Source organism: Mus caroli, unplaced genomic scaffold, assembly GCF_978045245.1.
Source record: "Mus caroli unplaced genomic scaffold, Mus_caroli_1 scaffold_14, whole genome shotgun sequence".
Classification (NCBI taxonomy): Eukaryota; Metazoa; Chordata; class Mammalia; order Rodentia; family Muridae; genus Mus; species Mus caroli.
In genome coordinates, this window is record NW_028227269.1 from 26,824,270 (window position 1) to 26,968,448 (window position 144,179).

General features: G+C 43.8%; 1 long non-coding RNA gene across 1 annotated transcript; it reads left to right on the forward strand.

The window, feature by feature from the left end:
* Positions 1–1,701: 1,701 nt before the first annotated feature.
* LOC110306404 (uncharacterized) lies at positions 1,702–106,572 on the forward strand. Its single transcript, XR_002379259.3, has 4 exons — positions 1,702–1,858; positions 104,560–104,658; positions 106,026–106,149; positions 106,524–106,572. It is a non-coding gene; the product is annotated as an uncharacterized LOC110306404 (long non-coding RNA).
* Positions 106,573–144,179: the final 37,607 nt, after the last annotated feature.

Below are 144,179 nucleotides of genomic sequence, written 5' to 3' on the forward strand. Positions count from 1 at the left end.
CATGTATGTAAGTGGGGGCATACTGGTCTTAGACAAACTCCACATAATTTCTCTCCCTGGAGCTTCTGGAAGTAGGCTCTGAAGAACAGAATACAAATATGGCCTCAGGCTGTGGCAGGTATGTGTAGCAGAGAGGTGACGAAGGGCCCGGGGCTTTGGAGGGCAGGCAGAGCTACAGTGTTGCCCAGGTCTACAGTGTCTTATAGCCCACAGGCTGAAGCAGGGGTGCTGGGAGAAAGAGTTTCCCAGTTGTCTCTCTCATGGCAATAGCACCCACATTATGACAACCTCCCATGTCTTCTGTTTTGGCTTCCCCAGAGATACTCTTGGGGGCTCTGGGAGAGCTAGTAAGGCCTGCCCTAGGTCTGTCTTTGAGTTTTGATGACCTCAGCTCCAGGCAGGGTTTTTTTTTTTTTTTTTTTTTTGAGTGGGGGTTTCAATTTTTTATTAGATATTTTCTTCATTTACATTTCAAATGCTATCCCCAAAGTCCCCTATACCCTCCCCCCTCCCCAGCCCTGCTCCCCTACCCACCCACTCCCACTTCTTGGCCCTGGCGTTCTCCTGTACTGGGGCATATAAAATTTGCAAGATCAAGGGGCCTCTCTTCCCAATGATGGCCGACTAGGCCATCTTCTGCTACATATGCAGCTGGAGACATGAGCTCTGGGGGTACTGGTTAGTTCATATTGTTGTTCCACCCATAGGGTTGCAGACCCCTTCAGCTTCTTGGATACTTTCTCTAGCTCCTCCATTAGGGGCCCTGTGTTCCATCCAATAGATGACTGTGAGCATCCACTTCTGTATTTGCCAGGCACTGGGATAGCCTCACATGAGACAGCTAAATCAGGGTCCTTTCAGCAAAATCTTGCTGGCATGTGCAATAGTGTCTGTGTTTGGTGGCTAATTATGGGATGGATCTGTCCTTCCTTGGAGGCTGAGAACTGCAAACCTTGGAGGTGCATGGTGGCTCTGTCCCTGCATGGCACTGAGAACTGCCCAGCAGGCCTGGCTCTGAGCTGCACCTGGGTATCTCCATTGTGGGTGCTGCTCCATGCCACTAGCCTTTCAACTCTACAGGGCATCTCTTCTCTGGTTCTGCCTGTGGCTGTTCAGCAAGGAGGACATTCAGGGACAGTGTAACATCTGGCAGCCCATACAGTCTCTGTGGATGAGAGGCGAGCAGATGGTTTAGACTTTCCGAGCAGCACGTAGTACCACTCCTTGGAACCAGTACTCTTCCTCCTGGGAGAGATGCCTGTCCGGTAGATGCCAACAGATAGGAAGCTCATTCTGTAGGGAGGGCCGTCGCCTTCCAGAAGTAAAGTGACCACAGTTCAGAAGAAACATGGGCTCTAAAGAGAATGCCTAGAGAAGATGGGGTACAGAGTGTACACATTCCGTGCTATGCACATGTCTGTGTGAATGTGCTCACACGTGTATGGGATAGCAGTAATGGACACAGTGGCAGCTGTCAGCCCCAAAGCATCGTTTTGACTAGCTGGCACTTCAGCATCTGTCACAGAGATGGACAAAGATCAGCAGTGGCTGGCACACTTCTTTGTGAAGCTGTTTCCCCTCCCTGTAAGTGTCCCTGACTATGACAGAGCTGCTGTGTCTGAGGATGGCTTTATGACCCAGCAGCCCTCGGCTCCATCCTGGGAGGAAGCCCAGTGCACTTTGTTCAGGATGTTGGGGTAGTTTGGTAAGCTGGCCCCTGCCTGTGGAGGCCACGTCTGTTAGCCATCTGGAATGGTGGCACAAGCGTGACACTCTGCAGCAGCCTCAGGGCCACACTGAGCTACGACTGCAGCTTCTGGCACTGTTTCTGTCATAAAGGAGGAGACAACCGCTTCTGGTAAATCCTGGCCACAGACAGCAGTGCAAGGTGGTGCTTGGGGCTCTGCTGATCTGTCTTGTGAGCTGCCTGGTGTGTGTGTGTGGGGGGGGGGGGTAGGGGTCAGTGGAGTTCTCTAGAAAAACAGTTCTTCCTTCAGCCTCTTCAGGTCTCTTCTTCATCAGGTCCACTTTCCCATAATCCAATGAGGAGGCCAGGCCGTACTATGCAGTTTACAGAATGGTTAACTTGTAGATTTGAATAGCAAAGGGACAGAGATGGGAGCAGGCTGTCTTTCCACAGGGGCCTCGAGGTGGTCACCCTGTTTCCTGTGCTACCTGCTCTGGTGGGGTTGCTTTCAACTCAGCTCAACAGAGCGTCAGATTTCCGGAAGCATCCTTCACTTTCTTTCTCTTTCTTTCTTCCTTCCTTCCTTTCTTCCTTCCTTCCTTCCTTCCTTCCTTCCTTCCTTCCTTCCTTCCTTCCTTCCTTTCTTTCTTTTTTTTTGAGACAGGATTTCTCTTTATAGCCCTGGCTGTCCTGGAACTCACTCTGTAGACCAGGCTGGCCTCGAACTCAGAAATCTGCCTGCCTCTGTCTCCCGAGTTCTGGGATTAAAGGCATGTACCACCACGCTCGGCATCCTTCACTTTGTGAAGAACATCCCAAGCCATCCACCATGTCTGCCCTGACAGTCAGAGCCCTGGTCTACATACAATCAGCAACTTTCCTCTCCAGCTGGCACCACCTCCTGTGTGAGAAGAGGCAGAGGGGGCTGAGCAGGTAGTCACAGCCACATTTTATGCAAGGAAATCAGAAAAGATAAACGATGCGAGCTTGTCGGGATCCACTGATAAGTAGAGAGTGGAAGAGTCGAGAAGAGCTTGGGTCCTCTGCTCTCAAGCTGTTCCCGCCATTAGGGCACATTGCCCTTTCTTCTCTGGTTCCCCATGTGCCATTAAGAACACCTCTTCACCCATGAGGATGGTGCCTGGCACAATGAAACACAGGACCCCCATGTTTTATGTTCAGTGTGTGGCATGGAGTCCCACAACTCTGCTGACTCATTTCCATGCTCTGAATTACCGATACCATAACAGACATCAATAGAGCCCTTAAGAACCCAGGAGCCCATTGAATGGTGGAGATGTCTAGCAAGTCCAAAGGGCTAGTCAGGGCATGTGTGGTCAGTAGTCACCTTCATGGGTGACTGGAGGTCACCCAAGGTGCATGGCCCTTTCTGCTAGGACCCTAGGTTCTGGCTGGCTCTGTAGATGCAAATTACTGAGCCTAGACACTGTGATACAGTCCCTGAAGCAAGTTGTCAGCTGAGGAGATTTCCTGTCCTTTTCTGTGCAACGAGGACAAGGGCATTGTTTCTTTTCCCGGGGACTACTTGATGGGTACCACTGGGTGTCGGGGAAACTACTACATGGGGTGTACAGCAGTGTCAGAGCTGCAGGTAGCTCAGTGTGCAGAAGGCACCAGAATCCTGCTCTTCCTACTCCTTTGTTTTACTGATAGATAGACATTGTGACAGCGGCTGTGGCAAGCCATCTCCACTCGTCTTCGAGTCCTTGCCAAGGGCACACTCTGCCTCTGTGGTGCTAGCTGCGTAATGCAGCCCGCATGGCACTCTTAGATTGTCTGGGGCTCTACTTGACTCGAGGGTCAGTGTCTCCCTGGGATAAATCATGGCGCACTAGATCAATTGTCAAGGCTTGGCCGACCCATTTGAGAGGCTGGATTCATGTTGTGCCGTTCCTTCTTCCCGTTGCAATTTTTTTTCTAAGGGACGTGGTGTCAGAGTTTTAGTGCCTCATATTTCCTGCAAATGATAGCAGTAAGCTAGCGGTACAGTGGGGGCAGGGCTTCCCGTGGTGCCGCTGTGCTGTTTGATTTGATCCCATTGCAGCTGTCTTTGAAGCTGTGGCACACACAGAGGCAAGTGGAGTGGCGTTCCCAGTTCACCAGTACCTGTGTGCATCTCCTGCCCCCTCTCCCCCCTGGCCACTCTTCTTGCAGAGAACATACGGTCAGTCATGGAAGCAAGCAGATGCTGTTCTGTAGAAATGGTATATTTTTAATACCAAAAAAAAAAAAAAAAAGACATTTCTCTAATGGTGTGTCAGTTTGCTTGGCTTTTCTGTAGGTTCCTGTAAGACAAAACCCAGAGAATGCAGGTAACCCTAATCTCATGCTAGAAGTTCCTTTTGTCTTTAACCTGCCTATTTTATCTTTTAGATAGGTGCTTTCCCCTCTATCCCCTATCAGGTTCAACATAATTATGGGGCCTCGGGGGTATCTCAGTTGGTGAAGTGATTACTGTGTAAGTGTGAGGGAGTTCCGCCTCTGGAACCCCTGTGAAAATCTGTGTTGTCAGACTCGTATCATGTCCGTACTGGAGAGGTGGAGACATGTGGACCCCCGGGGCTTGTTGGCCAGTCAGCCTAACTTAATTGGCAAATAAACAAAGTGGATAGAGCCTGGGGAAACACATATGAGGTTGGCCTCTGGCCTCTCTGTGCATGTCTATGTTTCAGCTGCACACATGTACATTGGGATGAACTCTCTCTCTCTCTCTCTCTCTCTCTCTCTCTCTCTCTCTCTCTCTCTCTCTCTCTCACACACACACACACACACACACTTACTTGAGCACTTGAGTGCCAGGAGCAGGGCTCTCTCATTGTCTTTCTGAAGTCTCTGCTTTAAGGAGTGCTGATGCTTCCTAGAAAGATGGCTCAGTGGTTAGGGGCACTTAATGCTTTTGCAGACGACTTGGGTGCAACAACATGCACTCAGGCGTACACATGATCACATAGAGTGTAAAAATAAGAAATTAAAAAGTGCTGATTCTCCCAATTTTCCAGCATTTCATACTTGATATTGCTTCATCTCCTTTCTGTTGCATTAAAACACACACCATTCACCTAGGACTATGCCTCCCTATCCTCTCTGACCATTACTTAGAAGTTATGTTTTGTGATAGCCCTTTGAAGTCCTTCATCCCATCAGTGGGTGTGTGGCCAAGCACACACAGCTTGTTAGATGTCCTCCCAATTAATTAAAATTTTAAATGAAATGTAATGTACCTGTTTTAGCTAATTGACTAATTTTTTATTAGATCTTTTCTTTATTTACATTTCAAATGTTATCTCCTTCCATGGTTTCCCCTCCAAAACCCCCCTCCCTCCCCACCAGCTCACCAACCCACCCAATTCCAATTCCTGGTCCTGGCATTCCCCTATACTGGGGCATCGAGCCCTCACAGGACCAAGGGCCTCTCCTCCTATTGATGACCAAAAAGGTCATCCTCTGTTACATATTCAACTGGAGTTATGGGTCCTTCCATGTGTGCTTCTTGGTTGGTGGTTTAGTCCCTGGGAGTTCTGAAGGTCTGGTTGGTTGATATTGTTGTTCTCCTTTGGGGCTGCAAACCCCTTCAGCTCCTTCAGTTCTTTCTCTAACTCCTCTATTGGGTACCCCGTGCTCAGTCCAATGGCTGGCTGAGAGCATCCACCTCTGTGTTTGTCAGGCTCTGGCAGAGCCTCTCAGGAGACAGTTATATCAGGCTCCTGTCAGCAAGCACTTGTTGGCATCCACAATAGTGTCTGGGTTTGGTGACTGTATATGGGATGGATCCCCGGATAGAGCAGGCTCTGGATGGCCTTTCCTTAAGTCTCTGCTCACACTTTGTCTCTGTATCTCCTGCCCTGGGTATTTTGTTCCCCCTTCTAAGAACGACTGAAGTATCCACACTTTGATTTTCCTTCTTCTGTGGTCTGTGAATTGTATCTTAGGTATTCCGAGCTTCTGGGCTAATATCCACTTATCAGTGAGTGCATACCATGTGTGTTCTTTTGTGATTGGGTTACTTCACCTAGTTGATTAATTTTGAGACAGGCTATCACTCTGTAGTCAAGGCTGGCCTGGAACTTCCAGCTATCCTCCTAATTCCTTAGCTTCCTAAGGGCTGGGATTATATGTATGAGCCATAATACCCACATGCATCTGTTTTATTTAATGTCCTCTACAGGCTAGTCTGTGTCCAGGCCTATTAAAAGGGCCTTACATGTAGCGCCCATTTATCCTTCTTATATCCCTGTATGACATAGTTTATTTCCATTTTTCTCTACTGGCCAAGCAAGAGATGACAAGAAGCCAGCAGGCCATCACACAGACACTGTGGGGTAAGAACCATGGGCACTGTGGGTACCTTCTCAGATCAAGTGCCACAGCTTGCCTTGTGCCCATGGCTCCTAGACCTCCAGCTACATCCAGGGCTCTATCCTGACCTAGAATTGTGCTGTGTGTTTTTCCTGGTTATCTTCCCCTACTTTCCAAGTAGCAGCTTTATTTCAGCAGGAAGCATGTCACATGCTTCTGTTCTTTCTAAATTCCCTTGTCTGTGCTCTTTGTTCTTTGAGATGGCCTTTGTGGTCAATTTCACTTAAAAAAATTATATTAAAGCATTGCCTGTGTTGTTTCGAATTCATAAATTAGTTTGGCAGGAGCACACATCTCCTTTACAGTGATCTGTTGGTGTGGACACTGTGGTCCCCCTTTGCTGAGTTCTCTTGTTGCAAGTCCTGTGAGGACCTGGTTCTTAGAACCAGAGCCTGACAGTGTCTTCTAAGGTCAACCTCCACAGACAGTATGACTGATCCGAACAGTCTCTCTTTCACTGCTGACTGTTAAGGTTGGCTCCCAGGGGGAGTGTGCCTTTTCAAATTTATATTAGTGGATTTTAAAAGTAAGTGTTTTCTATATGCACGTAATAACAATTAATGAAACAGAAGGCCATGGACTTCAGAGAAAGTAAGGAGCAGTGCATGGGAAGGTTTTGGAGGGAGGAGTGGGGAAGAAGGGTAATTATATAATTATAACCTCAAAAGATAAAGGGAATAAGGAAAACCTTTTAAAGATGTATTTTAAGATTGTTTTTCTCTTCCAAGTAGGTAATATTTTATGTTTGAGAAATGTCAATTTCCCCTCTTTCCCAATAATTACATATACAGTTATGTAGCTATATGGATCTACAAATGCATCAATCCATTTGTTCATCCATCCCCGTCTTTTTACCTCAATGAGCTCAAAGGATGCTGGCTAAACACAATGCTTCCTGCTCCCCTAAGATTTCCAGTGACAATGACATTGGATTTACCACCAGGCAGTTGTGTTTAAACCTTGGCTGCTGGCTTGGTGGTTTAAGTATGTACTTCACCATGCTGAGAAGTGCCTCTTTATGGGCAAGTGTCTATCAATGCCTTCCCAGCACATGAGACGATTTTGCCTTCTCATCCCCAAAGCATTCTATTCCTTCTGGGGTTGGGTTTGCCTTGTTCCAGTGTGCGTATTTTCCTTGAGATGGCTAAGCACAGAATTCCATGTGTGTTATAATTCCATATGCAGTGTCAGCATCTATAGCCATCAAACTTGGCTCATATATCTTTTCATCCATCCTTACCCAGGTCTCTAGGTTATCGCAGCTTGGGGAATACAGGATCCAGGAGCTGTCCTTCTTCATGCATTCTTTGGAAATGCAGCACAGACATTACTTGTTCCGTGACAGTTTGAAAACCAGCCCCCAAATGCTGGGAACTTGAGAGCATTAATTCTTGAATGCCATTCCCAATTCCATACATGGCTTTTTGTTTATTGCTTATTGATTCAATTATGGTGACTCATTTTCCTAGAGAAGAGAAAGCATACATTGTCTGGATGCCTGCATCAAGAATGAAACATATGTATTGATTTTTTTCTATCTAAATTGAGGAAATTGGTACATTTATTTTCTTTCACCTTTTCCTTTGGCTCTACCATTTCCACATCATATTGTCATGAAGGCTTCTACTTCTTCATGGGAAGTGTGTCATCGTGTTATCATCCAAGATTCCACGTCCAAACTATCTAATTGATGAGTACTTAGGTTTGTTTGATCAAGTGGTTTTAATACCGCTTTTTCTCTTTAAGGGTTTTCATTCATGTTGAAGACAGAGATGAGATTGCCAATTCTGAAATCTCAGCCAGGTATAGAGCTTTTGAGGCTGTCCACATACTTCTTGCTTTTAGGTGTAGCCCAGGCTGGCCATCAACTGGCAACTATCTTCCTGCCTCAAATCTCCTGAGTGTTGGGATTATAGGTGAGAGCCATACCCACACAAAACTTCTTTTCTTTTTAAAAAGACTTTTTATTGGTTCTTTGTGAATTTTATATCATGTACCACAATTCCACTCATCTCCCCTCCCCACCCTTCACCTTTGCGACATCCCCGAAAACAAAACAAAACAAAACAAAACAAATCTCACCTTGGAAGCTGAGGTGTGTCATAGTATGCCACACAGAATACCCTTTTGCCCAAACAACTTTACTTGCAGAGTCATTGGCCAGGGTCGAAGCCTCTGGCTCCTGCTATACCATCAATACTGGATCCTCACCAGACTCCTCTCACCTTTTAGCTCTGATACTTTCTCCTTGTTTTCAGGTCTTTGAAGTAGTAGAAGGGAAACTGAGGCCAGACTGATAATTATTTGTCAAATGGAAGTGTTGTTTCCCTGGTTGGGCTTTTTTTTAAGTGCTGTTTTTTTGTTTGTTTGTCTGCTTGCTTGTTTTTTGCATCTCTTACAACTGACTTTATAATGACTATTTTATACACACATATAATGTATGCATGATACATTTTGATTATATGCAACCCATCACTACCTCTTGTCCTGCCGTTGGTCCCCTCTTTGTTCCCAAGCCTCCCTTTTACTTTGTGTGTGATCCAATGAATATAGTTGATGCTGCTTCTAGGGGCATGAGTGAGTGCTTACTCATAGGAGCACTGGCCACCTTACCACTGGCCACACCACTGAACAAATTGTCTCCCTCCCTCTCTCCTGGCAACCATGAACTGCATGTAAATTCTCAGGTTGTGGGGGTCTCACAAGATCTGTCCCCTCTGTGACAGAACACGAGCAACCCCAGATTTACACAAGTCTTTTGCCAGTAATCACAGCTGCTGTTGAGTTTTAAGAGTGCAGTGCCATGCCATACCCAGAAGACCACAGTCTTCAATACTCCAACCCTTCCTCTGGCTCTCCATCCTTTCCACAACCTCTGTGATGATCCATGAGCCTTAGAGCGGGTGGTGTAGACGACCCACTTAGGGATAAGTATTCAGCACTGACTGGAGTTTTGAAAGAAGCATAAGCTCAGAGTTAAGTCTCACCAATGTTCTATTTAGATGTTTGAATCTTGTTACCAATCTTTACTGTTGTGGTAGGGGTCCATTACATTTTGTAATTTATGTTTTTTTTTTTAATTTGTTTTGTCTTTTAAGGGAGGAACTCTTCCAGTCTGTCTTCTAGTGTGATAGCAGCACCTCTTTTCTGTTGACCTTGGCATCTTCGTGTGTGACTTTGTGTAGTTGTCATCTTCTGTCCAGCACTAAGGCTATCTGTTCTCTCTTGTCTTGTGGTCTGGCTTCCCATCTTCCCTTCATTATAAATTTTCAGGTTTTCCTGCTGTGTTATTAGCATCTCCTGATATCTCCAAAGATGCCGCTAACCCTAAGAGGTGTCAGTGGTCTCTTAGGTTACTTCTGAGTGAAGCCTCATCCAGTTTTCTATCAATTTAATACCTTAAAGATGTACTGTTTTAATTTTCAGGTATATGAGTGTTTGCCTACATGTATGTCTATGTACCATGTGTAGGAAGTGCCCACAGAGGCTAGAGAGGGCATTGGATTCCTAGAAACTAGAGTTAGAAATAGTTGTGAACCACTCTGTGTGTGGCGAGAACTGAGCCACCTCCTCTGAAAAACAAGTGCTCTTATCTGCTGAACTATCTCTCTATCTCTTTAATTTGATATCTCATTAATTGACACTTCAATTGTTTAGAATGCACACACACTCTCTTTTACCTAAGCAACAACTTTCTTTGTTCTCTTTTTTTTTTTTTCCCCTTGAGATAAGATTTTATGTAGCCTAGGATGGCCATGAACTTGCTGTGTAGCTGAGGCTGGTCTTAAACTCCTGACCCTCTTGTCTCCACCTCCTGGGTGCTGGAGCTATAAGCATGAGTTGTGGTGCGTGATTTTAAGAAACAGCTTTATTGAGATTAAAGTTATATGCTATATAATTTACTCTGTAAAGGATGTGTGTGCATGTGTGTGTGTGTGTGTGTGTATGTGTGTGTGTGCATATGTGTGTGTGTGTATGTGTGTGTGTATGTGTGTGTGTGCATATGTGTGTGTGTGTATGTGTGTGTGTGCATATGTGTGTGTGTGTGTGTGTGTATGTGTGTGTGCATATGTGTGTGTGTGTGTGTGTGTGTGTATTCAGGGCTGCACAGCCATCACCAAGGATTTTTGAATATACTTTTTTTTTTGTGAATTTCAGAAAGGACACAGGACTTCTTACTGCCTTCTTCTCCCACCTACTGTTAGTGACCAGTCTACATTCTTTTCCCATGGTTTTAACTATTCTGGGCATTCCATATAAATGGAATAATCAATAAACGACCCTTTGCAGCTGCTTTTTTAGAGTTTGCAGTGTTTTAAGCTTCATCCATGTTGTAGTTTTTATCAATACTTCATTTCCTTAGACATATTTTTATTCTTTGGGAACTTTGTCAATGTATTTTACTTTGACCATGTTTAACCTCCACTCCTTCCCCTCCCCCGCCCAGTTTTCAGCTGTGACCCCTTTGGAGGGTTGAATGACCCTTTTCCAGAGATTGCCTAAAGACAAATAAGAAAAACATATTTGACATTATGACTTGTAAGAGTAGCAAAATTACAGTTATAAGGTAGCAACAAAAATCATTTTATGGTTAGGCATCACTGCAACATGAGGAACTGTGCTCTTAGGAAAGTTGAGAACCTCTGCTCTAATGCCTTTTAGAGCATCCCTAACTCCCTGGCCCTCCAACTTCATGCCCTTTTTTGTTCTTCATCCCTTTTCATTGCCAAATAATATTCCATTGTATGGACATACAATATTTATCCATTTACCAATTGGAGGACATGCTTATGTTTTAAATTTTCTATGGATATTTGTATATATTATATAAGCTGTATTTTTAGTTATTAGTGTCATACTGATGAAAATTAACTTCATTAGTATACAAATTTTTTTGTTGCTACATAATATTCAAATTCCCTTCTTCTGTGCTGTTATTTTGTAAGTTAAATATTTAAAAACTTTCTATTTCTCATGTTCTCTCTCTTCTGTGTGTGTGTATTGTTTTATGTGTGTATATGTGTTTATGGTTGTGTGTGTATAGGCTTATGTATGTATGTGTGTGTGTGTTTGTGGATACATATCAGTACAGGCATCTGTGTGCCATGTGTGCACCAGGAGGTCAGAAGACAACATCAGCTTGCTCTTCCTTCTTCTCTTCTCTTCTCTTCTCTTCTCTTCTCTTCTCTTCTCTTCTCTTCTCTTCTCTTCTCTTCTCTTCTCTTCTCTTCTCTTCTCTTCTCTTCTCTTTTCCTTTCTTTCTTTCTTTCTTTCTTTCTTTCTTTCTTTCTTTCTTTCTTTCTCTTCTTTCTTTGCTTTATATCCCAATCATAGCCCCCCTCTCCTCCCAGTCTCACCCTCATATCATGCCTTCCCCCATCCCCCCTTCTTCCCCTCTGAGAAGGGAATCCCCCTGCCACGGGTACCACCCCACCCTGGCACATCAAGTCACAGCTGGACTAGGTGCATCCTCTCCCACTGAGGTCAGACAAAGCAGCCCAGCTAGGGGTAAGGGGTCCACAGGCAGGCAACAGAGTCAGAGTTGACCCCTGCTCCAGTTATTAGGGGGACCCATATGAAAACCAAGGTGCACATCTGCTACATATGTGTAGGGGGCCTAGGTCCTGCCCATGCATACTTTTTGGTTGGTGGTTCAGTGTCTGTGAGTTCCTATGGGCCCAGATTAGTTGACTCTGTAGGTCTTCTTGATGTGTCCTTGACCTCTCAGTCTTCATCAATCCTTTCTCTCACTCTTCCACAAGACTTCCCGAGCTCCACCTAAGGTTTGGCTGTGGGTGTCTGAATTTGTTTCAGCCAGCTGCTGGATGAAGCCTCTCACAGGACAGTTATGCTAGGCTACTGTCTGCAAACATAGCAGAGTATCATTAGCAGTGTCAGGGGTTGGCTCTCTGCCATGGGATGGGTCTGAAGGGGATTGTGTCCCCTCGATCTCTGCTTCATCTTTATCTCTGTACATCTTGTAGGCAGGACAAATTTTGGGTGGAAGGTCTTGTAGATAACCCCAGGTCTTCACTTTCCACCTTCTTTGAGACATGGCTTTTGTTGCTTGTTGTTGAGTATGCCAGGCTGTTTGGCTTGAGATCTTCTGTGGATTCTACTGTGCCCACCTCCCGTCTCTCCATAAGAGCACTGGGATTAGAGGTTGTACCTCTGCAACCAGCCTCAGATGGCTCTGGGAATCTGACTCAGGTCCTCACCCTTCGACGACCAGTGCTTTATCTACTCTTCAGCCATCTCTGCAGCCCTCTGTAAATCATATCCTTAGTATGAAAGCCTGTTGGTGCAGTTTCACAGTACTTATTTATTCGGTCCTTGATTTCAAATTAGAGAAGAGCTAAGAACAGACTATACACACTCTGCGTCTGTTTTTATCATCGTGGTTACTTTTGCTGTCATTTCTTATTTCTTCATTTGGATTCCAATTTCTATCCAGTGTCCTTTCAGGTGGGTCTTGAGGACCTCAATGTGGTGTGTACACTATATATGTGTGTATATGTGGTATGTGGTGTGTGCATGCATGCATGTACATCTAGTGACAATGGATTCTCCATTATTGTCTGTCAAGGGATGTCTCTATTCTTTCATTTTTCCACATTAAAATGCTTCCTTTAGCATACACCTTATTTTTTGATTTTTTTAAACACATTCAATGTATTTTATGACTTCCTGCAGAAAAGCTATTCATATTTTCTTAAATTTTGATGAGCCTGGAATGGAGGCTTCCTGATGTTCACTTGTGCCTAGTGTGGGTGTAGCTTAGCACCCACAGGACTCTGGCCTCACCCCCTACATTGTAATTAATACCCACTGATTTCCAGTCCTCTCAGTGAAAACCCTACCCTAACTCCCTAGCAATACACTTACACCCACCCCAAGCAATGCACCCCCACCCCCAGCAACCAGGCTTGTTTCTGTGACAGTGCCACTTCCTGGTCCTGTGCTTCACCCTAATCCTGTTCCTCCTCTCTGTCTCGCTGCAGCCACTGTCGCTGCAGATGGTGGTATGTCCCAGCATGAGGTGACAGTGGCCCTGAACAGAGCACTCAGGTAAGCTCCTGAGCCAAAAGGAAAATGGATTTTGTTGCTGCAACAATTGTTATTTAATGTAATTTTGAAATGGATGACTTTCGGATAGTTAATATTTTAAGAATAAGTGATGGATGAAATGTCTCTTTCATCCTGTCCTGCTTCAGCTCGCACCTCAGAGTCTGAGGGCTTGCTTCCCCATGCATCCTCCCAGAAGGCTTTTCTGCATCTCTCAGCCAACGTGCCACACTCATTCTCACTGTTTCATAACTGACACCCTGTACCCTGAGTGCTGCCCATGGCTTCCTAATATACGATGCAGATCTTTCTGTATTAATATTTTATGCATGTTTGCAGCGACCCAGCATTCCAGTGATGGCTGGATCATTATTATCCCTGAAACAGTGACATTTCACCATAGAGTATGTTAAGTATGAGACGACTTCTTATACCTTCAGGGGTTTTGTGTGCTTAGTCTAATGTTTTGTGCTTTTCTCTAAAACATTTCATCAGCTCACTTCTTTGTTCTTGGTGTGGCTCACTGCGGAATGTTCTGGGTAGCCCTCGGTATCCCGGGTCTTCCTTCACACCTCTCTGATGTTTCTCTGTCATGCTTTCAGGAAAATTAATTCAGTCTTCACGTTTGCAACAGGGATATGAATTTCCAGTTTCTCTGGAGTTCACAGTTAGGTCTGTTGCTCCTTTTCCTCAGATCCCCCATCTTGTTAGATGGTTTTGCTGCCATAGGACATCCTCTCTCCTTGGAAGGAAACTTCTGGGGAGGCCATTGTCTGGCTGCCAAATCCATTTCTCTCTCAAAAGATTCACTTACTTAGACTGTTCATGATCTTCAAACATCTTGCTGTGTGTGGAGGTGAAAGCATAGATTGACCAATGTAGGTATTCTTCATTGGCTTCAGGTCTCCTTTCTTCTCCTCCTTCCCTCCCTCCTTCCTTCCCTCCCTCCCTCCCTCCCTTTCTCTCTTTCTCCTTCTGTTTCTTTTTCTCTTCTACACTTTGGTTCTCTACCAGACCTTTCCTTCAGTGTGGTTTTGGCCTCAGCTCCACAGAGAGGTGGGTACACTGACTGATGCAGCGGGCTTTCTGCACACAGTGTGACATCCTGCTGTGCTCAAAATGTGTGGCATCGTGCCCTGCTTAAGAAGTCCTTGCACAGAACTGTTACCTCCTTACTCACCTCCTATGCACCTGCTGAGGAAGTCTGGATCCAGTTCCGTCTCTGCCCTGGTTCCTGGGCACTGAGATCCTGGAGGAGACCCCAGCTTCCCCAGCTTTGGCTAGGCCCTTAGCTCTTGCCTCATCAGCTCCAGCACATCTAGTCTATGAGTGGGATGCTCCCTCTCTTTCATGGAGCTACTCAGGCTCAGGTTTGCTCCTGGCTCTGGTCTCCATTCTCAGCTCCAGCCTGGATTGATGAGTTCTGATTTCTGGTCTCTTGTGTCTGAGGGGAACAAGGAAGCTGCACAGGTCATGCCACGATTGGGAAAGATTAGTCCTGGGAGCCATGGAGGGAGACACCAGTGTCACCATTAGACAGGATGCTCCACTGAAGTAGGAAATATGTGCCTTGGAAGGAAACGCCGGCATTCTGAGAGTGAGGGGCAAACAGGTGTCAGAAGGACTAAGGAGAGCAGCCAGCCATTAAGCTTTGGTTTTTTAAAACTACTGAGTGGTCATTTAATAGGCTAAGCCTTTCTGTTAGACAGTGGAGGTGAGGAGAGTCATACACAGACTTTGTACCATTTGAATCAGAGCTACCTCTCATGGGTCCCATGATTGCTTGCTTTTTTAACATTCCTGTTCAACTCTATGAATATTTTCACCTCAATCAAGATCAGCTTAACTTGTAAAGCACACAATTGGATGCACACAAATATGGGTCCTCACGTCTTCCTCTGAAAATAAGGGTGATAAATTGGTTAATTATTATTTTGGAACCAATGTACTATTCAGGCTTCTGATTTATAGCTTGTGTTGCGGTAGGTAACTTCCCTTTTTTACTGGATCTGTTTGGAGCAACTTACTGTTCCCTCTCAGTATTAGCCAAAGGAGGTTTGAAAAGTAAGTTGAAGAGTTTAGAAGCTTTGTAACAATAGCATAAAATGTGGAATAATGAACTGTAAATGTGTCTAATTACATAAATAATGCATTTGTGTAATTGTCAAGTAAGGGCGTGTGCTAATGAACCAATTATTTTTAATTGTAGGATGCTTGATTGTTTCAGAAATATAATTGATTGTAATCAAGAATCAATTAAATGTTGATAGTAATTATGTTTATCAAGCTTAAATACATGACATCATTACGCCATAACTACTTCAGGAAGAAGATAGTAGAATGAGGTTATTATAAGTGAGGGGGAAATAGCTCATGCTTATGCTGACAGCCCACTGATGGTGGGCCTGTGCAGTGATCCAGGAAGACAGAAACACCCTTCAAGGTCCACAGACTAAGTAGAGGAAGCCAGGCTTCTCTAGCACTGAATTCTCTTTGCCCTTTAAGAAGCACTGTTGGGAAATCAGGTGTGGGATGGCCAGGCCCTCGGCAAAGGTCATGTTGTGGAACTGTGCAGCAGGGATCCTGCCTTTGGGGCTTTGTTTGAAGACCATATCCCTATGGAGTACACTCTAACCAAGGTAATATGAGGCTCCCAGCTCCGAGTGGAGAAATGAGTGGAGGGGCTCCAAGGAAAAGTAGTAGTGAGTGGGGCCATTGATCTAGGATGCTTCCTAGGTGCCTTGCTCACAGACAAAAGCAGCATCTTTGTGTTCCGCCCAGCTGGCCTCTATGAGGGGCTGGGCTATGGTGTCTGTATGGAGGTGTGAAGGAACTATGTCCTGGTTGTGTGTAGCTACTTCTCGGTGTTCTCTAGCAACTATCTAGACAGCAGATAGCAGCTCAGCCCAGCTGGCAGGGAAAACATTCAGCTCCCTTCAGAGTATTCAGTGCTGTGTCCTGGGTCACAACACATGAAAAGCAGGGTTTGGAGCCTTGGCACACTGTCCACTTGGTCTAGCTTTGCATCCTGGGGTTCACTTCTCTGTCTTCCAACCAATGTCCTCCAGAGGGTCCCTATCTTTTTTCTTTTTGTAGCATAGGCTGGCTCCTGCTGGCTTGGCTTTTCCCCAGCTATGCAGCCTTGAGCCCCTCTGCCTCCTCTTTCTATCCTATCCAGGTTCACATGTAGCTGCTTCTCATGTTTGTCAATCCTACACCTCTGTTGTTGCAGATGCTGGCCTAAAGTTCAGCCATGAGAGCTGCTAGCTGTTTTAAAATTCTGTGCAAATAGAAATGGTAGCTGTGGAGATAGTGCCACGAGCAAGAGCTGCCTGTAGGAGCTCTGTGCAGTCCCGGCATCTCTTTCCAAAACCTGCACATGGTACATTTTATCCTTGTGTTATGTATGGGAGAGTATGCTGATACCCAGAAAGGGTAGCCAGCAGTCTGCCGGGCAGTGACAGGGCTGAGTAGGGCTATGGTTCTGTTCCAGTGCCTGAGCAGTGACTTCTCAGCAGGCAGCATGCTAGGACACCTGGGTCCGTGGAAATGCTGGGAGTCCAGTTTTGCTTCCATAGGAACCTTTCAGGGATTGTGATATTTGCATTTACTTTCTGTAGAGCCAACAGGCTTTGTTTGTTCATGAGCTGTCTAAACTCCCAGGCCCCAGCTTTCCTCTTGATGCTTTCAGGCCCAGCAGGGATTTCTTCAGTTTCTTGCTGGGAAAATGGATTTCACCAGACAAAGCTTCCTAGCTCCTCCTCTGCTGTTCTGGTTTGTCCTCCTTACCCTTTGTGCTGGGAGCACTCCCTTCTGCCTTGAGTCAGATTCCATAGCTCCAGCTCCACAGGGCAAACTGTGGGTTTCTCCTGTTTAGAAACTTAATTCTTTATATATAGACACACCTAGACTGGGGGTCATTTTACATTTGGGATTTATCATTTATTTACATTTATTTGTGTCTATATCTATGTGTATGTGCATTCCACAGCCTGCAATGTGGAGGCCAGAGGACAACTTGTAGAAGTTAGTTCTCTCTTTCCACCATGCAGGTCCTAGGGATAGAATTTAGCTCATTAGGGTTGGCAGCAAGAACCTTTATCTTCTGAGCCATCTTGCTGCACTTCCATTTGGAACTTTGAAACTTGCTTCATTATTTTCCAGTTTTTAGTGTTACTTTTAAGACTTCTATCCTCCAATTGAAGAAGTTCTCACTTCCCTTCTTGGTGTACATGCACACAAACTCAAACATACACACGTTATACTACACACATATAATACATGTACACACATATATACACATGCACACATATATGTACACATACGTACACACATTATACTACACACATCATATATAATATACACACGCATATACATACATACATACATACATATATACACACATATACACACACACAGGACATGGAATGCAGTCACAAGTAAGAAACACAATGAACCAATTCTGTGAGGACAAAACAATTACGTATAAATAATAAGACATCAGTTCTAAATCCATGACCATGAATGTCAATGCCAGGAAAGTGTAGAACCCAATACAGTTTAGTCCAATCCATGTGAGGTGTGTGTGACTCAAGGATGGATACTGAGACCTGTGGTGGTAGGTAGGTAGTTTGTTGGGCATGATGGGGAACTTGGAAGGCAGAGTTGAGGACAAGAGGGATGACATCATGTTTTTGATCCTATGAGATTCTTGTTGTTAGACCCAAGTCTAGCTGTTTGCTTCTCAACAAATTAAACTGAAGGACAAAGTTTAGCAGCAAGGAAGGTGACTTTAAAAAGTCAGTGTAATGAGAAGATGGAAGACTTTTGTTCAAAGGCCATTTTTTCTGGGAAGATAAATTAAACAATCAATAAAGATAGTCAATGGTATTTCCAGAGTGGTGAGCATCTTCTCACAATGGTGATGGGTAACCCACTCAATTGGGTGCCTATCATACTATGGATGAGCAATAGCCATCTATTAGGTATCTGCTCACAATGGTGATAGTGTGACTGGTAACTGCACACTGGAGGCCATCTCTCAGTATGATGATAGGTGACTGTGCAGTGTTGGACATCTCCCCACTGTGGTGATTGGCGACTGTACATGGGCATCTCCTCATTGTGGTGGTCAGTGACTCACACTGGGGGACATCCTCACTGTGATGAGAGACTGCACACTAGAGGATATTCTCATTGTGATGGACAACTGCACAGTGGTGGGCATCTACTCACTGTGATGATGAATGACTGGACAATGGAAGACATATTCTTACAGATGACAGCTTGCCCTGGTCACCTAGTCATGAGATGCTTTTGAATAATGCAACTTTCAAGAGAGACATCACCATTTCCTCGGCTATATTCAACACTAATTAATTTACCCATGTCTAGTTCCTGACATATTACACAGGCTTAGGGGCTTCTTGATGACTGCTAATGCACACCAATGAGAAAAACACATTTTACCTGATTATTGTACGAGTCAGGGCAGACAAGATTGAACAGGGATAGTTTGACTGGGTTCTTTCCGATTTATATCCATTTTATTTCATTGCTCAGTCTGTTTAAGCACTTTGCTGAGTAGGAACCAGGAGAGTGGACTCCTTCTTCCTGTTCCAGATTTTGGGAGAGGTTGTTTTTGTTTTTTCCCTTATAATGGTAGCTGTAACTTCTTGCATACAGAATTTATTGTGTTGAAGTGTGTCCATTCTACAAATTTCTTCAAGGGTTTTTTTATCTTGAAGGAATGTTGAAATTTGTCAAGATCTTTTCTGTATCTACTGATATAATCATGTGATTTCTGTCTTTGAGTCTACTTATGTGCTAAATTGCATTGATTGTCTTGTGTATGTTGAACTATCTTTATATCCCTAGTATTAAACTACTTTGGTCATTTGTATGATCTTTTTAATGTGTTATTGAATTAGTTTGCAAGTATTTTATTAATATTTTTGGTATCCATATTCATCAGGGAACCTGATCTATAACTTACTCTTTTATTATATTCTTGTTTTATTATATTCATGTTTGGTGTTAGGGAAATGTTGAATTAATAAAATGACCTTGGTACTGTTCTTCTTAAAATATTATGGAATAATTCAAGGAGGAGTTATTTTTTAGAATATTGGGTATAATGGGCAACTAATTCAATGTTGGTCTTTTTAAGTTGGAAGGTTTTTTTTATTATGGTTTCAATCCCATTGCTTATTGTAAATCTGTATACATTATTTATAGCCCTTTTACTTAATTTTGGTAGTTCATAAGTGCCTAGGAATTACCCATTTATTCCAATATATTGCCATATAGTTTTTCAAAGCATGCTCAAATAATCTGTTGGATTTCATTGATACCTGTTGCAATACACCCCATTTCATCTCCAGATTTTATTAACTTGCATCCCCACTCTGTATATTTTAGTTAGCTTGGTGTTTCTTACTCTAGTTGGCAGTGTGAACATGGGAGAGCGGGGCCTAAAACTAAGGAGGAGGTCTAAAGACTCATGCAATAGTCAACTTTATTCAGGTAATCAGGCAATTTATATTCTGTTTCTCTCACAAGCATTCAGGATTCTCACATAACTCCAGTCTTGAACTGTGTTCTGCTATCCCCCTCTCATTTTTACTTTTTAATAGCAGGATATTCAGAGTGTTTTTTATTTGAGATGTTGTCAATAAATCTAATTGTCATTTGATGCATGAAGTAAGCAAATTATAAACATAATGAATAACCTTAAAACAGTGAAAACATTGTGTGTAATACTCTGCCACCAAGAACAGGATCCAAACTATGTCTAGTATTATTGGTAGAGTGTAACCCTATATTTGCCTTTAATGGGAATACAAATGTTTTGATGTCCTGTGTAAATAGAAAGTGATTTAAATCCCAAGGAAAAATTAAAGACAGTCCCTTCTTCAGATGAATTAATGAGTCTATTATGGTTCCAAGGTCCAGTAATTAACAGAGAGTCATTAGTAAAGTAGCTACTCCCTTGGTGCATAGGCCCTTAACTTGGCCGCAGGTGGGTGGGCCCCAGGTGGGTGGACCATCTCCGTTTGCCCATTAGCTGGAAGTTAGCTCTCTTTCTGGTGACTTCCACTGTCTCCTCACACTCTAGCCGTGTCCTTGATGGCCCAGGGCTAGAGGAGCTGAGAGGAACCCACCTTTCAGTGGCTCCATCTGCAATTATAGATGCACACCTCTTCCCAATTTTCTTCTTGGAGAAGTAAAAATAGGGCAAGTTAATGCCTCAGCTTGATTGTTTCCTTCTACAGTGAAATCAGGGAGGTTCGAGTGTGCCTGAGGGTGAGCAATAAACAAGGGGCATGTGTGGGCTTTTCACCAGTCGTTCTCGTTACTGCTGTAATGTGGGTATAATAAGATGTGAAGACAAAATTAGTTTCTATTGCTGGAAATAATCCTCCAACAGAAACAGAATCTGAAACAATATTTAAGCGTTTATGAATTAACTGTAGCAGATGAGTCAAAGTAGCCAGTTCTACCTGTTGGGTTGAGGAAAAACGTACCAATAGATTGATAGATGTCTGGTCCATGAATCCCCAAATGTCATTAGATAAGTCATCAATACAATAAGTATCTGCCTGTGGAATGTGAGAAGATTGGACTTTTTTTTTTTTTTTTTGTAATCGCAAATTCAGCTTATATGAGGGAATCCCATAGCTTACCAGCTGGATAATTGTTTCCTATCCTTCCATAGTAATCTACAAATGATGTTAGAAAATACAGAGTTCTATAATGCTCTTAAAATCTGATTGCTAGTTAAAGGTAATATAATACAGCAAAGATCAGATCTATATAATTGTTAACATCCAGCCCTCCTCTGATTTACTAATTGAGCAAGAAGAGTAAACAGTTAGTATTTTATTGTCCTTATGCTATAAATAAATCCCCCTGCCCAAAGGCTTATTATTCTCTTGTGCTGTAATACCTGTAGGAGACAATTCAGTGGGGGAAAACAAGTAAATTTAAAGGCAGTAAGGGATCCACAAATGCTTCTTTTAGTCTGGATTCAAACAGCTGTAGTTTGTTTCTTGCCTCTTGAGACAATATGGGAGGACTGACCAGTGCTGTTGTCTCCCCTTCTAGAGTTGTAAATAGATTCATTAGTGCATTGGAACTATCAAGCCAGCTCATGTGACTGAGAAGTAGCTGGGAAATGAGTTCCTTCTCCCTTCCATACGTGCTTGCTTAGGTTGTAAAGTTAGCATTTTCATAGGCTCTCTGAAATCCTCATCAGGAAATGAAGGCAACGTGAGATGAGATTATCAGATTCCTTACCCAATGCTTTGGGACCATTTTCAGGCAGTGGAGGATGTGTATCTAAAGGGGGGCTCCAGTAAGGGAGCTGAGGGAGTCGTCAGCATCACCAACATAGTTGTAGATGGTGCTGTCTCTACTTTTGATTTTGCCTGAATGGAGAAAAATCTCATCTTTTGCCTCTTTTACAAATTTTAAGGTTTGTTCACCCAGTTTCTATTCATTCAAGGAATTTGCCCTCTCTTCTTCATGATTAATTTCCTTCTTACCTTCCTTAAATATTTTAAGGGATTGAATTAATGCCCAAGTGGCCCAAAATGGAATGAGAATCCTTCCCCCTAGACTATATGCCTTTTCAACAGTCTTTCAAACTCTGCCCCATACTTCTTCATCTAAAATTCCTTTTGTCTGGAAGCCAGAAATTATAATCATAATCAACTTGCAAGCAGTCTAATATTTGTGATTTTTAATACTTGTGTTTTCCCCTTCTTAAAAAAAACAATAAAAAACAAAACTGAAAACAAATGATGCATAAGCTTGACATAGCAAAGCCTTCCCTGGTTTCTGCCCCACTCTGCTCACTGACCTCCTTCTGTAGTGGTCTCCACTCCCTTATCTCACAGCCAACTTCAGGTCCCTGTCTGGGTGCCATTTGTTCACCACTCTAGTTGGTGGCATGAACCTGGGAAAGAGGAAGCCTAAAACTGAGGCAGTCTAAAGTCTCATGCAGTAGCCAACTTTATTCAGAGAATCAGGCAATTTATACGCTGACGGTTGAGAAGACTCACATGAGCAAGTGTACAATCACAAGGACAAGCCACATGTGACAAAACCATATTTTTCTCTAAAGGCATATAAATAACAACCACTGAAGTAAACTCATTCCTATATTATATACCCAGGGGGAGCATGAAAACACAATCCAAGAACATTTCTGTGTTTTGAAGAAATGGATGTCCCAAGACTCTTGTCTTGTTTTCTTGGAGTCTTTTCACAAGCACTTAGAATTCTTATATAGCTCTCTTCTTGAACTGTGTTTCAACATATCCCCTTTTGATTTTTTAAAATAGCAGGACATACAGAGTGGCTCGGGTCAGGGTTGGTCAATTTTTTATATCTTTTCAAAGAACTCACCTTGTTGCATTGATTCTTTATATTATTCTTTTTTGTTTCATGTAGTTAACTTCTCCTTTGATCATTTTTCTTTCTGTCTACCAATTTTGTGTTTTCTTGTCCATATTTTTCTAAGAATTTAAGATAAGAGCTTGATATTGAGATGCATCATTAGGTTATTAATTTTAGAGTTCTCTTTTTAAAATGTGGCCATTTACAGATATAAAATTCCTTCTATAACTGCCTTCATTGTATACCATAGATTCTACTATCCTGTGATTTCAGTTCTTGATTCGAGTTATTTAAAAACTCTGCCAGATTTCTTCAATGACCCACTGATTATTAAATGGTATATTTTTCATTCCCCATAAGTATTTCCTGGAGTTTCTCTCACTGCTGACTTCTAGTTTTAATCTATTGTGGTCACATACAATATAGGGAGGTATTTAAATTCTCATGTAGTTATTAATACTTTCTTTGGGTCCTAAAATATGACCTGTTTTGGAGAAAGTTCCTTGTGCTGCCAAGGAGAGTGTTCTGTGGCTGTTGAGTGGAATGTTTTATAAATGTCTGCTAAGTCCAAACTGCTAAGTCATTAAACTCTGATTTTTTTTTAAATTGCTCTTTTTGGCTAGATGATCCATATCTTGGTGGGGTACTTAAGACATCAACTGTCATTGTGTTGAGGTCATTCTCTGTCTTTATATTCAGTGGTGTTTATGGAATTGGGTGTGCTGATGTCTGTGTGTTTTGTTTAGAATGTTTTCTTGATAGAGCAGATCCTCTGTCAGTATGTACCTCTGTATTTTCTAATGCTGATTTGAAGCCTCCTTCACAAGATGGTAGGGTATCTACTCCACTACCTTCTGAATGCATTTTTTAAAATATCTTTTTATATCATTTTCATCTAAGGCTTTGCTTGTTTGCCAATGAAGAGCATTTCATGCAGGCAACAATAGTTGGGTCCTATTTAAAAATCTAGTCTACTGGTTTGTGCATTATGGTTAGAGAACTGGGATCATTAGCATTTAGAGTTATTAATTGCATGGTACATTATTCCCTTGAATTTTGTTGTTTTAAAATACTGTTCTTCAGTTGCTTGTCTATAATTCTGGTATCCTTATGAATATTTTCACTTTCTCTTGGTGTGTTGGAGTATTTAAGCAAATATCTTTTACAGTGCTGGCTTAGGGAGCCCCCAAATTTTTAACTTTGTGTTTATTGCAGAAGACTTTTATTTCTCCTTCAGTTATGAAGGGTGCCTTTGCTGGATGCAGCTCTCCAGCTTGACAGTTACCTTCGTCGGGGGGTTGAAGCATATGGTTTTATGACCTGGATTATAGGGTTTTGTTGAGAAATCTGTTATTCAAACACATTTATCTTTTTAAAATCAGCTTTTATATGCAACTTGGTACAGAAGTCTTGCAGCTTTCCATGTTCCTCTGTGTATTTAGTGTTTTACTGTAATATGTTTTGGGAAACTCTTTCTGTTTGTCTGCCTGACGCTTTAAATGCTTCACCTGGATAATCATGTCTTTTGTAAGCCTGGAAATTTTGAGCTATGATTTTATTGAAAGTGTTCTCTGTGCATTTACCTTATCCTTCCTCCCACTCTCCCCACTGAGAACCAGAAAGTTTAGGTGCACACCAGAGATCTTGCATGTTCTATCTGTTTTTTCTTATATATGTTTTTCCTTTTTGTTGTCTGAATGATCTAATTTAGTTCTCTTGTCTTCAGGTTATGTTGTTCTGTCTTTCACTTTCTTGATCTATTCTCTGTGACAAGTTTTTCCATCACCAGAATTTCAATTTGATTTTTCTATATTTCTCTTTTTTTTTAATTTGTCATTTATTTTTCTGTGTTGTTTTCCTTATTTAATTCATCTCTTTACTTTTATTCTTTTTTTTTTTTTGATTCGCTTAAGAGTTTGTGTGCCTTTTGATTTTTGAACATTCTTTTAATCATTCATTTGAACTCACTGTCTGTGGTTTAATGTATAGTCCACTCCTTGGAATCATTACTGTGCAGCTGTTGACTTCTGATCTCTAAAGCTCTTATGTTTCTGCACTGGACACTGCACATCTTGGTTGTATTCATTGGCTGGCTCTCTAATGTCCTGTTTGTTTTGTTTCCATTTGAAACATTTGCAGTGTTCAGGTAGGACTAGGTTGTGATTGAGTTGATGGCAGCCTCTCCCCTTCTGGGCTCAGTACCAAACACTCAACAATATGCTCAGGGGCCTGAGGCCTGAACTCCAAATAAGCCTTAGGACCAAAGACTAGAAAGCAGTCATAAGGGACAGATAAACTCACCCTGAAAGTATAGTAACTACCAATTAAAAACAATCACCCTCTCAGCTCCAATGTAGTTAGAACCATAAAGGTACAAGGGTACAAAGGTGCAATATCCTATGTACCTAGAAGAGATTAGATCCTCATGGAAGGGGCATAAGGGGAGTAAGGCTAGTGGACAATGTCAGAGCGAGACAGAAGTAAATGGCAAGTGTGCAAGGAAGAAACGAGGCAGGTGTATTCAGCTAAGGACAAAAGAAAGAATAATGGAGGGAAGCCAAGGCAGTGAGAATAGAAAGTGGGAGAAAAGCATGACAAATGGTGTGGGAGAGAGTGGAAGAGCAAGTGAGTGAGAGGGTGTGATGGAGAGAATGAAAGTGTGTGAGAGAATGAGTGTGAGAGAGAAAGCAAGAGAGAGAACGAGAGAATGAAAGAGTGTGAGTGAACAAGATAGAGAGAGAGAGTTTTGTTTAAAGCTAAAAAGGAGTTAGAAACATTGCATGGGAAGAAGAGAGAAGACAGCAAGAATGGAATTTTAAATATTTAATCTAGTGTGGTAGTTCATGTCCATAATCCCAATACTTGGGACACTGAGGAAGGGAGATGACCAGACTGTGGGCACTCTGTTGCCTGTAGTGAGTTCCTATCAAAATAAAAAATAAAATTACAGGGAAGGACAACACCATTCCACAAAATTAGGCATTACAATAAAAGAGAACAGAAATTTAAAAAATATACAATAAAATTTATGTTATCACCTGAAGTGTAGCTCAAACAGTTTATTTAAACAGCATACTGTCAGAGAGAAAAGAGGGAAAGGAAGAGAAAGAGAGAGAACATACATGCAGAGAAAGGGAGACAGGTCAAAGAAGAAGGAGGTATCTATCTATCTATCTATCTATCTATCTATCTATCTATCTATCTATCATCTAGCTATCTATCATCTAGCTATCTATCATCTAGCTATCATCTATTTCATGGGTATTGTATGTGTGCCTGAGTGTATATGTGTGTATTACATGCATGCTGGAGCCCAAGGAAGTAAAAGAGATATCATATCCCTGTAATTGGACCTCCAGGTGATTGTGAGCCACCACGTGGATGCTGGGAACGCTACCACTGAGGGCGCCATCTCCCTGGCCCCATTGCTTGTTTTTATGTGGCCTTAGTTTTCCGGAACACGTATAAGGAAAACATCAGAGTAGGTTTTTATGGCTTTAGACTTTCCTAAAGTGTGAGAAGGATGTCATATTGTTTTCTGGGTTACCAGCCTCCACCTCCTCAACTTAGGTAGAACTAAATTTCCAGGTCAGCTAAGTCAGCTTTTTCCAGCATTTTCTTCCCCATGTTACTCTTTCTAGGGGTAGCCCATGCTGATCTTTGCATGGAATATGGTAAGTATGTATCTCTGAAGGTTAGTGCAAGGGGTATCAGATGGTGACCACTCACCTGCTGTCCCTAGATTTCTCTCCAGACCCTTCTTGGTCATTTGGATCAATGTGGTACAATGCCTGTCTAATTTTATCTGCTGCTTGTTAGTCTGCCAATGGTTCCCCTCTCCCCTCTGCTTTTTATTGCATAAGCCCTGGGATGGTAAAGGGCTGTTATTAGTGCCTTGTTTTTCTGTGTTTGTAAAAACTACATTCTGCCCTTAGTAAAGTATTTTCATACCCTAATTCCAGAACTTCTGAGTGTGATCTAACTAGCCACATGAAGCTTTTGAACATGTTACTAGGATGAGGGTCTAAAGTTGAGACAATTCAGAACTTAGAACAAGTCCAGTGACTATCAGGGATAGGAAGGGGGCTGTCATAGTTAAGTTTCCATTGCTGTGAAGAGACACCGTGACCAAGGCAACTTTTATAAAGGCAAACTTTTTTTTTTGCCTTTTAAAAAATTAGATATTTTCTTTATTTACATTTCAAATGCCATCCCAAAAGTTCCCTATACCCTCCCTCCACCCTGCTCCGCTACCCACCTACTCCCATTTCTTGGCCCTGGCATTTTCCTGTACTGGGGCATATAAAGTTTGCAAGACCAAGGGGCCTTTCTTCCCAATGATGGCCGACTAGACCATCTTCTGCTACATATGCAGCTAGAGACATGAGCTCTGGGGTTACTGGTTAGTTCATATTATTGTTCTACCTATAGGGTTGCAGACCCCTTCAACTCCTTGGGTACTTTCTCTAGCTCCTCCATTGGGGGCCCTGTGTTCCATCCTATAGATGACTGTGAGCATCCACTTCTATATTTGCCAGGCATTGGCATAGCCTCACATGAGACAGCTATATCAGGGTAAAGGCAAACATTTAATTGGGGCTGGCTGACAGATTCAGAGGTTCATTCCACTATCATCATAGCAGGAAGCATAGCAGCACGCAGGCAGACATGGTTCTGGAGAAGGAGCAGAGAGTTCTGCATCTTGATCCAAAGGCAACCAGGAGATACTGGCTCTTTCTCACTGGGTGGATACTGAGTGTAGGGGTAGACTTCCACAGCACCCAACCCCCCCACAGTGATACACTTCCTCTAATAAGCCTCCACCTCTTCACAGTGCTACTCACTATGGGCCAGGCAAATTCAAACCACTGCAGGGGTTTACATAGAAAGGATATAGTCAGAGATTGGAATCACATGCCACTCACTGCTTTAGTTTTGAGAAGGCTTCTACTGATCCTGAACTCATTGATTTGGCTAGGGTTGCCAGCAGCCCACAGGACCATCCAGTTGTCACCTCTCCAGTGCTGTGCCTGACTTTTTAAAGAAGGTTATGTGGGCTCAAACTTGGGTCCTCATAGGTGCACAGCACTTTAGTAACTAAGCCATCTCCTAATAATGATCCTGGTCACATTGAATTAGGACCATCTCTATTACCTGGGTGAAGCTCATGCTGTCTTTGCGTGGGATGGCCTTGTATGAGTCAAATCACCCTGGGGCATCTACTGAGTGTCACTCACAGGCACACAGTTCAGGGATGGTGACAGCAAGCTCACAAGTTCCCCAGGAAGCCTGGTTAAGAGCCACCTCTAAGAATTACCATCCCCACATTGGATTCAGACCTTTCTCCCTCCAACTCTCTCCTGGGATGTTTGGCCTGTAATTCAGAGACACCACCTAGCCTTTCCTCAGATCTCCAGCAAGATGGCACTTTTTTGGTAATACTTAACTAAAATTCATCTCTTTTTTCCACTACAAGTAGTGTTGCTTCTATCCTAGATGCTGTGTGCTGCCCCATGCTGGAGCCCAAAAGATGTGTTATATTTTTAGGCTTCCTTGCATGGAGCATCTCTGTCACATAGAGACCAGCACAGAATATTGAAAACAACCTGAAATAGAGTGGCAGGTGTTCTGGTGATCAAACTCTTTAGCAACTGCAGTGATCTCAAAGTTTCTTTCTGCCTACAATTCCTGGGGCTCACCCCTCATCTCCCCCAACTCCTCTGTCTGAAGATTTGCTTTGGATATTTCAGAAGCCTCAACCCCACCACCTTGCAGATGGAACAAGGGCACCCACTCTGCTGCTCTAGCCCGCAGGCCACTCATTGCCAAAGGGAAAGGGGGTCAGCTTCTGATTCAGAAGTGGTTTCAACATACAGGCAGAAGGACATGTCTCTGGGCTATGGGCTTGGATAGTGGAGTTAAGCATTCCACCCATGGATCAATCTGCCTCCTCATGGGAGGTGTGGGAATGTGTGGGATAAGATGGAGGCTGTGGCCTGCTTGACCTCCTCTCTTCAACTTGGGATAGGGACATCTGGAAAGGTAGCCTGTACAGCAAACATTTGTAGAGTCAGGCTTTGGGGTGCCTGGGGAACTAAGGAAGATCCTAAAGTGTAGCTCTGTCTGGCTTATGCCAATCCTCCTGCCTCAGCTCCCCAAGTACTGGGTTAATGAGTTCCATCATGCTGCCCAGAAGCCATGCTAGGTGTGAAGAGGACCCTGGCTTGCAGGGTTGAGGCTCAAGGTGCCCTCCTGGTGGCCTCCTGTGCTCTCCTGGAAACTGCCACGGTTTGTTACAGACTGTGCTACTGAGATTAGATTTCTTATGGTGAAGGTTATGTGTGTTAACATGGAGGTTTGAAACAGCATTCCCTGTAAGGGATGGGGGCTTGTCAGAGGTTTTCATTTTAAATGACAGGATTATGCCTACACAATTGTACATTCTTTATGCACATTTTTTAACAGAAGAATGAGGACATTTCAGAGAAAAATGGAATCCTTTAATTAGAAAGCATGGAGTAAGCAGAACAGGAAATTTAACTCCCTCCAGCTCTGCCTATGTCCTCGGAGGGCCCAAGAACAAGAACGAAGACTTGAGTTCTTCCAGGGAAAATGACCCTGCTGCCAGGCAGCTTTGAAAGAATGAGGCTAGCAAATGGTGGAGTCGGGACAGAATCAAAGCCAGAGTGCCTCCAGAGTGTGGAGGAGCTTCCGTGAGTACATCATACCCTTGGGTGGACAGTTGCTGTCTTCTCCAGGACTTCATCAGCTTCATGCCCAGGTTGGAGATGGTAGAGAGGAAACTACTCAGAGGGGAAAGGCATTCATCAAGGACTGGTCGGACCCTGGGCTGGTGGAAAGGATAAGGTTAGAATTTCTCCAGACTCTCCAGACCCCATAGGGAGATAAAAGTCACTGCAATGACTCACAGTCAGGGGTGCCTGTCAGGGATGACATTCTCCCAGGGGATATGGAGATGTGTGAAGAGTTTGAGTATCCTGGGTACTGAGGGTTCTGCTGACATCTCATAGATGTGGGTCAGATGGACCTCCCACCATCCTAGGTGTATAGTGTTTTGTGGATGGAGGCCATTTGTACCACCTACTAGCTTAGATGTATAATGTCTCATGGGTAAAGGCCAGGTATGCCACCACTATCCCAGGAACATGTTGACTCCTGGATTGAAGTCAAGTATATGATCTACAAGTTCAGTGTGTATAGCGACTCATGGGTGGTGGCCAGGGGTACTACTTGCCATCCCAGGTGCATAAGGTTTTATGGGTGGAGGCCAGGTGTATCTTGACCCTTCTAGGTGCATGGTGTCTCAAAGGTGGATGTCATCTGTGTATAACACAGACCCCACTGTGGCAGGTCTTATATTTAAGATATCACTAGTTTGATAGTTAAGATATTTTGGTCTAAAGCACCCCCCACACACACACACCATGGTAGCCATGGCCCCAAATGTGTTCTTCTGATATTGCCTTTGCTAGTGTTTCCCTCAGAGAGAGCTAACTCTTTAAATCATATTTCAGGTCACACCTTTTCATCCCTGTCACAGTTCATGCAGACAGGGTGCTTCTTAGCTAATTCATACCTCCCTTGCTGTTTCTGGTCACCGTGTTCCTGCCTGTGGTCTTTCTGCATGTTCTATGACACACCAGTGCTGTTCTCGCTGCTGCCTCTGCCTGGAGTGTTCTCTCCCACATGTGTCCAGATTATTTCTTCAGCCCAGCTAATGGCAGAGCTCAAGATGTGCCATCAGAGTTGCTCCACCTGCTGCATCGTAACCCTCTCTGGCTTCTATTTTAGTTCAGAGTATCAGTCCATTCCTGCCAGCACAGTGTCTATTTGCTTGATGGCTCTTGTTGTCCGTATTCTCTACCTGTTGGAGAAGCACAGTAGTGCTGACTATTGCAAACTCCAGCATACTTTGATGCTAGATACACATTTATTAGCTAGCTCACCAAATCATAAATGGAGGAGGGAAAGTGGTCCTTGTGACAACTTTATAAAGTAAGCTGTATAAAAGTATGTTTATAAACTGAGTAAGATCAGATAAAAAAAATTCCATCAAGAGGTTTAGAAACATAAATGTTTGTGGGAATGTGTAGACGTCATGGGTCTTCATCATATGTGTGGTTATCAGAAGGCGAATCACTTAGAATGGTAGCCTGATGGAATGGAAGGGAGACAGGCTTTATGGGGAGCTGTACACATGGGGTGGGGTAGTGAGAAGATTCTGTGCTCAGAGAACAAGGAAGACATTAACAAGTTATCTGCTGGGATAGGACTTGGTAAGATGTCCTGAAGATAACCCCAAAAGTCTACTTCTCTCTCTAGGGACATAGTCTTGTGCACAGAAAATGTGCACAAACTGGTCAAAACAGGCTCCATTCCTAGCAACAAACACACAGATAAAGGATGCTTTTGGAAGCATGGGGTTAGAGCAACCTGCCCTCTAGTTCTCCTTGGTCCTAACCCCACTTCCTCCCTCAGTTCCCTTCCTTCCATCTCCCTCTTTCTTTCTACATGGTTAAAGTAGATAAATAGCAAGAACCTAATGGTGAATCAAAGAGACCTAATTGCATAGCATTTCTGCAGCCTGGTAATATAAATATAAAGTTTGGGAATATGCAAAACGGTGCTACAAATTATTTATAGCCCAATATATATGCAGCAGCAGTATAAAAACAGGTTCAGATGATAAATTCCAAATTCGGAGAGGGGGGTGGCTAGCATGGAGACAGGAAGACGTGGGATAGTTAGACGGAGATATTAGGCTTCAACTTTATTCTTGAGACAGAAATATTTGAAAAGATTTGTTGATTTGATGTAAGTGTCTATGTTAGTGTGTACATGTGTGTTCATGTGTACAGAGACCAGATGGTGCAGTTAATATCTCTACCTTTGAGGCAGGATCTCTCTTTGAACCTGGGCTCATATTTCCTTGGCTAGGCTGGAAGCCATGGACTTCTGGTTTGCTATGTGGGTGCTGGGACCCGAACTCTGGTCCTCAGGAGTGCACAGCAAACACTCTTTACTGCCGAGCTATTTCTCCAGTACCTATATAAATATTTTAAAAACATAAATTATAGATGACAAGTGCTACTACTATATAGATGGGGCTGGATATTTGGGTGTTCTGTAGTTTATTCTCTGCACTTTTCTATATATGTTTAATTTTTCATAATCATGTGGCTGATGCTTTGCTGAGCTGAAGTGAGAACTATATAAACAAGAAATTGAATCGTTTTTACCATTGAGCATTTTTGTTGGTCTTTGTGAGACAAGGTATTGCTGTGTAGTACAGGCTGGCCTCTAACTTGCTGTAATGCTCCTGCCTCAGCACACCCCATCCCCCAGTTCCTTACCCCTGAATGCTCTCATTACATGTGTGTGCTACCATGTTGCCTTTCCAATGGTTCTGATTGGTTCTTTCCTCCCTTCACTTTTGAACACCAGACTGAGCTCATAGGTTGTGGTACGTTTGATTTTATACACATGTCCTGTCTTCATATATTTCCCCATCAAGGCTAGTCTAATTACAATTTCAATCTCATATTCAATTCAAAGGTTTTTCTTTCCTCATGTTGTCTTGTGCCCTGTGTCCTGCCAGTGGCTGGGTACCTTCATTTTGGGCCTTCTCTCACTTCACTCTGGATAAGGAAGGACCAGCCAAAGCACTCAGGTGGCTTTTGCTTACTGGCCTGGTATCTGTGATGCTTTTGGTCAGCCAATGATGGTGGCCCCTCACTGAGTATTGAGCAGGCACTGTGTGTACAACTTCTGAGATCTCCTCCACTCTTTTGACTTTCTATCTGTTCTTAGTTTGGTCTGGTTGGGATGAGGGCTGAGCTGTAATTTTATAACTCAAGACCAGCACATTTCCTTCTGAAATCTGGTGAAAGGAAGACAATTATGTTGAGTGAAGTCTGACTTTGTTGAGAGTGTGTGGTATGGGCATCTGTGGTAACAGAAACAGTCTCGGGGAGACCCTGGGGTCTCAGAAAAGAGCAGTGTCACATTTGGTGGTCTGTGATAAGAGGAGCAGGGAGGAAGCCTAGGTGCTTCTGAGAACTTTTGGTCCTTGGCCACAAGACATTCGATCACTTCACCTGTTCCAAGTTCCTGTGATGTCTTCAGATGTTGTAGGTTCTCAGGTAGACAGAGCACATGGCGCAACTTTGCCATTTTTAAAGTCAACATGGAGGAAGTAGTAGCTATCGTCAAAGACGTGCATGAATAGTTATAGAAAGGATAGATGCAGGATTCAGGACAAACACCGGCTTCTCTGCAAGACAAGCACCCACTTCTGACTTATTTATGCTGGAGTTGTCAATTCCTATTTTCTTCCATTACCTCAGATCCATGCCTAACTGCTGTCTGTTGGCTTCATAGGTTGTCTTCTCACAGGAGAAAGCTGAGCATGTATCCCTGGGCCTGTCTGTCTCACCAGAGGATACTTCCAATTCCCAGCTTCCCTGCTGGTAAAATTTTTTTCTAAGATGGGATGCTTTCCACTAAGGTTGGGGGAACATAAGGATTACCCAACACAGTCCTGAAAGTTCTAGACAGCTCAAGTGCTTGACAAATACAGCAGTGGATTCTCACAGCCATCCATTGGACTGAGCACAGGGTCCCCAATGGAGGAAGGACCCAAGGAGCTGAAGGGGTTTGCAGCCTCATAGGAGGAACAACAGTATGAACCAATCAGACCCCCAGAGCTCCCAGGGATTAAACCACCAACCAAAGAGTAAACATGGAGGGACCCATGGCTCCAGCTACATATATAGCAGAGGATGGCCTTGTGGGACATTAATGGGAGGAGAGGCCCTTGATCCTGTGTAGGCTCAATGCTCCAGTGTAAGGGAATTCCAGGACAAGGAAGCGGGAGTGGGTAGGTTAGTGAGCAGGGGGAGGGGATGGGGGGGTTTCAGAGCGGAAATGAGGAAAGGGGATAAAATTTGAAATGTAAATAAAGAAAATATCTAATAAAAAAACCAAGGAAATGGTATAAAGGATGTACATACTGGGAAAGGAGAATAATGCAGATAACATGGTTATCTTCAGAGGGCATTTCAAGGAATTTGCAAACAAACCTCCCAGAGATAATAAAACGCAGGATATACGATCAATGTAGAAAATCAAGCAATCTGCATGTGCAAATAAGCACATAAAATAAAAACTGCAGATACATTAGTGTAAACAAATCAAAATTGTTATGTATTTCAAATTACAATTCTAAGAGAGGTAACTATCAAGAAAATATGATAAAATGAAATAATCATATGCCCAACAAAACATATACAGGATCTAAATACTGAAAAAGTTCAGCACATTAACAAATAAAATAAAATAAAAAAGTCTAAGAAATCGTGAGACAGACCATGTTCATGGATGAGACTCAATAAACAACAACAACAAAATCACTGGATTTCTGCTTATCAATAATAAACAACCCCAAGAGAGCAGAGACAATTATTTGTATAACAATCTAAGTTGTAGACTGTTTAATAATAAGTTAGTTTAAAAGACCCAAGATATTTAGAACTGTAAAGCAATTGTCAAAGGAGCTAAAGCAAACCGCAATTGCTAGAAAATACCCCCAGGCCATGAATTGGAAGACTCTGAGTCTGTAAGACTTTAATTCTTAACGACTTTAAGGTACTTATGTCTTTGGATCTACAACGATTATCTTATAGAAGGTATATGGCTTGGGCTTTGTATTTCTAGACAGTCAGCCAGTCTTTACATCTTAACTGGATAGCTTCATCTACTTTTCCTAATATACACTAATTGGTGGACACAAGGGCTCTGTCCCTGTTGTTATCCTTCTATACTTTTTACATATGTTGCGTTCCCTGACTTTTCATCCTCTTTTGTATTTAGTTTTTTTCCCAAGGTACTCTTTTGATTTCCTTCCTGTGTTTTATCCTCTATGGATCTGTGATTTTCTTGATGATTACCTCTGTATGATTAGAACTGTAATTTGAAATGTCTAGTTTTGCTTAGTACCAACCCTCACTCATGACATTGCTCCTCTGTAGCTCTTTCTCCACCGGACATTGCTGCTGTCATGAATTGTTCCATCTTACTTTGTGTTCCCGTTAACCTGGATTTATAACTACTGTTACAATCACTGTTTTGAAATACATAGGGGAAGTAAAGGGTTCCAAACTGAAGCTATTGTGTTTCACGTTAATTGACGTGGTTTTTCTTCACCAGGGCTGTTTTCTTCTATAGCCATCAGCTACATCCTATCCAGTGTCCTTTCGATTCAACCACAAAGTCTCCATTTGGCATTCCTCATTGGTCAGGTCTCTGTGTGTTAAACTCCATTTAAATTTCTTTTTTTTGTTTGTTTGTTTTTGAAGGGTATAAAATTCTTTATTGTCAGAACCCTGCCACCAGGTCTTTAAATCTGACATTCTACTGCCTTTTGGATTTTATAATTTCTTTTGATGAGTTGCCTTTGAACTTCCTCAAAATCCCCATATGTGGTATTCTCCTATTGTTCTGTTTTTAAAATTGTGTGTGTATTTCCCCTCTCTCTCATTTAACTATGACTCAGTATAGCTACTTTTAATTTTGTCTTCCTTGGTGTTTGTTGATGTTCTTGGATATACAAAGATTCATGTCTTATTAAACTTAGGGTGACTTTTATTTCTTTACTGATCTCTATCATCTACTTCTGGAATTCGTGTGTGTGGGGGGGGGAGGAGAGAGGGGGGGAGGAGAGAGAGATGTGTGATTGCTGTGTAAAAGGTCTCAAAGGTTGTCTTCATTTCTCCTTATTCTTTCTTGTTGCTCTGTTCCATGATCTGGGTCACACTAATTAACCTGTCTTCACGTTTAATGATACCTCTTCTGCCTGTTCGCTCGTGCACCACGGTCATTGTTCTTTCCTGTTTATAATTTCAAATAGATTCCTTGTACATAGTTTACATCTCTTTGTTGGGACTTTTTTAAAATTTTACTTAGATTGGGACCTAGTGGTGTGTATCTTGTTATATATGTTGAGAAGTCCTAGCCCTCTGAGGCCTAGAGCAACCAGACACCCCTGAAATCATCTATCTCAATTCTGGATGATTTGCTAACTCTCTGGCATGGAAATTTCCTCAGCCTTCTCAGCCCTCCAGGTGAAGGCTGGAATTGTGGGAAGCAGTCCTTCTCCACTATTAATACCCTGTGCTTCTGCTGCTGCTGTGCTTGAGGGGGCAGTCCAACACAGACCGTGCCTCTGTGACTAGGAACCCAGAGACCACAACAGAAGTGGGTGTGAGGTGCTTAGAGGACCCAGCAGTTCCACAGTGCTCTACTTCTGAACACAGCGAACATGTTGGACTAGGGAGCAGAGTTAGGACGCAAATCGAGATGGCCTTCTTTCATATCCTTTCACCAAAGCTACCCATGAGGCATAGTCTGTGGTTCTTGCCCAAGGAAATCTTTAACTGATTTTGAATGCAAGTAAGAAAGATACCCTACTTGCCTTATCCTTTCCTACCTAGTGGCTCTGAGACTCCGTCCCTGCGTACCCCCAACCCTTTCACTTTTATGGCTATAGAGTTCACAACTCAAGTCCTCTATGTGTGGAAATAAAGTTTGTTTTTGTTTCAGAACAGTTCCAAATATGTGGGTTTTTTAAAATTAATTTAATTTATTTTATTTTATTTTTTCGAGACAGGGTTTCTCTGTGTAGCCCTGGCTGTCCTGGAACTCACTCTGTAGACCAGGCTTGCCTCAAACTCAGAAATCTGCCTGCTTCTGCCTCCCAACTGTTGGAATTAAAGGCATGCATCATCACTTCCTGGCTATGTCTGTCTTTTTGTCTGTCCTCTTTGATAAATATTTTTGAGGTCTTGCCCAGGATGGGTACTAGTAATGGATCCATGAACTTATTTTTAAATTCAAACCTTAAAAAAAATTGTTCAAAATAGAGAAAAAGTTTGCTACTCAGTGAGAAAGCATGTTTTTGTGATAGGTTGAGTGTGAATGCTCCCCGCCACCTCCCCGCCCCGTCACCCAGGCTCGAGTGCTTGAACTTTTGGTCCCTGGCTGCTGCTGCTGCTGCTGCTGCTGGAGAAGGTTATGGAACCTGGAGGAGGTGGAGCTTGCAAGAAAGCCCCATCTTACTTTTGGCCCTCTCTTCTTCCTGACTATGGTTGCAGCTTGACTAGTCACATCACATGCCTGCCATCAAAACCTTCCTGCCGCGATGTGCTCCTTCCAACTGTGCAGAAGAATAAGCCCTCCAGTCCCAAATGGCTTCTTATCGGGTATTTGGTCATGACAACAAGAAAAATAGCTCATACAAGCACCTTATCGATGTGCATGTCTCTTGTTTTTAGAGTAGTCACCATTTGTATTTCTTTCCCCATCGTTTACCTCTGTTTGCCTTAAGGCAGAGAGAACACTTGGTCAGGTGCTGAGCACCATGTATGTACTGATAAACAAGCCTTAATTAATTAGATATTGAGACTTCACGAAGGGAATGGAAATGAGCAGAAAGTTTCTCATTGCCAAATCTGGACTAAGAAGAAATGTCGAAGGACCCAGAGTTAATCAGTTGGATCATTCGGCCTTTGTCCCTTGCTCTACTTGAGTCACCAGCTCCTTGGGCATAGTGATGTTCTCCAAGACCCAAATAACACACAGACTAGCACCTTCCTCTGCACTTTGCGCCAGAACATCTAAAGCTGTGAGACTTCAGTTTGGCTGCCGAGCCTTGATCATCTTGTCACCTACACAGGAGCCTTGTAAACTGGGTCATGTGTACCCCAAATGCAGCTCAGGGAAGCTACTCAAAAGATGGCTCTAATCTGAGAGATCTCTGGTGGCAGCCTATAGGAGAGCAGAAGTTGCAGGAGCCGTGCAAAGCATGTCGTTTTGACTCCCTCTGGCCCACGGAGGTAAGTTCTGCTTCCCATACTCCTCCTCTAGGACAGGAAGTGACCCGGGGATGTGGAGATCCAGAGCTCACTTAGCACTTTCCTGTGCAGCAGGGTCACACCCATCTGCTTTCTGAGCGTAATGACAATACAGAAGACAGGTGAAATCAGCTTCAGTTTTAAGTGAAGAAAAGAGTCACCTGGAGAGAGGAAGCGGGCTGGGATGCTTGCTTCTCTGGACAATCACCCTCAACACCATGGATGCTGAGGCGAACACACTGAGAGCTCTGTTTATGAGCAGAGAAGGCATAGACCTGAAACTGAAGTCCAGAAAGATGATTCAACAACCAGTCTGCTCCCGAAAGAGGCCCGTCTCTGGTGCGTTAAAAGTGCCTCTGTGGTGCTAGGGACATGGTTTCTTTTTTCAGTAAAGGGCTTAAAAGAAGTGAGATCTGAAGTCAACCCCTTGAACCTATATAAAAATAGCTGGACATGGTGATGTGTGGGGTTTTTTGTTTGTTTGCCTTTGTTGTTGTTGTTTTGTTTTTGGAGACAGGGTTTCTCTGTGTAGTCCTGACTGTCCTGGAACTCACTTTGTAGACCAGGTTGGCCTTGAACTCAGAAATCCGCCTGCCTCTGCCTCCCAAATGCTGGGATTAAAGGCACTCGCCACCACTGCCCAGCTGTGACATGTGTTTGTAATCTCAGCACCGGGGAGAGGAGATAGATGCCTGGGACTCACTGACCACCCAGCCTGGCCTAGTCAGCAAGCCTTGGGTCCCAGTGAGGGTCTTGTCTTAATACTAGGATGATGGTACCTGAGGAAGGACATCTGACCATATTCTCTGGATTTCATGTGTGTGTGTGCATGCACGCGCGCGCACACACACACACAGCTATATCCAGCCCCAACACACATCTACAATACTGCTTCTTTGAAATTAAGGTCAAGAGTCATATCCAATTCTCCCAGACTAGCTGAACCTGGGACAACTTTCCCATGGTTCCAGATAGAGACTGTTATTCTAATTGGCAACATCTGATAAAGGCAGTTTGGGACAGAGGCTGAGCAGAGATGAGAAACTGTCTCTCCCGGTGGCCTGGAAAGTGAGTGCTTCATGTCAGCCCTGAGGCTGTGGCCATCAGCTGGGATACATTGAGACCTAGATCATGCCTGGGACATATAGCTTACTGCAAGCCTGGTAGTACCATATTGCAGCATCTATTATAAACAATGTCAGGGGAATTTTAGAAAACAAAACACAAAACCATGCAGGTTCGGGTTGTTTGAGAGGACTGAGCATTGCAGGAAACTAGATAGATAGTTCCCAGTGGGCACCATCTACCCTTGTCTGACAGTTGTGGGTAAATAGGTCTCTAGAAGACCTCTGGGAACCTAGCTAGGTCACAGCCACTAGAGAGAGAAGCCCTGTGTGCAGGAATGGAGAATGGATATGGGGCTGGCTTCTGAAGTTGCCGTGCTGGGGCAGCCTGACCTGCTGTGGGGAAGGAAGTGCATACAGTCTGTTTTCTCCCTCTGTGAGACTCTCTCCGCATGAAAAACAACTGATTTTCATTCTACTGGCTCTGGGAAATAGCCTTTGTTCCTGCTGGCCCTGGAAAAGTGGCCTTAATCCAAAGTGATTACCCACCGTGCACCAAGATTTATTCTTTGCTGATAGCCTCTCTTGCTGCCTGAGTCCTGGGCTCAAATTGCCCACAGCCTGTCACCGAGGCCATATGTCTTTCCATTCCTGCGTCGAGAATGACATTGAAGTCACTTTGTCCTCTCTGAAGCTTTTGTGTGTGCGCACACGTGTGGCGTCGACCTCTTTGGTGGGTTCTAGCAGTTAAAAGAAGCCATAAAAATCTCAGGAGTTCAAATGAAACCCAGAACAAAAGGCCAATTCCCACTGGGCTTGCAGAACCTTGTGTCTCTCTTCCTTCTGCCTTGTGCAGCTTTCGGGCTGCTTCGGTGTCAGTCTTTTGGGACATGGTGCCTGCTAAGGCAAGGATTTGAGCTTCGAGTGGGTGTGTGTTGTCTGTCTTGGCAGCTCAGAAAGGACCGTGTGCACAGGGGCTTATGATTTTGTTGCTGCAGTCATTGTAGTTATAAGAGAGGATTCCACGTGGCTCCTGCATTGCTCTTGGCTCTGTCAGCTGGCTGATGGTCTTCAGTCCGGGGGTTTGGAGGAGAGCCCTTTCTTCATGTTTGCTTCTTGTCCACAAGAGTCAGTGCAGGCAGCTATTCCGAGCAGCATCAGTTCAGCTGTCTGCCCTCACTTTTTCCTGTCCCTCCTGTCATTTTGCTTCCTTGTGCCATTTGTGCTGTGCAGAAAGTAGGAAGCAGGAAGCAGGCGACCTGGTTGTAGGGATGCCAGCAAGTGACAGAGGGCACAGGCAGCTGGAGAATTGAGACCATCTTTGGCCTCCTTCTCCTTGACATGTGGCTTTTGCTGTTTTTCACTTTATATAAAAATAAAAAATAAAATTTCAAATTAACTGCAGTTTAGCTCTATCTCAGATTTTAATTGCTTGGAATTAGCGCTTGATTTGCATAGTACTTGATTCGCCAATTACCCGTGACCATGGGGTAATCTGTGCTAAAACTTGGGACAGTTCCTGATTGCGTTCCATCAGAGAAAAGGCAGGATTGCCTGTGATCCTGGGATGGAAAATTCCCAAACCGGCTGTGATTTAATGCTTCCACGTGCATGCATCGAATGCTTTTGTTTAAGCATGCTCATGCTGTCCCTTCTGGAAGTTCATTTTCCAGAAAGGAAGGCCACTCAGAGAAGGAGAGATGCCTGGTTTACTACTAAACTTTTCCCAGAGGCCCTCAACTTATCACATTATTTTATAGCTCAAGGTCATGGCTGAGCACTGACTCAATCTGATGCCAGCTGTCTAGTATCATACATTCTGGGGTGTGTGTGTGGCTGGCTATTCTTTAAATTGTGAAGGCCTCTGAGTCAGGCTCCAGTGTACTGGTGAGGCAAGACATTTGTATGTAGTGTCTGGGATAGTTCATTTTAACCCTTATCTTTTTTTTTCCATTTTTTATTAGGTATTTAGCTCATTTACATTTCCAATGCTATACCAAAAGTCCCCCATACCTCCCCCACTCCCCTAAACACCCACTCCCCCTTTTTGGCCCTGGCGTTCCCCTGTATTGGGGCATATAAAGTTTGCAAGTCCAATGGGCCTCTCTTTCAAGTGATGGCCTATTAGGCCATCTTTTGATACATATGCTGCTAGAGACAAGAGCTCCGGGGGTACTGGTTAGTTCATAATGTTGTTCCACCTATAGGGTTGCAGATCCCTTTAGCTCCTTGGGTAATTTCTCTAGCTCCTCCATTGGGGGCCCTGTGATTCATCCAATAGCTGACTGTGAGCATCCACTTCTGTGTTTGCTAGGCCCTGGCTTAGTCTCACAAGAGACAGCTATATCTGGGTCCTTTCAGCAAAATCTTGCTATTGTATGCAATGGTGTCAGCTTTTGGAAGCTGATCATGGGATGGATCTCTGGATATGGCAATCACTAGATGGTCCATCCTTTCGTCACACTTCCAAATTTTGTCTCTGTAACTCCTTCCATGGGTGTTTTGTTCCCTATTCTAAGAAGGGGCAAAGTGTCCACACTTTGGTCTTCGTTCTCTTGAGTTGAATGTGTTTAGCAAATTGTATCTTATATCTTGGGTATCCTAAGTTTTGGGCTAATATCCACTTATCAGTGAGCATATATTGTGAGAGTTCCTTTGTGATTGGGTTACCTCACTCAGGATGATGCCCTCCAGGTCCATCCATTTGCCTAGGAATTTCATAAATTCATTCTTTTTAATAGCTGAGTAGTACTCCATTGTGTAAATGTACCACATTTTCTGTATCCATTCTTCTGTTGAGGGGCATCTGGGTTCTTTCCAGCTTCTGGCTATTATAAATAAGGCTGCTATGAACATAGTGGAGCATGTGTCCTTCTTACCGGTTAGGACATCTTCTGGATATTTGCCCAGGAGAGGTATTGCTAGATCCTCCGGTAGTACTATGTCCAATTTTCTGTGGAACCGCCAGACTGATTTCCAGAGTGGTTGTACAAGCTTGCAATCCCACCAACAATGAAGGAGTGTTCCTCTTTCTCCGCATCCTCGCCAGCATCTTCTATCACCTGAATTTTTGATCTTAGCCATTCTGACTGGTGTGAGGTGGAATCTCAGGGTTGTTTTGATTTGCATTTCCCTGATGATTAAGGATGTTGAACATTTTTTCAGGTGCTTCTCTGCCATTCGGTATTCCTCAGGTGAGAATTCTTTGTTCAGTTCTGAGCCCCATTTTTTAATGTGGTTATTTGATTTTCTGGAGTCCACCTTCTTGAGTTCTTTATATATATTGGATATTAGTCCCCTATCCGATTTGGGATAGGTAAAGATCCTTTCCCAATCTGTTGGTGGTCTTTTTGTCTTATTGACGATGTCTTTTGCCTTGCAGAAGCTTTGCAATTTTATGAGGTCCCATTTATCGATTCTCGATCTTACAGCACAAGCCATTGCTGTTCTATTCAGGAATTTTTCCCCTGTACCCATATCTTCGAGGCTTTTCCCTACTTTCTCCTCTATAAGTTTCAGTGTCCCTGGTTTTATGTGGAGTTCCTTAATCCACTTAGATTTGACCTTAGTACAAGGAGATAGTAATGGATCAATTCGCAATCTTCTACATGATAACAGCCAGTTGTGCCAGCACCATTTGTTGAAAATGCTGTCTTTTCTCCACTGGATGGTTTTAGCTCCCTTGTCAAAGATCAAGTGACCATAGGTGTGTGGGTTCATCTCTGGGTCTTCAATTCTGTTCCATTTGTCTACTTGTCTGTCTTAACACAATTAATTACCTGGGTGGAGATGCTCAGTGAAGTCCGTCTTTGAGGAACTGTCTTGATTATGTTCATTGAAATGCAGAGACCTATCCTTTGTGAGCAGGGCCATTCTCTATGTTTGGGTCCTGGACTTCATGAAAGTGAGGAATACTGAGCTGAGTACTGAAAAGCGTGTATCCATTTTCTCTGCTCTTCACTGTGGATGTGGCTAGGTGCTTCAGGTTCCTGCCTCGAATTCCCTGCCGTGATGGACTGTAACCTGGAATTGTGGAACTCACAGAATCCTTTTCTCTCTTAAGTTGCTTCTCTCAGGGCATTTTACCACAATAGGAAAGGAGTCAGGGTTTACCCATGTAGCTAGCAAAGAGCCAGGATGCCAATGCACGTCAAGTCCTGCTGAGAGTGTGGGCTTGATACTTGAGTCTAATTTGGGCTTTGTATCAGTGGTTCTAGAGCAGGACATCTTGGGATTGTCTTTAATTTAGAGGTTTGAAGCCACTTAGAGCCTGGAGTGGTGATTGTCTGAAGGTCTGTCCCCAAGGGCTTTCTCCATTGCTGTTCCTGGGACCCAGGGGATCAATCTTGGCAGAGCTGGGTCTCATGTCTTTCTGACACACTAGATGACAGGTGAAGACATTGAAAGGCTGTGACCGGTGGGCTCTGACTATCTGAAGAGGGGGTGGGGCATCGGTTGAGCACTTGTAGTACCATTTTGAGAGGGGGGAATAGGTAGGTTACTGGGGGCATGTCTTTGAAAGCTCTCTTGTCTCTGACCCCTTCCTGTCTCTCTGCCTTGTTTCCTGGTTGCCACAGCCCTGATCTGCCATCCAGCTCTGCTATCTGTGACGTTGAAGTTTGGCCTTGCCCTAGTCCACAGCAATGGGACAAGCACCCACAGATGGAAACCTCTGAAACAACGAACCAACATAAGTCTTCTTCCTGGAAGCTGCCTATCTCAAGTGTCTGTCATAGTGGGTCAGGCAGCATGGAAGAGCCATCCCAAAAGAGAGCAAGTCTGGGCTATAGATGGGAAGCCACAGGGTTGGGACTGCTCTGCTGTGTTGGCTTGCTTTTGGTTTTATCTTTGGTTTCTAGTCCCCCTCTTCCCTTTTGGGAACGTTACTCTGCCACTGTATGTTGGAAGTATGTTACTTGGTTTTTGAATTTCACAGGGGCTCACAGCTAAGAGTTTGCCTTAAATACACAGAGGGTACTTTGAATTTTTGAGTGGCAGTAGAGCTGTGTGTGAAGAACTGTGCATTTTCAGCTGCACAAGGGAGAACTACACCACGTTAGGTAGAACTACAACTGTCTATCTGTGTTGCCCCCACCTCGGCCGGCAAGAAAGACACAACACGATCGGATTCTTCTCAACAGCCTTTATTGCAGGAACACCTCTATGCTGCTACAGAGACCCCGGGCACCCAGGGAGGTCTGCTTATATACTCTCAGCCCCCATCCACTCACAGCAGGCCATATCACCTCACCAGGCACGCAGCTTCAGCCAATCAGGGCGGCAGGGGCATGTCTCCACTAAATATGGACTTGTTTACACTGCCAGCATCATGGTGCACCTGCACAGCTCTCACGATGGTCGTGGCTTATTTTCAGGTGTATGAGGAAGTCAGGTGCAAGTCATAAGACTTAGCTGCAGTCCCAGGCACCATCTTGGGACTGCTGCCACACCCGCTCCTCACATATCTGGAGAAAAAGTGTGGTTTTAGGACCCATGTTTGAGTGTCAGGATGCAGAAAGGTAGATTGGACTGTGAACTTTGTTGGCTTGAGCCACACCCGGGAAGTTAGTACAGCATACTTCTTGGGGTATCTGTGAGGACATCTCTTGAGATTAGTTAAGGGAGAAACTCATTCTAGATGTGGGCTTCATGTTCCTCTGAGGGCTTGGATGAAAGGGAGGGGAAGGAGAAGCTCATGGCCTAGGTGTTCTCCCTATGTGCTTCCTGATGGCCAGTGAGGTGAGCAGTGTCTTCTGCCACCAGGATGTCCAGTCTTGACTTAGGCCTGAGGACTATAGATCAACATTTCTGAAATCAGGCTCCAAATGTGTCTTCCCTCCTTTTATGAGTATTTGTCACAGTGATTAAAAAGTCTATTACAAGCCAAATAGGGAAGCCCAAGTGAAGCACAGGACCATGTAAATCAGCATGAGACTGTCCAGTGGGCCATTACTGCTACTGGAGGGAGGGTGTTACTTGGCCTGAGACCTTGATAGGTCATGGCAGTGTGACTGTGGAGTTGGACATTGTACAGCCTGCAGCCACAGCAAGGATTGGCTACACAACCTGTTGTGCTCAATCAGTGAGATGCATGGTGGTATGGGGGGGGGGGGGGCTGTCGCCTTTCTCTTGTAGGTAGAGACATTCACCTCTTGTGCTTACACTGGGACAAACTCCAGTCTTACAGACAGACTCTTGGGCTGAACAAGGTTATACAGGCGCTTTGTTTGTTCCCTTACAAACATAGTAACAACATACCCATGTCACAAGAGCTCCTTAGGAGTGGCTGCCTGATAGCTGTGCCTTACCCATGGCCTTCTCCTTCTTCTCTCTGTATCGCTTTGGCTATAGAATGTGCCGTACAAAGCAGGATCTGAATCCTCCAGGATCAGCTCCTGAGAGTATCTCTAGGTTCAAGGTTTCCTGGTCACTTGTTTCCTGTATCACCATCCTCATTGCAAAATGTGGTTTGGTGACTTGTCTGGGAATCTACAGATTTTGGGTCATTCAGGGTCAGCAGCACAGCTTCTTTTCTTCTTTGGAATGCTTAGTATCATCTATTGCTTAGCCTGCCTGGGGGCCACCCTGATTGCTTCCTGCCTGTGTTTCACAGTGCTCTTGGAGGCTATGGTGCCGATCACTCCTTGCAGAGGTTAGATATGCTCCAAGTTCTGTTGGCTGTGTCACTGACGGTCCATGTACTCATCCCTACTGGTTCCTGTGCTCACTGCCCAGCATGTTGAAAGAAGGATCTTCAGTTGCTGTTGATTGACCACAGTTGAGGCCATGCAGCCTGAGCTGCCTTTGAGTCACTCAGGAGGACTCTTAGATTTCTTCCCAGACTACACCTTGTTCCCACTGATCCTGTCAGTCCCTAAAGGACCCTGTCCTCCATCTCCCAACACACAGCTCCTGCTATGATGTTGGCCTGACACATAATGCCAGCTTAGGAAACAGCACTCCTACCTAGACACCCCTTTTCCAAAATGAAGGAGGGAATATACTATTCTCCATGCATGTGTCCTGGTATAAGAAGTTAGAGCGAATGCAAGCTGGGGTTGCCTTGTGTTCCTTGTTTGTTGTTTTGGCTACAGGGCACTTGTCTCAGTTTGCTATACCCTTTCCTCCGAGTCTATGCCCCACAGCTCTGCACCCATCACATAGCATTGGGAAACCAATGGTTTATTCTCACATGAACCTAAGTTACACTTTGCAAGGGGAGGCCTTATCTCAGCTTCAATGTATGCTAGAGTTGTCCATGCTGCCTACAGCTCCTGTGTGCTTTGACCCAGCCCACTGCCTTGTTTCTACTGCAGTTACTATATGCACTGGCAGCTACCAATCTTGTGTACTATATGCACTGCCTGTTGCAGCTCGTATATACTCTATGCACTGCCTGTTGCAGCTCTTATGTGCTCTGACACTCCCCTCCCCCCACAAGTGCTTTGCTTCTGCTCTCTTTACTTTGTGTCCTAGTTTCATTCTTGTTGCTGTGATAAAATACTGAGACAAGAAAAACTCAGGGAAGAAAGGATTTACTTAGCTGACAGTTCCAGGTTACAGTATGTTATTGAAAGGAAATCAAGGCAGGAACTTGAAGTATATCCATAGTCAAGAGCAGACAAGAATGACACTCAGATTCTTGCTTGCTTATTCTCAGTTAGCATACTCCTGTCATACTGGTCAGGACCTGTTGCCTAGGGAATGATGCCACCCACAATGGATAGGTCATCATACCCCCAAATTAAGGCAGTTTTCCATAGATATTTCTTACTGATGTTCTTTCAAGGTGCTAGACTATGTCAAGTTGGTGGTTAAAAGTAAGCAGCACATCTATGCCGGGGCCTAGCAAACACAGAAGTGGATGCTCACAGTCAGCTATTGGATGGATCACAGGGCCCCCAGTGGAGGAGCTAGAGAAAGTACCCAAGGAGCTAAAGGGAACTGCAACCCTATAGGTGGAACAACATGATGTACTAACCAGAACCCCGGAGCTCTTGACTCTAGCTGCATATGTATCAAAAGATGGCCTAGTTGGCCATCACTGGACAGAGAGGCCCATTGGACTTGCAAACTTTATATGCCCCAGTACAGGGGAACACCAGGGCCAAAAAGTGGGAGTGGGTGGGTAGGGGGGTAGGGGGGAGGGTATGGGGGACTTTTGGGATAGCATTGGAAATGTAAATGAGGAAAATACCTAATTAAAAAAAAAGTAAGCAGCACAATTATTTTGGATTTCTGCTTAGCATTTCACCAATTTCATCTTGTTCAGTTTCTAGTGTGCTTTCTATGTATGTTTCATTGATTATTTTTTAAAAAAATGTATGGCTATAGACTTTGAGATGAAGATGCACAGAGTCTCTCTACTGAATTTTGTTAACAAACTAATGGATAAGAGTGTGCATGGTTCTTTGCATGTGTAGACATGTTTGCATGTGTGTCCTTGCATATGCATACATGCAGAGGTCAGAGATATATAGCAGGTATCTTCCTCAACTGTTCTCCACCCTTTTTTTTTTTTTTTTTTTTTGAGACAGGGTTTCCCATTAAGCCTGGAACTTATCCATTGCTCAGTGTGGCTGACACTGAGCCCCAGCGATCCTCCTGTCTCTCTACCTCTTCAGTATTGAGATTACAGATGTATGCTGCTGTTCCAGATTTTTTAAACTGTAATTTCTGGGGGATTAAATTGAAGTTCTCATGGTTTTGCAACAAGCACTCCATGGGCAGACTCTCATCAGACCTTTTTTATCTTAAGAGGTATGGTGCTAAACCTCCCTGTATATTCATGAGGAATGTAGGATGGGTTGTACTACAGTGTTGTGGACCATGTTTAGAGGTGCTGGGCCATCTTGGTTCACAGCTGCCTTGGTGACCCTTGAGGTCAAGAAGCAGAGCAAGGAGCCACAGATCTTGGGTCCTGCCTTCTGGAATCCTGAGGATATGTCAGTGGAATTGGGTTCTCCTCATATTGCTGGCAAAGGATCACCTTGCCCTGTTGGTTGGGCTTGCATCCGTGGTGTTTACTGAGGAAAAAAGAAAGGCATGAAGCTCTTGACTTTGCCGAACACATTTTCTCTTAAATCTGCAATTGGTGTCCATGTTGTCCAGTCTATGAAGGAATGAGTCCTATGTGGTGTGGGTGGCCTTGGGCACCAGGGTTGGCAGTTCCATTTCTTGGATGACATTTTATACTGCATTCTGTGTAATTACTTGGCTATTTGCTTTAGATAGATCTTCATTTTTTGAAGAAATGTTCATGGTAATCTAGTTTCCTTGTTGGGCCAAACAATATTTAAAGCCGCAAAATCAAACAAGCTTACTCTAGCAGGGGTTTGTTGACCTGGAGGGCTGGGAGCTGATATTGTCGATGTCCAGGCTTACTATGGATTGCAGAATATCTGAGCAGCCATCCAGAGACCTCTTCAGTCTGTAGTGCAGTGAGTGAGCCTGTGAGGAGAATAGGAAAGGATGGGGTTTCTACCAGCTGGGCACTCCCCATAGGGTTAAATTCCATTACACTTCAACTGTGCTTACATCGTCAAATAATAGCGCCTTCCATCAACTTTAATGTTTCTGTGTTTCAAAGCCTTTGGTCTCAAGAAGGTCATAGAATTTCTTACTAGAGAAAGTCCTCAGGACATATTTATGTGAAATCCTCAGTTTACCGCCAATATTTTAGAAGCTGTAACTTTTAGGAGAGAATAAAAATCATATAGAATTCATATCATGGCTTTGGTCTCTCTCTCTCCCTCTCTCTCTCTCTCTCCATCTGTCTTGGCTTCCTCTCTCTCCTCACCTGTGTTTCTAAAGATTTGGAGGAGGATATCACAGTGTAAATCCACAAGTAAAATGATGGCACAATAAGTTATATATTAGCTCAAGAACAATGGAATTATCTTCTAAGTATTTGAGAAAGCTTGTTGTTAAAACTGGATGGTTAAGCCACTCACTACCCTTTCAAGAGACAAACAAGAAGTAACAAATGGGCTAGCTAAATTGGGTCACAGAGAAGGAAGAAGGGCAGAGGGACAGGGAAGGAGGGAATGAAAGAGGACACCCAAGCAAGAGTTATGAGCCTTGTTTTCTGACTCATACATCTTTGCTCAAAGGCTGTTCTCCGGATCCTTGCTGTGACAGAGCACTGATAGAGAAGGAATGAACTTATTTCAACTTGTAGGGCATGGCTCATCATTGATGGAAGTCAGGGTAGGAACTCAAGCAGGAATTTTGAGCAGAAACTATGAAGGAAAGCTACTTACTGGTCTGATCACTGGCACAATGCTTATATGGCTTTCTTGTATGCCTCTGGGGACAGTGCTGCCCACAGTGGTCTGGGCCCTACAATGTCCATTAACACTGAAGATAATCATTCACAAAAATGCCTACAGGCTAATGAGGTCTATCCAATTTCTCTCTAAGATGACTTTAGGATATGCCAAGTTGATAGCTAAAACTAACAGGACAATGCCACTATGGCCTTTCACTGTAGAAGTGTAATCTTAAGTCGTGGGCACTGGTTGCTATAGGAGAGATGATATTCAATTATAGTTATAGTTGACACTTGTAGGTTTGAGAAGCTGATTAGACCAGAGAGAAGGGGGGGAGGAGAAGACAGAGATGCCTACAAGATTGGTGTACTCATGCTTCCCAGAACTTGGCTATCGTGCCTCCTTCCTGTGTTCCTTGGATGCTGAACTTGACTCTCCAACCCTGGACATCAGCACAGGTGACATGAATCTACCTGACCAAGGTTCCCTCTTTTCCAGCCCCTCATTGCCACCTTTGTCTGCCCTGGATCTTTGCATTCTTCTTTCACTGGCTTTCTCCTGGGTGTTCGGATGCCACGAAGCATAGTTGCGTTCTTATATTGACATCCTCGACCCCAGATTTACTTGACACGATGCCATAGAGCGTGTGCACCTCAGTTTACTGAAGCTTCACAATTGCAAGGTTTTCAAGAATTTCAATGCTAAAATTCTTTCATTCTTACAGAAAACAAATGACATCCGGTTTTGAGTGTTCACTGTAAGTCACTGAGTATACTGAGATATAGACACCCACTGAGACAGGAGAGAGCAGCCATCTAGCCCCAGTGTCATGCGTATGCTATGCCAGAAACACATATGAAACACATTTGGGTCCTTCTGTAATGTCAGAATTTATTGACTAATAATAAATCCACTAACTCTAGAGGTTTCAATGGCAACAAAATTTGATAACTCTGCTTACCTTGGTAGCCTGTTTGAGGCAACTGCATTTTAAAAATTCTTATCTTATTTACAAATATGGTTTTCTTATTCAATTCATTATATATATATATGTGTATATATATATATATATATATATATATATATATAATATGAGTTAAAGAAGCTGCAGCAGAGTTCAAGTGGTTTTAAAAGTTTGCTGATACAAATGCAACTAGACTTGGTATTGATAAGATAACTAACCCAAATCAGCAGTAGAGAAGAAGCTACCATTGAGGCCCTGGGAGAGTTAGAGCTGAGGACAAAGATGAAGAGCTGAGTCCCCCTGTCCTCACAGGGTGAGTTGAAAGGGCAAAAGCCAGCTCAGAGTGGAGATTGTAGATTCGGGTCCAGATGGGCAAACCAGTGGATGGGTAGATGTCAGTCAAGTAGGACCTGACAACAGTGGGAGACCACCTAGCTGAATCATGAAGGACAAATGAGAGTTTTCTGCCTGTCTATTCCTGATGCAGATATTGGGCATTAGATCATGCGTTGGTGTGAATCCTTGATGTTATTGCCATCTGAGTGCTAGGTGTCCATCAATTAATGGGGTATAAGAGAAAGAGTAAGACTTTTTCCTCAGTTTGTTGTGTTGGATAAGTTAGTGATCTGACTTCTCAATTCTCCCTTATACATTTACAGGGTAGAGCCTTTTCTACTACAAGAAATATGTCATTTATCAGTTGTGTTGCATAGTTATTTCTGTGCATCTGGTGATCTACATGAAAATTGTTCTCCATCTTCAAAATGAACTCAAAGCTATATGTGAAATAGAGTCTCCTGGGCAAAGCATCAGCTCTATTTTATACCATGTGGAGTCACAGTAAGTCAGACTCTGATTGTAACACATAGACACATGGACATTTCTTTCTCAGGCTCTGCTTTAGGCTGGCTCTGTCATCTGAGGTACCTTGACTAACTCAAATCTCATGTTGTTGTGTGACAGCCAATATTCAGGGGAATGAATGGAGGCTTATAAATGACAAGACATTCCTGAAAATTTTGTGTTTGGTCACCAGGCTAGGCTATAGTCTGCACCACATGCTACTGCCACCCACTCTTTTTAAAATTTAACTATAAAAATCAAAATACAATTGTATCACTTCTTTTTTCCTTCTTCCACTACCCCTGCCCCCTAACTCTGTTGTGAAATCATGGCCTCTTAAAAACTTATATTGGAATAATGTCTAAATATATGAATAAGACTGCTTAGTCCATTTCATATAGCTTGCATGTATATGATTTTAGGGTTGACTACTTGGTATTGGATAATGCATTGGGGGCTCACCCTGGGGGAAGACTATTTCTCCTAATCTCATCATTCTTTAGTTGCCTATAGTTCTTTGCCAATAGGTGGAGCCCCATGAGATTTCCCTCTTCCATGTTAGCATGTCTATTTGTAATGCCCTTCTTCAGGTCTTGTTTAGGCTGCCATATTGTTCACATGTCATTTCTTGGTGACACAATCTCACAGCAGATCTCCTGGCCCTCTGGTTCTTAGCCTTTCCATCCCTCTTCCACAATGTTCCCTGGGCCTTGTGCAGAGAATGTGTTATAGGAATTCCTTCTGGGGCTGGGTGCCCCAAGGTCATTTGTTTTCTGCATTTCAACCAGTTGAGGGTTTCTGTAATGGTCTCCTCTGTTGCAATGAGAAATTTCTTGGCCAGAACTGCACTTATCTGTGGGCCTAAGGACAAGGATTTAGAATGGAATTAGGGATTATGCTGGCTTAGTAAAGTGCTGATAAAAAGTTCTTCTCTGAGCTCCATGACTTTACTAGCCCCAGGCAGTTGGCTAGGTTTCCAGTACCTGGCAGATTTCCCTCCTGTTGGTTGGACTTAAATTCCAATGAATGAACAGTTGGTTACCACTAAGATGTGAGTGCTACTTCTGTACACACTGGGTACTTCATCCTGGTTGTCACTGTGTTCCTAAGCTTCACACTGGGTATGACTGGTGGTTGGTTCCCTCCCTTGGAGACGTACACAGCAGCTTCTGGGAATATGGAAGCTAGCCCTCAAAGAGTAAGCATTCAAGTGAGTTCCATCTTGGGTTCTCCAGGTCTTATGTCTGAAGTGAATGGTACATTCCTCCATAGGAACTTATCTCTAACCTCTGGGAGACAATCAAGGGTAACAGCATTAGCCTATGCTATTTTGGGAATTCTTTGAACTCTTCTGAACACCTTGAAAGGAGGTGTCTTAGGGTTGCCATTGCTGTGAAGAAACAACATGATCAAGGCAACTCTTATAAAGGCAAACATTTAATTAGGGCTGGCTTACAGTTTCAGAGGTTCAGTCCATTATCATGACAGGAAGCATGGCAACCTGCAGGCAGACAATGTGCTGGAGTAGCCAAGAGTTCTATATCTTGATTCGGAGGCAGCCAGGAGGAAGGTTTCTTTCCTCACTGGGTGAAACTTGAGCATAGGAACCTCAAAGCCCACCCTCACAGTGATACACATCATCCAACAAGGCCACAACATTGCCAAGGTCCTCATAGTGCTACTCCTGTGGCCAAACATACTCAAACCACCACCAGGGGTTTCTCATGCCTGGTGTTGAGGCTGTTAGTTTATGGCTCTTGTGGGCCGAGTGGGGAGGAATTATTGTCAGCACAATTGACATATGTTTAGTTAAATAATATGTATAGAGAGCAGAGAATGCTGCGAGTGCCTAAAGTCCCAAGTAAATGTGTGTTGTACATGGACAGGGCCATGGTGAGGACTCCAATGCCTAAGGTTCGCAGGAGCGGCAAATCCTTACCAGGACGAGGCTGGAGGGACTATGAAGCTTTTCTTGGTGTCTGAGTATGAGTGTTTATAGAGATTATCAGTGTATGCAGAGACTAGCAACTGAGGCTTCCTCTTCCAGGATGTTTATAGTCTGAGGCTACTAGACTACAGAGACAGCCTACAGAGCTAGATGACCCCCTGTCTGTGCTGTATGTAATAAACATGCTGAGGTTATGGGCTGCTGGTGGTAGTACATACTTCCATCAGAGTCAACACACCCCTACCTTGACCCCAGCTTTCCTGCGTTTCATGTATGTCTGTCCTTTCTTTATTGTCTTACCATCCTATGGATTCCAGCACCCATGCCTATACATGGGTCACAGCATACATGTCTGTGTGTAATTGTGTAATTATGTAATTATGTCAGAGACTTTGTAGTGCATGTTTTTCCTTTCCTGTGACTAATGATAATAAACACCTTCTTTTTGTGTGTGTCTTTATTACCTTTTATGACCATTTTGGAGAAATAGTAAATCAAATTCTTTACTCACTTTTCTTTAGTCAGGTTTTGTTGTTGAGTTGTAGGAACTCTTTATATATTCTGGGAGTTCTCTACTTTGGTTCCTGATGTTCCAGAGAGAGAGAGAGGCCTTGGGAACCTAGCTTTTGGTCTTAGTTCTTCTTCTAAACATGATATCATGAGAATCTATCCATTCTCAACTGGGGATGATTTGACAGTATCTAAAAGAAAACTTGGTTATCACAGTAGTAGAATGTGATTGGAACCCTCTGAGTAGGGGTGGGGGGTGCTCATTCATTCTTTTTTATGAGGGAGTGGAAATGCCCTCTCAGGGTTAAAGTTATCTGACTAACAAGTGGCAGGACATAGAATTTCCATTACATGCTTACTTATCTATGTTTATGCTTCTACAAGTTGAAAGCAGCCCCTGGGAATTACAACTTACTTTCCATAGTTTCCATCCCAGAACTTCTAGTCCAGTAAGGAAGCTATGGATTTTCTCACGATCATTTCAAATACATACAGGGTAAACCTTCTGCACTGTGTTCCATCAGACTGAAGGCTGTGCTAAGGAACAGTGTCCCCCCAGTTCTTCTATGCAGGGGCTTGGTTTATCCTCACTTGCATGCTCCCTGTTGTCAGCAACCCTCCAGGGATGCTGGTGGGATGTGGAGGGTCCTCCTCACTGAGACTCTACTTGCTTATTTCCTGGAGTGGTTGGGGTGTGCTTTTTCACTTAGATATTCACCATAGGGAATGCTCCCACCAATTCTAGGACTGCAGGGCTGAGGAAGTTGAAACTCAGGGCCGTGTGTGTCCTGTTATGGCTGGATCTGCCTTTGATATTTCCTTCTGAACCAGCAGCTTCTGTGTCAGCCATTCTCTACTCTTTTGGAGAAGGCTGGTGTTTTAGGAGGCATCAGATGAGTAGGCATCAAAGGACTCTCAGGTGAGGCACTGTGCTGCAGAGTCAGAACCAACAACTTCCAAAGTAGGAATGACAGACAAGGAAAATGAGGCACACAAGTTAGGTCAGTTGTCTGTGGTCTAATACATCTGGATAGTGGGAAGCCTGGGGCTGGCTGATTCCAAAGCTTAGGTTGTCAGCTAGCTCTGTCAGACCACTGCTTGTGGCTACAGTTTTGTAACCTATTTCCTTCCTAATATAGAAAGCACCAGAGAAAGGCCCTTTTGGAGGAAATGGTTTGTGTCCCAGTGTTCTTGTTTGAAAGAAGGGAAACTGAGGCTCAGAGTGTTAACAGGCTTGCCCATACTTGTGACGAGAATATTGCCTAGCCAGGCCTGGGCCCGAGTCTGCTCATTCCTGAGTGTTTTGTCCACAGTAAGTCCACATTTGCACATGTTTATGTGCCTGCTTTGTGTTCCTTGGTGACAATTATGCCTATGAAAATAACCAATCATGATGCAGGAATGATAGAATGTTCTGTATCATTTAAGTCATAACAGTTCGAAGGTTAGCTCTGCATCTTCTCAGTAGTTGTCCCAACAAGGTGGGTGGTGTTTTGTGGATTTGGGACTTGTTCCTAGCTACACATCTGCTCATGGTCATGACCTTGTCAATGGTGGGGCTTGGTTCAGACTTTCTGCCTTTGGTAGTTTTCTTTATTTCCTTGAGAAACTTCAGATTGTGTTGCCACCATTGGCAATGGAGATTCCTGAAAATATCTGTGATGTGGAACAATTTGGCTTTCCCCTGGACTTGTCAGGGGAGATATTTGTCAGGGTCAGTTAGGGCCAGTCAAGGCCAGTCAGGTAGCTATACTGATAAACATGTCGATATGGTTTTCAGGAAGGTCTTTGTCCTGGGCAAGGGTCCACAGGGCAGAGCCCACTGGTGCTTCAACTGCTAATCCCTTCTACATGGCTGGGGCTTCCTGGACACACAGCAGAAGTGGAAAATTTTCTAAGTTAGTAGTGAGACAAACAGGTGGTTTCTACATGGATTCAATACTTTAAGGTAGAATAAAATAAATGAAGATACATTTTTTTAAAAAATTCCATTTCCTGACTTGACAATTCCTCTTTAAATACTTTATTACTTTTTAAAATTGCTTTCAATGTCCCCAAGAAAAATTATCCCTACCAATGACAAATGGCTTGTTTGTCTCGAGATCAAATTGTGCTCATGGTTAAGTAAGCTAAGCGGTTGGGTTAATACACAAAGTCTTGGAAACGTGTGTTTTTCTCTAAGCCAATTATTTTTTCCTCTCCCACATGAATTATCAGGGGTCACTGTCAGGGGCATCAGCGTGCTTTTTTTTATGAATTATAGTTTAGATTTCGTTATCCAGTCTCCTTCTGGAGATTTTCATATTGCAGGACCTTTGCCTGCAGGGTACAGATGTATCCAGGGTACAGATGTATCCAGGACAGAGAAAGCCATCTTGAGAGAAGCCTGCCTCTCTGTAGCTGTTCTTTAGGAACGCAAGAGAATCACTCACAGGTGATCCCTACCCTTCCATCAACCTGATTCCCAAGTCCTCTTCCCCAGGGCTGAGATGGCTGTAGCACTCTGCAGCTAGGACTGAGATGGCTGTAGCATCCTGCAGTTGGAGCAGGCTCCCGCACATTCCACCTCCGTCCTTCCCTTCCTGGCATTTTTATATGATTCTTCCATCTTAAAGGAAACATGAGAAACATTTTTCCTCACCTTGTAGTGAGAAGCAATGCAAGCCTGGATCTCACTGGCGTCCTTCAGCTGCCCATGCAGTGATTTGCCCCCTTCAGCAGTTTAGCAAATAAATGGCAAATCAATAAAGCTTCCTCATTAGAAGGACCTTGTAATTATTTGTAGAAGATAATTAAACAACCCGGACGTTCAGTATGCTTTGCTTCTATGAGACACTGAAGTCTGTTCGCTATGGAGATTTCTCCCCAGCTGGAAGCAATGAGACAACAGTGGCAGAGGGGTTTTGCCATTCAACAGAGGGAAGGTGAAAGAGTGGCCAGTCCTGTGTCTCTGTCATCCCCGAGTGCACCAGATGAGCCACCAGGAACATCTATATATTGCCAGACTACCAAAGGCTACCATGTCCCTTCGTGACTAAGCCTCATGATCCCCAAGGCTGAGAAAGAAGCGCCTATTGCTTTTTTTTCACCAGCACAGATAAGCTCAGCATTTGGCATTGAGTGCAGACTTGAAGCTTCCTGAATCCACAATTTCTTACTGGGAGGAGGATACTTCATCTCCCTGTCATGCCTGGAGAAGCTCCTTGATCAGCTCTGGGCTGTGATGCCTGGCCTCATCTCGATGGAGGGTGGTAGTTTATCTCTTTGGTCTCCAGATCAGGTGCTGAGTGACTGAGAAGAGACCAGTTCACATCTCTCAGCTCCTTTCCATCTTGGCTGGCTGTGGAAGGTTACAGCCTCTTCCTACACTCCTTCATTCCTTGGACCACTCTTCTCAGTCCCTGAGTGCCTCATCTCCCATGTTTCCTTTACCTCTCTCCACATCGCTGCAAGTCACGTCTCCCTAGCTCCCTTTAGCCACCCCTCAAGTAGGCACTCTCATTTCTTGTTGTATGGCTAGCAGCATGTATCCTTCATCTACCAAGAAATGCTTGGTTTCACTCTCCCAAAGAGATGGATTTAGGAACTTGGCGTTACCTCCTGGATAATCAGATTTATGATAAAATTTAGCCATTTCCTTTGGGTTTAAAACAAAATTACTGTGTTCCTTAAGCCACTCTGCTTCTGATCCGCCATGCCAGGCACTAGGGGGTATAGGATGCCCCAGAAAGGACTTGCATGTCAGAGCATACTCCTAATCATACTCATGTCCTTACATGCTCATATCAGGTCTGTGGTAAGAAGGTCACTTGGCCAGCCTGCATTCCCCTCTAAAGTAGATACTTGAGGATGAGGCTGGGGATTGCCTAGTTTAACTTCTGACAACCAATGAGGGACCTGGATGTAGAATTTGCACCCCAAAAACGTATGTTGAACTTGTGCTTAGGTCAAAGACACACTAATATAAGATCTCATTCCTCTTCTGAGGTACGTAGATCACACTGTGAAATGCTACGGTGTGCCCATAGTTAATGCATTTGCATTGGTAGAGCCTGGAGTTTTAATCAAGGAGGTGCAGTCTGCCCGAGTCGGATCAGCAGCATGTAATTTTCCATTCTGAAACTGCGTCTCCGGTATAAACCTCGTAACTGTGTGACTGTAATGAAGTAAAATACCAGTTACTGCCTTATAGAAACTAATAGGAACTAAGCTATTCGTGGTAGCAGGTAGTCAGAAGTAAGGGTGTCTCCTGGGTGTTTTGTATTTGTCAAGCTGGACACCGAGCTACCCTGCTGCTGATGCCGTAGTAAAAGGAAGACAATTGTGCAAATGTGCATGGAAGTTCTCCGAGTGTTTCAGATCATGACCAATCTGATTCCATTTTTGATACCTCAGATCTGTATGTGATTATCCCAAGCAATAACTCGTCGTGTTCTGAATCCACAAGCCTGTTGTTTTCCATCTTTTGAGCCCTGCACCTGTCACTTGGGAACACTGGATGAGCCGCTCTGCCAAGGAGGCATGCTTTGATTTCCAATGCCGTTCTCACTGGATGAGATGAAGGTTTTTAATCTCTCTCTAATTAGTGGTATTTTCACTCCTGTTGAGGAAAGGTGTGTACATACATTCTTATTTTGTTTGTTTGTTTCTTAGAAAACTCATATCAACATGTAAAGCTAGGCTAAGTACAAGCAGAATTTAGAAAGTAGAGAAAAGGAATAAGGAATGAGGGGTGGGGGAGAATGACATATCAACACAACCATGACCACAACCACTTTGCAATCGGTGTTCTCAGAGTGGCCATCGCTTTACCACGGTCATTAACCCCATTATATTCATCTATACCATCTTTTTACCACCATCACCATCTTCCTCACCTCAATCACCACCATCATAATTATTACCATTTTAACATCATCATCCTATCTTCATCATCATCATCACAATGACCAGATCACCACAATCACCATCTTCCTCACTTCACCATAACCACTAAGCTCATTACCGCCATCATTAACACGACGATCCTAACAACTACCCTCATCAACTCCATGATCATTTATGCCATCACCACCACCACCACCACCACCACCATCACAACTACCCTTATCATCACATCATTACTACCATAATTATTATAATCACCACCATCACCACTAACAGGGTCACCTCCTCATCACCACATTCATCATCAGCTGTAGCAACACAGTCATCATCATCACTGCTCTCATCAGCACCATAAGCATCACTACTTTACCATCTCTGGAATCATCACTACCGTCATCATCAACTCTAGCATCAACATCATCACCATCTCTCGAATTAACATCATCATGCCATCATTTCCATCTTTGCCATCATCATTATCATTATCAACACCACAACTGCCATTATCCTCTTTATCAGAACCACCATTACCTACATCATCACTGTCCCACTCTTCATATTACAGTAATGACAACACTACCTTACTGACCACTTATTCTGTGGTAGTTTAGACAGATGTACATTTTGTTATGACATTTCAGCTTTGCTATCAGCTTTTGTAGCAGGTAGATGCTTATCTCTATTTCCTAGTGTGGGGATGGGACATACAGGGAAATTTAAATAAATTGGCCAAAATCTCTGAACCAGCAAGTGGTGAATCTGGGATTCAAATGGCTATGATTTGGATTGGAAGTGCTGCATCCAGGCCTTTGTTCTGAATGTTCCTTGTCTGGCTTGTGGTATTATTTTGAAGGCTTGTGGAAATGGTTACTGAGGGCATGACTCTGAAGACCTGCTTCTGGTTCCCACCTGCTCTCTGTTAACCACCATGAGAGACCACTGCTTTGTGCTAACAGGGCTGGGGACAGAGCCTCTCCCACTACTGTCCTGTCCTTGCTATGGAAAATTGAAATCCCAGTAAAACTATGGAGCAAAATAAGTATTTTTTTTTAATGTTTCTTTCATCACAGCAGCAAACAAAGCAACACATAAAGCCAGCAGCCTAACTCTAGGCCTTACTCCCCACAATGAGTCTATATTGATGACTATGCTGGCGGTGGTACCTTATCGGATGAGGACAGGTCAGTGGATGTGGCCCCTATGTTACAGCCAGTAAAACCACATCGTAGATGTACAGGAATTGTCTAATACAGGTTTTCTTCTCTATGGAATGTCCCTCTCTTTGACTATTATTTTTCTTCCTCCAAAAATGCCTAAGGTTCCTTAGGGTCTGTTTGCCCTACAGGGAGTTCTGAGTGTCTTATGACCCCAGTAGGCATGGTAGACAGGAGCCAATGTCCTCATCAGTTCTGCACCATGGCGGAGAGCACTTTGGTGATATCTTCTCTGCAGCCCCCAATGCCTTCTGGTGCCTGCTTTCTCTTCTAACATGCGCATGCTCATCTCTCTGGTTTTCTTCATGAACAGAGGTGACCTTGATATCCATAGCTAAAAGGGTGCTTGTATATCTCTGCCTCTTTCTCTGGACCCCTGCAACCCTTCAAGAACGCCTGGATAGGCCGATAGAAGGGATACAGACTTGGAAGACAGCCAGTTCCTTTGAGCAGTCTGGAGCTAGACAAGCCCAGGATGCCCGGGACACATTAATCCATGGACAATAACTAGTGGTGGTGGCCTTGCTCCACAAGGTGTGGGATGTCACACAACATCATTCTATCAGCAGATGATGAATACACCTGCACCTGGAATCAGCCTAGGACAGAAGGACACATGTACAGAGGGGGTTCCAGGCATGAGGCTGCATAGGGAGGCTCCACTGAGCACTACTAAAGCCCCCTTTGCCTGAGGTCGGGCCACTCTTGCAGCTAGGCCTTCTTGCCCTTGCACATGTTCTCTACATCTGACACGCTGAGGTAAAAGCCAGGTTTTACCAACTTTTTAATTAATGCAAAAAAAAAAAAAACTTCCACAATAGCAACTGTGTTGAAAACTCCAGTAAAATTAGCCAGCCTGCTGATACCTTGTTGCCTCCTCTATTAATGAACGAGACGTATCTTCTGTAGTTCCTGCATTTCATCTCCTGATCCCCAGTTGATGGTGCTGTTTCGGGAGGTGGTAGAAACTTTAGGAGGTGGCTCCTTGCTGGAGAAAGCACATCATTCAGGGCAGGCTTTCTGCGCTCAAACCCTCACTACACGTTCCAGTTTGGGCTTGATGACACAGTCTTCCTCCACTGGCTGCTGTTGCAGCCCCAACCCTGCCAAGATGGATCCCTATCCTTCTGGACCTGTAGGCCCAGATCAACTCTTTTGTCCTTAAATTTCCTTGGTCACAGTAACAGAAAGTAACTATAAACCTCTGTCTTTTTTTTTTTTCCTGAGGCAGAGCTATGCTTTGTAGCATAGGCTGGCGTGGAAGCTGCCGTCTTTCTGTCCGAATCTGCAGTGCTGTGATTTCAGGCACACATTGCCATGCCCAGCCTATAATCTATTCTACTTTTATCTTATTCCAGGCAGATTTTCAGTAAGTACACAAACGCTAACTACACAGAGGTTGTGAAAGAGGAGGCTGGTGGGTAAGGCAACCTGACTGTGGTCTGTCTGTCTCCATCCTCCCATGGACAGCAGCTGGAACTGTATACCACAGCTGTGTGAGCCATTCCCTTGATAGCAAGGCTGCTCAGGCCTGAACACACACTCACCCAGACTGGCATGCCTTATGATCCTAGACCAGGCTGCTGAAGTATAGGCTGGGGGCATCTTAGGAGCCAGTTGTTGAGATGTTAGACTCCATTTTCAAGGTCACAGAGACATGAAGTGGTACTAGGGACAAGTGGCCTGCCAGTCAGACAGACTTCTGATTGTTCCATTTCACTGCCATTCACAGTCTCTTTCCACACAGTTCAGATGCCATGTATTTGCCTTGGCTGTGTCCTGTCTGCCTCTAGCAGCAGTGAACATGCCAAGGACACAGACTCAAACTGCTATAATCCTGATATTCCTGTAGGACAGCACCCCGAGCCCCACAAGTACTGCAAAATAAGCAAAGGCCTGTGGGTCTTCACTTAGCTTACACACACACACACACACACACACACACACACTGCTTTAACAGGCCTTTATTTTGAGGTTTTGATGGTGAGAATACCCTCCATTGCTGGCTAGCTACTGACCCACAGGAGACCCCTGTTACTTGCTTCCTCTGTAAAGTGCCTATTCTTGGCATGAGACTCTTTTAATTTTAATCCTTCTACTTCTCCCTCTCAAACTGACTCCATTAGCAGAGGACTCTCTTTTACTAAGTTATAATATTCACCAGGAAATTTTTTTTGTTTGTTCTCTTTAAAATTTTTATTTTTTCATCAAAGCAATTTGTGTGTAAAGGTAGTTTGTCGGTGTGTATGTCTGTGCATTACATGCATGCAGTTGTCTATGGAGGCTGGAAGATGGCATCAGATGCCCTGAGACTGGAGTTATAGCATAGTTGTGAGCTGCCATGTAGGTGCTGATAATTGAACCCGGGGTTCTAGCAGAGCAGCCAGTGCTCTTAACAGTTGAACCATCTCTTTAGCCCTACTTATTCTTTCTTTTAATATGTTGCATGGGACATGTGTAGGCATAATATGTATGTATGCATATGTATGGGGATGGGGGTGTGTCCTGTAATTCATGTGTGGAAGTCAGAGAACAGCCTCAGGTCTGCAGCTTCCCTTCAACATTGTTTGGACAGCTCTTGTGGGTCTTTACTGGTAGCCCACAGCCTCCAAGGAGAGGATTTTCTTGTTTGCACCTCCGTCTTGCCATAGGAGAGCTGGGATTACAGATGTGGGCTGCTTGCTGAACCCAGTTTACATGAGTTCAGGAGATTCGAATTCAAGCCCTTAGGCTTGTGTGGCATGTTCTTTGCCCACTGAGCCATCTCCCCAGCTCTGTTTTCTGTTTCATTCAGTCGGACATTTGCTATACTTTGAACTTAGGCTATTCATTAAGGGTTCATGAGTTACAGCCTTGGTCCTTAAAGCAGCACTGTTGGGAGATGATGGGGCCTTTAAGAGGCAAGATGCAACAGGAAGTCTTAGATCATTGGATACAGGGTCTTGAAGGGACAGGAGGACCCCAGTCTTCTATTCTTTCTCTGTTAAATATCTTGTCCATGAAGAAGTATTTTACCACATGCCTCTGCTCTGCTATGCTACCTCACCAGAGGTCCAAAGCAAGGGCACCAGCTGGTTCTAGGCTGGAGCCCCTGAAGCATGAACTATCACAACCCTTTGCTCTTTATAACTTGGTTATCTTGAGTGTTTATTACAGTCATGTTGACTAGCTCAGAATTTATTTATTTGGATTATAGACTAAAGCATTGGCCTTTCAGTTCAGGAGAAAGGGCCAGGTAGCATGACTGCCTCTTGGCCAAGTAGAAAGTATGTTGCAATCCTTTGGGGTTACAGACTTCAGATTTGCTCCTGCCAGGGACTAGCTAAGATTCAGACCTCTAGTCCCTCTAATGTGCCAGTTCTCCATGGATATAAATCTGTTGACTCTCCCAACCCTGCAAGATGCACATTGGGCTCAGTGTGATAGAAAATGCAGAGCCTTTTGTTCAGAGAGTTAAGAATTTCAGAATAGTAACAGCAGAGTCCTGGGCCAAACATGAAGTCTTCTGATCTCAGGGGCCTCTGTTCTGCCAATCCACAGAGCCAGCCTTGGCCCTCTGCCTACTTTGCTCAGGGTTTCTAGGGAGGTGTGATTCTCCCAGCGTGTGTTCTAGGTAACACCCTACAGATGATGCTCTGGTTTGGGTTGCAAGCCTAGGCACTGAGCAAGACTCTAAAATATGAAACACTGCAGGAAAATTCCCCTAGACCATCTTCTGAAGGTATTTTTTTTCTAGAATTATATATGTCATTACTATGCATATTAGTTATTTTTCTTTTTGGTATGACCAAAGTTCCTGACAGAAGCAACGTAAGAGAGTGGAGGATTGTATTGACTCACAGTTGGAGGGGTTCAGCCCATCACCATAGGGAAGGCATGGTGGAACAGCTCAGTTCCCAGCAGTAGAAGTTGGCAATGGAGGCAGTTCAAATCCCAGTAGATAGGAAATGAATAACGAAGTAGGAACTAAAGTTAAATCTATCACTGTCATGATCCTGCCTGTGTGACCTACTTCCGTAGGTCAGGTTACATGCCCTGGAGTTCTGTTACCACCAGCTGTGGACCAGGTATTCAAACACATGAGGCTAAGGAACTTATTTTACAAGGTATCATAACATGCTTATTGGTATTAGTATTAATAATATTGACTTCAGTGAGGTCATAAATTTTATTTCAAAAATGTTTTACTTACATAAACCTCCATGTCTTTTGCATATGGGAATCCCAGCAGTCTGAGGGGTAGCCTGGGCTTGAGGAGCAGTGGAAACCATGGTTGCCCTTGCTTGTCCTTGCTGTTCTGGCTTGCACCTCTGCTTATCTCTCCTTGGCTCAGTGGCAGCAGGATGCTGCTTGCTGCCAATCGTCACTCCTGCTTAGTGAGATAGCAAGGAATGGGCAGCCTTCCACTAGGCTTGCTAAGCCCCTGGGAGCCCTCACTATGGGATATGGCTTCCATGGAACCTAAAGGTCTCTCTGTGGTAGAAAGGGGACAGGTAGACGGTGAGGCTGGAGAAGGATGACTGGATTAGAGTGGAGGGCTTTCATCCAGGGAGGGACTCCTGGACAGACTGTGTGCTTGAAGGGCACACTGTTCTTTAAAGGGGGTTGCCTTTTTAAAATAAGGAGTTTATAGAAGATTCTGAGATAGAAACCCAATTCTTTACTGAGTGCCATATAACATTGAAGGGTGGGACTCCTGGCTGACGTGGCAGCTAAGGCTTCCACTATTGAATAGTCAAAGACGTTTTAGAGACACACACTTACTGATGAGTATATTTAATAAGTGCCTGGCATTGTTTTTGAAACCACTGCCTGAGCAAAGTCACACACATGGCTCCTGTTTCTAGAGGCTGAGTGATTAGCACACAAGACACCCATGAACCGTTCGATTCAGGACACAGTTGTTTGGCATGATCCGTTAGGTTGATTGAAACATTAGCTGTCCTCAAAGCTGCAAGGCAATGGAGATTGAATCGCTTTATTCCCTTTTTGTTGTATTTTCTATGTAAACTATATCTTGGAAAAGATGAACAATATTCAGACTGCATTGGTTCAGTATGTAGCCTTTTCCTTCTGACAGTATTGACCTGTGTGAATGGGACCTACCTACAGCCAGGATAGAACCAGAGGTGAGGGTTTGCTCCTAACTATCAGGAACTGTTTTTTTTTTTTAAATCACTTTAGGAGATAGAGTATCAGTAGAGCCTCCCAGCATGAAAAGTGTTTCTCCATGCTGGTCTTTCTTGAATCATTCCTGACCTAGATATTCTGCAGATACCCACCTGGGTCTCCTGGCCACATCTCGGCAGGACACTGTGCTTTCTCTGCTCTCTACATGACAAACACCCGTCTTCCCTGCCGGCTCTTCACTGTACATAGTGTGGAGCTCCCTAGAGTTGAGTGAACACCTGGCAGCCTCATTGATTAACTATACAGAGCACAAAAGGGCAAGGCCTTCCTTCAATACTCTTCCCAAGGCCAGTTCTGCCTCCTTCAGCTTTTCTTTATGCTCTTTGTGGGGTGGCTCCTTACCCACCTGGAGCCTTTGCACTGCACAAAACCTGGCACAGGCAGGTGCTTCACAGATGGGAGTGGACACACACTGAGTTCCTATTGGGACAGCCCTGCAGGTGGGGTTTACTTTTGTTAATTCTTTGAGAATTTTGTAAATGCATGCAGCGTATTTGATCATATTCACCTTTTTACCCTAACTTTCCCCAGATCCATCTCCAACTCTCTCCCAATTTCATACCCCCCTATTTGGAGAGGAAGGCTTTATTTCGGTTTATAGTTCAAGGGTACAAGCTGATGTTGTGAAGGAAGTCATGGCGGCAGGGACTTGAAGCAGTAGATCACATGACATCCACAGTGAAGAAGCAGACAGAGATGAATGTTGATTCTTAGCTCCATTCTCCTTTTCCTTCAGTCTGGGACCCCAGACCATGGAGTATGCTTAACATGCTGTCCATATTAAGCATAGGTATTCCCACCTCAGTTAACCCAGTCTATATATTCCCTCTTAAAGACATGGTCAAAGGTTTCTCTCTGAAGTGATTCTAGACCTACCAAGTTGACAATCAGTATTAAATACCACTAGTTTACAGCATCTAGTTACAAAAGTCAGAAGGCTGAGTTAGCCAGGGATTAGATTCAGGAAAAGCACGGGGAAAATTTATATTCTAAAAAATGTTTTTAGTTGAAATAGAATTATACAGCTTCCCCTTTTCTTTTCCTCCCTCGGGTCTCTTCTAGATATCCTCCTCAAATCCCTCCCATGCCCTCCCACTCTCAAGATGATAGCCTCTTTCTCTCTGGTTATATTGTGTGTGCGTACACACACAGATGTATATATGCACACACACACACATTGATGCTTGTATGTATATGGTTTCAAGGCTGATCACTCTGTATTGAACAACCAATAAAAGCACTCATTGCTGGAAAGGATATAATTTTTATCCCAGCTGACAAGAATTGCCCAGTTGCCTACAGTTCTTTGCCTAGGGGTGGAACCCTGTGAAATTTTCTTCCTTTTACACTGATATGTCCATTAACATTGCTACTGATCCAGTCTTGTTTATGTGGGTTTCTCCTCCTCCCTCTCCTCCTCTTCCTTCTCTTCCTCTCCTTTCCTCCTTTCCTCCTCCTCTGACCCAATGAATCCAGTGTGTGCTCCCTATATTCCCATAGGTTTGAGATCACCCACTGGAGAGTTGTGGACCTACCAGAAGATACACCCTTAAGGAAAACTGAGTCTGCCTTCCCAAGGAGCCATCAACTGCCAATAGCTCCTTAGCTACAGGTGGGAGGTTGTGAGCTTGCAGATTGGCTTGTGCTTGTCCAGGTCTTGTGCGGACAGCCACAGATGCTGTGAGTTCATGAGTCCTGTGGTATTTTTATGTCCAAAAAATACTGTTTCACCACAGTCCTTTTTGATCTCTGGTTTTTAAGGTCTTTCTACTCCCTCTTCCTCCACAGTCCCTAAGTCTTAATTTGGTTTTGTTAATGTGTCTCCTATCTTCCTTTTAAATTTTGTTGTGAAAAAATTTAAAATTTAAATGTACTTGAAGAGGCACAGATACCACAATTAACCAATCTAATCATTACCCTTACCTACAATTATCAATATGTCATCAGATTCTCCTATCTGCTTACCACTGTCAATAACGGACACCTGTTTCACCTGTAGATGCTTTTGTCTGTGTCTTTAAAAGGTTTAAATGTGACTATGCTTCCATACATAACAAGATTCATAGTGTATTGGCATTCTATCTACCCAGCTCTCATCTATCTATCTATCTATCTATCTATCTATCTATCACAAACCTGCTGATCTATCTATCTATTATCTATCTTGTATCATCTATCCTCTAGATACTATATTGTATCTATCTATCTATCTATCTATCTATCTATCTATCTATCTATCCATCCATCCTTCCATCCATCTATTCTTCCCTTGGCTGACCTTGGAGATTCCTGGAGATCATTCCACATGGAAGAGAACACACACTTGGCATGCTAGTGAGAGCTCATGAGGAGCAAGGTCCCAAGCCTGATGCCCATGAGCTGGCATTACTGTGCTGTGCTCACAAGGACTTCATTTAGATATGTTTATGGATTCTGGGTCCTTAAGTCATTATAGTGAGATAAAGTGCCTCTTGCCTGAAAGCAGAGAGGGCAAAGCAGGTGTTAAAAATCTTTTCTATGTTTGGGCATGGTGGTTCATGTCTATAATTCTAGCACTAGTAGGGCAAAGGCAGAGAGAGTGTTCAGAGCCTGCAGCCAGTCTGGGCTACATAGTGAGTTCCAACCCAGACTGGGCTGCAGAAAGATACCCTGTCTTGAAAACATTTCCAGCAATGGGGTCAATGGTTCTTTGACAAATAAAAGTCCTGAAGCCACAGTTTTTCAGCTCTGTGTGCACCTGCTTGCCTTGAGCTTGCCACTGTCAGCCAACAGAGTTGGATTTGAATTAGAGGCCTCAGCCTTCCATGTAAAGGCTCCATTTCAGTTTGAGGACTTTTGAGCAAGGCTCAGGGCCATCCTTTGTAATGTGTGCCAGTGTTTCCCAGCTCGAACTGAAGCATTACCATGGCAACAGAGAGCATGTGAAACCGACAGGTTCCAGAATGAACTGTTTGAGGCACACCAACGCAGAGCGCCGAGGGAGAGCTTTATTTTCTACATGATGGCACATCTGCTGTTAAGGAATGTTAACTCGGTATTTCTTTCTTCTCAAAAAACATTGCTGGTGCAGGGCAGGGAGATGACCTGGAAGATGAGAAGAAAAAAGAAAACTACTACAGTTCTTGGTGGGGTGTCCTGGCTGGACCTTGGTGGGTCCTGTCTGAGCTGGTGGCTCTGTGGCTCCCCCTGCAGGCAAGCCACTGTGCCCTTCTCTGATGGTGTTTGCAGAATCTCTATCCTGAGCTCTCTGTGGACAGGAGACGAGACAGGAGGTGGGGTGGGTGGACAAAGGATAACATAGACTGGAATTCGGTGGCATAAGGGCTGCACCACTGAGAACAGGAAGTACAACGGTCTGCCAGAGGCTGGGAGCAGCTCTTTACTGGAGATGAGAGCTGTGCTCAGGCTCAGGCAGAATTAAGGTGCAGGTGGGTGGGTGGGGGAGGGTGCAGTGAAGGGTGAAGAAGGTAAAGGGTGGGTGGAGGTGGGGAGGCTAGAGAGGTGGTGGAGGGGGCTGGGTTGGAGGTGGGTGGTGTGACTTGTAGGTCATGGTACAAGTAGGATAGAGAGTGTATGGAGATGTGTGAATGCACTGGTGAGGTGAAACCAGACGGCTGAGGGAGGAGGTAAGTTGGGTGGAACTACGGTTAAACACATCAGGAATGCTTCAGCAAGCCAAAAAGCTTCTGCACACAATATATAGTGTGACTGGCTTTGCTGTCCAGCACAGCACTGTGCACAGGCATGCTTGCTGTACAATACACAGCACCAGGCACAGGCAATGTCTCATTCACCATGCACTAGAGCTTGGCTAGGGAGCGTGACTAGAGTGTTTCTAAGATGGAGAAACAGAATCAAATTCTTCAGGGTAGAAGCAGTATTTATATTGATGCTCATACATGCACACACACACACACATACACAAAGACATACAATACAACATACATACATACCACATACAGCACATAGCACAGGTCCACACATACCATACATATAAGCATATCCCCCCACACATACATATACAGACATACATGCACACAGATAAACATACAACACAAACATGCCAATATACCATACCCAATAGACATACTTCACACAATACACATAGACATACTACAAACAAGCATAATACACAAACATACCAACATATGCAGTACAAAGCACATAAATAACACAGACCTCCACACTATACATACAAACATACTGTACAATTATCACACTATTATACCAACACACTATAGACTGCACCTACACACACATACAATAAAAACACATACCACACATAAACAACACTTAGCATACATACTACATACACAGGCATACTTCCCATATACTACATGCCTGTGTATGACATGCAGCCTTCATGCCAGATACACACTAGCATAACATGGACAGAATAGATTGGTCTGATTTCGGTACCAAAGATCTGAATTTATAGAAAATAACTTTAAAAATAAGCAAGTGGAGTTTTATTATTTGGGAAGGCTGGGATGAACTTCTATATACATATGCCTGTGGCATTTGGCTGTGGTCTTCAGGACCAACAGGATGTGCCTTGAAGAAAGGCTTGTAGGCAGTGTGGCACCTGTTTGTAGGGAGTAGGTGCTACTGAAGGTGAAGAGAAGCTGTGAAGCTATAGAGAGCAGCTTGCTGCCTCCTGCTTGGAGCTTCTTCCGGAGACTCTGAAACTGCAGCGTCTCTGTCCTTTTGTTTCCAGTAGAGTGAACTTAGGGTCCCCCAGATGGGAGGCAACTGACTGAGGCTTCAGAGATACGGTACTAGACACCTTTGGGGTGGGCCCCTTGGTGCCTATGTGCACCATTGAATTTAGAGTCCTGGGTCAAGGGCAGAGGCCCTGCTGCAGCATGGCAGGGTAGAAGCATGACTGTCTGTGAGAGGGCTCTAGCCAGCCAAGCACTTCTGTGTCTGACTGTCCTTGCTGCCTGTCTGTCCAGGTTCCTGTTTTATGGTGAGGGAGGTGTGTCTTCCTCCCTCTCTGAGTAAGTAAGGGCTTACTCTATAGGGAGGTCTGACTCAGAGAACAGGGCAATGATGCCTCTCCCTGTGTAGGAAGTGGAACGGACCCAGACCCAGGCCAGCCCTTCCTCAGGCAGTTCCTCCTGTTTCTACCCACCCCCTACTAGGCATCTCTCCTTTGTTTCTTTGCCTCCTCTCTTTTCAAACAACGGTTTCTGTCTTGACCCCTCTCCCTTCTTTATCTATCAGCATCTTTTCTGCTTGCCTTCTCTTTCCTCTCTCTTCTGCACTCCATTAATCCTCCCTCCACACCCCACACAAGCTTCAGGCTACACTTGGAGTGCATCTCTTTGAGGCCTTTTGCTGACATGTGCCACCCTGGCCATGCTATAGCCTCAGTTTCAGTTGAGATGTCACCAGTGCTTACCCATTAACTGAGAAATGCAGGTGCTGAAATGGGTCCCTGCAGTAGGGACTGGTGCTTGCCTGGTAAGTACAAAATCCTGGGTTTGCTCTCTAGCCCCGTGTAAACAAGACATGGTGTCGCGAGCCTGGAAGAGGAGCAGAGAGAATCATATGTTCAAGGCCATTCTCCAGCTGCATAGTAAGATGGAGGCCAGCTTAAGATCCATGAAAGCCCCTTTCAAGAAAGGAAAAAGAAATGAAGGCCTTTGCAGTATCGGAGTAGCCAATAGTCCATGCCATCCTGCTGTGTGTAGGTAACAAAGACAGTCACGTGTACGGATGTCCTGCCCTGGGCTCTGGGATCTGCTCTCTCGGCAAGAGCACCCAAGCCCAGAAGAGAGTCCAGACTCAGTGGTCTGTTTCCTTCACCCAGAATCTCCCTAAGGCTTCAAGCACCCCTTCATCCCCTCAAGTCCAAGGCCATCGTGGACTCTCTCCCCCCTTCTACTTGCTGTAATTTCTCCATCCTTGAATCTGTGCTGAGTTTTCTCTGCTGGGTTCCGAAGGGAAAGAGGAAACAGTTGTTCCTATAGCCAAAGGGCTGCCTCTTGATATCATTCTAAAACAAACCAACAGGCAAAGGGGGTGCTATTCCCATGTTCTAGTCCATGACCAACAATGCACATTTGAAAAGCCAGAGCTGAGTACAGTGCCTCACATATGTACTCTGTAATCCCAGCTCTCCGGAAGGGGAGGTCAGAACTGTCATGAGTTCAAAGACAACCTAATCTGTAGTGTAAAGTCCTGTCTCAAAACCCCTAAAATCAGATCTGGAGTCATAGCTCATGTAGTTGAGTATTTGTTACATACATGGAAGCCTAAGTTAGATCCACAGGTTTGCATAAATACGGAGGTTAACATTTGTAACCCCAGCATTTAGGAGGTAGGGATAGGATCAGAAGTTAAGGGTTGTACTCAGCTACATGACTAGCCTAGGATAAAAAAATCCTAGTAAAAAATCCTAATAAAATCCTATTTCAAGAACTAAACAAAAGGCTTCCTACCCCCCATCACCACCAAACAAACAAAAGTCAACAGAAATGATCTTTTCTTTTAAATTATTAATAATAGGAGATTCAGACCTTTAAAGCCAGAGATTCCACAAAGCCTATCCTCACTGTGTGAAGGCCAAACTGAATAAGTTTGCTCTAGTGACAAGGACAACATGGTCTGGATTCTGTGGCCTCTAATCCAGGTACAATTAGACCCATAATCTTGTTGGGTTTCTACAGGTTAACAACTGTGAACCCAAAAGATTGCTTCTGCACAGCTTTTAGCAACATGATATACCAGCCTTCTCATCCAGGTAGTCAGAACCCGATGCTCTGGGCTCTAGCCCTGAGCCAGCTCTTCTGAGCAGGTAGTGTGACTCCAAACTGTCTTCTGGTGCATTGAGATGTTATCAACTTAGTGGCTGAAAAAGGAGACCACAGATATTTACAATTAGGGTCTGATTCAGTGAGTCTCCAGAGAGCCAACAGCAACCTTCCATCAAACCACAGCTACACACTGTGTTCTGGATATTTGGTGTCTCTGTCTCAAAGAAAAAAAGTCTTGGAGAATTAAAGTCAATTCTTTGTATTAAAAAAAAATCCTCACATTGTTATTACTTAAGACATAATTTTCTCCTTCACAAATCTTTCTTAGTCAAGAAAAGACTTGTCCCTTTTCCCCAGAGCCAAAGCTCCTTTGTTCACCCCTCAGCAATGCTTAACCTCTTTTGATGGCACATTGGAGGCTAATAGGAAGTCTCTCTGCCCTGCTGGGTTTCAAGGATGAGAGCACACGGAGCACTGATAGCAAGCAGATCCGGGAAAGACACCCAGCCTTGAGAGGTACAGGTGCGGCTGGAGGGGACTGCACAAGCCTTGCGGATTCACATCTGTCATTTCCCTTGCCTTAATTTTCTGTGATGTTTGGCATTTGTCATGGGGAATGCATTGTCCTCTGATGGTTTGGCATGGACTCATCATAGAGTTTGTCCTTGGGGAAGAATTCATTGTGGAGCAGAGAGAGAAGCTACCAAGCTCCTGAGCTGATAGGCAGCCATCCATTACCTCTCTAGGAAGCAGCCACACCTCAGGCTGGGCCTACCTGGCCTCTTGCAGTCATGTCTTCCCCAAGTGGCCACACCCATCCTCCCAGAACTGGCCTGGGATCAGGCTACTTCTCTGTCATAGTACTGGAGTGACTTGCTATCGCATGGAGCCCCGAGGTCACTATCTTCACTATAGCCTGTCACCTGCAACTGACTAAGCTAGACAGATCTTACCTAACTTGTGTCAGGCCAAGATATTAACTTTTAGGTGGGCTAGTATTCTATCAGTCAGTGACCATATATCACACCTGGACCCAGAGCCTAGGAAGAGGTAGAATGACTCTAAGGTTATAAGGATTATCTTAACCTCCAACTCAGGGAAGCATCCTGCAACAAGAGGACCCCGTATCCCAGAGGATGCAGTAGCATCCACCAGGGTGTTGAGAATACAAGAACTAGAATTTGTAAGTCTCAGGGTCAAGGATGGAGCTGTGAACCCTTCTCTCTTGTCATTCATTTCCTAGAGGAACCATTTTTCTGTCCTAGCTCTAGGCTCTTATTCCTGGATAATAAGTGCTTGGATGTTTTTTTCCCATCAGGGGACAGAATAAGGATTCACTCATGGGCACTGAAGTGGCCAAGGCACTTTGGGTAACTGGCATCAGAACAATGGGCAGAGAAGAGCTGCTGCTGTAGCAGCAGCAGCCATCACCATTGATCTAGGGAGTAAGGAATGCTGTTCCGCACAGGGATGAAGGATCACCCACCCAGTCCTGGGCGTTCACCAGCTGTTTTGTATCAGGTGACAATGGTTGAATCAGCAGTCAACAACGACATCGACAAGTTCAGAATACCCAGGGGCTCAGACTATGGAGCGAAGACCAGGTCACCTCATGACACAAGAACAAATCAGACTAACAGGGTGCTGGCTGAGGGACAGAGGATTCTAGATGAAGTGTCTCAGGGAGCAGTTACCACCTGGAGCTCTTGCAGCAGCCAGTGAGTGCAGCCTCTGATCTTCACATCCCCAGTGGTTCCTCTGGCCATTTCTCAGGACTTGGGAATGGAGCTGACCCAAAGGGGTAAGTGCTAATCTCAGGGAGGCCCGGCCTATAATAGACACAGCTGCCCCCAACTGTCCTCTTGCTCCAGTTTTGACTCTAGCATCAGTTAGAGCAGGTACTTGAAAGGATTTTGCTCCACGTAGTGCTGTCAGGATCCCCCTTTGATAGCAGAGTGAGCTCAGCATGAGCAGAAGCAGCCCAGAGGCCCCCGTGCGAGAAACTGCATCTACTGGACACACAGCGGCTGGTTATGGCTTCTCTCTGCCCCTCCACCAGAAACTCCCATAATGCTTCTTGTAGGCTCTAGCAGCCCTACCCACCAGTAACACACAAGATGGCTCTGTCGCTCTGTCTCATTGCACAGTTTTCTGTGCTCTCTATTTCCCTTGCTCTACCCAGGATTCCCAGATAAAGCAGTAAGAAGCCGCCTTAGCCTTTCCTTGGCAGTATTAATTGCTTTTCTCACCGCTATGACCAAATGCCTGACAAAGCAATTTGAGGTAGGAAGGAAGGATTTTGGCTCTGGTGTGAGGTGGTATGGTCCACGATGGCCAGGAGGTCGAGGCAGCAGATTAGACCAGGTTAGTAGGGGTCAATGCTGAGGACTGCTTTTCTCATCCTCTCAGTGGAACAGGAAGCAGAGGAAAGGTGAGCTCTGGGGCTCAGCTGGCTTTCTCGCTTTTCTTTTTATTTAGTCTGGACCCCAAGTCCTTTTAGATGGTACCACCTGCCTTCAGGATAAGGGTCCCCTCCTCATTTAACTCTCTTTGGAAATTACCTCATAGACATGCCCAGAAATGTGTCTCTTAGATGATTCTAAACCCAGTCAAGTGGACATTAAAAAATTAACCATCACAGTTGGGAACTCAGCTTCATTCGTGGTGTGTGATGGCTTTGGTGGCACTTTCAGAGAGGTACATAGCAGAAGAGGTCTGTAGAGGACATGCACAGAGAGTGAAATTTAAAAGGGAGAGGGGAGTGTTATTTGGTCTAGGAACATTGCATCGAGAGAAAGACTTTGGAGGTACAAGTAATGTGACAGTGACACTCTCAAAAGATCGTGTTTTCAGAACAATTTTAGATTTATGGCCAAATTGGAGGGGGGCTGTGGGGTTTCCCACATTTCCTTACTTTTGTTCTCATTCTTCCCATTGACAACTTTTGCAATCAGTTGGCTAATAGCATTTACTCATAGAGGGGCTGTGCAATTAGAGTCTCATGTACCGTGATGATGGTTGGGGTAAGGGTAACGGTTAGTTTTACGGATAGGGTTAGGGTAGGGTTGGGGTGCAGTTGGGGTTGGAGTGCAGTTGGGGTTCGGTACTGAGATGATGGACAAGTCTTCATTCTGCAGGTCAGGCTGGCAGGCAGTGGCCCACACGTTCAGGTCCAGCTTGCTGTTTTATCCACAAAGCTTTATGGTCATATGGGCTCATGCACCCACTGCTTCCAGACTGCAGGATTGAGGTTGGATATCTGCTCTGGGGTCTGAGGTAGTGAGACAAACATACTACCTCACTTTTTATGGGAGAGGTTTACAGCTTCCTATTTTGGACAAGGATTGGGGGCACCGCTAGGAGGTTTCCAGTGAGGAAGCAACTCCACTGGATGGTTTGGAAAGCTCTCTTGGTCAGGACATACAGGAAGTAGGGTTGGCCTGGCCATGCACCTGTGTGAGAGTTGTCTACAGTGGCCTGGGGGGGTGGGATGATAGGGTGATGAGGATGGAGGTGAGGAGAGCACAGCTGGGAGAGACGTGGAGACAGTGGAGGGGAAGGTGGGATGAAGCTAGAACATGCAACAGGTCTACACTTCAGCTGCACTGTCAGCTCCAGGGCTAGATGTCACCTTCTGAGTGACCAGGAGCTCAGTTGTACAGGATCTGTGGTCTTCTGTTTTCTGTCCTCAAAATGAAGTGGCCTGGCTCCTATGGCTGTTTTCATTATAAATATCAACAAGTCTGATAATGCTTAAGACTGTTTTAGAGTAGAAACACCATATAAGGTTTTGGTTGTTGTTTGTTTTTCTAAAAGAGCCTTGACTGTCATGTGTGCAGTTGACTTTCAAGCATACCAGTGACTTGATGAACAGGATTCTAGGTGCAGGGCTGGGGCGATGGCTCAGTGGGCAAAGTGAGTGAGCATGAGAGCCCAAGTATTAGAACCTGTGTAAGGCTGGGTGTGGCAGCATGCACCGGTAATTCTAGTGCTCCTCCAAGGAGGTGGGAGGTAGAGACACAAGAATCCCAGGGTCAGATAACCTGGCTTATGGACTGACAAACAGTGTCTCCAACAAGGTGAAAGGTGAGAACTGACTCAAGGCTGTCCTCTGACCCACCTCCTCATGCATCCTGTGGCACTCATGACCCATGCATGTTCTCTCTCTCTCTCTCTCTCTCTCTCTCTCTCTCTCTCTCTCTCTCTCACACACACACACACACACACACACACACACACAGATATGACTGCAGGTTTGTAGCTGGGTGGGAGGTCACCACAAATGCCACAAGCACTATCTTTCTCATATAGGCAACAGCATGGGATCCTGGGCCAGATGTATGTACAAGGCTTTGCAGATGTTTCTAGAATATGCTCCTGAGGTCATGCTATTATTTATGTTTGGCCACATGTCTTTGTAAGTAAAACATCCTGAGAGGAAAGTAAGAGTCACCTGTAAATTCCATTCAGGCCCTTGGCTTTCTACCAATGAGGATGCTTTAGACTTTTGGTTTTTGTTTTTAAGCTTTTAAAACTACACCTCTGTTTTGTTCCTGCTCCCCCTTTTATGTTCTGTCTTTGTATCAATAGTGGTTTTTTTGTAAATTAAAATTAAAATTTAGCACACAAAGGAATTGGTTTCATTATGGCATTTTGACCCAAGACTTAGAAAGTGCCAGAGGGAAAAAACTCCAAGATCCAGGCTCAGGCAAGGACTTTCTGCAAATGACTCTGATAAGCACAGGACATAATCCCCCCAATTGACAAATGGGATTGCATGAAATTAAAAAGCCCTGCACAGCCAGGCAAGCAATAAACTGAGTGAAGAGACAGCATGCAGGGTGGGGGGAGATCTTTACCAGCGTCCATAGGTTATCTTTTAAAAGTATATTATATACCTGTTGTAATCTTTCCTAATTTGTAAGTAATTTTGTGCTGTTTTGAAATTTAAGTTGAAGGCCAGACCACCCAGAATGTACCATCCCACCTATCTAAAATTTAATAGCAAATAAACTGGCCCATGGATTAAACTATATCATTTTAGCTTGAAAGCTAAATGCCCTTGTACAATTAAAATTCAGATTGTTTTTCTTCTTCTTTAAGATAATCCTGTGCAAGTGCAATAATGATCTGTGGGTAGGTCAGAGGTGAACGTCTGCCCTCCATGTGATATTTTTGGAAGTCTCTCACTGAACTGGAGTGAGCTCCAGTGTCCAGCGAACCCCGGGGATCATGGAAGGCCTTGCAGAGGGTGAAGACTTTGGGTGTCATTCCAAGTGTGAGAGATGCACATCACCATGCCTTGCTGTATCTGTGACCCTTGGTGATCTGAACCCAGATCCTCATGTTGGCCTGGCGAGCACGTCATGCACTGTGCTATATCTTCTTGTAGCTTTATTTTTATGACAGCATAATTATTTGGTATGACCAAAGTTTAGGAGATGTTCACTATCTTATACAAGAAGACAACTCTTCTCTGGTCTATCTATCTATCGATCTATTTATTTATTTTTGGTCTCAACCCTCTCATTCTCAAATGGGGTTTAGGCACATGGCAGCTCTTGCATCCTTGAATCAGCTTTGCCAGCGTTTGCAGGATCTTATCTGAGGGTCCCATATAAGCTTGCTGCAGGCCCCATCTCTGTCTGTCCTCTTCTCTGATATTTCTTTATGGGCACAACTTCAGCCCACAGTGATGTCTACCCAGGGATCACAATCGCATGCATGTCCACATGCTAAAGATCCTTGCTGGTGTCTTCATCTCCAGCTTCCTCTTGACCTGAGTCTCCTCCAGTAAGTCCTGCTAGCTCTCCATCACTGTCCTGAAGCATCCCATTTGTACTGTCCTGTAGACATTCCCATAGCCTTCCACATCTTGCTAACAGCCCTGGAAGCTCCTGTGTCTCCTGCCTCTGTCTGATATTAATTTTGCTGGCTCCACCTCCTACCACATCTCTAACCTGACCCTTTCTCCCAGGGCATTGGCCAACCTTACCCTTGACCACCATTAGCTCTGTCCAGGGGCTGCTGCCTAATGGGTCTCCCTAGCTATGTCCATTTTCCATGTAGGAACTACAATTATCCTTTAAAAATGTAAATTGCTTCCCATCAGTGCCCTTTTAAACTCTCTTAATATTCTCCTCTCACACTTGGAATGACATCCAAAGTCTTCACCCTGTCTGGAAGGCCTTCCATGACCAGAGCTTTCCTGTTAAATTTCTCAGAGTGCTGTAGCAAAAACCAGGGATGCTACATAGCCCATTGTGATCTTTGCTATTCTTGGGTATCTTTTGCTATGCTAATGTTTTAGAATGATGTTACTGGTCTGGTCCTTACACTTTTAGATCAACCTAAAAGATCCTCTTGTGGTTTTAGGGAAGACAATATGTGTTTGAGATTTATAACACGGAAACACTGCCTTCTGTGAACTCCCATTGTTACATTTTGTTTAAAATGTAATGTCTCTGGTCTGGGTGAAATGGTTTTATTGGGAAGGGTTCCCTACTTGCAAAGCACTCTTCCTTCCCCTCAGTGTCACCCATTCTCCTTCCTGCTCACTCTAGAGAGTTCCATGTTCTTGTTCATCAGCTTTTTTTGGGGTCCTCACAGTGCCTGATGGCTCTGTGTTACCATCCGGCTTCCTCAGATCCCGCTACACTGTGTCTAGCCTTGCATCCCTGCCACCCCAGTTCTGTCTGAAGTTCCTTGAGCTTCAGGGTTTGGAGGCTTACTATTGTGCACGACTTTGAGCCTCACAGGATAGGAGTTGTGGTTCTCTGGCTCATGGCTCCACTTGAAATCACTCCTTGAGTGTGTACTCATTGTACTTGCAGATTTAGTGAAAGAAAGCTGGGATGCCCAAACCCTTAGCCATGTAGTCTTAGACCTGATATCTTTGAGTTCCAGCATCATGACCTGATAGTAAACTGATACCCAAAGAGGAGCTAAGGAGCTTAACAGTTCACAGGGCATCCAGACGTCAAGATCTTCGTGGGCTACAGCAGCTAAGAAAAAGCCACATGGAGTGGTGACCCCAACACAACTGGGCTCTCTTGCAATTCTTCGGGCTAGAAATGGAATGCAGAGAGGTTTTGGGAGGGGAAGCTGCCCTCTGTCCTCCACACTCCTGTTGCTCATACTCCCTGGCATTCTTTTTTTTTTTTTTTTTTTTTTTTTTTACTTTTTAAAGCTTTTTATTGATACTTTGTGAATTTCACATCACATCATACATCTAAATACTACTTATCTCTTCGTACAATTTCTAACTTCTACCATGCAACCCCCCCCTCCACCCACCCAAAGGAAATAATAAACCCACATTTCATTCTGGAAGGGATAAAGTGTCACAGTGTGTCCCAAACCTTTAATCCTCACATCTTTGCATGCTAACGTTCATTGAAATGATTCATTTGTCTGGTTTGAGACCTCTGGCTTCTGCTACATTATCCATATAGGATCCCCACAGGGACCCCTCTCAGAAGTTCTCTTTTTTTTAATTTTTAATATTTTTATTACATATTTTCCTCAATTACATTTCCAATGCTATCCCAAAAGTCCCCCATAGCGCCCCCCACTTCCCTACCCACCCATTCCCATTCTTTTGGCCCTGGCATTCCCCTATATTGGGGCATATAAAGTTTGCAAGTCCAATGGGCCTCTCTTTCCATTGATGGCCGACTAGATCATCTTTCGATACATATGCAGCTAGAGACAAGAGCTCCGGGGTTCTGGTTAGTACATCATGTTGTTCCAACAATAGGGTTGCAGATCCCTTTAGCTCCTTGGGTACTTTCTCTAGCTTCTCCATTGGGAGCCCTGTGATACATCTAATAGCTGACTGTGAACATTCACTCCTGTGTTTGCTAGGCCCCGGCATCGTCTCACAAGAGACAGCTATATTTGGGTCCTTTCAGCAAAATCTTGCTAGTGTATGCAATGGTGTCAGCGTTTAGAAGCTGATTATGGGACGGATCCCTCGATACAGCAGTCTCTAAATGGTCCATCCTTTCATCACAGCTACGAACTTTGTCTCTGTAACTCCTTCCCTGGGTGTTTTGTTCCCAATTCTAAGAAGGTGCACAGTGTCCACACTTTAGTCTTCATTCTTCTTGAGTTTCATGCATTTAGCAAATTGTATCTCATATCTTGGGTATCCTAAGTTTTGGGCTAATATCCACTTATCAGTGAATACATATTGTGTGAGTTCTTTTGTGATTGTGTTACTTCACTCAAGATGATGCCCTCCAGGTCCATCCATTTGGCTAGGAATTTCATAAATTCATTCTTTTTAATAGCTGAGTAGTACTCCATTGTGTAAATGTACCATAATTTCTGTATCCATTCCTCTGTTGAGGGACATCTGGGTTCTTTCCAGCTTCTGGCTATTATAAATAGGGCTGCTATGAACATAGTGGAGCATGTGTCCTTTTTACCGGTTGGGACATCTTCTGGATATATGCCCAGGAGAGGTATTGCTGGATCCTCCGGTAGTACTATGTCCAATTTTCTGAGGAACCGCCAGACTGATTTCCAGAGTGGTTGTACAAGCTTGCAATCCCACCAACAATGGAGGAGTGTTCCTCTTTCTCCACATCCTCACCAGCATCTGCTGTCACCTGAATTTTTGATCTTAGCCATTCTGACTGGTGTGAGGTGGAATCTCAGGGTTGTTTTGATTTGCATTTCCCTGATGATTAAGGATGTTGAACATTTTTTTCAGGTGCTTCTCTGCCATTCGGTATTCCTCAGGTGAGAATTCTTTGTTCAGTTCTGAGCCCCATTTTTTAATGGGGTTATTTGACTTTCTGGAGTCCACCTTCTTGAGTTCTTTATATATATTGGATATTAGTCCCTTATCTGATTTAGGATAGGTGAAGATCCTTTCCCAATCTGTTGGTGTTTTTTTTGTCTTATTGATGGTGTCTTTAGCCTTGCAGAAGCTTTGTAGTTTCATGAGGTCCCACTTGTCAATTCTCGATCTTACAGCACAAGCCATTACTGTTCTATTCAGGAATTTTTCCCCTGTGCCCATATCTTCAAGGCTTTTCCCCACTTTCTCCTCTATAAGTTTCAGTGTCTCTGGTTTTATGTGAAGTTCCTTGATCCACTTAGACTTGACCTTAGTACAAGGAGATAGGAATGGATCGATTCGCATTCTTCTACAGGTTAACAACCAGTTGTGCCAGCACCATTTGTTGAAAATGCTGTCTTTACTGAAACTTATAGAGGAGAAAGTGGGGAAAAGCCTTGAAGATATGGGCACAGGGGAAAAATTCCTGAATAGAACAGTAATGGCTTGTGCTGTAAGATCGAGAATTGACAAGTGGGACCTCATGAAACTGCAAAGCTTCTGCAAGGCTAAAGACACCATCAATAAGACAAAAAAAACACCAACAGATTGGGAAAGGATCTTCACCTATCCTAAATCAGATAAGGGACTAATATCCAATATATATAAAGAACTCAAGAAGGTGGACTCCAGAAAGTCAAATAACCCCATTAAAAAAAGGGGCTCAGAACTGAATAAAGAATTCTCACCTGAGGAATACCGAATGGCAGAGAAACACCTGAAAAAATGTTCAACATCCTTAATCATCATCAGGGAAATGCAAATCAAAACAACCCTGAGATTCCACCTCACACCAGTCAGAATGGCTAAGATCAAAAATTCAGGTGACAGCAGATGCTGGCGAGGATGTGGAGAAAGAGGAACACTCCTCCATTGTTGGTGGGATTGCAAGCTTGTACAACCACTCTGGAAATCAGTCTGGTGGTTCCTCAGAAAATTGGACATAGTACTACCGGAAGATCCAGCAATACCTCTCCTGGGCATATATCCAGAAGATGTCCCAACCGGTAAAAAGGACACATGCTCCACTATGTTCATAGCAGCCCTATTTATAATAGCCAGAAGCTGGAAAGAACCCAGATGTCCCTCAACAGAGGAATGGATACAGAAATTATGGTACATTTACACAATGGAGTACTACTCAGCTATTAAAAAGAATGAATTTATGAAATTCCTAGCCAAATGGATGGACCTGGAGGGCATCATCTTGAGTGAAGTAACACAATCACAAAAGAACTCACACAATATGTATTCATTGATAAGTGGATATTAGCCCAAAACTTAGGATACCCAAGATATAAGATACAATTTGATGAACCCATGAAACTCAAGAAGAATGAAGACTAAAGTGTAGACACTGTGCACCTTCTTAGAATTGGGAACAAAACACCCAGGGAAGGAGTTACAGAGACAAAGTTCGTAGCTGTGATGAAAGGATGGACCATTTAGAGACTGCTGTATCGAGGGATCCGTCCCATAATCAGCTTCTAAACGCTGACACCATTGCATACACTAGCAAGATTTTGCTGAAAGGACCCAAATATAGCTGTCTCTTGTGAGACGATGCCGGGGCCTAGCAAACACAGGAGTGGATGTTCACAGTCAGCTATTGGATGTATCACAGGGCTCCCAATGGAGAAGCTAGAGAAAGTACCCAAGGAGCTAAAGGGATCTGCAACCCTATTGTTGGAACAACATGATGTACTAACCAGAACCCCGGAGCTCTTGTCTCTAGCTGCATATGTATCGAAAGATGGCCTAGTCGGCCATCAATGGAAAGAGAGGCCCATTGGACTTGCAAACTTTATATGCCCCAATATAGGGGAATGCCAGGGCCAAAAGAATGGGAATGGGTGGGTAGGGAAGTGGGGGGCGCTATGGGGGGACTTTTGGGATAGCATTGGAAATGTAATTGAGGAAAATATGTAATAAAAATATTAAAAATCAAAAAAAAAAAAAAAAGAAAATGCTGTCTTTCTTCCACTGGATGTTTTTAGCTCCCTTGTCGAAGATCAAGTGACCGTAGGTGTGTGGGTTCATTTCTGGGTCATCAATTCTATTCCATTGGTCTATTTGTCTGTCACTATACCAGTACCATGCAGTTTTTATCACAATTGCTCTGTAGTAGAGCTTTAGGTCAGGCATGGTGATTCCACCAGAGGTTCTTTTATCCTTGAGAAGAGTTTTTGCTATCCTAGGTTTTTTGTTATTCCAGATGAATTTGCAGATTGCACTTTCTAATTCGTTGAAGAATTGAGTTGGAATTTTGATGGGGATTGCATTGAATCTGTAGATTGCTTTTGGCAAGATAGCCATTTTTACAATGTTGATCCTGCCAATCCATGAGCATGGGAGATCTTTCCATCTTCTGAGATCTTCTATAATTTCTTTCTTCAGAGACTTGAAGTTTTTATTATACAGATCTTTCACTTCCTTAGTTAGAGTCACGCCAAGATATTTAATATTATTTGTAACTATTGAGAAGGGTGTTGTTTCCCTAATTTCTTTCTCAGCCTGTTTATTCTTTGTGTAGAGAAAGGCCATTGATTTGTTTGAGTTAATTTTATATCCAGCTACTTCACCGAAGCTGTTTATCAGGCTTAGGAGTTCTCTGGTGGAATTTTTAGGGTCACTTATATATACTATCATATCATCTGCAAAGAGTGATATTTTAACTTCATCTTTTCCAATTTGTATCCCTTTGATCTCCTTTTGTTGTCGAATTGCTCTGGCTAGGACTTCAAGTACAATGTTGAATAGGTATGGAGAAAGTGGACAGCCTTGTCTAGTCCCTGATTTTAGAGGGATTGCTTCAAGCTTCTCACCATTTACTTTGATGTTGGCTACTGGTTTGCTGTATATTGCTTTTATCATGTTTAGGTATGGGCCTTGAATTCCTGATCTTTCCAAGACTTTTATCATGAATGGGTGTTGGATCTTGTCAAATGCTTTTTCCGCATCTATCGAGATGACCATGTGGTTTTTGTCTTTGAGTTTGTTTATATACTGGATTACGTTGATGGATTTCCGTATATTGAACCATCCCTGCATCCCTAGGATGAAACCTACTTGGTCAGGATGGATGATTGTTTTGATGTGTTCTTGGATTTGGTTAGCAAGAACTTTATTGAGGATTTTTGCATCAATATTCATAAGGGATATTGGTCTGAAGTTTTCTATCTTTGTTGGGTCTTTTTGTGGTTTAGTTATCAGAGTAATTGTGGCTTCATAGAATGAGTTGGGTAGAGTACCTTCTGTTTCTATTTTGTGGTATAGTTTGTGAAGAACTGGGATTAGATCTTCTTTGAAGGTCTGATAGAACTCTGCACTAAACCCATCTGGTCCTGGGCTTTTTTTAGTTGGGAGACTATTAATGACTGCTTCTATTTCTTTGGGGGATATAGGGCTGTTTAGATCATTAACCTGATCTTGATTCAACTTTGGTACCTGGTATCTGTCTAGGAACTTCTCCATTTCATCCAGGTTCTCCAGTTTTGTTGAGTATAGCCTTTGGTAGAAGTATCTGATAGTGTTTTGGATGTCTTCAGGATCTGTTGTTATGTCTCCTTTTTCATTTCTGATTTTGTTAATTAGGATGCTTTCCCTATGCCCTCTAGTGAGTCTGGCTAAGGGTTTATCTATCTTGTTGATTTTCTCAAAGAACCAGCTCCTTGATTGGTTGATTCTTTGAATAGTTTTTCTTGTTTCCACTTGGTTGATTTCGCCCCTGAGTTTGATTATTTCCTGCCGTCTACTCCTCTTGGGTGAATTTGCTTCCTTTTGTTCTAGTGCTTTTAGGTATGTTGTCAAGCTGCTAATGTGTGCTCTCTCTAGTTTCCTTTTGGAGGCACTCAGAGCTATGAGTTTTCCTCTTAGAAATGCTTTCATTGCGTCCCATAAGTTTGGGTATGTTGTGGCTTCATTTTCATTGAACTCTAAAAAGTCCTTAATTTCTTTCTTTATTCCTACCTTGACCAAGGTATCATTGAGAAGAGTGTTGTTCAGTTTCCACGTGAAGGTTGGCTTTCTATTATTTATTTTGTTATTGAAGATCAGCCTTAGTCCATGGTGATCTGATAGGATGCATGGGACAATTTCAATATTTTTGTGTCTGTTGAGGCCTGTTTTGTGACCAATTATGTGGTCAATTTTGGAGAAGGTGCCATGAGGTGCTGAGAAGAAGGTATATCCTTTTGTTTTAGGATAGAATGTTCTGTAGATATCTGCCAGATCCATTTGATTCATAATTTCTCTTAGTTTCTCTGTGTCCCTCTTTAGTTTCTGTTTCCATGATCTGTCCATTGGTGAAAGTGGTGTGTTGAAGTCTCCCACTATTATTGTATGAGGTGCAATGTGTGCTTTGAGATTTACTAAAGTTTCTTTAATGAATGTGGCTGCCTTTGTATTTGGAGCATAGATATTCAGGATTGATAGTTCCTCTTGGAGGATTTTACCTTTGATGAGTATGAAGTGTCCCTCCCTGTCTTTTTTAATGACTTTGGGTTGGAAGTCAATCTTATCAGATATTATAATGGCTACTCCAGCTTGTTTCTTCCTACCATTTGCTTGGAAAATTGTTTTCCAGCCTTTCATTCTGAGGTAGTGTCTATCTTTTTCTCTGAGATGAGTTTCCTGTAAGCAGCAAAATGTTGGGTCTTGTTTGTGTAGCCAGTTTGTTAGTCTATGTCTTTTTATCGGGGAGTTGAGTCCATTGATATTAAGAGATATTAGGGAGAAGTAATTGTTGCTTCCTTTTATTTTTGTTGTTAAAGTTGGCATTCTGTTCTTGTGGCTGTCTTCTTTTAGGTTTGTTGAGGGATTACCTTCTTGTTGTTTCTAGGGCGTGGTTCCTGTCCTTGTATTGGTTTTTTTCTGTTATTATCCTTTGAAGGGCTGGATTCGTGGAGAGATAATGTGTGAATTTGGTTTTGTCATGGAATACTTTGGTTTCTCCATCTATGTTAATTGAGAGTTTGGCTGGGTATAGTAGCCTGGGCTGGAAATTGTGTTCTTTTAGTGTCTGTATAACATCCGTCCAGGATCTTCTGGCTTTCATAGTCTCTGGTGAAAAATCTGGTGTAATTCTGATAGGCTTGCCTTTATATGTTACTTGGCCTTTTTCTCTTACTGCTTTTAGTATTCTATCTTTATTTAGAGCATCTGTTGTTCTGATTATTATGTGTCGGGAGGTATTTCTTTTCTGGTCCAGTCTATTTGGAGTTCTGTAGGCTTCTTGTATGTTCATGGGCATCTCTTTCTTTAGATTTGGGAAGTTTTCTTCTATAATTTTGTTGAAGATGTTTGCTGGTCCTTTGAGTTGAAAATCTTCATTCTCATCCACTCCTATTATCCGTAGGTTTGGTCTTCTCATTGTGTCCTGTATTTCTTGGATGTTTTGAGTTAGGGTCTTTTTGCATTTTACATTTTCCTTGATTGTTGTGCCAATGTTCTCTATGGAATCTTCTGCACCTGAGATTCTCTCTTCCATCTCTTGTATTCTGTTGCTGATGCTGGTATCTATGGTTCCAGATTTCTTTCCTAGGGTTTCTATCTCCAGTGTTGCCTCATTTTGGGTTTTCTTTATTGTGTCTACTTCCCTTTTTAGGTCTAGTATGGTTTTGTTCATTTCTATCATCTGTTTGGATGTGTTTTCCTGTTTTTCATTAAGGACTTCTACCTGTTTGATTATGTTGTCCTGTTTTTCTTTAAGGATTTGTAACTCTTTAGCAGTGTTCTCCTGCAATTCTTTAAGGGATTTTTGTGCTTCCTCTTTAATGTCTTCTACCTGTTTAGCAGTGTTCTCCTGTATTTCTTTAAGTGTGTTATTAAGGTCCTTCTTGAAGTCCTCTACCATCATCAGGAGATATGCTTTTAGATCCGTGTCTAGCTTTTCCGGTGTGTTGGGGTGCCCTGGACTGGGCGAAGTTGGAGTGCTGGGTTCTGATGATGGTGAGTGGTCTTGTTTTCTGTTAGTAAGATTATTACGTTTACCTTTCGCCATCTGGTAATCTCTGGGGTTAGTTGTTGTCGTTGTCACTGTTTAAAGATTGGAGCAGAAGCTGTGTTCCACTCACCAGCAGTCTCAAAATCCTGTGGCGGGGGTCGTGGGTAGCTGGCAGGTGTCAGCTGACCCTGCGCTGTAGCTACTCCAGTGCTGATCCGGCCAGATGAGGCCTGTGGCCCTACTCTGGCCGGTTTCTGCTTCCCTAACTAATGCAGTCTCAGGTCCCGCTCACAATTGGATTGGAGCAGAAGCTGTGTTCCACTCACCAGAAGTCTTAAGATCCTGTGGCGGGTGTTGTGGGTACCTGGCGAGTGTCAGCCGACCCTGCGCCCTAGCTACCCCTGTGCTTTTCTGACCGGAAGAGGCTTGTGGCCCTATGTAGGCCAGATTTCTCCCTCCCCAACCAAAGCAGTCTCAGGTCTCGCATGATTGGACTGGAGCAGAAGCTGTGTTCCACTCACCAGCAGTCTCAAAATCCTGTGGCGGGGGTCGTGGGTAGCTGGCGGGTGTCAGCCGACCCTGCGCTCTAGCTACCCCGGTGCTGATCCGGGGATGAGGCCTGTGGCCCTACTCCACTCCCTGGCATTCTTGACTTGTAGCTCCATCCCTCCAACATCTGCCTTTGCTCTCACAAGCTGTTTCCCTTGTCCGTGTCTTTCTTCTTTTAAAAGACCAGAAGACATACTGAAGTTAGTTAGAGCTAAAGGAAGTAGAGCATGACCTCATCTTAACTTGTCCAGTCTGCAAAGACCCTGTTCCAGTCACAGCCATATTTGTAAGACTGAGAGACCTTTTCATTTATTAGGAGACACTTCACCAGGACTGTCTCTCAGGGAAATGTGTCCTAGAGAGAGGTGTCTGGGTCACATATGAGTTGCATGTTGACTTTATTAAGAATGATCAGGTTGCTTGCTAATGTCATTGGGCCTATGCTCCGTTCTTACCAGCCATGTGTGAAGGAGCCAGAGTTCCTGTGCTTTCTACCAGCGGGTTTTATTGTTACAATGTTAATCTTAGACATTCTAGTCTGTGTGCAGTGGTCCCAGAGGACTGAAGCCTTATGACTATTTTCACGTGCTGATTTGTGCCGTGCAACAGGCATAATGGCTACATCCAGAAATGAGCTGGGATATTACCAGCCACAGTTCTAAAGAGGTTTAGGAGGCACAAGTACCTCAGGCATAGGAATATAGATGAAGACCCTGATACAATTGTCCCAGAAAGATTATATTCTGAGCCAAGGAGTGGGGTTTGGAGCAGAGCAGTTGTCTGTGGAATTTTCCACTCTCTCTACTCCCTCTCATTGCAGGTGTCTGAGCTCCCCACACACATGCTTCCTGCTGTTCCCCCTATTCTGTTAGAGATCAGCTCATCAAATGTCCACGGCGGGGGCCAAGCAGCTGCGTGCATCGGGCTGGGGAAAGCCAAGTTTGTTTATGCAAATGTTGTTTTATTTTAATCTCTCCAATGCCCATCTTGGGGCTCTAATTCTTAGTCAAAGACCATGAGAGAAAGGCCTATAGTGTTTGGATATAGGGTTTTGGCTGCCAAAGAAGCACATCTCTCTGCTCATCTCTCATGTTGAGTGGGTCCTGCCTGAGCAGATAGCTCATAGGCCCCACACCTCTGGAGAGGTGAGACGGTTACACCTGAGGAGCCTGAAAAGGCCTTCACTGCAAATAACCCTTTCTCTTAAATTTCCATGACTCAGGGCTCAGAAAATAGTTTACCTGCATGCATGAATCCCTGCATTCAATCTCCTGCAACATATATGCATGCATATGTACACACACACACACACACACACACACACACACATCTGTTCTAGTATTTATCTTCCTTGCCATGAAGCTATGGTATTAATTCTGAGCTTGGTCCACAGCAAAGAGAAAAACACCCAACTACAGTAATGAACCCACAGGCAATTATATTCTAATAAATTCTTGTATTCTAAAAACAAGAAAGTTTCTTTTTGAATCAGATGTTAAATAGATAACCAGAAAATTATGTGTGTGTGTATGTGTGTGTACACAGATGAGCTTAATTAAGTAAATAAATATGTTTCATAAAGTTTATGTATGTGCTATAGTTGAAAAGAGTATTTAGCATTTTGGAGAAAGCCCTGGCAGAAGTATTATTTTAAGATTCATTTGTGTGTGTGTGTGTGTGTGTGTGTGTGTGTGTGTATGTATGTATGTATGTATACATATGAAGTTCAAAGGTCAACCATAACTGTCATTCCTCAGGAGTCATCCCCTTTGCTAACTGACGGAGTCTCTTTCTGAGATCTGAGACTTGTTATTTTTAGGTTAGGCTAGCTTGCCAGCAAGCCCCAGAAATCTGTCTGTCTGTCTGTCTGTCTGTCCAGCCCTGGGATCACAAGCTTGAGCCACTAGTTCTGACTTGTACATGAGTATTGGGGATTGAACTTGGATCCTCACACTTGTGTGGTGAGCACTTTATAGATAAAGCCATCTCTTCAGCCAGAGCAGATTCATCCTGACATGTCTATGTTAGGAAGTGCTATCAGGGGGATAGTGGGGAGAGCTGGTTTGTAGTGAGAGCTTATGTGGGTGTATATTCCTGGTCTGTTTATGTAAGATTGATGCAGCTCTGATATCTGACGGCTCCACTACAAGCCACGCCTCTCTTTCTTCCATGTTTTCCCCCAGTATCTTTCTAAACCTTGAGGTCCAACCCTTTCCATCCACACAGGACAAGACTAACTAGAAACAGTCCTTGGTCTCCTCTTATAGTATTTGTTTCATTCTTGGGTGGAAACACATCCGAGGTTCCTGAACCTGGTCATCTCCATGGAGAACACATGGACCAGTGTGATATTTTTAAGCCCAATAATTAGCATACCTAGCAGGGTCAGTGCAGACTCTGCTCTTAGAGAGGCTTTGGTGTGTGTTAATAGCCAGAAGAGACCTGTGGGTGGGGTCAGCTTGGGTCACAGGAATGAAGACAAGTCTGATATCTGGTAGTAAGGATCCCAGTGCTTCTGCACTTTAGAGTTCCGTCGAAGTCATCAGAGTGTCTCCTGTGTCAAACTCCATCATGCTGTCCACCTCTGCTTTTACTGCAATCCACTTGTCCTCCTACATCATTTATTCCTCCCTTCAGGAGGCTCTCAGTTCATCAGGTATCTTATGTTCAGAAGCAATAGTGACTACAAAACCAGGCAGCAGTGATCAGTCTTGTCTGGGCCCGACCTGCAGGGGTCAATTCTTCACCTGCTGATTCCTGGCTCTTCCTAGCTGGGCCTTATGCTGGACTTCTGCCTGCCTGCTGATATCAGTGTTATTGGTTGTCCTTTCTCAGGCAGGGAGGGATGCCTCTGCTGTCTCCATTGTACCCTGGGGCCTGGTAGCCAGCAATATGTAAGACTGGCCCTTAGTCTCTCCACTTGGAGCACAGTACCATATCCAGCTCTGATGGTAAATCTGGGAAGGTCATTGTAGGTGGCTAGCGATACAGGAAGTAGAGCTGGATTGTATCCTGTTGTACACTGAGCCTGGTGCTGAAGGTTTGAACCACACCCTCACCTTGAATAAGTGCATCCTGGGAAGACCCCAGTGGCTGTCTACCACCCCAGTGAGATTTTCTGTCCTGTTAACTTTCACTCTTAGCATCATCCAGGCATCATCTGGACTGAGCACGTGGCTGTAAGGAGGGCATGTCAGAGTAGGAAGATCAATGGATTTTCTTCTTTCTGACAAATGGAATATTTTAGATGGGATGCACATAGTATAGAGAGGGTCAGAGTTGCTTAAAGAAAATAGAAAAGTCAGGGCCAGAGCTATGGACATCCAGGGAGGGAGGAAGTATGCCATTTATTCTAGATGGTGCAATGAATAGGGAGGGTAGCATGCTTCCTAAGATAGGAGCTGCCTGGGTACCCATGTGACAGGACACCACTTTCTGTCCTTTGCAAGCCCCAGAGCTGTAGGGATGCAATAGGAACATCTCAGAGGAGACCCAGGAGGCCTTGAGGTCCTGATCCAAAGTCCTGTACTCCCCTGCCTCCCCGGAAGCTTTGGAATTATGTTCTCCAGAAAGACGTGGCTCTATCTCTAGCGATCTGCTTGGAGAAGCTGTATAATCTTGGAAACGAGGAAAGTAAAATTTTGTATCTGAGCTTCTGCGCTGAGAGCATACACCAGGACCTACAAGGGACCCAGTCCATTACAAGCTCAGGGGCAGACTCAGTCTCTTCCCTTCAGCCCTGGGGTGGCACATTGGTATTCCTTGCACACCATCAGCCACATACTCACGAAATCTGACTTATTTAGTGACAATTGAGTGGTCACTGACTTGTGATAACATTTCCTTCTGCCTTGAAAACGGATTTCTATGCCCCTATTGCATGGCTAGAAATCTGATTTTCAACATCACACCCAATTCCCGTGCCCAGGGATAGGAACCTCTATGAACTCCCAACCTGTCTGTTTTGTCTAGAGCTTCCCAAGGCGAAGGCTCTGACTATGACCCATACCATCAGTATCTAACCTCACCCTACCCTATGTGGGCTCCCACATCTCAGCTCCTGCTCCGGCTTCTACCAAACATGAAGGTTGCTGGTATTGGTAACATTTATAATGGCAAGCCTGAGGAGTTTTGGTATTGTCTTTGGGTCATCACAAAGGACATCCTAGTATCCTTGGGGATATTGGTAACCTACCTGGGTTGCCCATGCATCTGGGAATATTCCAATGGGCCTCTGTCCTTGAGGTTTCTTATGCAAAGTCTGGGGAGAGGAACTCACGGAAAACTATGTGAGACTCTTGTGCATCTAGCAAATGTTTGAGGGCACAGCTCTGCCACAGTGGATACACAGCACCAAGGCAGGGCTGTGCCTTATGCGGTCACCCTGGCTTCCTCCCTCTGGGCAGTCCTAGCACTGTACTTGGTGAATAACATCTGGTTTAGATCCCTGTACTTGACCTGCTTACCTGCTCAGGTCTAGCTCTACCACCAGTGTCCTGGGCTATTCTAACAAGCGACCATAGCACAGGCCAACAAGGATATCTTCTCTCTTCACCCATAATTCCAAAAGCCAGAAACCCCCAAATTTAGACGCTTTCAGAACCAGGTTCCTATTGAGGCTCTAGGGAGGGTCCTCCCTGCCTTCCCAAGGCTTTGGTGGCAGCTTCACCCCTATAATTTTCACTGCCAGCATCTAGAAGTCTCTCTCTGCCCCATCTTTGTTGGGGGCACAGAGGTCACTAGGAAAATAAGGATATTAAACACACAGGGTCCTCTTTTCAGTGGTGGGGATAAAATATCAGTTTTCCTGTCATGAAGGCTGGGAGTGGATTTTGTTTAATGACCTGGTGGCCTTTCTGCTATGTGTGGAGGCAGATCTCACCCACCTTTTGCTATAGAGGCAAACCTCACCTAAATTCCCCAGAATGATCATCCCAGTCCCTTCCTACCCTAGACTGTTACCCATCCTTAGAGGATGTCTTGGTCAGAGACCGCACTAGATTCTAGGCCTGTTAGCTACAGAACCCACCCTCATGGTCACACCTTTGTAAAGGAGGTCCTGTGTAGTCACACCTCAAACTGCATTGTGTACCTGGAATTGGAATGACTGTTGCCTGGAAATCTTGACACGGATTGTACAGTGTTTTAAATCTGCTGACAATGAACTGCCTGGCATTAGACTCCCAGAAGTCTGATCTGAGCTGGTTTTCATTCTCATCTCTTCTCACAGTTCCCTTCCCTGTCTGACACCTGCAGGGACCCCTCTCAGATCTTCACACCCCCTTCCCACCACACAAGTCGTCCCCTGTCTTACTTCACAGGGACACCACGACCCCATTTAGTACCTTCCTGCCTAGATAATCTAGGGTGTGCTCATTAGCTCCTTAAGTCATTCACTGATGCAGGGCCCCCTTTTCTATATAGACTCATGCATACATCTCCCAGAGACAAAGACTTGATATTACAGTGGTCAAGATATCACAGCAGACATCATAAGTCTCCACCCTCTCTCCCAGGCCTGCCTGTGGGCCCCCAGGGCTGGGTACTGGGTATCAGGGGCTAAGAAACCATCCTGGACGTTGTGTGTGTGTTTGCTTTGGCAATTCAGGTTTCAACTGGAGTTGCTCTCTTCACTCTGCTTTTATAGATTCCTGCCCCTTGCATACTATGAACAACTGATGAGATAGTCCAGGAGCTATACCAGTCTGGCTGGCTCCTGGGAGGTTAGGTGACATCTCTGACATCATTGTTCATTTCCTCTTATTTGTATGTCTCTGTGTGTGTGTGTGTCTGTCTGTCTGTATGTGTGTGTGTGAATTGCCTGAAAAGTCCAGAAGATGACCGTGGAGCTGGAGTGGTACTGGGAACAGAACCTTTGTCTTTTGTGAGAACTGTAGACTCTATTACCCACTGAGCCATCTCTCCAACCTCACTTATCCATCTTAAAGACAAAGGTACTAGCACTAGGGTTGCATGTTTGCATGCAAGTGCATGTGTGTGGAGCACTGGATACCATATCTGCATTTCATGGCCAGGGGAAGGCACAGGCTATAGAAGCTGTAACTTTAAAGACTTGGGCTGGAGTGCTGACAATTTGGCCTGCTCTCTTGGCACTCCGTCGCTGGTCACTCCCAGCAGCAACTCCTCTGGTGGGCAATACCTCTCCCTCACAGGCTGAATGTTTGACGTACATTGAAACCCTGCCTAGGTGTTCTCTTTCTATCAATCCTCACCTTTGAACACTCCCAAGAGAATAGCTATGAAATATGGTTTATAGCTCCAAGTGTATATAAGTTTATGCACAGTTTAAAGAACTAGAATGATCCTGCCACTTTTGGAAGGACCCTCTATCCCCTCCTTCTGTCTTGTTGTCATCATTGTGAATTTTGTGGCTAAATGTTGTTTGGTGTTTAAATGAGGAACAACCTCCAATTTTGATTAATTTTATTTAATTTGAATTACGAGTAAAATGGATGCTAAGTGCACACACGGCTGATTCATCTATGTTGTCTGTAGCTGGCCTTCATTTTTCTTAGAATTAGTGTTGGATAACTCCCACCCTCTCAGCACAGTGGCTCATCAATCTATTCTCCTATAGATGACATTGCTATTGTCATTTCTGAACATTTCTTGGTTCTTTTTATTCCCTTGTGGTACTGAGAATTGAACCCAGGCTTCTGGCACATTCCGCACAAGTGCTCTATCAAGTGGGCTATATCCTCGGCCTGGTTGTTCTTTGGTTCTTAGGAGCTGGTGTTTCTTTGGGGGTGGGGTGGGGGGGTTCTGTTCTGCATGGAGTCATATCTGGCTTGTGGGGAGAGCAAATTGCGTCTCAGTAAGACATGCATGGTGTTATGTCATGGATGGTTTCCCTACAGTGTAAGGGTCTGACTGGTTTGTGGTGTGGGTGCTGTGTGTCCAGTTCATTAACTTATTACAGAGCTGCCCTCTCAAAGTGTGCTTCCTGCCCTAGGTTCTGTGGAGCCAATGAATGTGATCAAACTAGCAGTGTTCTGGTCTTGCATGTTCCCAGATCTTGTAATTTCTCTTGCATATTGCAAAGAGCACACATGGGGATAGGTTGGAGAGGCAATCCCTAAAACTACTGTATAACAACAACAACAAAAAATGATTATTGGGGCTCTTTGTTACTGCAACAAAAGCTGACTAGTACATTTCCTTCTCCATGCTGGGTGTCATAGTTAAGGTTCCTACTGCTGTGATGAAACATCACAACTAAAGGCAACTTGGGGAAAAAAGAGTTTATTTGCTTTATACTTCTATATCACTGTTCATCATCAAAGGAAGTCAGGACAGGAGCTCAAACAGGTCAGGAACCTGGAGGCAGAAGTTGATGCAGAAGCCATGAAGGGGTGCTGCTTACTGGCTTGCTCCCCATAGTGTGCTCAGTAGGCTTTCTTATAGAACCTTGGGCCACCTGCCCAGGGATGGCGCCACCTTCAAAGGGGAATCCCTACCCAACCACCACCACCAATCACTAATTTAGAAAATGCCCTACAGGTTTGCCTACAGCTGGATCTTACAAAGGCATTTTTTTCTCAGTTGTGGCTCCCTCCTCTCTGATCACTCTAAATTGTGTGACGTTGAAATAAAACCAGCCAGCACACTTGGTTTTACCAGTCTTTAGCATATCACGTTTAGTTTTATTTTTTTCAAAATTGCTAATGAAGTTGTGCTTTTTCTAATCATGTATATTTCTACTTCTTTGAAAGGCTTGCCCTTGTCTTCAGCTTAGTCTTCCGTTACATGGTTTCTGTTTGTCCTTCATAGTTTCTGTTTGCCCTTCTGACTCATAGAAGCTCTCTGTTGGTACAAGTACTGATCTCTTTTAGATATGTTTACTAGATATTTCCTGTTATGTGCATGGCATTTTTATTCCTTTCATGATATTTTTATGAGGGGGGGGGAATCTTACTTTGAATGCAGTTACATTTACCAGATTTCTTCCCCTGTAGTTTGAACTTTCCTTTTTTTACAAGAAATCATCTTCTATTCTGATGTCACAATGAAATTCTCCTTGTAGGATATGTGTCATGTTGCTTTCAATTTGGGATTTTTAAGAATTATAAGGCTTATAGACCAGCACCGGGGTAGCTGGGGCGCAGGGTCGGCTGACACTCGCCAGCTACCCACAACACCCGCCACAGGATCTTAAGACTTCTGGTGAGTGGAACACAGCTTCTGTTCCAATCCAATTGCGCACGGGACCTGAGACTGCATTAGTTAGGGAAGCAGAAAACCGGCCTGAGTAGGGCCACAAGCCTCTTTGGGTCTGACCAACACCTGGGTAGCTAGAGCGCAGGGTCTGCTGACACCCGCCAGCTACCCACGGCACCTGCCACAGGATTTTGAGACTTCTGGTGAGTGGAACACAGAGTCTGCTCCAATCTTTAAACAGTGACAACAATAACAACTAATCCCAGAGATTACCAGATGGCGAAAGGTAAACGTAATAATCTTACTAACAGAAACCAAGACCACTCACCATCATCAGAACCCAGCACTCCCACTTCGCCCAGTCCAGGGCACCCCAACACACCAGAAAAGCTAGACCCGGTTCTAAAAGCATATCTCACGATGATGGTAGAGGACATCAAGAAGGTCTTTAATAACACACTTAAAGAAATACAAAAGAACACTGGTAAACAGGTAGAAGACATTAAAGAGGAAGCACAAAAATCCCTTAAAGAATTGCAGGAGAACACTGCTAAACAGGTAGAAGACATTAAAGAGGAAGCACAAAAATCCATTAAAGAATTGCAGGAAAACCAGACCAAACAGGTGATGGAATTGAATAAAACCATCCAAGACCTAAAAAGGGAAGTAGAAACAATGAAGAAAACCCAAATTGAGGCAACACTGGAGATAGAAACACTAGGAAAGAAATCTTGAACCATAGATACAAGCATCAGCAACAGAATACAAGAGATGGAAGAGAGAATCTCAGGTGCAGAAGACTCCATAGAGAACATCGGCACGACAATCAAAGAAAATACAAAATCCAAAAAGATCCTAACTCAAAATATCCAGGAAATCCAGGACAAAATGAGAAGACCAAACCTACGGATAATAGGAGTGGATGAGAATGAAGATTTTCAACTCAAAGGACCAGCAAATATCTTCAACAAAATTATAGAAGAAAACTTCCCAAACCTAAAGAAAGAGATGCCCATGAACATACAAGAAGCTTACAGAACTCCAAATAGACTGGACCAGAAAAGAAATTCCTTCCGACACATAATAATCAGAACAACAAATGCACTAAATAAAGATAGAATACTAAAAGCAGTAAGGGAAAAAGGTCAAGTAACATATAAAGGCAAGTCTATCAGAATTACACCAGATTTTTCACCAGAGACTATGAAAGCCAGAAGGGCCTGGACAGATGTTATACAGAAACTAAGAGAACACAATTTCCAGCCCAGGCTACTATACCCAGCCAAACTCTCAATTACCATAGATGGAGAAACCAAAGTATTCCACGACAAAACCAAATTCACACATTATCTTTCCATGAATCCAGCACTTCAAAGGATAATAACAGTAAAAAACCAATACAAGGACGGAAACCACGTCATAGAAAAAGCAAGAAGGTAATCCCTCAACAAACCTAAAAGAAGACAGCCACAAAAACAGAACACCAACTCTAACAACAAAAATAAAAGGAAGCAACAATTACTTCTCCCTAATATCTCTTAATATCAATGGACTCAACTCCCCAATAAAAAGACATAGACTAACAGGCTGGCTACAGAAACAGGACCCAACATTTTGCTGCTTACAGGAAACTCATCTCAGAGAAAAAGATAGACACTACCTCAGAATGAAAGGCTGGAAAACAATTTTCCAAGCAAATGGTATGAAGAAACAAGCTGGAGTAGCCATTATAATATCTGATAAGATTGACTTCCAACCCAAAGTCATCAAAAAAGACAAGGAAGGGCACTTCATTCTCATCAAAGGTAAAATCCTCCAAGAGGAACTATCAATTCTGAATATCTATGCGCCAAATACAAGGGCAGCCTCATTCATTAAAGATACTTTAGTAAAGCTCAAAGCACACATTGCACTTCACACAATAATTGTGGGAGACTTCAACACACCACTTTCACCAATGGACAGATCATGGAAACAGAAACTAAACAGGGACACAGTGAAACTAACAGAGGTTATGAAACAAATGGATCTGACAGATATCTACAGAACATTTTATCCTAAAATGAAAGGATATACCTTCTTCTCAGCACCTCATGGTACCTTCTCCAAAATTGACCACATAATTGGTCACAAAACAAGCCTCAACATATACAAAAATATTGAAATTGTCCCATGCATCCTATCAGATCACCATGGACTAAGACTGATCTTCAATAACAAAATAAATAATAGAAAGCCAACACACACGTGGAAACTAAACAACACTCTTCTCAATGATACCTTGGTCAAGGAAGGAATAAAGAAAGAAATTAAGGACTTTCTGGAGTTTAATGAAAATGAAGCCACAACATACCCAAACTTATGGGACACACTGAAAGCATTTCTAAGAGGAAAACTCATAGCTCTGAGTGCCTCCAAAAAGAAACTAGAGAGAGCACACATTTGCAGCTTGACAACACACCTAAAAGCTCTAGAACGAAAGGAAGCAAATTCACCCAAGAGGAGTAGACAGCAAGAAATAATCAAACTCAGGGGTGAAATCAACCAAGTGGAAACAAGAAGAACAATTCAAAGAATCAACCAATCAAGGAGCTGGTTCTTTGAGAAAATCAACAAGCTAGATAAACCCTTAGCCAGACTCACTAGAGGGCATAGGGAAAGTACTCTAATCAACAAAATCAGAAATGAAAAGGGAGACATAACAAGAGACCCTGAAGAAATCCAAAACACCATCAGATCATTCTACAAAAGGCTATACTCAACAAAACTGGAGATCCTGGATGAAATGGACAAGTTTCTAGACAGATACAAGGTACCAAAGTTAAATCAAGATCAGGTTAATGATCTAAACAGTCCCATATCCCCTAAAGAAATAGAAGCAGTCATTAATAGTCTCCCAACCAAGAAAAGCCCAGGACCAGATGGGTTTAGTGCAGAGTTCTATCAAACCTTCAAAGAAGAACTAATCCCAGTTCTTCACAAACTATTCCACAAAATAGAATCTGAAGGTACTCTACCCAACTCATTCTATGAAGCCACAATTACTCTGATACCTAAACCACATAAAGACCCAACAAAAATAGAGAACTTCAGACCAATTTCCCTTATGAACATCGATGCAAAAATCCTCAATAAAGTTCTCGCTAACCGAATTCAAGAACACATCAAAACAATCATCCATCCTGACCAAGTAGGATTCATCCCAGGGATGCAAGGATGTTTCAATATACGAAAATCCATCAATGTAATCCATTATATAAACAAACTCAAAGGCAAAAACCACATGATCATCTCGTTAGATGCTGAAAAAGCATTTGACAAGATCCAACACCCATTCATGATAAAAGTCTTGGAAAGATCAGGAATTCAAGGCCCATACCTAAACATGATAAAAGCAATCTACAGCAAACCAGTAGCCAACATCAAAGTAAATGGTGAGAAGCTGGAAGCAATCCCACTAAAATCAGGGACTAGACAAGGCTGCCCACTCTCTCCCTACCCATTCAACATTGTACTTGAAGTCCTAGCCAGAGCAATTAGACAACAAAAGGAGATCAAGGGGATACAAATCGGAAAAAAAGAAGTCAAAATATCGCTTTTTGCAGATGATATGATAGTATACATAAGTGACCCTAAAAATTCCACCAGAGAACTCCTAAGCCTGATAAATAGCTTCGGTGAAGTAGCTGGATATAAAATTAACTCAAGCAAGTCAATGGCCTTTCTGTACACAAAGGATAAACAAGCAGAGAAGGAAATTAGGGAAACAACACCTTTCTCAATAGTCACAAACAATATAAAATACCTTGGCGTGACTCTAACTAAGGAAGTGAAAGATCTGTATGACAAGAACTTCAAGTCCCTGAAGAAAGAAATTAAAGAAGATCTCAGAAGATGGAAAAACCTCCCATGCTCATGGATTGGCAGGATCAACATTGTAAAAATGGCTATCTTGCCAAAAGCAATCTACAGATTCAATGCAATTCCCATCAAAATTCCAACTCAATTCTTCAACGAATTGGAAAGGGCAATCTGCAAATTCATCTGGAACAACAAAAAACCTAGGATAGCAAAAACTCTTCTCAAGGATAAAAGAACCTCTGGAGGAATCACCATGCCTGACCTAAAGCTGTACTACAGAGCAATTGTGATAAAAACTGCATGGTACTGGTATAACGACAGACAAGTAGACCAATGGAACAGAATTGAAGACCCTGAGATCAACCCACATACCTATGGTCACTTGATCTTTGACAAGGGAGCAAAAACCATCCAGTGGAAAAAAGACAGCATTTTCAACAAATGGTGCTGGCACAACTGGCCGGTTATCATGTAGAAGAATGCGAATTGATCCATTCCTATCTCCTTGTACCAAGGTCAAATCTAAGTGGATTAAGGAACTCCACATAAAACCAGAGACACTGAAACTTATAGAGGAGAAAGTAGGGAAAAGCCTCGAAGATATGGGTACAGGGGAAAAATTCCTGACTAGAACAGCAAAGGCTTGTGCTGTAAGATCGAGAATCGATAAATGGGACCTCATAAAGTTGCAAAGCTTCTGCAAGGCAAAAGACACCGTCAATAAGACAAAAAGACCACCAACAGATTGGGAAAGAATCTTTACCTATCCTAAATCAGATAGGGGACTAATATCCAATATATATAAGGAACTCAAGAAGGTGGACTCCAGAAAATCAAATAACCCCGTTAAAAAATGGGGCTCAGAACTGAACAAAGAATTCTCACCAGAGGAATACCGAATGACAGAGAAGCACCTGAAAAAATGTTCAACATCCTTAATCATCAGGGAAATGCAAATCAAAACAACCCTGAGATTCCACCTCACACCAGTCAGAATGGCTAAGATCAAAAATTCAGGTGACAGCAGATGCTGGCGAGGATGTGGAGAAAGAGGAACACTCCTTCATTTTTGGTGGGATTGGAAGCTGGTACAACCACTCTGGAAATCAGTTTGGCGGTTCCTCAGAAAATTGGACATAATACTACCAGAGGATCCAGCAATACCTCTCCTGGGCATATATCCTGAAGATGTCCCAACGGGTAAGAAGGACACATGCTCCACTATGTTCATAGCAGCCTTATTTATAATAGCCAGAAGCTGGAAAGACCCCAGATGCCCCTCAAGAGAGGAATGGATACAGAAAATGTGGTACATTTACACAATGGAGTACTACTCAGCTATTAAAAGGAATGAATTTATGAAATTCCTAGGCAAATGGATGGATCTGGAGGGCATTATTCTGAGTGAGGAAACATATTCACAAAGGAACTCACACAATATGTACTCACTGATAAGTGGATATTAGCCCAAAAACTTGGCATACCCAAGATATAAGATACAATTTGTTAAACGCATGAAACTCAAGAAGAATGAAGACCAAAGTGTGGACACTGTGCCCTTCTTGGAATTGGGAACAAAACACCCATGGAAAGAGTTACAGAGATAAAGTTTGGAGCTGTGAAGAAAGGATGGACCATCTAAAGACTGCCATATCCAGGGATCCATCCCATAATCAGCTTCCAAATGCTGACACCATTGCATACACTAGCAAGATTTTGCTGAAAGGACCCAGATATAGCTGTCTCTTGTGAGACAATGCCGGGGCCTAGCAAACACAGAAGTGGATGCTCACAGTCAGCTATTGGATGGATCACAGGGTCCCCAATGGAGGAGCTAGAGAAAGTACCCAAGGAGCTAAAGGGAACTGCAACCCCATAGGTGGATCATTATTATGAACTAACCAGTACCCCAGAGCTCCTGTCTCTAGCTGCATTTGTATCAAAAGATGGCCTAGTAGGCCATCACTGGAAAGAGAGGCCCATTGGACTTGCCAACTTTATATGCCCCAGTACAGGGGAATGCCAGGGCCAAGGGGTGGGGTGGGTGGGTGGGGGACTGGGGGGGGAGTGTATTGGGGACTTTTTGGATAGCATTGGAAATGTAATTGAGGAAATTACCTAATAAAAAAAAAGAATTATAAGGCTTATGAAGCAAGTACCTAATTTATATTTTCCCTAAGAATATGAAAAACTGTCTTGTCTTTTTTGGAACAGTCCATACTCTCCCTGCTGACTTTAATGCTGTTTGTGTTGTTGATCAATCTGTTTTTTGTTTTTTTTTTTTTTGTTGTTGTTTTTCCCAACAGTTGCTAGCTTTCCTGTTCTGTGTGTGGATCTATGGGTGTCTTCTGTCTCCGACACCAGTGTTTCTTTGGCATTTGTTTGTTTGGTGTGTGTGTGTGTTTGGGCAGCGTTAGTGTTTCATGGCATACATGTGGGGGTCAGAGTTGGCTCTCTCCCTCCACCATACGGGTTCCAGGAATCAAGCTCAGACCACCAGGCTTTCTGACAAGAGCTTCTTACCCACCGAGACACCTCAGTGCCCCCCCCCCATTCACTGTCTTAATGCCTATAGCCTTATGATATGCCAATCTGCTCTCTGGTAGTGTGAGTGTTCCCTTCTCTGTCCCCTCCAATCTTTTATTCTTTTGCGAACTCAATTTTTCTTGGTAATCCTTGAGTCTTTCATGCTGTGTACAGAATTGGGGTCCCAGATTCCACAGTAGATTCTAAAGGGCTTCAATATGAGTCTGTAGCTAAATTTAGAGTGTCACTGCCTGTGGTCCTGTTACTGACTATTCTTAGGCATGATATGTATGTTTACAGATGTACCTAAGTTTAACTCTTAAATGTATTATATATGTGCACATGTGATTTTGAATAAGACTGGCCCCCTTAGGCTCATACATTTAAACACTTAGGCACCAGGGAATGGAGCTGCTGCACTTTAATCCAGCTACTCTGCAAATGGATGTTTCCCCCCCACCCCCGATTGTGTTTAGTTTTTAAGAGTCTGAGTGGCCTTTGCTGATGCCTCAGTTGGCATCTTTGCGTGTGCTCACTCTCAATTCACCTCACCGTCCACAGGATGTTGCACACAGATGTGCATTCCTCACGGGTGCAGGATGCTGCCTTGTTCTGTTGCTGGGGTGTTCACTCAGCTCCATCATTTGGCTCAGACAGTTTGGCTGAATTTCTTTCTCTGTGGACAGGCAACTTTTAGCCTTACAAGAGACGATGACTCTGAGGTGTGACTCTCAAGAGTCTTTAAATGTCCTGTCCCTGAGCTTTCCTGCCTGGTGGTTTTAGTGCCCATCACAAGGTCTCAGCTGTCCTGTGCTCAGTGAGACAGTGATTTTCATTTCAATCATCCTGTCCTCACTTGACAGCATTCCTCTGTCTTGATGACTGACCTTCCCCACTCTCAGGTAATTATCATCCCAGAATAGATTAATAGATTCTTCTTCAATTTAAAGATTCACTCTCTATTCTTTGTTATACATTTTGATGCTCAAATTATTTCAATGTCTTCATCAAGACCCTGTTCAGCGACTTCAGTCCCCACGGGTCCAAATTGGTTTCTGAGAAGTAATCACTGATTTTCAACGGGGCCTTTTTCTGTGTGCTGTGGGTGTGGCCCTGCTTTCTATGAAGCCTGGTATCCAGTGGCTTACTGAACATTCCATGAGCTCTATCCTGGTGTCTGCAAGCTGTTTTGAGTTTCTGCATCAAGTCATACTTAATAATTTCATTCTTTCCCTTCAGCTATTTGTTTCTCTTGTTAATGAGCTGGTCACAACCTTTTGTCTTGCGCTACTCCCACAAAAGCTAAAACCAAACACAATGGGGGAAAAGAAGTCCATTTTCAGAATAGCTGTATTAGAGTCCAAGGTCACACAGCAGTGCCACTCCCTGGTGACTAAGCTTTCAAATATATGAGCCTATGGAGGCCATTCTTATGAAACCACATTTCATCTTTCATGCCCCTCCTCCACGATGAAGTTTCCACATTAAATATGTTTGTTCCGGGTTATTAATGGCATACTTTCTCCCATAAAGAGAGACCACCCCTCCTTAATCGCTATTTTTTTTTTTAAGTTCTAATGGGTTTGAAGCTTACCAAATCTGTCCTGCATTTGAGATCTTTATAAATCCCTTCGAATAGGATAATGTGGTAACTTACAATAATGTTTTAAAAGTGAGAACCATACTTACATGAGGGGCATGGGCCTTCTTTGATATCTTTCTGTAACTTCTGCATTTAGATTGACATTCTTAGCCTTTTTTGACTTTACATATGCCTTGCCTTTCTTAGATTCTTTTCTTGGTTCTCCAAAATCATTTAATTTGAGTAGTTTGTGCATTCTGTTCTTAAGCTTGTGGAAAAGCATGCTTCCCATGGTCTGACTTGCAGCTGCCAGGCAAAGGGAGGAGTTTAAAATACATTCTTCTTTAGCTGAGGCGCTTTAGGTGTCAAGCATCCAGGACTCAGAGCAAATGGGCAGCCCCACTGTCCACAAGGATCCTAATTCAAGCCTCACAGAGCCATGTAGGCAGAAAATAAGCCACAGCATGAGGGCCTGGCCCCACAGGGTCACCTGCCCTACGTGGCATTCAAAAGCTGGCCCAGTGGCTCCCTATTGGTCAAATGCTAACCTCTGGCTCTACTACCCTGTCATATACAGATCTTCCACTTGTTGTGAGCTCCTGTCTCCAGATCTATGGATGCAGGTGTGCTCACAGGATCCTTGTGGGGGAGATGAGATGTTCCTGTGGAGGGTTGCAGGCTAGCGGCTACCATCTTCTTCCTACATACCACCCTGAGCAGCACAGCACATGATTCTACTGGAGAGCAGTTTCAGGCTCCCTGGGATTTTCATTTCAAGTTCTGGCAGCAGTTTTGGCATTTCTTTACCCCAGGCTATGCTATGGCTTTGAGTACCATTAAAATGGGCCATGTAGGGGCTCCTCTGGGTCACCTGTGCTCCCCAGCCACATGTGTATCATGTATGGGTGCCTGTGTGCATTTTTACCTCTGTGAGAGAGTATGATACTTGTGAATAGTGTCATCTATGCACACATATACATATGAAAATATAAGCTTGTCTGTGCACCAGTAGGCATTGTGTGTGTGCATATATAAATGCATGTGTGCAAATTTGAACATGGGTACCTGGGTGTATGGGATTCCTCTATGTGCACATGTATGTGCGCATGTGTGTATATGTGTGTGTGCTTGTGTGTATATGTGTGTGTGTGTGTTAGGGAGTGTCCACATGTATCCAGTGGTAAGGAAGTAATGTGCTTGTATGTGTGTGCCTAGCCTGGTGGGAATATATTGGAAAGAGATACTTGTGCTCCTCAATCTGGCTTTCTAAGTATTGAAACAATGGACTCAAGAATTGGAAACTTCTATAGAAATCCTATGCTGGAAGTCTGACACTAGCCAGAGGGGAGACCTGTCCTGGAAAAGATTTCACATGGTTCTCATCACTTGTCAGACCATCCTCCAGGATGAGACTGAAGCCCAGGCACTGAAGGGTCAATGGTGGATGGAACCACTCCTTGACTGAACTATTTAAGCATTCATATTCTTGATCCTCTATTTAAACTTTAATCCCAATCCAGACCCCAAAGAAGTACTAGAGACCATTATTGAATCTCTTCCCAATGCGGCCATATTGAACAGCCCCTCCCATTTCTGCTTTTTACTATTAATTTGCCTGTGTGGCTTCTTGAAGATGAGTAGCCAACTGTGGTTTCTTAGGGTGCAGGCTGTGACCCAAAGTTCAAGTAGCAAGTACAGTGGTGGGAAAGGGGTGAGTAGGAGGAGAGAGGAGGAGAGGTGGAAAGAAAGAAAACACACATATTCAGTTCTGGGGCTGCAACAAGCCACCCTTGTTCTTTCTACCGCCTCACTGGCTCCTCATGTCTGCCATGGTCCCCTAGTGTACCCCAACCCCTGTGCATTTTTCTTGACTCAATTGAATGAATGGCTCCCCCACCCCCGTTTTCTCTGTAGCCCCTGATCAAGCTGGGAGTTGAAAATTCTCTTCCTTATTTCAGGCTGCAGATGAAACGCCTGGCTTGCCTTGCTGCCCCGCAACCCAGATGCCAGCACGCCTTCCTCTCTAAGTCTTGGCTCATCTGCCGTAAATTATGCATGTACGTTGCAAAGGACCCCCTTAGGATAAGGGTTGTAACTTATTTATCTTATATTTCCACCAATAAGTCTCTCCACTCTGCTACCTGACAGCGTCGAGCATGAAGGGGCCCGCTCAGCAATTCTTTATTAGAGTTGCATATTAACTGCTTCTCCTTATTTGCACGCTCGGTGAAATGGTTCAATTCCGGGAGAAGCAATGCAGTCTTGTGATGAGAAACTGGTCCTTTCTGCCTTTTGCCTTGGGCTAAAATAATCGGGCTTCTTTCATCACCTGTCTTGTAGCTTCCCCCAACCCCCTTCCACCACCACTGCTCCCAGGGGGGCCCTGTGCCCTCTGACGCCTCCTTTGACAGTCAAGTGCAGGTTCTTTACACTCAGTGTGAGTTGTAAGTGCTGCTGCAGGATATTTTCCAGGCCCTAGTGCCGAGAGGGTTGTAGCTGAAGTCTGGTGTGCATCACACCTTCCTGTGAATTAGACCTGGGGGTCTAGAGGAGCGAATCCTGAACCTGCCATGCCTTGAGTTTCCCTAGGGACTCTGGAAGTTTTCAAAACAAAGTTAATTGCAATTCGTGGCAATCGCACACACACAGTTAATGCTATGCCACGCTTCCAGGCTGAGATGAATGTTAGAAAATGGAAGTGTCACAGTTCCCAGAAGACCGGGGTGTGAGGTAAATGTGAGAGTGAAGAAAGAAATGAAGTCTCTTGGGATATGAGGGCTTTATGCCCATGAAAGTCAAATGCACCCACCTGCCTCAGTGAAGACTTACAGTATTGCCTGCTCTGCTTTCCGAAGCTGCCAGGGCTCCCGGGCAGTGGGGACAGTGGGGACAGTAGGAGATTTTTGAGCTCAGAACCCCTCAGCTTTCAGAGTCTTCTGATGCTGAACTCTCACGATTCACTGAACCTGTTGCATTTGACTGACTTTAGCCTCTAACGATCTCATTACCATGCCAGGCTCCTGGAAATATTAGTGCTATGACTACCTTGTCTGACATCTCATACCAGGTACAACTTCCTGTTTCCCCATTCATATTCCCATCAGTTTATGGAATCATTTCCCCCCAATCTTCCCACTCAAGGAAGTGGAGTAAAGTCTATGGAAACATCCTGTTCTGTCCTTTCCCCTCCATATACTGCACCTGTCCAACACCAACGTGCTGGCCAAGCACCTTTTTTGTTTGCTGGGCAAGGAGAGGGTGGGGATGGTGGTCTGGCTGCCAGCCTATCTGATGTGAGTGGATACATTCCATATCTCTCTTCAGCTCGAAGTCACTGCTTGCTTGTGTTCCTGAAGCCAGCCCTAGCCTCAGGACTTGCATTTTGTCCCTTCCTGCCTCTGCTACCTGATTCTCTTTGACACAGAATTCCAGTGCCTGCCTGACTTCAAGCCTTTCTGCCCCATCCGCACACTCCATCGTTCCTGTGTTGATTCTGGTGCCTGCTTCACACCAGAGGATAGAGTTATCATCTTATGAGTTCCTTTAAGGTAAACTCCATGTATGTTAATATCTGAATTCAGGCACTATGGGCAGGGGACAGCATGGCACTTATTCTTGATCAGCAAGGCAGTGCAGACAAGCTGTGCTACATGGAAATCTGTTTAGGGAGAGGGTCAGGCCCAGGCCCTGTTTTGCACTGGTCACAGCATTTAGAGCTGGGATGGAACTTGACAAACCCATGTGTACAGCAAGGGAGGGTCTGCTGCCATCCCTGGCTGGTAGCCACATGTGCTTATGGAGCCTGGTGCCATCAGTGAGATCATGGGTGCAATGACTGCAGCTGTCAGCTATGAAGGGTTTATGCGACATCCACGAACAACAGGGAGACGGCATTTTTAACAAAAAGAGATTTCTTTTTCAGCTCCTTGGATGATAGGAGTGAGAAGTTGATGGCCTATAGTGTCTGGGAAGACTAATCAGCTAATAGTCTGTGTATAGCACCACAAGCTGGGGCAGAGAAGTCACTTAGTCCCAAGACCCCAAGATCCCATTTTCTGGTAAGACAATTATAGCTAGGAAAACTATAGAACTTCTGGCTCCTGAGCAAGTGTGTTTCTCAGGACACCCTCTAAGAGGGAGCCACAGTTAGTTCTGTTCTAACCAGGGATCTTGATGCTGGTGGGGTTTACAGTTGGGCCACTGTGGTGGCCTTCAGTTAAAGTGACTCTTGGGGCTCATGCTGCACCAGGCTCTTCTCTTGTGTTTGGTTTATAGAGGAACTGAGATTCAGGGGTATGCCTCACATAAACCTCACTTGGCAGAGCAGCACATTGTGCTCCTTCATGTCGGACTACAGACCTTATGCTCTCAAATTTTCCAGTGCACATGTGGCATGCCTGCACATGCGCGAGTGGGCTTCCTATGCATGTGTATTTATGGACTGGCTCCACAGAGTGGAACACACGTTGAACTCTGCTTTATCTTATCAATGTCGAGACTTAGATTTGAAGTGACTTGTCTTGCAGTGTGAGCTGAAACAGCCATGCCTTTGGCAGACCTCTCGCCACTTTCTGTGCAAAGCTGCATTTAAATATTTCATCCCATCCTGCCAGGCTCCACATGGAGCCAGAGGTCATTGCTGGGTTAGCTGCTAAGAGGCATAAATCAAGCTGCCCTCTTTTTACTTCCTCTGGGAAGGAGACTCAGTAAGAAATGTTCTGGAGTTGAAAGTCCTCTGCAGAAAGGCTTGGATTGAAGTGGTCAAGGGGCCTTCAGTCTTCTCTTTCTGAGCACTTATTTCCATTCAACATGATCACATATACCCAGGAAAGCCAGATGCCTGCCCGTCTCTACTCTAGCTAATCTACTACTGACCCAAGTAGGAATCCAGGCACTTCTAAGAACATAGCCCACTCTGGTAATGACGTGTCTAACTAAGTCTCTGATATATTCAGTGCCCTGTAAGGTCAGCAGCAGCAGACTCAGATGCTGGGCTGTGGCGTCTCTTTCCAGGAGGATCTCAGAGAGGAGTTAGACATAATAAAGAAATTCTCTCTTTAACTATTAAGGTAAGATGGTACAGATACATAATGAGATTTTATTCAGCTGTTAAGAAAAATGAAATCCTAACATTTGCAAGAAAATGGAGAGTATGTGTATACATATACATGTGCATGCATGTATGCCTGTTCATATGCATATGTATATGTGCATGTACATATGGGTATATTTATGTGTGTGCATAAATAGGTATATGTGCATGTACATGTGGTTGAATATGTATGTATACACATGCACTCACACACACATGCACAGATGCAAGCATGCACACATGCACACACATAGAGAGACACACATATGGAACCATGCATACACACACCCACACACACATGCAAGCATGCACACACATGCACATATGCACACATATGCACACATACACACACAGATACATGCATCAATATATGCATGCACATACAGACACACTGCACACATATGTACACATGTGTACACACACTCACAGACACATGTACATAACCATGTACACACAGACATACACACACACACACACGCACATGCACATACATAATTACTGAAGGACATAATTTCTCAGGAAGGGAAGTAACCCTGGAAGGCCAAATTGTCAAAAAGAAGCAATGATGGTATTTATAAAAAGTAAATCATTTTTTGTATAAAATGTACTTTTTAATAATTTAAAAACCTGATGGATTAGAATTTCTATGTAATAACAATGTGGGTTTGGCCAAGGGAGTAGTCAGGAGAACAGGACTCAAGCTTTTACTTAGAAGACTGTATTATGGAAATTGACTGGCTTTGTACTTTGTGAGCAAACTACAAAAGACATGAGAGAAAACATTATCACTAAAGGAATTGAACAGGAAATAAGATTCTTAAATATATAGAGGAGAGGGATTGAAAGGACAGCAGTTAATAGGAGGCAGGAAAGGAAAAATAAAATATAATCATTATTAAATAGAGAGAGAAAGGGCCAAAATAACCCTGTGAGTGACCAAAGCAAGTGAAGGCCAATTGACCCACATCTGGAAAGACACAGAAGTGGGTACCAAGAAAATTCTTCTATGTGAAATTTATGAGACATACTCAGAACATGCTCACATAAAAGGTTGGGGATGAAATCATGGAAGAGTGTATGCCAGGAAGGCATTAATTAATTAAAATTAATGGAGCTATTTTATCTAGGATAAAGGAGATTTCTATGGGCAAACATATCATAATGAGAAAAATTATGGATAAGAGGGGACTGTGCTGGCTAGTTTTATGTCAACTTGACACAGGCTAGAGTCATCAGAGAGGAGGGAGCCTCAGTTGAGAAACTCCTGCATAAGATTAGGCTTCTGGCAAGCCTGTAGGGCATTTTCTTAATAAGTGATGATGAGAGAGGGCCCAGCCCATTGTGGGTGGTGCCATCCCTGGGCTGGAGGTTCTGGTTCTATAAGAAAGCTGGCTGAGCCAGTCATGAGGAGCAATCCAGTAAGCAGCACCCCTCATGGCCTCTGCATCAGCTCCTGCCTCCAGGTTTCTGCTGTTTTGAGTTCCAGACCTGACTTCCTTTGATGATGAACTGGGATGTGGACATGTAAGCCAAGTACATCCTTTCCTCAAGTCTTGTCTTTCCTTTCCTTTCCTTTTCCTTTTTCTTTCTTCTTTTTTGTCATGGAGTTTTATCACAGTGGTAGTAACCCCTAATGAAGACAGGGACAATAAAATGAACACTCTATCAGAAACTTCATAAAATTATACTTCACATCCATTTTTGTCATCTTATGAAATCTATGACAGAGCTGAAAAGAACTACAAGTATTAATTAAAAATCAATAGTCACAGTGGGAGTTGCTACTGAGCTTTCTCAGGAACTGATGGATGGAGGTGACAATGGTGGCAAAGTCAGAGATGACATGAACAAAACGATCAACCTTGACCACACCCCAAACATGAACACATTCATTCATAACAAGTTCAAACTATTATTTATTAACTGTTCCAAATGAACTCGTAGTTAATGCAGATAATTTATATAGAAAATACCTCAGAGGGTAGGGCAGGGAAGTGGGGACCATTAGACCTCCTTGTTCCTCTTACCCAAATGGCTTCAATGGGTAAATCTCCTTTTTATTTTCTGCTTTGGACATAAAGAAAACAAACGTCTTTGCCGACAGTATCACAATAAAATCATGTTTGCAAAAGTACGTTTGCCATTCCAAATCATAGCACTGAAAATAAGACTTGCATTCATCTTAGAATGATAGCGCTCACAGGATGATGACATGTGTCCTATGAAGGTCACATGATGCATCAACGGTTGCCAGTGGTCACTTTATGTTGGCAAATTTCGTAGTTTTTACTGCTCAGTATGCTTTGATTTGGTTAGTGCCTTTCCAGTGTTCACAGTTGATATCTGGTATAAATACAGTCACACATGTATAGCTATCATCTATCTATATTCCTACCTCACAGTACAAAAATACAGTTTTTATGGTGACACAACTGTAAACTATTTATATTTAAAGTATAAATAAGAAAGACAAACATATTTTGTAGTAAAGAACCAGTACATCAGAGTAGCTAGGGACAGCTCAGCACCTAAAATTGCACGTTAGAAAGTTGCATTTGGATTAGGGAGATGGCTCGATTGATCAAGTGCCTGTTTACAGAAAGAGGACCTGACTTCAGCCCCCCAGAAGGAGAAGAAGGAGGGCCCTAGCCTATTCTCCCAGCACTGCTGAGGTAAAGACAGGAGTGTTGTTTCAAACTGGGGACAAATGGCTAACTGGGGTGCCTATTTAACATATCAAAGTGGACCTGGCTGTGAGGTTCCCCCAGCATCCATCAATCCCTGTCTGTTACAGGATCTTTCTAGCTGGCATAGCCTACACCCTACCCTAAAGTTCTCCACCCCAGGGGCTGGGCTGCCCTTTCCCCAGCTGCCCCTCTTTCATATAATCTAGCCATTTTGGTTACTTGGCCCTTTCCCTTTTTGTATCCTTTTACTCTCCTCTCTCCCCTTTCTAACTCCCCATTCTCCTCACATGGCCTGGCTCAGGGCCATGTCCACACTGGACTCTCCCAGATGTCCCTGCCTCTGGCTATGCTCTCCCTCACATCTACCATAAACCCTCTCCTCTACCATGCCTAGGAGCAGTCATATTCATTCATTCACTCTTCATTCATTGAAGATCACTGCTAGCCAGCTAGTCTAGCTGAATCTATGTGCTCTAGGTTGAGTGAGAAACCCACATTTAAAGAAATAAAGCAGACTGGGCCAGTGACTTGTCTCAGTGGACAAAGCCACTTGCTCCACAGTGTGAAGACCTGAGCTGGATCCCCCGGACCCAAGTGGAGGAAAATGATAATTGACTCCCACAAGGTGTCCTCTGCCCTTCACACTCGTACCATGGCTTGTGCATGCCCTCCCCCCACCCCCGTCATGTTTGGCACATACAAACAATAAATAAATGTGAAAAAAGTAAGGTGAAGAGCAGTTTGGGACGAGCCCTCATGTGTATCTCTGCCCTCTGCACACATATGCACATACGCATGAACACACAAGATAACATTTTTTTAAACAATTGAATGATAATTAAACCATCTCTTCTATTAAAAAAAATAGAAAGCAAATGACTGGATAATTTCAAATAAAGTGTAAGGCAGACAAAATAAATACAGAACCAAAGTTAAATCCAATACAAAGTAAAAGATTAACAGAGTGCTTAAAAGTTAGGTCCTTCAAAAATTATAATGAAATGATTGATTCTAATAAGAAAGAGAAAATAACACAAACCAACATAGAAGCACTCAAGTCCACCCTACACAGAACTGCAAAATTGATGGATACCAAAGGGACCTGAAGGACCACAAACTTCCTTGGTTGGCTTGGTGCCCATGTGTCCTGATGTCAAGCACCATGGCTAGCTAAGCAGTACCTATCTCCTTAGGGGACAAGTGCTTACCAACCACACGGACTGTGGGGGATACTGGCTTTGATCTGCTTGTCCTTCTAAGCCAAGCACACGTATGGACTGTCTCGGCAGCACTCCAAGCACATGTGCAGACTGTCGTCTCAGAGGCACTCGGGAGGGTCTAGATACCAGAGCTGTACACACAGTCTGGGGAGTAGTTCCCAGACACAGTGGTTGTGATTCTAGGGGCCGTGGTCCTGCTTCATCACCAGATTTGTGAATTATAATTTAAGATTCCCTATTTGCATGGAATCAAATCCATGCTCAGAATCCGAGAGCTAGGTGAGCACACTAAAGTGTCAGCGTGAGAGGTGAAGAGGAGGGAGAAGCCTGAGACAGAAGCCAATGTATCCTGGCAGGCCTCTAATCCATTCTCATGAATGCCAGTCCCAAGAGAGAGCGCTAGCACATGAATATTTTAAGAATTTCGGTCAACTATTGATTTGTGGCCTGTCAGTATCCAACTAGTTAATTAAATTTGATGCAAAAACAAAGAATTGGGAACAAAGCTAGTGTCTCTGGACAGGCAGCTAGGGTGGACATGGGCAGTACCTGAGAAAGAACTTCATCACTTATGGACAGAGGGGAAGGAGGGAGGGAGGGAAGGAGGGAGGTCCTAGAAAGGTCCATCTCCATTGTATGTGAAGTCAAGGTCACTTCTGTGATCCTGAAAAAAGAAATTGATCCAGGATGGATATTTATCTGTGGAAAAATCCAAACTAAGGAAGAGCCAGCCGCGTGGAAACAAAAGGTTAATCATAATTTACAACTGTTTTCCACATAGAGTTAATTTTTTTTCAAAACTCTTCTCTCTCTCTCTCTTTTTTTTTTTCTTTGTTTGTTTTCCGTGGAGATCCCCTTGCAGCACTCGCTGCCAGAGCTCTTGGCTGGAACCACTGGGAGACCATTGTTCTGATGTTCTCTGTTGAGTCAAAACCCAAGGGAGAAGGTGGTACCCTGCACCAGCAGGCAGGCGGGCGCATCCTTCCCCTCCTCTCTGACCTGTACTGGTTACCACTCACTTTCTTTGTAGACTATTCTAAGTTTAAACCATCAGTAGTAACACACATTCAATTTGATTGAAAGTCGCAATGCTCTGTAGCATGTCTCCTCCCTCTTTTCCAGCCAAGGCTGGCTTTCATGACACCAGTTCTCAGAGCTGCATACTCACTTAGAGCCTTGTCTCCTGCCAAAGAAGGAAACATTCCTTCTGATAGAACAGCACTCCCCCAAACCATCCCACCCCCCCTCCACCCCACCCTGTGGGAACTTCTCTATATATAGGTGAAAAAACATCCAGTCCTGGGAACGGAAGTTCCCAATTGGGAAGATATTATCTAAAGTAAATGAATACGTCTGACTCTGTATGACACATTCCTTAAGTGTGGATGGAGCTGGTGACTTTCTGGATAAATTATGTCACGTGTCGAAGTTGACTGTGGATACCTCTGTGGTTGAGTGGCATTGCAAGATAGTCTTATGAACCTGGAAAGGACAGCATCTTTCCATGGATGCCCTTAGGCCCCAGCCGGCCACAGACTCATCATCTACAGGAGCCGAGGGCCCAGTTGCCAGCCAGAGAAGTGAGGACCTTATCATTCAGCCATGAGAAGAGGATGAGGCTGGACGTTGAACTTTCCTAGCTGTGGCTTTAGCCGAGGAACTGTTTGGTGGGTGCCTTGATTTTAGCCTTCAGGGAGTCCTGGGGCTCCTGAGTGGAGCACCTCACTTCAGTGACCAGTTCTGAGCCTCCACTACAACAGAGTAAATATATATTGGTTTAAGCTGCAGAGCTTGTGATATTTGTTACACAGCACAAGCAAATAGACATATCCAGCTGTTCAAAATTAAGGAAGACTACTTCCTGTTCTCCTTCCTTCTTTCCTTCCTCCATTCCTTCCTTTCTTGCCTTTTTTCTTTCTTTCTTTCTTTCTTTCTTTCTTTCTTTCTTTCTTTCTTTCTTTCTTTCTTTCTTTCTATTTTAACTCTGTTTTGAATGTGCTGTACTGTCAGTCCTGCATGTCAGAAGTATTAAGTCTGTATATTCAGCCAACAGTGAATAAAAACATGTTAAAAAGAGAAGTTATACTTATCCCAAATACTCACAGCTATTTGGGATCAGCACACTAACAATGCAGCTCAGGTGCTGGTGTAGCATCCACACTGTATTATTTTAAGTTATGAGACTACTTAAGATGTACAGGTTAACAGCAAATATTGCACCATCTTATAGGCAATGTGAGAGCCTCGGGCTTTGGTGTTAGAGTGGATTCTAGAAGCTGTACTGTGAAGACACCAAGCAGTTTGTGAAGATCTGCCATTCAGCTGATAACTTTTTCAATGTCTTACCATTGTCTATTTATTGTTGTAGCTTCTATTCCTGTTACTATAACCAGGCACTCGAAAAACAATGTCATGGAGAAAGGGTTTGTCCCTGTCATCGTAGCAGGGAAAAGTCAAAGCATCAGGAGTTTGACACAGTTGGTCACGGCTCATCCCCAAGGGAAGGATGGATGCATGCTTCTGCTAAGTTCCCCTTTGTCCAGTTACACAGTCCAGGACCCCAGCCAGGGAATGATGCCACTTGCAGTGGGCAGGTGTTCCCAGTCTAATTAATGCAATCAAGATAATCCCCCACAGGTGTGCCAGCCCAGAGGGGCCCACCTCCTGGGGAGTCTAGGCTCTATCCAGTCCATGGTTAAAACTAAGCACCATAGTCAATATCCTGCATTCACTGGGAGGGGCCGTGTGCTCTGTACATCTAGGCCACCTGCCCAGCTGACATTTGTTCACACTCACAGGAACTGTGAGAAAGGCCATCGAGTAAGTTAGGGCCTGGCATGATGTAGGGGTTTGTCATACTCTGGCAGAGAAGGGGTTAAGGTCTGGATGTCTGTACCTAAGTGGTCCCTTCCACTATGCCTGTTCCAGCCCATCTACAGCAGAGGCAAGTGACTCTAGTTCAAAAGGTACCATTTGTGCACACTTACACAGAAGGATGGCCATCCTATCCTGATACAATGAGGGCTTCTGAGAGACATACAAGGTGGCAGAAGAGCAGACTGGAAGGCATGGAGACAACTCTGCTGCCACGAGGAGAGATACCTTTGAGCCTACACAGCTTTCTGCTGGGAGGAGAAGGCCGCTCGTTTACTTACACCCAGTGGGTAATGGGTAATGTCCATCAAAGGGAAAAACAGGACACTGTGATTATTAATTCTGTCAATGTGACAGGGTCCAGAAATACCTAGGAGGCAAACCTCTGGCGACATCTGGGAGGGAGTTTCTAGATTGTTTTAACTGAGGAGATTAGACCCACTAGAGTGTGGGTGGCACCATTCCATGGGTTGGGGTTTAGGACTGATAGAAAGGGGGAAAGCCAGCTGAGTGAGTATCAGTGTTCATGTCTCTGTTTCCCAAGTGTAGATCGAATGATATCATGCCTTATGTTCTAGGCACCATGCCTTCTCTGCCATGGCAGACAGGACCCTCAAACTGTGAACCAGGTGAGCTCTTCCTTTCTTAAGTTACTGTCTTGTAGTCTGTGAGAGCAACAAGATTTACAAACCCAGTCTCCACCCTGGCATTAATTTCATTCAGCTGGTAATAGTTTTGTCTTCTCTGTCAAGGTCAGACTTGGCTACAGTTTCAAAGAAGAGACTGCCTGGAGTAAAGGGAAAGATGCCATTTCTACAACAGAACAAACAAGCTTTTGAAAGGCAGAAACCATGGCCATAAAGAGCTGCAATGTGAATGGGGATACTCACTGCTTTTTGTCGTAGTATCCTAAAGGGAATGACTGTTGACAAGTCAGGTGTGTGGATGAGAGTGTGGGCTGAGGCTGGACCTGACCCAGGTGTGTGAGCTCTGAGGCTAGACCCAGACAGGTGTATAGATTCTCATCTAGAGTGTGGGCTCTGCGCTGGACCTGACCCAGTATATAGATGAGAGGGTGGGTTTTGAGGCTGGACCAAGCCCAGGCCCTGGATCATCTCTGGACAATTCCTGGCTGTCATCCCTAGAACTGCTGGTGACTCTGGCTGGCTAAGCCAGTAGGTACACTGCCATGCTCCAGCCTCTCCCTTGGTCTCTATTGATTCCTGTTTTCAAAGTAGAGTGTGTCAAACTCATTTTAAGTTTTCTAGGTATTTTCTTTTATTCTAAATGTGTCTTAGAAAATTACACTCCATTCTGTCTTTATGTATTCCAGACTTGTGTCCTTGACTGTAATCTTCGGATGTATACAGATAAATGTGTTTTCTCCTGGTTTGGGGCAGAGACTGCCCTCTCTTTTCTGTTCATGAGACAGCATAGCACAGACTGAGGGGTAGCTATTAAACAGGAATGTGATCTTCATCTGGGGTGCTTCTTATGTGGGCCAGCGTACTCCTCCTCATCCCAAACTACCTGTTCTCATCTCTGATTATTTTGTATGCTTGGATCATGTGGGATATGTACATACCTGTGGGCACTTGATGTTCATGGTCGCGTGTGCACATAAAGGCTTCAAGGTGATCTTGGTATCTTCTTCACTCACTCTCTACTTTACTTATTGTGGCAGAGTCTCTTATTGAATCTGAAGCCCATCAGTTTTGGCTAGTTTACATAGCACCTTGCCCAGAGGATCCCCTGTGTCTGCCTCCTGAGTGATGGCACTACAGGTGGCTGCCAAGCTTTCCCGTTGTGTGTGTGTGTGTGTGTGTGTGTGTGTCCTGGGGATGTGAACCCCTGTCCTCATACTGTTATGGCAAGAGGTTTATCCACTGGCACATTTTCTCAGCTTCTGAATCTATTTCTAATACCTAAAAAGAGATTTTATACACATGCATCAGGATAGATGTATAGAAGAAAAAATCACAACTCAATTAGAAAAAATATTTCATATCAAATGTTTTTGGCTTTCTATCTATCATGTACTTAAATATTATAGGTAGCTCATTTAAGATTTGAGACAAATTACCATTTAATATAATTAAAATAAAAGTACTAATTTTGGCTTACTCTGGTTTATTTCTTTGGTAAATATATTTGCACAGAAAAAGGTAGAAAACAGTTTTTAGCTATTGTTGTAGGTAGGAGTATTTTCATTTGTGTATACACTTTCGCATTTTCTTTGTTGCGAAAAGCTTTTTGTACAGTGGAAGCTTCAGTTTGGGTTTCTAGTGGACACAGCACCCGTGCCCATAAGCAGAGTTCTCATGTCCACCTAACTTTAGAAGTCCTTGTGCTTTGAAGAAGACACCAGCCCAGAGACATTTAGATAGTGAGACAACTCAAGTCAGTGAGCTGAGACCGGTGCAGATGACCTGAGTAGGATTAGCTGTCTGCAGCTCCTCTCAGAGACCCACCACGATGCCTGGCTGGCTGTAACCAGTCATGTGGAGCCTGGATGTCGGTCTGTTAGATCTAGTCTTTGGTTGCTGTTTCCTTTGGTGGTGGGGAAGAGAGAGGGGGATGTGTGAGAATGTTCTTGCCTTGTGCTGGGGAATCTCAGACCTCCTCCTCAATATGTAGAAGGAAGCAATCATTTGAAAAAATCCTCCAGGAATCAAGGTCCTTTGTGGCTCTTGTCTCAAAGCCCACACTTAGTATTCTGACAGAAAATTGCTTGTTAGTTCCCAGAGAATGGCCAATTTCCCACCATAGTCATTCAAGTGAACCAGAGCTCTATGCATGTCCTGAAGACTCTGTCTGACATTAATTGCCTGCTGTGGCCTTTGTTAGGTCTTGGGTCCCTAGGACCCAGGTCTCTGCTGGTCCTTAATTCTAGCGTTCACTTGGTGCTCTCATCAAATTACAAATGATGCCTACAGAAGAGACATGGCCTGGAGTGAGTTTATTGATTTGGAAATGTGAGATGAAAAAGAAGGTAGTTTTGGAACTATGATAGATATTTAACTATGTATATGTAATGATTTGGATCTTTGGCTATTGGAGAAACAAGGAGAACCAGAGAAAAGGGAGATGCAGGGAAATTGAGCACGTCTGAGTGGCTGGGCAAGCGATGGCCACAGGGCGTGCTCTCCTTCTGGGCAGAACGTACACTAAATGAGCAGTGGGAGACACTCTGATATGTTGTTGACTGTGACTTGTGTGTGGTCCCATAAAAGCTGCAGAGACTGTGAGAGAAACACCTCCAGGGAACAGATTGGACGCAGTGGCAGATTGGATTAGGTGGTTAGTCTGAAGAATGCTCTCAGCGCCTCTGGCTTAATAAGACATTTTCCAGCCTCATACGTTGGCTCCAACTGAATGGATTGTGATGTGTCTGTCTCAGGAAGCTGCATTAAAGTGGGAAATTTGCGATCTAACCCCAGCCCAGTTATAAACCTTCGATGTGCTATTCATGTCTTTTGAGTATGGTTGCCTTCAATGTCAGTAAAAGAACAATCCATGCCTCGCAGGGTTGTTGTGGAAATTGAAGAAGTACATAGAAAATAACTTTGTAAACTGGGAAGCAGAGAATAGATAAATAAGTTCAAGGTTGCCACACATTGCCCTGATGGGAGTTCTGGCCCCAAACGGTGTGGCTGCAAGACTTTTCACACACTCGACATTTTAAAATCTGGCATTTAGTTAAAATAGTCCATGTACATAGTTTAGAAAATAAAATATACCTTGAATAGATTTCTGAAGTGCTCAAACCCAAACTGTTTGGGATGTTAAAACAATTTTGAGGCATTTGCGTGCACATAATGAGTTACCTCAGGGATGGGGCTTTGCTGCTCTCTGCACTGTATCTCCATCCTTGGCTTGTCTTCTCTCCCATATTGGAGCATTCTTGGCACCTGGTGTGCCAAGCCCCTGTCTACCCACTCACCCATTGACCCACCCATCCTTCCAACCAGTTTTTATGTATGCACCCACACATCCTCCCTTTGTTCCCCTCCCCCTCCTCTGTTCATCTCACCATGACTAATGTTCTATGAAAGTTTGTCTATACCATAGGATTCCCAGGTCATCTGGTTCAGCCTTACTCTTGGTCCGAACAGTGATGTGTTTCTGGATGCGGTTAGCTCTTAGATCTATAACTAACAGAAACTGACCACCCTTCCTAACGTAGCACGTGCTCTCCAACCCATGGGAGGTCTAATAGAATAAAAGGAGGAAGAATTCAGTGCCTAGACTGCTGAAGTGAGATGTTTATCTTCATCTGTTCTTGGACATTTGTCAGCAGGCTTTCAGGCCCACCTATGATATAGACTCTTTAAACCGTGCCTTTGACTTTTCCTACAAGTGTTTTACTCTGTAACTGTCTCCTTTCTGCCAAGTTGTTCTACAGACTGAAGCCCATCAAATGCAACTCAAGGTGCTATTCTGCTGATATTCCCCCCTCATTTGGCTTTGTGGATTTATTCCTTTCAACCTTTGGAGGTGCAGTACAAGGAGAAAAGATATAAATTTATATTCTCGGGTCTTTACATAAATCAGGAATCCAAATTTTATTTCAGCAGGAGGACTACAGGTTTCCCTTGAAAGAGGCAATGAGACACTGAGACAGAGAACCTGCAGGTGTAACACTTGAGGTTTTCCACAGTAAAGCAACAGCGATCCTTAAGCCAATATAGTTGTGTTAGATCAGTCTACAGGTTCAACAAGGTCAGCCAGCTTACCTCAAAAGAAAGGAGATCAAGAGCAAGCACTGCCACAGTCTCCGAGGTCCACGGAACAGAGCTGTGGTTGTTCTGTGCTGACTCTTGCTGGTGCTGGTCAACAGCCTCACATGTGTGCCCCTAAGGCTGTCATGTGAGACATATATCTGTTGATAAGTGCGGGGCATAGGAAGAACTGCAGAAATGGTGTGGGCCATCCTGTATAAAAAGTTGGGTTTCTAGAGAAATCAATTAGCATGTGTCTAGGTGCAATAGTTGGTGGAACTGTTAGAGAGATGAAAGGTGAAAGAAAGGCATGGTCACTGATGGGGAAGGTGGATCACAGTCCTTCATGTTCTTCTTGAATATGAAATTGTTTCCCTTTACTTTATTGCAAAAGATTCTGTACACAGGGTATTCTTGGAGTCATGAAGGGAAGACTATGGCAATGGTACATGGTAAATGGAAGATATGGAAAGGCATCTTGATGTGCAGGAAACTTGTAGTTAGAACAACTGTGGCCCATTTGACTTTGAAGAAACAGTGATGATAATACGAAGTCATTTTGGGTTATTCCTGTAAAAAAAAAAAAAAACAAAACCAAATGATTGAGTTCCTGTTGAGTTCCTATTGTTTGAGACAATCATTTGCCTCAAGTCTTGAAGCTGGCAGTTCAAAGGCATGCTTGGTCAAGATGGATGAATGTGTTCGATTTTCTGACAGCTCAGACACCTTCTGTAATGTCAAGAAGTGGTCATTGTTCACGAGCAAAGGAAGATCTTACAACTACAGAGCCTTGGATGGAGAGCAGGTTCTTCCCTAGGAATTGCATTGCACGGGCAGGAAGGTCAGAGTGACCTCACCTCCTCTGGGAGGAACTCTGGGGAAAGTCTGACTTTGCTGTAGGAGGTAGATACATAGATACTCAACCTTCATATTGAGACACCTGGAATATAAGGTTAGATTAAGGCCGTCAGAGAGTGGTGGGGGCTTGAGAAATGGTCTCTGATTGTTCAGATATTATAGAATCTATAGAAATATGGCAAATCCTAAAAGATAGGCAGGCTTTTGAATAGTCAGTTGAATGGGGACAAGTGCTTTTGGTTATTGTTTTATTTTGGTTTGGTTTGGTTTTATAGTGGTTCAAACAGCGTGTGTACTAACAGGTGTCCCATAAGAAAGGGTTCCACAGCCAAGTGTGACACAGTCTTTCTCCCTATGTGTTGTTCCCAGTGTTAGTGAGAGCCAGAGGCTGAGAAGTTCTATGGATAGGTGATCTACTTAGCTCATGCCATCCAGAACTTTTGAAGTTGACTTGATTATTAGTCTTTCTTAGGGAAATGTGTAGGAGCAGCTAGAGGATAAGGGGAGAGTGCAGTTAGGCAAAGGGAAGAACAGGAAACAGGATTTGTGCTTCCTCCACACTTCTTACAGCGATGGCTGGTTCCTGGAGGAGGGGTGGGCTCCTGGCCTCACATGCGTGCCCCTGAGGCTATCAAGGATGAGTGGAGCTCCTGGGCTATGCTGCCTGCTAAAGTGTGTCCTCCCGCCCTCCCCTCCTGCTTTCTTCTCATGTCTTTGCTCTTACAGATTTTTATTTTATATGTGTTTTGCTTGTATGTATGTATGTATGTATGTTGCGCAGAAGAGAGTGTTGGATTCCTTAGAATTGGAGTTATAGATGGTTGCAAGCTGCTACCTGGGTGGTAGGAATTGAGCCCATGTCCTCTGGAAATGCAGCCAGTGCTCGCAATCACTGACCCATCTCCCCAGCCCTTTAACAGTGGTTTGTAGTTCTCAGTGTCTTTGACCTCCTTGGTTAAACTTATTCCTGGGATCTCTTTAAAATTCTTTTACAAACAGCATAATATTTTTGGTTTCTTTCTCTATTTTTGGATAAATTGTCAGTGATATAAAAATGTGACTAATTTTTGTGCAGCAAATTCATATCCTACAAATGCTGTGAGTTTGCTTATCAGTTTTAATGGCCACCTTGTGAGAATCTTCCCCATTAGTGACTGATTGATCTTGGTAGACCCCTCAGCACTGTGCGAAGCAGAAATGGCAAGAGTGGGCATCCTTGCTATATTTGTGCTAGCTCTTAGTCCCCCATTGGTTAGATCAGACAATTTTAATGGATGGAGTGCGCTATCTTAGCTTCATCCCGGTAAGCTATTTTCAGGATGAAAGTTAAGAGATAATCTAGTCTGCAAAACCAGACCTGGAGGTGAAAATACGTTCAGTTTATTTTGGGATATTTTTGGAATGAGAATCCGACCTTCCAGCTCCTCTTTCGTAAAGCCTCCCAGGGTCTCTAATTCTTCCTCTTGCTTCTGCTCTACCCTCCTCCTCCTCCCACAGCTGTGCTCCCTGTGCCCAGAGCTATCCATGCTTACAGTGCTTTTCTCATTTTCATTCCCAACCCCATCTCACTTCCCTGTAGACCTGCACCTCAGTGGGTCTTCCTTCTCTACCTTTCTCACATTCAGGTTGGACCAACTTCTTTCTGTCTACTTTTTATAGCTTTCAGTGAGGCTAGAAGCCTTGTGACTTTTCCCTGCGCACCCCCCTGATGCTTGTTGGGTGCTCTGTGTAAGGCCTGTATAGGGCCAGGCACCGTGAAGATAGCTTGTCTTTTATTGGTGACTGTCCTGTGCCCTGATGCTTCCTTTGGACTTGGCAGATGATTCTTCTAGCAATATGTTTCGTTATCGTTGCCTATGTAGGGAATTGGCAAAGAAATACTCTCGGGCTTCCTTTTCCACTTTTCTTCTATAGTATAATGCACATTTTCCTTTTGTCAACTGGTTCTCATTTGTTGAACCCCTCTCCCCTTTCTGATGCTTTCAAGAGAAAGGTTGAAAAATTAGCAGTCTATGGTCATGCTCTCAATTCTAAAGTGACAATCTTAGCAATATTAGTATTCAAATTTATGTTGGCTGAATTCTTTCCTTGTGGGATAGGTAAGAATGGCAAGTGGTTTAGTACTTCCCCAGTGATGGGATGCTAACCAAAAGCAGAGTACTCATTCAGTGCCCTGGTAGTTAACATGTGTGCTTATTGAGTTTAGAGTTACACATTAGCGAAGGTCAGCACACACGTTTCCTGTGAATAGAGTTGTACAAAACATGGCTGACTGTGTAGGTGAACCTGCCAGTTGACCCTATTTCAGATGGAAGGCAGGGTGATTCTTAGGGCATGTCTGCATATCTGGAGGTTATGAGTCACTTCTTGGTCATGTGAGGTGACAGAGCCTGCCAGGGCTGGGAGTGCTTCATGGGGGAGTCTGACAGCCTGTATTTACCCATTGGACGTACATGCACATCTTCCTAGGCATTCATTATGCCGACAGTCTGGGAAATGCCAGTGTTCTAATTAACTCCAGCCAGGGAAGGCTGTCTGCCGTCTGCAGTCCCTTTGATTGATATGGCTGCAATTAGAGTACGCCTCCCTCCCAGCTCACTGTGGTGGAGAGGGGCTAGGAGTGGGTATAGAAGCGCCTCTGCAGGCAGAGCTTTGTTCCTGTCCTTCCTCAGATAGAATATGAGAAAGAGGCCCAAGCGCCTCCTCCTGCTTCCCCGCCCCACCAAGATCGGGAAGTTTATTACTGTTAGAAAGAAAATGGAACAAATGTTATCCTTCAGTTTGCAGGACTTTGATGGTTATTATGGAAAAATCAGTTGACTCCGTGGTCATATTTTTTGAGATTTCTTGACAAAAGAACTCGCATTTATATTTACCTTAAAGAACAAAGTGGCAAGGTTTGTGTCTGGACTCACAGAACAGGAACGAGGACAGGTGAGATCCTTAGACTCCTTGTGTAAGTGTTGGTAGGACACATGACAGATACTTGCTCTCAAAACTGAAGTCTGAAGATGAAAATTCTTTGGTCAGTCTGTGCCAAGGGCTGTGGGATGCGAGCTACAACAGTAGATGTTCTACTATCTCTGACCTTAGGGTGGCTTGGCGCTCAGCAGAGAACCCATGTATTAGGATATCTTCATCAATGAGGTTTAGGGTGGTTTGGAAACAGGTCAGTTTTAAGGAGGGAGAGCATCAGATTGCTCTCTAATGCAGGAGAATTATTTCAGTGTGTGGAGAGTCAGGGCCAGGGTTTCTAGGCTGAGCACAGACCCTAAGCTCCATCATGGTGTATTTGTACGATAGTGATCTAGTGTATGTAGAGGTGGGATCTGGTAGGGGAGGCTGAAGTTGGGGTGGGCAGACTGCACAGGGGTCCACTCTGCCATGCTACAGCTGCTGCAGGCAGGTTTGTGTCTGGACTCACAGAACAGGAACGAGGACAAGTGAGATCCTTAGACTCCTTGTGTAAGTGTTGGTAGGACACATGACACCACTCTGGGGGTGGGGAAGTGCAGTCTGAGGTGCGAGATAGCCAGAGCTGGCTTGGGACTTCCCCAGCCTGGAAGAAGGCTGGGGTCATTTGGTTCTCAGGCTCTTAGACACCCAGGTGCCATTGGGAGCTATGGAAGAGCTGAGAATGGAGAGGGGGCCCATGGGCTGGATCTAGCCCAGGGCCAGAAGAAAGAGGGGGAGCTCTGGCTGGTCCCGCCTGGAGAGTCCTTGGCTTTATGGTGGCGGTGGGCTTGGGCTTGGCTTGAGCTTTGTGGTTGCAGTGTTTGGGAGTGCAGAGAGGCCTTCTATGGGAGATTGGTAGGTGGCTCTGTAGGCAAAGACTTTCTCCATGGCTCCCCACATTGGATCCCAATGAAAAGAGGCAGTCCATGGTTTTAAGTCATTTATTGTCATGGTGGAAAGTGGATGAGTAAAACCATACCCCACTTCCCAGGGCAGCCTGAGGTTAAATATGTTATGCAGGGAGGAGTGTCTGGGAACGAAAGTTTATTGGCTAAGCCTCCAGGCCTTTAGGTACTTCATTAAAATGGAGATCTGTCTTGAGCCTATGTGACCTGTGATCATCGTCCTATACAAGTGGAGGGCTTAGGGTGTTGCCCTTACGTGACTGAAGGCCACGAATCTATGGGGGAGCTGCTGCTAGTGACAGGGGCCTCATGCCCAGGAATCAGGTGAAACACCTACTGTCCCTTCAGGGTCACTGGGGTTTCGAGCCTTAACTCAACTGGGAAAAAGGCTACCTTTCATGGTCCCACATAGGCCACCACTTTAGAGTTAAGTTTGTTTCTGGTAATGGTGGCAGGAATCGTTTGAAGCCTTGGTAGGGAAGGTATATAAACAGATCTATGCTTTAGGTTCGTTTTCGTGGTTGGAGGGGTACATGGTCTAACCTGTGCTTTAGGTAGATGATCAGGTTATGTTTGTCAGCATGAGGCGATTAGAGGCAGGAGTACTGCTGTGGTGTCCTGGCTGCGGTCCTGATGGGAGCGCAGGAGAACCTGGCTCAGGTTGCTCTCTGTCCTTCCTCAGGTGAGGCTGCTTGCTGCCCTCCTGCAACCATGGTGTTGGGATGAGATGGAGTGGTGAGTGGTTACTCAGCCCAAGCTCCTAAACTGTATTAAAGGCAAAGGCACTTGCATCTTGATCCTCAGGAAGCAGATTTAGGTAATAAATACCTAAGAATGTGGATGAAGAGTAGGCAACGCTAAGCTCAGATCTTGCTTCCAAAGGTCAGTGTTCCCCATTACCAGGTGCTCGCTGGAAGTCTGGGTAAACACTACGACAAGATGCAGACATGAAATGCTCTCTTCTGTAGTTTGTTAACATGCAGAGGTGAGAATGGTGCCACTGGCAGAGTTGTGACAGTTAAGTTCATTTGCCAAAGTCACATGGTGGCAGATGAAAGGTAAACTGAAGTCTGGGGATTTTCTAGTGGGGATTAGTATTCATAGACAGAGTAAAGCAAGAGAGTGGCCCTCTCAGTGTTGGTGATTGTCACCTAACCCACAGGCCTGGGTGGAGCATTCTTGTGTCCTGTCTTCTAACAATGACATGTTCTTCTATACTTTGACTCAGACATGAGCTGGAACTCACATGATTGGCTGTCCCTTGACTTTGGTTTACTGACATTTGTCCTGATCTTCATAGCCTCCAAGAGCCCAGGAGTCAATCTCATAGTTCATCATTCATTCATTCATTCATTCAATCTCTTACTCATATGCTTTCCTGCAGAATCCAAACTAATAGAGAAATGTTAATTTCTGTTTTAAAAAACCTTAATAATGTCACCATTTTATATAAATCCTAATAATCCTAATAAAGACAATAAAACAACACAGATGAGTCTGAAATGATAGCCACCACTGCTTAATACCTCAAATCTCATAAACCATTACTCTCAAGTGAGGAAAAGTATCAAGAGGCACTCATCAGAGACAGTCATGGTCATGCTTTTAACTCCGCATTTAATTTTAGATTTTATGTACTTCTGGCTATGAGAGGGAATCATGGCGCTTACTGCCTGCCCCTCAAGTCTTCTCTGACTTTTGTGTCTTTAATGCTATTGGTCTAACATTATTCAGGTTTCTGACATCTGCAAAACTTCCACATTTGTTCAGTATCCTATTAGTGGATGCTATATGCTCAACAATATAGTCTTGATGAAGGTTGAAAAACTGTGAAGAGAGTAATTCCATCTTTGTCTTCAACACCGTTGTGCTTTGTACTTAACTTAGGATTCAGTTTCAGGGTAGGATAAGTTTGATTTTAGGTATAATTTTTTTTATTAAATTTATTCTTTGGCACATGTACCCAATATATTTTGATCATGTCCATCCTCAACTGTTCTTCCCAACTCCATATCTTCTGTTACACAAACACACACACACATACACACACACAGTCATGTATAGGCAACTTGTACACACCTTAGTGATCCCTTAAGATTATTACAGCTCTGAGAAATCCTTACTATCTAGGGATGTGAGTCTCAGCCATGTGCTAGAGCTAACCCTATCACTCACATTTGTGGTGACGCTGACATGTGCTCACTGACTGTGCAGGCAAGTGTAGCGTGGATAACCATGCAGAGTTCACAACACTGGATAATGATAATCAACTAAGTTACTGGTTGATGTATTTACTATAGCGTGCTTTTATTGGTATTTTAGTGTGTGTTGCTGGTGTTTGTGAAAAAGCCTCCTACAAACCATCTGCTGTACTGGTGGTGGCCTTAGGACCTAAGAGGCCCTGTCAAATGACAACCAGTCCCTTCAGGTTTGTGGAACTCTTCCCATGGTGTTTGCATGAGGCATTTCTCAGAATGAGCCTGTTGCTAAGCAACACGTGGCTGTAAGTACCCTGAGCATTGTCCCATGGCTGGGGTGGTTTCCTTAGGCAACTCAGCTGGGTAGCTCTCCTCCCTATACTGTCAGGTATGCCTAGAGCACAGAAGTTCCTACAGGGCACCTACTCAAACCTTGGGTGTCTCTAAGAGCTATCTGAGGAGGACTAACAAGCATTAGTTTTCCATAATCATTGACAATGACAGTTATTTTCTCTGGAAAGTATCAAAGGTCATTAATGGAACTTAATTCATGAATTTCAACAAAAATATTAAAATTTAGGATAAAACATTTCTCAAGGACACAGTGGTCTGCAAGCTAATAATTTCTGGTGATGGTTAACATGGTTAACATTAATTTTTGACTTAACATAACTTAGGAGGAGAGTCTCAATGCGGGGGGGGGGGGTGTCTACATCAGATTGGCCCTTGGACGTGCCTCCAGGGGGAGTGTCTTGATTGTTAATTGATGTAGGAGGATCCAGCCCACTATGGGTAGTACCATTCCCTAGGGTGGACCCCTCCCTAACTATATGAATGTGGAGAAACTGAATTTACTGTGAGCCAGCAAGTGAACACATATGTGTCTCGTCTCACTGATCATAACCATAAATTTTAAGTTCTGCTCACTATGACTTGCTGGCTATGGTGGCTCTAACCTGGAATTCTAAGTGAAAAATAAGCCTTTTTTGTTCCCCAAGGTGTTTGGGTCAGAGTATTTTATCATAGCTACAGAAGGAAAATAATGTCCTTACAGAATGGCCATTACTGTTGTTTGGACAGGAATGCAGCTGTACACAACAGCCAGGGGAAGTGGTGCACAGGGATGATCTGCCATCAACCCAAGAACAAGTCACAGTGGAAGAAGATTGGTAGATAAACTCTTTGTGGACAACACTTGAGCCAACTTCATACGTACTGAATCCTGTTACCGCCTCATGGTCTTAATTTGGTTGTTGTGACCCCATCCACCTTGTCTGTACTCCTAGAAGGGAACAAGAGGATAGGACTTAGGGACTGCAGGACATTCCAGCAGATGCCCTTTTTATTTTGAGTAGGCACAACCCTGATTGATCAGCCAACTTATAGTCATGTCACTGTCTAGACTCGTGACCCAGGGCCTGCTTCCTGGCTAGAAAGAGGGTTAGACAAATGTGCTGCAAAACCAGGTGTGCCAAAGACTTATGCCAACTTTTCTAATGAGAAGACCATCACTCAGGGAGGGGAAACAATTTATCCAAATGGATACCTCATTCTAAAAACAGACCCTTATCTGTCTGACTTCAAGCTTCCTTCCTTCTCTGTGATGTTTTGCCAGTTCAGCCTATTATCATTCTTGAATCACTGCTGTTTTCATGGGCCACACATTTGCCTTATTTTGAGGGGCTGCTTAAAAAAACAAAAAACAAAAAAAACCTTTTCTTTAGATGAAGATAGAGTAATTTAGCAGACACCCTTTTTAAAAGGCAATTGATTGGGTTAGAGAACAGAGCTGAAAAGTAATCTTCAAGCATAATGTAGCTTGTGATCTTTTTGTTTTAATGTCAGCATCAAAAGGGCTAGTAGCATTCTGGGTTCAGGTTCACGGTTTACGAGTGGCTCTTCTTTCAAGGTCATTTCTACCCCTGTACTTTTTTTAGTGCAGCCATATGTGTCTGAAGAGGGATTAGACAACATCCTGCCTGAGTCTGTAACAGTCAGAGGTGAGGGAGAGGCCAGCTGCTAACAGCCTGGTATGGATGGATGCTGGCTGCTTTTTAACACTTTACTCTGTGTCAGTTTTCCTTCGTGGCATCGTGGGTTCTCCTTCAGGATTGTTTAGTCAATAGCAATGGTGGCCTGATCACACCACAGCCCTGAGCCAGGGAAGCCTGTGTGCATCTGTTACTACAGATCTGAACTGAGAGCCATGAAGACAAAGCCAAGATCGTGTTCATCATTCAAAATCAGACAACACAGCTAGCTGTCAGGAAGAGCAGAGACACAGGGGCATCCTTAGAAGTGATGCTCAGTGGCGGTTGTGTTATGGAATTAAGTTTGGGATAGATTATTGGGTACATTCTCTTTGCCAGAGATTATGGCTATTGTACGATATTGCATGCATTATTGTATTATTGTTTCTTATTGTATCTACTACTGTCTGTTATTGTGTGTTGAGGTATGTTGGATAGCTATTTCCTCTGAGTTGAATCATTCAGAGTGAGGCTCCTTATAAGACTTGCTCAGGAAGTAAGGAATTAAACAAAACTTAAAAGTCTCCTGACACCAAGATTCCCAAGTCCTGACCCTGAGGTTTTAATGTCAGCATCAGAAGAGCTAGCATTCTGGGTCTCAGTAGTGCCCAGTTGCTGGGGAGATGCTTCAAGTCATGCAGGGAACTCCAGGAATGCAGCTTTCACCCATGCTGAGGTAGACTTTTCAGAAATGCAGCTTCCTCTGAGCTCTGCTCTTGTAAATCACCTCCTGCCCCTTGCCTGCCCACTACCCCAGTAAACCACTGGTTCATCAAGCTAACCTCCGAACTGTCCTATCTGGAGTAGACAGGTATTTATTCACATTTTCCCATGAAAAGTCACCTAACAAGGTGATTTTTCTATTCATGGCTGTAATTGGTCTTTAAAAAGCTGCAGAGTGCTGGTGATGTGTCCATCTTCCAAGAACCCAAGGGCCAGAGCACAAGTTGACCTTCCCCAAGTCCAGAGCGGGCACCGTCCACTCTGGATCTGTGTTGTCTCTGCTCTGCCTACTGCCCTTGGAGAAGCGTGGGTTCTGTGTCCAGCATGGCATTAATCCTCCAGCGGACACTGAGAAAGGAGTCCAGGACTCGCCTGTTTTGTGAGTGGCTTCATTGACCAAATCTCCAGTTTCCTGAGTTATGTGCTTCTTGGTCAGTCCTAAGACTGATTTGGAACCAGGGCGTATAGTTAGGGGCTCCTTTATATAATGAATTCTTTTTTTTTTTTTTTTGGAAAGGATACCTTAGTTTTATTTATTTTTATTTATTTATTTTTTAATTCACAATTTCTTTTTTTTTATTAGGTATTTTCCTCATTTACATTTCCAATACTATCCAAAAAGTCCCCAATACACTCCCCCCCACACTCCCCTACCCACCCACTCCCACTTTTTGGCCCTGGCGTTCCCCTGTACTGGGGTATATAAAGTTTGCAAGTCCAATGGGCCTCTCTTTCCAGTGATGGCCGACTAGGCCATCTTTTGATACATATGCAGCTAGAGTCAAGAGCTCTGGGGTACTGGTTAGTTAATGTTGTTCCACCTATAGGGTTGCAGATCCCTTTAGCTCCTTGGGTACTTTCTCTAGCTCCTCCATTGGGGACCCTGTGATCCATCCAATAGCTGACTGTGAGCATCCACTTCTGTGTTTGCTAGGCCCCGCCCTTGTCTCACAAGAGACAGCTATATCTGGGTCCTTTCAGCAAAATCTTGCTAGTGTATGCAATGGTGTCAGCGTTTGGAAGCTGATTATGGGATGGATCCCTGGATATGGCAGTCTTTAGATGGTCCATCCTTTCGTCACAGCTCCAAACTTTATCTCTGTAACTTTTTCCATGGGTGTTTTGTTCCCAATTCTAAGAAGGGGCACAGTGTCCACACTTTGGTCTTCATTCTTCTTGAGTTTCATGCGTTTAACAAATTGTATCTTATATCTTGGGTATCCTAAGTTTTTGGGCTAATATCCACTTATCAGTGAGTACATATTGTGTGAGTTCCTTTGTGACTGTGTTACCTCACTCAGGATGATGCCCTCCAGGTCTATTCATTTGCCTAGGAATTTCATAAATTCATTCCTTTTAATAGCTGAGTAGTACTCCATTGTGTAAATGTACCACATTTTCTGTATCCATTCCTCTGTTGAGGGGCATATGTTGAGGGTTCTTTCCAGCTTCTGGCTATTATAAATAAGGCTGCTATGAACATAGTGGAGCATGTGTCCTTCTTACCGGTTGGAACATCTTCTGGATATATGCCCAGGAGAGGTATTGCTGGATCCTCTGGTAGTTAAGTCACATTTGTAGTCCATATTATAGAAAGGAGTTAGCAAAGGAGTGTGTTATAACTGGTTCAGTGTGTATGACTCGCTTGTTCTGGGTTAACCCTTCCCAGATCTGATGACTCTGGAGGAGTTCAGTCCTGACGCCAAGCGCACTTAGTTTCAAGGTGTGTCAGAGCCCAGATGCCACGGCAAAGGATGATAAGGAGAAAGCTACAGCCATCACCAGTCTCAGAAATGTGACTTGCTACCTGAGAAGAGCAATGATATGGAGCTTTGGGTGCCTTGGTCTCCACTCCCTTCTCCCTATGTTCAATTCCTGTCTCTTCATTGGCATTTGTGGCTACAGGCACCATGAGCTCTGGTGTTCTGATTATGATTTGGCAACAATATGTGAAGAATGGTCGTTTAGTTGATGTTAGGCGACAAATAACAAATGCATAAACTTAAGCAGCAGTGTCTATATTTTAGTATGAATTGTGAAATGATTGAGTCAAACCTGCTAATATGTCCATCACCGTTCTTTCTTTGGGGTTAAGACACATAAAAGCTACGATTTTACTAGTGTTAAAAACTGCAATTTTTTTTGTTTCTTTCTTTGTTTCTTAGTTTCTTTCTTTTTCAAATCAATTGTCATCACCCTACTGTTTCACAGATTATGAAACCCTTTTGTTCTGGTTAACTTTAACTGTCATCTTGACACAGCCTAGAGTCATTTGAGAAGAGAGTCTCAACTGAGGAATTGCTCAGATCAGATACTTATAGGCATGTCTATGGGGGATGGTATTGATTTTTAATTAATGGAGGAGGGCTCAGCCCACTGTGGGCGGGATCATTCCCTGGGCAGGTGGCTATAGGCTGTATCAGAAAACTAGCTAACCAAGGGTCTGAGAATGAGGCAGCATGTAGCATTCCCCCATGATGTTTCAATTGCAAGCCCCAGCTTGAGTTTCTGCCTTGATTCTCTCAATGACAGATCCTGGCCTGAAAGTATAACCAAAGTAACCCTTCCCTCCACTGAGTTGCTTCAGTCAGTGTGTTTTATTACAGCAACAGAAAGGATAGAAGGATGTGTGAAACATCCTTTATGTGCAGCTGGAATTGCACCTTCCTACCTACACATCACCATTCTCTGCATGCCCCAGGCCTGGAAAGACCACTCTATTCTGTTTCTATGAGTTTGCCTTTTCAGAATCCTTGTATAGCTGCAATTTTGCAGCATTTGTCTTTAAAGGCCTGGCCTATTATTTTATTTAGTCTCACGTCTTCCCGCTTCATCTATGTTGACACAATGACATAACTACAGCTGAATCACATTCCACAGTGCATGCACATTGCAGTTTCTTTAATCACTCATCCATTATTGAACATGTACTATGACTCTGTATATTGATTATTGTGACTAACATTGCAGTGGGCAAGAGGGTTCAGATATGTCTGATGTACTGATTTAGTTCCCTTATATACAAACCCAGTAGAGGCTCTGCTGACTTATATGGTATAGCAAACATTCTGTCTTCCACAATGTCTATTCTAATTTACACTCCCACCAAAAAATGCTTCATTTTTCTTACAGCCCTTCCAATACTTCCATTTTTTATCATTGATACTGGCCATTGCAAGCATTGGCAAGTGGTATCTTACTGTGGTTTTAATTTGCATTTGCTATAGTTTGTGAGGTTGAGCTTTATTTTTCATGCACTCATTGACTTTTTGTATATTGTACGAGAAGTGTTTACTCAGGTCCCTTGCTCACTTTAAACTTGGGTTATTTGTTTTCTTGCTATTGCCTTGTTTAGGTTTCTTACGTGTTGTGGCAATTAGTCCCTTCTCAGATGTGTGCTGTGCAAATACTTCCTCCTGCTCTGCGGGTTGTCTCTTTCCTCTACAGATGTTGCTGTGCAGTACAGAGCCTTCGGGGAATCACTCAGCTCCCTCAGTCTGCCTTTGTTATGTTACATGCATTTGAAGGTCATCGCCAAGAAGTCTCTGTTTAGGCTAATGATGTTTTACTTTCCTTGCGTTTGATCTTGGTGGTTCCCAAAGCTTTTTTATTGTACTCAACTATCACACACACACACACACACACACACACACACACACACACACACACACACACATTCTATTCCCTGAATGGAATATACCTAGAGCTCAAACCTAGGGCCTTACACACACCACTACATCCCAGTTTAAGTCTTTAACCCACTTTGAATTGACCTTGTGTATGGTATGAATGGTTCATTTTTCTGTGTGTGGAAATCCATTTTCATAACACCATTCATTGAAGAGGCCTTTCTTTATGACCATGTGCTCTGAAACCACAGTACATTCAACGCATCATTCACAATGACCAGGCGGGAGTCACCCTTGAGGTGGTTCAACACGCAGATTAATAACAGAGAGTCCCCATATTTGCACAATGAAGGGCAAAGATCTGATCACATCAACAGGATCAGATAAAACTTGAGAGATTTGATACTCTTTCATGATAAAATTAGACAATGTTATCAACAGTGGCTAAACTTCTAATGTCTCACAAATATACACAACAATGAGCTTTTGCTAGGTCAGGGGTAAAATGTAACCGATAGTGTGTCTGAAAAATTGTTTAAATGAGACAATTGACAAATATGTGAACATTTGTCACATCTGGTCAGCATCATGGGAAATTATATATGAAAATGTAAAGTACCTCTTCCCCTTATCCAATTTGCTGTTTTTTTTAAATATGTAGTTGAGTATGACCTTGAACTTCTCATCCTTCTGTGTGACAGTTAGTGTTAATTGTCTACCTCACAGAAACTAGAATCATCTGGGACAAGGACCTTTGAACGAGGATATGATTTTGACTACATTAGTTGATGTGGGAAGACCCATCTTATATGTAGGTGGCAGGGGATCTTAGCGTCTGTGAAATGGAGAAAAGAGCCAAGGTACAGCATCCCTCCCTCCCTCCCTCCCTCCTTCGTCCATTCACTGCTACCTGACTGTGGATGGAATCTAACAGTTGCTTCAAGTCTCTGCTGCCTTCACTTCCCTGCTGTGGTGGACTGTAATTTGAACTGTGACCCAAGATAAGCCCTCCCTTAGATTGCTTTTATCAGCGTATTTCATTTTTTTGTTTTCTTCTTCTTCTTTTTTTAATTAGATATGTCCTTTATTTACATTTCAAATGTTAACCCCTTTCCTAATTTCCCCTCCGAAAATCCCCTATCTCCTCCCCTCTTCCCCTGTTCCCCAACCCACCTATTCCAGCTTCCTGGCCCTGGCATTCCCCTGTGCTGGGGCATAGAGCCTTCACAGGACCAAGGGCCTCTCCTCCCATTGATGACCGGCTAGGTCATCCTCTGCTACATATGCAGCTAGAGCCATGAGTTCCACCATGTGTTTTCTTTGGTTGGTGATTTAGTCCCAGGGAGTTCTGGGGGTACTGGTTAGTTCATATTGTTGTTCCTCCTATGGGGATGCAAACCCCTTCAGCTTTTTGGGTACTTTCTACCCATGAGGCCCTTTCTTTAGCTCCTTCATTGGGGACACTGTGCTCCATCCAATGGATGGCTGTGAGCATCCACTTCTGTATTTGTCAGGCACTGGCATAGCCTTTCAGGAGACAGCTTTATCAGGCTCCTGTCAGCAAGCTCTTGTTGGCATCTGCAATTTTGTCTGGGTTTGGTGCTTGTTTATGGGATGGATTTGCAAAGCACATGAAACTCAAGAATAAGAAAGACCAAAGTGTGGATACTTTGATCCTTCTTAGAAGGGGGAACAAAATACCCATGGGAGGAGTTACAGAGACAAAGTTCAGAGCAGAGACTGAATGAATGACCATCCAGGGACTGGCCGACCTGGGAATCTATCAGTATATTTTTATCACAGCAGTAAGAAAATAAACTAAGGTATCCTGGCCACATCTCTTGAAGGCTAGTATTAGAAACTTGTACTACGATGCCCTGTTTATATGATGTTGGAGTTGGAACCCAGGGCTTCATGCATGCTAGGCAAGCATGAAACCAACTGAGCCATATCCTTAGCTCAAGTCATTTTTGATGCAGAATATTTTTCCTTCATTTCCAAAGTACTGTTAGAAGCCTCAAAGGCATCACTCAAGTACACCCTCTTCTCTCCAATGTGAGTTCCATTGAAGATAACATTATTTTTGCCTTGTAACTGTCCTTCCTTCCTCAGCATCCCTTCATCTCAGCCCCTCTTCTACCAGTTCCCAAGGTCCTGAGCAACACCCATAACATCTCAGCACAGGATGCTTCCCAAGGCAGAGCTATGGCCTCTGTATCTGACATGATCTCTTCAACATAATGGCTGAACAGGCAAATGGAAGTATTTTATGTAGAGGAAAATACTATCCACTCATGTACATAAGATGGATTATTGACCTGTCAATGACTTGGACAGGAAACTGTCTTGTACTTTTGTATTCAAACTTTAAAAGACATGCATTCAGGTGGGTCTAGTTTACACTGATCATAAACTCTACATACAAGTTGCCACTCTGCACAGTTAAGTCAAAAAGCAGAGTACTATTGTCTTAATGTTGTCTTTATTGTCTTAGAGTTTTACTTCCACGAAGAAACACCATAACAAAGGCAACTCTTATAAGGACAGCATTTAATTGTGGCTGGCTTACAGGTTAAGAAATTCAGTCCATTATCATCACATGGCAGCATCCAGGCAGACATGATGCAGGAGGAGCTGAGAGTTCTGCACCTTCATCTGGAGGCCCACAGTGGCACACTTCCTCCAACAAGGCCACACCTATTCCAACAAGGCCACACCTCCAAGTAGAGCCACTCCCTAGGCCAAGCATATTCAAGCTACCACAACTATTATTGTCTTATTCATCATGTAAATGTAACACTCACATGGCTGCATGGGTGCCTTTCTTGTATATAGCTGCATTCCTTATTAGAGGGCTACAAATCAGATGGTTCATGCTTTGCTTTAGAAGTGAGTTCTCTGTATTTGGGTTATGAGTATATGGAATGTCATGGTTCTATCACCAGTGACCTCCTGATTTCTCCAGTTGGAGCAGATCCAGAGGTTGGATCTTCTCTGACTGGGATGGTGCTTGCTCGATGTGTGCAGTCCAGGCACACCTGCATGAAAGAGTGCTGTCATAGAGCATCCCATAGATGCTCCCATGAAAAATCACTTTCCTACATTGCAAGAGAGATGGTGACACGAGTCACCTTCCTTGCTCACACGAGTGTTCACTCCCAGTGAATGTGTGCCTTCCTAATGCACCCATTCATGCTGCGGATGCCACAAGCAGGCACAGGGGAGACCTCAGAATGAGCCACTCATGCTAATTATAGGCTCCACTGATGAATTCATTTAACTTTGACCTGGGAAGAGAAGTCCTAGATGCCCTAACATGAGAGGCAGCAGGAGTGAGGCTGCCTCATGGCTGTCACTTCCTTTTTTTCTTTCTTTCTTGGAGTTTTTGGTTGTGCAAACACAATCTTGTCAGGATTATTTTCAGGTTATTTGTCTAGAGTCCAACGGAAAGCGACATTGTTTGTTTTGTGGATTTACATGCCTTTTTTTTTATGACCTAATCTCTTGTTAAAATGGATAAAATAGGTTGTATGAAATCAGAAAGGAAATATTGGTTTTAGCTCCTTTTTAATCCAGGTAGATTAAGCAGAGCATTGTTCAAAAGGGACTGTACTGTGATTTGAAAGAAAAACAATGAAAACAAATGAGACCCTAGGCCTTGTAAGAACAATACCAGAATGGAGCATGGAGGCTAGTCATGCCTGACTGCAGCCTTAGGCAAGAGATGTACTGGATTCTGCTGCAGAGGACCTGGCTGAGGGACAGTCAGATGTCACAAAGGCCTCTGCATTTGCAGACAGAAGATTTGGGTCTCAAATGATGATCTGCCAGTCAGGAGTCAGGGGACCTTGGACAAGTGAATTAACCTCGTCGTGTCTTGGTTCCTTAGTCAAGGTTGGAGGTACAGCCACATGAAAAGCTCTGGTTTTTTTAGTTCCACTTTTTACCATCTAGCTATTTGCTAGTGTAATTTTTCTCTGTTCTTGAGAATTTCATACATGAGCACAATGAGATACATTCACATTCACCTCCCTCATTTACACCCCCAACTTCAGAGGAAAAAAAATGCAGCGTCTCCTCAGAAGGAACCCAGATCATCTCATGGCTTCTGGTAAGTCAGAATAAAAATATCAGGGCTGGGGACCAGAGAGAGATTAGTCTTAAAGACCTTGTCTCACAACCAAGAGGACCTGAGTTCAGATTTCCAGAACTCATGTTTTACAAAAGCAAAGCTGGGCATGGAAGTGCATACCTGTAACCTTAGCAACAGCGAAGGAGGCAGAGACAGGTAAGGCCCTGAAAGCTCTTAGACTGGCAAAGTTCTGAGCTAACAGGGGACACAGACTCAAACAGAAGATAGGGGAACCTGAGAACTGATGTACACACACTGAACACTAGAACTGACCTCCATGTGTGCATTGTGTATGACTTGACCCACCACCTACACCCCCACATCCACACTCGCACATCCATACACCCTACGTTCACCCCCACCCCTCCCACATCCACACCTACAGCCCCGTACATCATTGTTCTATCTGGACCTTGTGGCACGGGTCTGTGATCCTGACTCCTCTGTAGGCTGAAGAAGAGGATTCCATGTTCAAGGCCATTCCAGGCAACAATGAATGCTGGGCCAGCTGGGATACCACACAGCACCAAGAGAACCAGGATGGAATGCAGTGTTGGGATGTGGTCCAGTGCATCCCACACCATCCTGAGCATCATGAACTCAGTGTTTTATACTTTTCCTTCACTTTCTGTCTCTGGGGCTTTTACCACACAACCTGTCAGTATCATTGCCATACCATAATTTAGGAGATGGTAGGAAAGTACAAAGAACTTAATAATTCATTGTTTTTCAGTCAGGAGATCTAAAATCCAGAGAGGCTAAGATTTCTCTGTGGGTACACAGCATGAGAATGATGTAGCCTGACTCTCGTCATTTTTTTCTATGGGTTCTTTAAATGTCTGCTGGACAAAGTGTCTTGATTGCAAGAGGCACAAATCAACACTGTATGAATTAAGCGGAGAGGAAACTCATTAGCATGACGTGGGGGAGCCACAAAGCAACAGGAGATGAGTGGAAGCAGCAGATGCTGTGGGGCATATGAGGCCACACAGCTGGACCTGTCCGCCAGGGATGCTGACGCTTGCTGCCCCAACACATGCCAGCATTTCTCTCCATGGTTTCAGAGTCACAAAGGAAGATCCAGTCCATGTGGTCAGGTCAAAGCTTGGAGCTTGGCTTCCAGGGGTAGGGCACATGGCCCTCCCCCACCAGCTCTAGAGGATGCAATTTTTGTGTTTGGTCTCCTTCCCTTTTATATAGCTTTAGATAATTCTGTGATTACACACACACACACACACACACACACACACACTACATTCAAGTATATATCTGATGTCCTTAACTGGGCATTGGTATGTTAACTGTGGAAATATACCCAAAGAGAGAGGTAGGCAACCTGTCATGGAATAACAAAAGTACAAGAAGGCCATGTGTCAGCCCCTAGGGTCACACTTTGCACATGCAGGAGCTGGCTCAGTCACCTCTACACACCTGCTTCCACCCTGTCCTTCTCGGCAGGTGTCAACCCTTAGCACAAGATCAGAGAGGGAGTGTGGGAGGCAGCCAGATGTGAATGCATGGTTTTTTCTTCTCTCATTGACATTTGCCATGTTTTTTTTTTTTTTTTTTTTTGCCAATGTGCTTTGTTAAATTGTTATAGTTATATAGCACTTCTGCTTGGGTTGGTCTTGTGCTTGTCTCTTGGGGTCAGTGGGATGATATGAATGGCCCTGGACTGCTGATCTGATGGTGTCAGGGATAGTTGCATGTTGTGTGTGTGTGTGTGTGTGTGTGTGTGTGTGCGCGCGCGCGCTATGGTAAGAGGGCCATACCATGCTGAGCTCAGTTCTTAATTGAGATCTTCTATACCCCCATGTTGGGATGGTAATGTCACATAGTTAGGAATATGTAAAGTAAGGATATACTTATAGTTGGGGCCAGCACACACCAGAAGATTCAGACTCTGATCATGAGGTGACATAATTTATGTCAAAATGTGTATGACTGTTACATATTAGTCAAAATTAAAAGTGTATAAGGAAATGGATTTAACCCTGATTGAATGCATGTGTTGGGTTATCATACTTGCTCCCATCAATATGCACAATAAAAATTCCAAGGAAAGGGCAGGTGTGTGCTTTTGCTATGTACCAATAATAGTTACATACCCACATTAGGTACCTGGCTCCAGCTTCATGCCCATAGCACACTGAGATTCTGGGTGAGGTCTTGTTTAGTGTGATTTAGAGACATGCTAGCCTCTTCTCATCCCTCTTCTCTGAAGCTATGATGGGAAATAAAACCACTGTACAAAAGAGAGAAGCATTCAAAAATGAGCTTTGAACTCTGAGATAACAGTGGCTACAATGTGACACACCAATAATTATCAGTAATGATGGCATTGGCTTAGAAATCTCCTGTGTGGTAGTTCTGAGCCATCAGAGGACACCTAAGCAGAGCAGGTGGTCCTCATGAGCCTGTAAGGCTGTGTCAAACCCTGGAAAAGCAGTCTGAAAGCCTCTCATGAAGAAGGCAGTGAGCATGGCTGAGGGCTGCAAGGGTGCCCTGGGAGGGATCACCCCAAAGCACAGATCTGCCCTCTGCTTCTATCACACACGTCTGAGCCAGCTGAGTGTCACTTTGCCTGTCTCATCTCTTCAAATTTGTACATTTTCAAATTCCAGATTTGGAATGTTTTTCCTCTCCACTGAACAAGCCATCTTTGGATGTGATGGAAGAGGGATGGAAGAGACTCTCTCTCTCTCTCTCTCTCTCTCTCTCTCTCTCTCTCTCTCTCTCTCTCTCTCTCTCTCTCTCTCTCTCTCTCTTTCCATGCCACCTGCACTCTGCAGGGGACAGTCATGCTTCCACAAATCATCCAGAAGAACTTGGGAAGGCCTGCTCATGTTCAAAACATCCAGGAACCTCCAGGAGATGCTGGAAGACCCGAGGATCTGGACACCTCTCTCCCACGGTGCTAATGATATGTGGTGGGCTCCCAGGATGCTGCTCCTCTATTATGATGCTCTTTGCTATTATGTGTCTAGCCAGCCACACTCAGCAATTAGAGGACCACTGTGAGATACACAGTGGGGAGACAGGCCATGTGCTCTAGAAACCCACTCCAGACTTTCTAACTTGGCCTGGGGAGATCAGATGGCTCCTGAGTGGACCAAGTTTGGCATGCTGTTGTGTTTAGCTTCTTCCATGAGCTTTCAGTGAAGATATTAAGAGTTGTTGTATATGCAGATTCCTTCAGACCTTTTCACTTTATCAGATCTTTTTAACTTCTATTTAAAATAACTGATATAACTTAAATCTTTATGAAAAATACACATAGAAAGTGTAATTTAAAATGCATAGCAAATATTCTACATTGTCAAACCCGGCCTCACCCTTGAGTTGCTCACGTTCTCCACCCTGTGTCAATCACTGTTGCCTGGTGAAGTGGAGGGACACAGCATGAACCCCCAAATACACATGTAGGATCCTGGCATTTCAGGAGGCGATGAGGTTGTGAAAGTAATGGTCTCATGGTGAGCCTGGTGTCCTTAGAAAAGAAACCCCAACATCCTGCCTCACCATTCTATAAGGTATGGATGCTGAGGAGATACCTTCAATGATGTCAGATGCCATTACTGGATGCCAAACTGGCCAGAGCCTTGACCTTGGACTTCCAACCTCCAGAATATGATAAACAACTCTCTGTTGCTTCCATATCACCAAGGTAGTCTGTTACATCAGTCTGGGAAGGCCAGATGAGGAGGTGTTTGGAAAGAGACATTATCATTTTCCCAGCGAAAGTTAAGCCCCTTCCTACACAAAGTTTGCACGGTAAAGGTTAAAAACAAACAAACAAACAAAGCACAAATGGTCACAGAATAGGCCAATTATTAATAACATCTTTAACAATGTGATTGTAGCCTTGTGCATGGCTCAAGTGAAACCTTAAAGAGCTGACAGTGCCTACAGCCTCCTCCATGATCCCACTAGTCAGTTCCCACTCTAGAGTAGGACACTGGAGACTAGACTTGCCTGTTGTGAGATGAATGAACACTGCCATGAATACTCCCATGTCTGCCTGTATGTCTTCCTCCCCTCATAGTCCTGTCTGTGAGAGCCTCTGTGTCACTATGGTCTTCTTTTCTCATTCCTGTATAGAATCTATGATTTGAATATGATATGACTTACTTATGTGTTCTACTGTCAATGAGCTTGTTGGTTTTGGATGTTATAATGAGGTTGTTGTGAACAGCTGGTGCATTGTCCTTTTGTGCATGCTGAAATGCATGCCTGTGTGGGGTGAGTGTCTGGGAGTGGCCCTGACATGTTTGGTGAGCATGCATGGAGGGCTGGCTCTCTAATTTGCCTTTGTATCAAAAGTTTATGAAATTTCTGGCTACTATACATTATTGCTTGGAGGTAGGTCCGGTTGTACACCTAGCTTCCTTGAACTTGAAATCATCTTCCTTCAGCCTTTTGGATGCTGAGATTATGGGTGTTTGTCAGATTCCCCACTTCAGCTCCTATGCACAGTTTTTCACATGGACTTCATTCACATTAGCCATTCAAATGAGAGTGAAGCACTATAGAATGTAATTCTAATTTATGTTTCATGAAGGGTAGATAGGGATGTTGGCTAGCTTTTCATGTGATCAATGTACTTTTTTATTGGATATTTTATTTATTTACATCTCAAGTATTATCCACTTTCCTGATTTCCTCCTTAGAAATTTCCTATCCCATCCCCGCTCTCCCTGCTTCTATGAGGGTGTACCCTCACCCACCCACTTATTCCTGCCTCCCTGCTCTCGAATTCCCCTACACTGAGGCATCGAGCCTTCACTGGACCAAGGACCTCTTCTCCCATTGTTGCCCAACAAGGCCATCCTTTGCTACATATACGGCAGGAGCCATGGGTCTCTCCATGTGTACTCCTTGGTTGGTGGTTTAGACCCTGGGAGCTCTGGTTAGTTGATATTGTTGTTTCTCCTATGGGGCTGCAAACCCTTCAGCTCCTTTAGTCCTTTGTCTAAGTCCTCCACTGGAGACCCCGTGATCAGTTCAATGGTTGGCTGTGAGCATCCGCCTCTGTATATGTCAGGCTCTGGCAGAGCCTCTCAGGAGACAGCTCTATCAGGCTCCTGTCAGCAGATCCATGCACTTTTAAGAAGATTTTTATCTTTATTATTTTTGCTATTATGAGTTTGTGTGGGTTTCTACATGTTAGAGCAGCACCCTCGGAGGCCAGACAAGGGTGTCAGATGCCCTGGAACTGGTGTTACAGATTATTGTGAGCTGCCTGATGTGAGTGCTGGGAACTCATCTCGCTCTTAACGACTGAGTTAATTCTCAGCCCCTTAGTGAACTTTCCACATAGTTCTCACTTAAGACTGTGCTCATGTCTGTTTCCTAGGGCTTCATTTAAAGAGTTAATTTTTTGGAGTTATGCGATGGATACAGGTCCATTTGTGGTATTTGTACAGCAAATGTTTCTGTGTCTTGCCTTTTTCTATTGCCCCATAACTTCTGCCTGTGCAGAAGTTCATTTTCATGAGGTAGAGCTCATATTTTGGTCTAGGTTTTATGTTGTTTTACATTGGTTTGAGGACTCTGCAGAGCGAAGGAGTCTCCCAAGGCAGATGCTTTGCTGTTTGTCAGTTAGGTCTACAGTCCATATAGAGCCCATTGTGTGTGCATGGTATGGGAGAGGGCTTGAGCCCATCGTGTGTGCATGGTATGGGAGAGGGCTCGATGCAAATACAGAATCAATGAATCTTTTTTTTTTTTTTTTTTTTTTAGCTCTTTCTTTTTTTTTTTTTTTTAATTTTTTTTATTAGGTATTTTCCTCAATTACATTTCCAATGCTATCCAAAAAGTCCCCAATACACTCCCCCCCCAGTCCCCTACCCACCCACTCCCACTTTTTGGCCCTGGCATGCCCCTGTACTGGGGCATATAAAGTTGGCAAGTCCAATGGGCCTCTCTTTCCAGTGATGGCCGACTAGGCCATCTTTTGATACATATGCAGCTAGAGTCAAGAGCTCTGGGGTACTGGTTAGTTCATAATAATGTTCCACCTATGGGGTTGCAGTTCCCTTTAGCTCCTTGGGTACTTTCTCTAGCTCCTCCATTGGGGGCCCTGTGATCCATCCAATAGCTGACTGTGAGCATCCACTTCTGTGTTTGCTAGGCCCCGGCATTGTCTCACAAGAGACAGCTATATCTGGGTCCTTTCAGCAAAATCTTGATAGTGTGTGCAATGGTGTCAGCGTTTGGAAGCTGATTATGGGATAGATCCCTGGATATGGCAGTCTTTAGATGGTCCATCCTTTCTTCACTTCGAAACTTTATCTCTGTAACTCTTTCCATGGGTGTTTTGTTCCCAATTCCAAGAAGGGGCACAGTGTCCACACTTTGGTCTTCGTTCTTCTTGAGTTTCATGCGTTTAACAAATTGTATCTTATATCTTGGGTATCCTAAGTTTTTGGGCTAATATCCACTTATCAGTGAGTACATATTGTGTGAGTTCCTTTGTGAATATGTTACCTCACTCAGGATGATGCCCTCCAGATCCATCCATTTGCCTAGGAATTTCATAAATTCATTCCTTTTAATAGCTGAGTAGTACTCCATTGTGTAAATGTACCACATTTTCTGTATCCATTCCTCTGTTGAGGGGCATCTGGGGTCTTTCCAGCTTCTGGCTATTATAAATAAGGCTGCTATGAACATAGTGGAGCATGTGTCCTTCTTACCGGTTGGAACATCTTCAGGATATATGCCCAGGAGAGGTATTGCTGGATCCTCTGGTAGTATTATGTCCAATTTTCTGAGGAACCGCCAAACTGATTTCCAGAGTGGTTGTACAATCTTCCAATCCCACCAACAATGAAGGAGTGTTCCTCTTTCTCCACATCCTCGCCAGCATCTGCTGTCACCTGAATTTTTGATCTTAGCCATTCTGACTGGTGTGAGGTGGAATCTCATGGTTGTTTTGATTTGCATTTCCCTGATGATTAAGGATGTTGAACATTTTTTCAGGTGCTTCTCTGTCATTCGGTATTCCTCTGGTGAGAATTCTTTGTTCAGTTCTGAGCCCCATTTTTTAACGGGGTTATTTGATTTTCTGGAGTCCACCTTCTTGAGTTCCTTATATATATTGGATATTAGTCCCCTATCTGATTTAGGATAGGTAAAGATCCTTTCCCAATCTGTTGGTGGTCTTTTTGTCTTATTGATGGTGTCTTTTGCCTTGCAGAAGCTTTGCAACTTTATGAGGTCCCATTTATCGATTCTCAATCTTACAGCGCAAGCCTTTGCTGTTCTATTCAGGAATTTTTCCCCTGTACCCATATCTTTGAGGCTTTTCCCTACTTTCTCCTCTATAAGTTTCAGTGTCTCTGGTTTTATGTGGAGTTCCTGAATTCACTTAGATTTGACCTTAGTACAAGGAGATAGGAATGGATCAATTCGCATTCTTCTACATGATAACCGCCAGTTGTACCAGCACCATTTGTTGAAAATGCTGTCTTTTTTACACTGGATGGTTTTTGCTCCCTTGTCAAAGATCAAGTGACCATAGGTATGTGGGTTGATCTCAGGGTCTTCAAT